The sequence below is a fragment of the Rosa chinensis genome, chromosome 1 (assembly GCF_002994745.2).
Source record: "Rosa chinensis cultivar Old Blush chromosome 1, RchiOBHm-V2, whole genome shotgun sequence".
In the NCBI taxonomy this organism is placed as follows: Eukaryota; Viridiplantae; Streptophyta; class Magnoliopsida; order Rosales; family Rosaceae; genus Rosa; species Rosa chinensis.
This window is the reverse complement of record NC_037088.1, coordinates 40,006,765-40,149,266: the sequence shown is the minus strand read 5'-3', so window position 1 is coordinate 40,149,266 and position 142,502 is coordinate 40,006,765. Positions and strand designations below refer to the sequence as shown.

General features: G+C 38.1%; 13 protein-coding genes across 16 annotated transcripts; 7 read left to right on the top strand and 6 right to left on the bottom strand.

Annotated features, from left to right (window-relative positions):
• Positions 1-35,977: 35,977 nt before the first annotated feature.
• Positions 35,978-39,745, top strand: LOC112174085 (pentatricopeptide repeat-containing protein At2g44880). The gene is made up of 5 exons (XM_040515130.1): positions 35,978-38,504; positions 38,672-38,780; positions 38,892-38,952; positions 39,057-39,133; positions 39,218-39,745. Exon 1 carries the CDS (start codon positions 36,015-36,017, stop codon positions 37,788-37,790), a length of 1,776 nt encoding a protein of 591 aa, XP_040371064.1. The 5' UTR covers positions 35,978-36,014; the 3' UTR covers positions 37,791-38,504; positions 38,672-38,780; positions 38,892-38,952; positions 39,057-39,133; positions 39,218-39,745.
• A 224-nt stretch (positions 39,746-39,969) lies between these two features.
• Positions 39,970-41,476, bottom strand: LOC112174117. Its single transcript, XM_024311825.2, has 2 exons — positions 40,866-41,476; positions 39,970-40,273 (listed from the first exon to the last, which is right to left on the bottom strand). Exons 1-2 carry the CDS (start codon positions 40,980-40,982, stop codon positions 39,998-40,000), a joined length of 393 nt encoding a protein of 130 aa, XP_024167593.1. The 5' UTR covers positions 40,983-41,476; the 3' UTR covers positions 39,970-39,997.
• A 6,586-nt stretch (positions 41,477-48,062) lies between these two features.
• Positions 48,063-51,657, top strand: LOC112174079 (pentatricopeptide repeat-containing protein At2g44880-like). Its single transcript, XM_024311783.2, is given in 5 exon segments — positions 48,063-48,274; positions 48,276-50,390; positions 50,732-50,840; positions 50,952-51,012; positions 51,156-51,657. Coding segments are annotated over 2 exon segments (1,773 nt in total). The 5' UTR covers positions 48,063-48,101; the 3' UTR covers positions 49,876-50,390; positions 50,732-50,840; positions 50,952-51,012; positions 51,156-51,657.
• LOC112166746 lies at positions 50,758-51,437 on the top strand. The gene is made up of 3 exons (XM_024303645.1): positions 50,758-50,840; positions 50,901-51,012; positions 51,156-51,437. Exons 1-3 carry the CDS (start codon positions 50,758-50,760, stop codon positions 51,435-51,437), a joined length of 477 nt encoding a protein of 158 aa, XP_024159413.1.
• Positions 51,658-51,796: 139 nt separating the features above from the next.
• Positions 51,797-57,305, bottom strand: LOC112174093. Of its 3 annotated transcripts, none has more exons than XM_024311805.2 (6): positions 57,100-57,305; positions 56,112-56,583; positions 54,626-54,936; positions 54,489-54,545; positions 52,875-53,239; positions 51,797-52,282 (listed from the first exon to the last, which is right to left on the bottom strand). In XM_024311805.2, exons 2-6 carry the CDS (start codon positions 56,519-56,521, stop codon positions 52,007-52,009), a joined length of 1,419 nt encoding a protein of 472 aa, XP_024167573.1. In that variant the 5' UTR covers positions 56,522-56,583; positions 57,100-57,305; the 3' UTR covers positions 51,797-52,006. The 3 variants fall into 3 exon arrangements, with proteins under 3 accessions (XP_024167573.1, XP_024167580.1, XP_024167566.1); XM_024311812.2 differs by having other exon boundaries at positions 52,875-53,236; positions 56,112-56,542; XM_024311798.2 differs by having other exon boundaries at positions 56,112-56,542; positions 57,100-57,303.
• Positions 57,306-76,908: 19,603 nt separating this feature from the next.
• On the top strand, positions 76,909-80,348 carry LOC112166735. The gene is made up of 3 exons (XM_024303632.1): positions 76,909-77,242; positions 77,814-78,952; positions 79,297-80,348. Exons 2-3 carry the CDS (start codon positions 77,815-77,817, stop codon positions 80,346-80,348), a joined length of 2,190 nt encoding a protein of 729 aa, XP_024159400.1. The 5' UTR covers positions 76,909-77,242; position 77,814.
• A 704-nt stretch (positions 80,349-81,052) lies between these two features.
• On the bottom strand, positions 81,053-86,214 carry LOC112166727. The gene is made up of 8 exons (XM_024303621.2): positions 86,034-86,214; positions 83,725-84,684; positions 83,508-83,639; positions 83,091-83,423; positions 82,885-83,013; positions 82,153-82,733; positions 81,258-81,951; positions 81,053-81,175 (listed from the first exon to the last, which is right to left on the bottom strand). Exons 1-7 carry the CDS (start codon positions 86,046-86,048, stop codon positions 81,342-81,344), a joined length of 2,760 nt encoding a protein of 919 aa, XP_024159389.1. The 5' UTR covers positions 86,049-86,214; the 3' UTR covers positions 81,053-81,175; positions 81,258-81,341.
• A 1,103-nt stretch (positions 86,215-87,317) lies between these two features.
• Positions 87,318-92,878, top strand: LOC112174044 (palmitoyl-protein thioesterase 1). Its single transcript, XM_024311744.2, has 12 exons — positions 87,318-87,616; positions 88,686-88,770; positions 89,244-89,295; positions 89,377-89,397; positions 89,486-89,539; positions 90,079-90,129; positions 90,726-90,788; positions 91,201-91,266; positions 91,504-91,542; positions 91,866-91,988; positions 92,077-92,169; positions 92,370-92,878. The coding sequence occupies exons 1-12, from the start codon at positions 87,523-87,525 to the stop codon at positions 92,610-92,612; spliced, it is 984 nt and encodes a 327-aa protein (XP_024167512.1). The 5' UTR covers positions 87,318-87,522; the 3' UTR covers positions 92,613-92,878.
• Positions 92,879-94,046: 1,168 nt separating this feature from the next.
• On the bottom strand, positions 94,047-105,494 carry LOC112174034 (protein ARABIDILLO 1). Its single transcript, XM_024311732.2, has 12 exons — positions 103,431-105,494; positions 103,098-103,256; positions 102,935-103,015; positions 102,680-102,811; positions 101,626-101,753; positions 101,066-101,153; positions 99,971-100,065; positions 96,492-96,555; positions 95,759-95,934; positions 94,962-95,183; positions 94,766-94,850; positions 94,047-94,639 (listed from the first exon to the last, which is right to left on the bottom strand). The coding sequence occupies exons 1-12, from the start codon at positions 104,778-104,780 to the stop codon at positions 94,463-94,465; spliced, it is 2,757 nt and encodes a 918-aa protein (XP_024167500.1). The 5' UTR covers positions 104,781-105,494; the 3' UTR covers positions 94,047-94,462.
• Positions 105,495-116,559: 11,065 nt separating this feature from the next.
• On the top strand, positions 116,560-119,405 carry LOC112166720 (zinc finger BED domain-containing protein RICESLEEPER 2). The gene is made up of 5 exons (XM_024303613.1): positions 116,560-116,628; positions 117,100-117,310; positions 117,875-118,404; positions 118,667-119,186; positions 119,314-119,405. The coding sequence occupies exons 1-5, from the start codon at positions 116,560-116,562 to the stop codon at positions 119,403-119,405; spliced, it is 1,422 nt and encodes a 473-aa protein (XP_024159381.1).
• Positions 119,406-124,897: 5,492 nt separating this feature from the next.
• Positions 124,898-129,053, top strand: LOC112174013 (cationic amino acid transporter 9, chloroplastic). Of its 2 annotated transcripts, none has more exons than XM_024311701.2 (9): positions 124,898-125,198; positions 125,527-125,939; positions 126,077-126,253; positions 126,403-126,627; positions 126,717-126,893; positions 127,124-127,351; positions 127,602-127,691; positions 127,794-127,930; positions 128,762-129,053. In XM_024311701.2, the coding sequence occupies exons 1-9, from the start codon at positions 124,946-124,948 to the stop codon at positions 128,847-128,849; spliced, it is 1,788 nt and encodes a 595-aa protein (XP_024167469.1). In that variant the 5' UTR covers positions 124,898-124,945; the 3' UTR covers positions 128,850-129,053. The 2 variants fall into 2 exon arrangements, with proteins under 2 accessions (XP_024167469.1, XP_024167479.1); XM_024311711.2 differs by lacking the exon at positions 128,762-129,053 and adding an exon at positions 128,662-128,692 and having other exon boundaries at positions 124,900-125,198.
• A 104-nt stretch (positions 129,054-129,157) lies between these two features.
• On the bottom strand, positions 129,158-133,527 carry LOC112174023 (peptidyl-prolyl cis-trans isomerase FKBP20-2, chloroplastic). The gene is made up of 7 exons (XM_024311720.2): positions 133,378-133,527; positions 131,603-131,684; positions 131,284-131,498; positions 130,960-131,069; positions 130,537-130,645; positions 130,296-130,372; positions 129,158-129,569 (listed from the first exon to the last, which is right to left on the bottom strand). The coding sequence occupies exons 1-7, from the start codon at positions 133,412-133,414 to the stop codon at positions 129,447-129,449; spliced, it is 753 nt and encodes a 250-aa protein (XP_024167488.1). The 5' UTR covers positions 133,415-133,527; the 3' UTR covers positions 129,158-129,446.
• A 542-nt stretch (positions 133,528-134,069) lies between these two features.
• LOC112174004 lies at positions 134,070-136,213 on the bottom strand. Its single transcript, XM_024311691.2, has one exon. It carries the CDS (start codon positions 136,094-136,096, stop codon positions 134,276-134,278), a length of 1,821 nt encoding a protein of 606 aa, XP_024167459.1. The 5' UTR covers positions 136,097-136,213; the 3' UTR covers positions 134,070-134,275.
• Between the last annotated feature and the right edge of the window lie 6,289 nt (positions 136,214-142,502).

Genomic DNA, 142,502 nt, shown 5'->3' with positions numbered 1-142,502 from the left:
TCCTGAATCGTCCTTACTAACATCTTCACAAATTCATACGAAAATCTGACGGTCAGATTCTCACGAATCGCTCTTCAAACCACTATTTCACAATTATACGAAGATCCAACGGTCGGATCTTCGCCCGTGACAACACAAAGTCACTGGGACAATCATACGATCAACATATCAAAACTACAAGTCCATCGAACGGTTAGATCTTCACAGATCATAAATCGAACGATTCAAAATCGATCGAAACGTAAAAATTTATAACTTAATCATACGATATCCAAAAATTGCGTATAATATATCAAAATGATCGTCTTAACATGTAGAACATAAAAATGGGCAGAAACTGCCCTTAAGGTCCCCGGAGGTGGCCGGAAAAGGCCGCCGGAGTTAGTGGCAGAGCCGCCACCGACCACCACCAATGGTGTCGGGGCTGGGCTGTTCTTCTTCCTATCATCATGCTTAACCAAAAGTTCTAAAGGCATGTTATCAGAAAACATCAAGAAGAGGTCGAAAATTACCGAAATCTGTCACAGTGGCCGGAATTTTTCCAGAATCCGGCGAGTGCTCCGATCCACTTGAAAACGTCAACAACTCGATTCGATCCCTTCTGGAGATTTGTTCAAAAACTCAAGCGGAGCTCACCAGTTCAAGAATCACAATAAATGGTGGTCTGTAGCTCGAGATATCAGGATCGATAGCTCGGTATTCGATTCGGATCGGTTCTGGCTTCCAGCCGCCACCACGCGCTGTGTCACCGTGCAAGAACACTTCTGGAAGCTTCAGTAGGTTGAGGCGAGCTCGAGGATGAAGTTTGGTGAGGATTGGTGGCCGAAAACACGAGGAGGATGAGTTGGTTCAGTGTTACCTGGATCGCGGATCGTTACGGTACAGATACGTGGTACGGGTACGCGGTACGCCAATATCTATGGTACGCGGTACGTTAGGATATATTAACTAAAATTTTAATTAAAAATAAATTATATATGATAAACATAATTCCTAATCATAATCCTAATAGCATATTTGAAAATATACTTCTTTACTTAAATAACCCTCATACATATACTATGAAAACCCTATTAGTTTGAAAGGGTAAACAAGTAAAATTAGATACTAAAGATAATTATTTTTTTTCGTTTAATATTAGAGGTAATTAGACATAAGCCCTAGTAGATATTATCTTCCTCTTCTTTTATCAGAAATTAGCTATTGGTAATTTGCTTTTAACTTTAACAAACCTCTTCACAAAAATGAAAAGAGGATAAACAAAACAATAAAAAAAAAAAAGGAATATCAGCGTCATTCGAGCCGCAGAGTTGCAGAATGGAGCTCTGATCAAGAACACCGCCGATGAAGGTCTGATCATAATTTGATGCTTTCATAATTCTATGGTTTCCTTTGAAATCTTTTGGGGATTCTTTTCAGCAAATCATAATTCGATGCTTTCATAGTTTTATATTCTGAAATCTGAATTATGCTTTCATAGATCTAGAATCTAGATCGCAAAGATGGAGGTTTGAGCAAGATTCAAGAACACCGCCGATGAACTGACGAAGATGGAGGTCTTCAAGAATCAAACTTGACTGCGCAATCCGTCGCGACGGCGCAGTACTCCGCGCCTCTGTGCGTTGGATTCTAAGCTTCGAGAGGATCGATTAAGTGACTGAAACACAGACCAGATGCGCTGAGACAATGGGATCATTGGAGTTACCGATCTGGATCGTTATCGTACCGCGTTGCGGGTCGGGCGATCGGGATCGCGGGTCACCGCCAAACCGAGCGATCCCGGCATCTCTGAGTTGGTTCGGTTTCGGGTGCAACCGGATCGAGCTGGTTTGCCGGACCTTGAGGCTGTGCCGGAGGGAACAACGACGTCCAACTGGTAGAGCGGACCGAGGCGAAGCCACGGGGAGTGGTCTGACGTCTGGAGGTGGTCGATGAAGGGAGAACAAGGCTGGAGAAGTTTGCTCTGTATCGGTGGCTTCCGAAGAGAGAGAGAGAGAGAGAGAGAGAGAGAGAGAGAGAGAGAGAGAGAGAGAGAGAGAGAGAGAGAGAGAACGATTTTTTTCTCTGTTTCTTTCAGAGCTCCCACCTTTCACTACTTACATACAACAAAAAGTACTACTCCCCACATTACATTGCTCAAAACCCGGAACCCACTACTCTTTGTTTCACTTTAAAAAAAGAGGTTATTACAAAAAAAAAATATATATATATTATGAACTGTCGAACTCTACTGCAAAATTCATGCAACCAATGAAAAACCTCTACTGCACAAGCAAAATTATAAACAAAACTTGCATCAATATTGAGGTTAACCAAACTCCTTAAAAGAAACAGCATAATCTTTTTCTCATTCTCGATTGGAGTCTAGAAAAGCAAAAACATACATCTTATTATTATTTCAAAAACCCCAATTTTTAGAGATTGCAGCAAAAAAAAGAAGTAAAAAAAGTCAAAAGAGAAAATATAGGGAAGAAATTATTAGTTGAGGCAATGACTCAAATGAGTTTGTGAGGGAAGAGGGATTGAGAGAGATATGGAGGGAAAAGTTGAGAAAAGAAAAAGTTTTTTCTTGATTTGTGGAAGAAGAGAGAGTGAGACGTTGCAAAGAAAGAGAAAAATGGTTGGAAGAGAGAGATCCTAACATTAATTCTAATTAAATACAACTATCTTGACTTTTCCGGTTGATTTTCTGTCTTTATCATTACAAAAATAGACTAATAGCAAATACATACATATTACTAATATATAATGGGCTTTTATATTTGGTGCCCCTTATGCTTTGAGGTCCAGGGCTGTTGCCAAGACTGCCCAGCAGCAAGGCCGAGCTTGGTACAGGCATGGAAGACTGGGTTAATTAGAAGCCATATATGTGGCACTAAGCAAAATGACTATAATCTCTTCTCTGTTTTTTTCTTCTTTTCTCTTCCCTCGTCTCCCGCTAGGGTTTCTTTACAAAAATTTCTTCCTCCATCCAAAGGCGCGTCCTAGTGACACTGTCGTCAGACAGGCTTGTTTTCAATAGCTTTTATGGCTTATTGACTTGGGGTGATGTCCTCAGCCCTAACTTGGATCAAGATGATGGCAAGGAAGTTGGAGGAGTTGGGGTCGCAGTGGCAGTTTGATGGGGTCGACTGGGTGGAGATCCTCGCAAAGGCTAAATCGGTGTGGCGTGTAGTGGTTGGCTGCAGATGGATCGATCGATCTCGTCCCCAGCCTCCTCTCTAGCTATGCGGTCATGTGACTCTGGAAGGGAGATGAGGTTTGTGGATGCTCGAGATTAATGGGCAACAAGTGCTAGTATCCCAAATCAGAAGAATTCGGATCTACTATTTTTTTGGTTTGAGAAGGAACGGCGCTGCATGGGTCTGGTAGTTGGCCGACGGTCCGAGCTATCATATGAGAGATGGCCTGGGTAGTCGAGTTTGACCTTGGTTAGTGGTGCGATGTTGGAGGCACGTCGGAGGAGGCCTTACCGAGGGGAAGAATAGTGCAATGGTGGTGGTTGGTGTGCTGAGGAAACTGTGGGTCTGGGTTATGGGCCGCACCCTTCTCCTTGCAGTCTTGAATTTTGTTTGGGCTTGGACCAAATTTTTGGGCTCTTGCTTGTTGGTTTTTTATTTTCATTGTTGCTTTTAATTTGTAGTAGTTGTTGGTTTTATGCTATTAATAAGTTACTATCAATTTTTGGTAGTAGAAGGTAGGCTTTGTCCCTATCTGCGCACCTTGAGTGTCGTGTCTAGTCTAGGACACCCGTGAGCGCACCCTCCTAGTGGCAAGATGAAATTAAGTGTCACCGAATTTATTTTTTGATGGCAACATAGTGCGGAAGTTAATATTATTGTATTATGGCTCCGCGTGAGTGTTATCTTTCCAGTGTGTCGCCAAAATTGTAAAGCAAATGGAGAAGCCAATGATGCACTCTTTGCTAATTGGTGCGCGTTAGAATACACAGAATTTGTAGAAAATCCTAATATTATTTCGGGACTTTCTCTTAAAGCTTATTGTCATACGGGGTTTAGGCACTATGTCTCCCCCCCCCCTGTATTCTATGATTTCATCAATGGTTATGGCTTAAGGGCAGCATATTTGGCCCTACCTCAAAAGAAAAAAAAATTTTCACAGTACAGTAAAACTGGAAAATGAATTCGGGCACCAAGCCCACAGATCAAGAAACCTAACCAAGTTGTCTCAGCAAACGCATGAGCAAGCGAGCAATATTTAGATTCAGCACTTGAGCGAGCAATGGTAGATTGCTATATTTGGAGAACCAAGAAATTAAATTAGAGCCACGATAAATGAGGTAGCCAGAAGTAGACCGTCGGGAATTAGGCAGCCAACACAATCAGCATCAGAATTGGTTGAAAGATGAACTGGTTGGTGTTGGGGACAAAAAGACAAACCATGATCAAGGGCGCCTTTAATGTAGCGCAGAATACGTTTGACAGCAACTAAATGAGGAGCACAAGGTTAACTCATGAATTAAGCAACTGAATTGACAGCGAATGAGATGTCTGAATGAGTAATTGTGAGATACTGCAGGGAGCCAACAAGTTCTAGAAATAATGTAGGATTGTCAAGAGGATCACCATCAATGGTTGTGAGGATAGTTTTGGCAGACAACAGTGTGCTCACTGGCTGACAATGAAGGAGAGTGGTTTATAGGAATGTCATGAGCATACTTGATTTGATTGATATGAAGACCATCAGAATGAGGTGTCACCTGTAAGCCAAGAAAGTAATTAAGCGGAACAAGGTCCTTAATATCAAAGCCATGACCAAGAGCATCAATGAAGCTTTGAAGAATACGGTCATCACTGCCAGTAACAACAATGTCATCAACATAGAGGAGGAAATAGATAATGTGAGGCCCTTGTTGAAAAATAAACAGTGAGGAATCAGCTTGACTATGACAGAATCCAGCAGACAAAAGAAAGGAGTTGATGCGATGAAACAAGGCCTGAGGAGCCTATTTGAGATTGTAAAGAGTTTTATGAAGCTTGCAAACATAGGTAGGGCGTGCATGGTCAACAAAACTAGGAGGTTGGACCATGTACACATCTTCCTTGAGACATCCATGGAGGAAAGCATTTTTGACATGTAGTTGATGAAGTCACAAAACCCGGGAGACAGTAAGACTAAGAACAATGTGGATTGTGATAGGTTTGATAACCGGGTTGAAGGTTTCTTCGTAGTGAAGCCCCTGTTGCTGATGATAATCCTTCGCGACGAGGCGAGCCTTATAACGATCAATGGAGCCATTGGATTTGCGCTTGATACAAAACACCCATTTGTAACCAACTATGTTCTGAGAAGGTGAAAGAGGAAAAAGAGACCAAGTATGACTCTTCAAAAGAGCCTTAATCTCGTTACTCATAGAAGAACGTCATTCTACCTGCTTGGAAGCTTAGGAGTAGCAAGTGGGTTTCATATGAGCAAGAGATGCAAGTAAAGCAAGAGGAATTGGGTATCTGATTGTGCCATCAGTATGAACTTTAGGTTGAGATATGCCAGAACGAAGATGAGTGGTCATAGCATAGGAGGGAGGCTGATTGATGGGTGCAGCTGGAGCCATCGATGATAGAGGAACGACAGGTTGAGGTGGGTTCGGCAAAGGCACAACAAGTTATGGCAGGTTTAGTTGGGGCACATCAAACTACTCAACCGACTGCGGAAGCGCATCGACTAAGGCGCACTGGACTGAGCAGCTGGCACAGGCCACAGAGGTACGATAAGCGAAGAGAGCTGGAATGTGGAGGTGGCTGCAATCAATGGCCCGGAATCTGAGCAATGCACTAGGACCAGAGATGAAACATGGTCTGAAAGCGAGGCTGGGGCTAGAGAGGAGGAGGACGGGTATGAGAGGGAGAGGTCACAATGGATTGACCATCAGCAGAGCGCATAGGTTTGGATGGTGAGACAAGCAATGGTGGAGGTAGGATTTTAGAATAGGGTGGGCAAAAAAAAGTACTTTAATAAAAGTTTACTAGTTTCTAAGTTTTACAAGTAACTTGTTAAACCACATCATAAATTAAAAACATATCAAATAATCTTATAGCTAACTAATAAAAAAAAATTAACATTATAATGTTTGATAGAAATTCGATAACAAAAATCTAAGACAAAAGAACATACATACTCAAATTGTACACTACGCTCTTGACTAGAAGTAAAATCTTTAATTATTGAATCTGTATCATAATTCTCGGCCAACTCTTTTTCAATGTGGACAATCAAGTTATCAGCCAAAAACTCATTCTCCAACTTGTTGCACAATGTTGTTTTCATATGTTTCATAACTAAAAATGCTCTTTTTGTATTTTCTATAGAAATCGATAAAGTCAAGACAAGACAGATCAACTGATCAATCATTTAATATCACTATGATTTTTTTGTTTCAAAAACTTCTCAACATAACTTAGAAAAAGTAGTCACATTATTTAGCACATCATGATGAGATGCATCAATCTCATAAATGATCAACTCCCTTCTCAAAAGAAATAACATATGTCTAAACAAAGAAAAAAAAAAGGCTTTTCGAAACTTGGGTTTAGACTGGTGGCAGCGCACATCCCTCAGGTAAGGCGGCCATCGTGGAGAGGCATGGTATGGCATCGGCGAGACGAGGGTACTCAGTGTCGATCGTGTTTGGTGGCGAGAAGCTTCTTTTCTGGAGGCCTATCTGACCGTGCTTTTCTAGTTTCGATCCAGCGGTTGTGTTGGGTGTTCGGCTATGGCAGATTGATTCCAACTTTGCTTCAATCTGATCTGTTTCGGTGACAGGGATCGCGGTTGTCGTCGATTTGGTTGTGAATCCGGGTACGTTATTCAACTTCTTTGGTCAGTGCGTCAGAGGTCTTCAGCGGTTGCTTTCCAAGGAGGGTGGCTGTTGGCCTTATTGATTGACTAGGTTGGGGTCAGGGTTTTTTTACTACGGCGATGGTGGAGGACCGCAGCTGGCCACCAGAGTGGTGATGGGCGGCTGCTCGTGATGGCTGGTGCAAGTGGATATGGGGACTGGGTTGGGGATGGTGGGTTTCGGGCTCGGGTCTGGGTCTCAGCCTGCTTGGGTTGCAGCAGTGCAACCTAGCTGGGCTAGCCCATTATCTTCACTCTTTCTCTTGGATCAGACTTGGGCTGGGCTATTGAGGAGTGGCCCAATTAAGCTAAGTTATTCCTTGCTTTCAATAAGTGTTTGCTTGTTGTAGCTGTTTGCTGGTTATATCTCTTGGATCAGACTTGTTCTGCCCTCGATTGTAGCTGTTTGCTGGTTGATGAGTGGCGATGTACACCATGAAGGTCTTAGGCGTCAACGCTTGTCAAGACAATGGCTCTGATTTAGGGTTGCATAGGTGTAGGAGTTTTTGACCTTTTGTTTTTATTTTCTTGTTTTTAGGTTGATTTAGTTTTGGAAAATGCTTTGGATCCCAAAATTCCATACAAAAAAACCATCCCAAATGACATGGCATTGACCACATCAACCCTAATGAACCTCAAAATATTCAAGCTGTCATTTTTTTTTTATATATTTAGAATATGTATTTAAATTAGTTTATTTATCTCTAAGATATTAAAAAACGGAAGAAGAAAATGTGGTGAAGTTAATCAATCCAACAAGCGCGCAAACTCATGTCTTGATCAACCCTAAAAAATGCAAAACTCATCCTCCATATATCGCAGCCATCTATCCACAACCAGTAAATTCTTTGTTCTATCGTTAAAAATAATTAAAAAAATAAAAAAAAAAAGGAAGAAGAAGAATAAGCAAATTTGTTGTTCTCTCTTTTAATTTCTTGAACCAATCCAGTGGATTCAAATTTCAAAGCAAGTTGGTTAAATTAACTTCTATATTGATTTGTATCTTTCTTAATCTTTTATTAAGAGCTAACTCACAGTTTTTCATCATAATCCCTTGTGATTATGATTTACAAAGTCAATTTATGCCTTGTGATTGCTATATTCATAATCATCTTCTTTATTTTGGATTTTCATATGCCAAGACCTTTTATTTATTCAAATCCTAGATGATTTTTCATTCCTTGAGTTCCAAATTTTGGTGCAGCATGAGATTAGGATGATGATGACAGGTGGTATATGAGAATATCCCTGGTATTTGAAGATCAATTTTTGGGATTGCAGGGAAACATTATTTTTCTCATTTAATATAATATTAAGTAATTGCATATATAATGGAAACTATATAGATGAAAATTAATTGACATAATTACATGTTGGAAATAACTATAAATGAGGTGGCAATGTCACATAATTTGGGATTGAAATTTGGTATAATATTTTGGTGTCTCTAGCACCACTCTTTTGTTTTGTTAGCTCTGCTTTTTGCAGTCTGATCTGTGCATCAAGATGTAATATGAGGCATTTTCAAATTCCTCTAATTTGACTGAGTGAGGTCGTTATATTAATGGAACCTGATTCCGTTCAAAAAAAAAAAAATATGGACTAAGTTTAGGAATTTGGGGTTAGCTAATTTTTAATATTTAATTTGTTAAACTAAAATTAAGCTACAAATTAATGTGTGATTACACAAACTAAGCCTATGTACATCAATGACAGTAATTGCTACAAAATCAAAGAACTAGAATCAAGCTAATTAGTACAAAGAAATAAAGACATTGATTTAGCCTTTAAGAGAATGATTCACCATTAACAGCTGATATGTCAATGCCTCGATTTATGATCAATATTATTGATTTCCTTTAATTTATCACATCCCCACAAGCTGACATGAAGTTTGAGAACTAGAGTTGAGAATTGAGTTGATACTACATAATAGAGCACATAATATTGTTACCACAAGTCTATCCTTATCCTAAAAATAAAAATAAATTATCATACTTATACTACGTCGTGTAACCTAGACACAAGTTTATTCTTAACCCAATAATAAAATAAATAATCACAAGTTACCGTTCCACTACATAATATTGCATTTATATGCATATCATGACACTTAGCAAACATGTCATTAACATCTTCGCATGTTTGTATTTATTTCTATTAGACCTAATTAGATTTTAATCAAATTTAGGATCTTTCACTTATGTACTTATATATGTCACAGTGTGACCATTTTTGAATTCGCGCATCACTAATTGACAAACAACGTAGACATATAAATGGGATCACATCAAAGATTGGGTCAGGCCTGAATGTTCCATACTCTTAGTACATTTTCATATAATAGACGTGTTCACGACTTCACGTAATTAAACAAACAAAAAAAATCTATATTTCGTTTGTAGAAAGACTTATACATGATTTTACGTTTGTTTTTTAATATTTTTGAATCCAAAAATATATACATAATGTTTTCCGTATTTTACACATTTTTTAATCAAACTATACAAAATAATATTTTAAAATTTGGAAATGAATTATTTAATTAAAAATATTGTGCCTAAATTTTCAAAAAACTATAAAATAAATTTTTCCAAATGATACACATACCTAACTTTTCTATATTAATACGTCCCCATAGATATTACCAACCATGGTCCCACAACTCCCACACCAACGTTATTGTAAATAAATGATAGGGAGTTTGTATTCATACCTCCAAAATTGGTATTTATACCTCTCACTTTTTCCAAGTAATAGTTGACTTTGTCAACTCATGTTAAATTACCAATAAAGACACAAATAAGAAGAAAAAAAAAATCTCTTCTTATCTCTACGAACAGTAATAGTCTTCAACTGGGGAAAAATTTTCTCCTCCAATGTAAACCCTAAAAGACCAATAAAGACACATATAAACCCTAAATTACCAATAAAGACACAAATGTAAATCCTAAATTACCAATAAAGACACAAATATATCGCCAAATGTAAAAGACCTTTTTTCTTTTTTTAGATTATATTCATACTTTCAAAAAGGGAGCTTCTATTCATACCTCCAAAATTGCAATTTGGACCTCCTCACTTAATAGAACTCCAACTTACTTTTACAAATAACCAATTTGCTATCTACCCCTCAATAATTTTCCTATAATGCCCATCGTCCAATAAAATTAATAAAAGACCTTTTTCTTTTTTTAGATTCTATTATTTGAAAAAAAAATGGAGGTCAAAATAACAATTTTGGAGGTATGAATAGAAGCTCTGTGATGCCCAGAAAATTGGTAATTATTTTCCAAGTGTTTTAGAGAAACTGAATTTGAGAGGAATTTGCTGTGTGCTCTCATTGATAATAGGGGCCTCTTTATATAGAGGATTACAATACATAGAATCTCAATCATACAAGGAAAGTAATTCTACATTGATTAGGATTCTAGATCCTTCTAATTAAATCCTATTACCACTAGGTCAAGTAACCTAGAGTTTGGGCTAAACACAAATTAGGTTTTCCTTGAACACTCCCCCTTGTGTTGCCCAAACGCGGTGCTTCTCTCGTTGCCTCGTTAAAAACCTTGCTGAGTAACAAAAATCCAATGGGACAAAAATAACCTCGGTCAAAGGGGAAAAAGAGCACAACACACCCTTCACGATTCGAGGTGAACATGTAGACATCTCCCCCTGATGTCTGCGCCTCCCCCTAATGACTACGATCATAGGAGTTCAGATAATTTCCGCAAGCCAATTCTTGCCACATGTTTCTCGAACGTGGAATTGGGCAATGACTTAGTAAACAAGTCTGCCTCACTGTCCTCAGATTGAACCTAGTTCACTTTGATCTCAAGGAGAGTCTGTTGTTGCTGATTATGCTTGGTGTTATCGCTTTTGATGTAGCCTTGCCTCATTTGTTCAAAACAAGTAGCATTATCCTAAATGCTTGTAGGCTCATCTGTGGTAGACTTCAAACCACAATTGTTCGAACATGCGTAATTATGAATCCAATCCATATTCATTCACGAACCATTTCATGAAGAGCAATGATCTCTGCATTGTTCGAAGATATAGCGACTAGGGTCTATTCTGTAGACCTCCAAGATGTCACGATCTTTTCCCATGGTGAACACTTAACCAGTTTGGGAATGACCATTGTGTGGGTCAGAGAGATACCCAACATCAGCAAAACCTTCCAAAACACATGTCGTTTTGGAATGGGGATAGAGAACGCAGGCCAGCGTTGGCGGCGTTTCTGGTGTGTGATGGGTCCGAATCCATCATCTCTTCGTAGGGATAGAACAAGCCCATATCATTCATACATCTCAAGTATCGAAAGATATCTTTTACACCAATCCAATGGCATCGCGTTGGCGCAGAGCTATATCTAGCTAACAAGTTCACAATATATGAGATGTCCGGTCTTGTGCATTGGGATAAGTACAATAATGCACCTATTGTACTAGGTAAGGCACTTCTGCCTCTAGCACATCTTCGTCATCATCCTTTCGACGAAGAGGATCCTTTTCAGGATCAAGACTACGGACGATCATGGGGGTGCTTGAAGGCTTGACCTCGTCAAAATGCCTAAGCATCTATCGACACGATGCTCAAGTTCCAAACCGAGGCATAATCGTGTTCTCCCAAAATCCTTCATCTCAAACTACGGATTTCAAGTGTTCAGCGGTTTCCCTTAACTCTTTAAGGGCTTCTAATGAAGATCATGTCCAACATGAACCGTGATAGAATCCAAAACTTGTCATAGAAACGCGTGGGCATATCCCTTCCCAATCAAGTAGTCACTTTAGTGAGTGTTTCAACCTTATTGTAAACGCGCTCCATGGTCTAGAGCCACTTGACTTGGGTAAATGAAGTTCGCCATGAACCTTCATGTATATTCCGTATCTAGATCCCTATAGAGATACGTAGTGACCACATTTGTAAGCTGCATGTTCAGTTATTCGGAAACTACCAAACTGACAGGGTAGTGGGGTGCAATGACATCCATTACGAGAGAATATGTCTCATCGTAGTCGATTCTAGGGCGTTTTGTGAGAAGCCTTGCGCCATAAGGCGAGATTGCCATCTCTTTTTCTCATCACGCTTCCTAACGAAGACCCATTAGTCAATAGGTTTTATGTTAGGATGTGTTGGCATCTCTAGCTTGAAAACCTTCCTCTTCGTTAGAGAATCCATCTTAACCTAGATCGCATCTTTCCATTTAGGCCAAATTTCTCTCTACGTTGGCATTCATTCATCAACGGAGCGTGGTTCGATATCATCTAACTCAAAAACTCATGCGCAACAAAATACGCAACTACATCATCAATTCTGATGGAGTTCTATCCCATGTCTCATGTACACTAGTGTAAGTTTCATAGAGCTCTATATTCTCAAGAATAGGTTATGATGTTGAGGCGTCCCCCAACGATAACCATAACCCGGAAGATTCTCATGAGACAGATTTTGAGTCTTGATGATCAAAGGATTGGAATGTGCCAAAGTATCCTTTGAACCCACGGGCCTCTCCACGCATCCTAGCTGGGGCCATGGCCTATAACGCTAGAGTGCCACTCTTCTTTGGCGTTGGCGCCATGCCTACCTCCGTGTAGGGTGGCGTTACGTCCTCTCGTAGGAACGTCCATCCTTGCAGGAATGTTTGCAGCATATTTGTGTGATCTCGTAGCTTTAATAGGGATCCAGATGAGACATAGTGGGGACAGGCCACGACAATTCCTGTCGTTCCTATTGAACATCTGTGTTCTTATCTCCCCCGAACGACTGGAAGACTGTCTCATCAAAGTGACATCCGCAAATCTAGCGGTAAGGAGATCGCCTAGCAAGGGCATTTAAGTGGCCGACGATTGTTGGAAGCTCAAATCCAACGTAGTTGCCCATTCGTTTGTAAGGATCCATCATAGAGCGCTGTGGCGGCGCAATTGGCACAAAAAATGGCTCACTCAAATGTGCGTAAGTACAAAAGATGTGTACCCAGTCACTAGCTGTAACGCAGAGGTACATTGAGTGGCATTAGGTCGTAGACGAATTAGCATAGCTGCATGCGATATTGCATCACCCCAAGCGGATATAAGGAGATTGGTGCGCATTACCAATGTCCGGACTACCATCGTAGTCATTTCCGCGAGACCAATTGGGTGTGTACATGGGAATGTGATGTCCAACATCAAGCCCATTGCAATATCCATCGAAAGTCTTTCGATGTAAACTCTCTAGCATAGTCAAATCCAGTTGACTAAATAGGATGATTCGGGGAGTGAGCCCGTTGTTGTATGATATGTGCTAGGAGTGTAGCATAAGCAGCATTACAAGTGGACAATGACACAACACGTGACCAGTGTGTTTGCGTGTCAACCAACATCATGAGATATTTAAACGTCTGCAAGTTGGTTGAATCAATCCACAAAATCCCTACGGATTCTTTGTAAGAACAGAATGAGTAATATCATATCCTTTGCATAGGACGGTCTCAGTCCTAATTTCCCTAAGGAACAGGCTTTAGTAAAACGAGCGAGAGGCTTTAGAAGCAACCAATGAGAATTTTGGTTAGGCCTGAGCGTCTGAAACGCTATTTTGAAGCAAGTTGGTGATTGCAGCATCACCTAGGGCGCCATCACCATGATGGACGCCATCCATGGAGTCATGGATAGGGACTATGCCAGCCCTAGGCTGGTGGTGGACGGAGGCAGTGCCCTAGGCAGCAACGTCGGTCACACTTAGTCTAGAAATCAACTTGTGATTCATGCTTCGTTTCGCTCGAAAGAAATGATGTCCATGTGAAGTCTTTTGTAGACGGATCATCATATCATGACTAGGATGATCTATCCTGTCGTGACAAAGCCAATATGTGTCTAAATCCAAGAGATCTTCTCTCATAACTATTATTGGATTAATAGCTCAAATAGTGACATAGAGTCTACTAGAGAGACACATAAACTTCTCTAAGATGAGTCTTTGTTCGCAATCATTAAAGGTATTGCAAAGGAACTCATTTCCGTTCTCTACATGCATGTTCGCATGGAATTCGTTGGCTATTCATAGGTGTGATTTTCCCTATGAGCGTAGAGAGCTTTTGCGACAATAATCAAGGTGCCTTTTGGCAAGGGGAACGTGGGCTATTCCATGTCCTTGAATTAATATTGATGGCCTAGCCATCGTAGTCACAAAATAATATGCTTAGAATCAAAATTGAGTCATAAAGAAAAGCACTCGAAATTTTATTCATAAGCCAACAGAGTACATCATTGTTTCTATGATCAAAGAAAATCTAATCCAATAAAAAGTAATATGGTAATCGCCTACATCTCTTGGAAAATAAAAAGACTTAATCAAAATTGCCAGTTTCTGGGTCTTGATCCTTGTAGTCTTCCACCCTTAGATCTAGATCGCCATCTTGATCTTCTTGTGCCATGTAATTCACTTCACTTGCTTCACGATACGTCTTGTATGCGTTTGCAACATTCTGGGATGCGGTACATGTTTTGGCCGAATGTTTAGTTGATCCACATCGAAAACAAACATCATTATGGTCAGGCTCCCTTGATCGAGGCGCCATTGGGGCGCGATTTGGACGACCTATCCTCTTGGTGGCGTTACCACCATGGTCGAAGGCTCCGCCTCTCTCTCTCTCTTCACACGTTGACCTCCACGATTCCGTGCACGCCTCTCTTGGCGATTTCCTTCCTCTTGGCGATTTCCTTCCTCTTTAGGGCGAACATATGGACCAGAATGTCCAGAATTGTCCCTATCCTTGGGGTTTCGCTCCTTGCGCCCTCCATTGAGGGCGCGACTATAGTTAGACTCCGGAATAGGCTTAGTTCCCACGGGTCTAGCATTATAGTTCTTCACAAGGATATTATCGTGCTTTTCAACTACGTTCATGGCTCCAATGAGCTCATGAAACCTTGTGATACGTCCTGCATTTACATCAATCCGATAATTCTTTGAAATCATCAGTGCAGAGACGGGGAAGGTAAAGAGAATCTTCTCGATCAGCATCGTATCAGTTATGGCTTGGCCACAAAACTCCATCAGAGACTTGATACGAAGAGCTTCCGAGTTATAATCAAGCACAGACTTGAAATCACAAAAGCGGAGGCTATGCCATCGCACTTCTAAATCAGGAAGCAGGGAGTCACAAACGTTGCCAAATCGCTGCTCAAGTTCCACCCATAGCTTTCTTGGGTCTTCCTCATTGAGGTATTCATTTTGGAGCGCGTCATTCATGTGCCTTGTCATGAGAATTATGGCTTTAGCTTGTTTTGCTTCGAAAGCAGTAGCTTGCTCAATGGAGAGTACGTTCTGACCAGGCTCTTGGATGGCTCCCAGAAGTCCATCAGCCTTAAGATGTTGGCGCACATCTCAGACCCACCTATGGTATCCTGCGCCAGTTGTTTCTAGTGGAACGAAGTTCAACTTGTTCAAGTTACTCATCCTGAAAAACAACACAAGATTAGGGTTAGTTTCGGAGCGAAAAGGCTACCACGAAAAACTATTAAATTTCTGAGCGTAGTCGCTTCCAAGAAATTAGGAATTTTCTGAGCGTAGTCGCTTCCAAGAAAATCCGATTCCAAGAGGGGTTTTGGATTAGATCGAAACAACGATGTATGTGGTCGATCGTTTTCTTCTCAACAAACTTTAAGTTTGGAGGACTCTACAAGCTCCAAGCTTGGAGTGAGCACGAACCCCCACAGTTCGGCTTTTGGTCTCCCCTATAAAGAAGAAAAGGGGGGTAGAAGAAGGGATGTTGGAAGTTCCCGAGAAAAGAAGAAGAAATTGAAATAAAACTTCAAAAACGGGAACTTTTAGAAAAGTTTACCTTAAAAGGTGGTCGGAAAAGTCGTCGCTGGAAAGTAACTGTAGCTGACCGGAAAAATCGCCGGAAAAATGGCCGGAAAAGTCGCCAGAAAGTGGATGGAAAAGTCGTTGGCGGTCGTTGACCGGAGGGTTGACCGGTGTTGACTGTGGTTGACCGACTTGCTGACGTGGCTGGCTGACTGGATGCCTACGTGGTGCTGACGTGGCAGAGCTTTTGCGGCTCGGCGGCTTGGCGGCTCAACTGGGGCCTGCTGCACGTGGGCTTGGGCTGCACAGGATCTCCTCCCCTCTTTTTTTTTTTTTTTTTGCCGGTTCAGGTTAGAAGATTCCGGTGGCCGGTTCAGCTGAATTTAGGCCGGTTCCGGTGGTGAAACTTCCGATTCCGGGTTTCTGGGGTGGGAATGCTGCAGGTGGCCGAGTATAGCGGTAGGAGGTGGTGAGGAAAGCTTTGAATCGGGCAGGGGGATTTTTTGCTACTTTCGGTGGCCGGTTCGGATATTTTCCGGCCGGTTCTGTAGGCGGGGCCGCCGGTTCTGGACTCTTGGAGTTGACATCTTCAAGGTGGGCGGCAGTGGTTTCTGGGATTTGAAGGCTACGAATTTAGGACTTCAGGGTTAGGGCTTCATGCTGATAACGTGTTTTAGAGAAACTGAATTTGAGAGGAATTTGCTGTGTGTTCTCATTGATAATAGGGGCCTCTTTATATAGATGATTACAATGCATAGAATCTCAATCATACAAGGAAAGTAATTCTACATTGATTAGGATTCTAGATCCTTCTAATTAAATCATATTACCACTAGGTCAAGTAACCTAGAGTTTGGGCTAAACACAAATTAGGTTTTCCTTGAACACCGAGGAATTTTCAGAATCTAATTTATGGTTGTTGGACGGTTTCGTGGCTCGTGGACGGAGCGGAAGTGTTTCGGATGAATTAATTATTTGGAAAGTATGACTTTAGGGGGGGTTCAAGGTTGACTTTTGATATGTTGGTTTTCTTAGAAAACTTCCTTCACAAAAGTTGTAGAGTGCGTCGATACGAGTTCGTGAATATGTGGAACGTGAGAATCGGAGTTCGTATGAGAAAGTTATGCACGATTGAAAAATGGGAAAATTCTATAAATAGGAGAAAAGTCCGAAAATTGCAGAGAAGGACAGAAATTTCAGAAAAACGAAACCGAGCCCTTTTCTCTCCCGAGCCCAGATTTCGCCCTCTCTAGTTTTTCGGCCATATCTTCCTCATTCGGCCTCCGATTGATGTGAAACAAAGTGGGCTTTTCTCGTCTCGACCCCCTTTACGAGTTTGTAGAAGAAATCGAAGTGAAATACGAGTTGTAGGAGGCCCTACAAGGCCGAGAAGAGAACTTTGTCGGGGACGAAATCGCCTCCATCGGTTCTTCTTTTTCCGACCACCTTTGCTGGTGATTCTTGAGGGCTTTTGAAGCCTATAGGACGTTCATGCTTCTCCCAAAGCGGCTTGGGACGATTTCACTTGTGGAGGACGAATCGAAGCTTTGAAATTCTAGGGTTTATCGAATTTCAGATATTGCGAGGTAAATTCCGGCCAAACGGCTATGATTTAGACTTTGTGTTAGTTATGAAAGTTTAAATTGGAGTTGAGATGAACAACTTTGGTGTTGGGAGTTTTGTCAAATTCTGACTTTGGGCCGCCGGCGGCACCGCCACTGTGGTGGTGTTTTCTGGCAATTTCCGGCCACCTCAGGATATTTTCTGTTCCTAAGTTCGATCTACTCATCGATACGAGCATTTCGATATATAATTCATAATTTTTGGTGATCGTATGAATATAATGTGATTTTTACTGTTTCGGACCGTTTGATGCTTCGATCTGTTTTGTCCAAGTTGGACCGATTTGTGTTTTGTCCAGGTTGGACCGATTTGTGTTTAGTCCAGGTTGGACCGATTTGTGTTTCATCCAGGTTGGACCGATTTGTGTTTCGTCTAGGTTGGATCGAATTGATGTTTTGTTATGAGTTGACTTTTATTATCCAGGTTGGATCGATTTATCATATTTGAATTGTTAGGTTAACGATTTATATGATTTTGTCACGGTGTGACTTTCTTTGTTTTCTTTTGAGAAAAGAGTATTGTTTTGGGAAGCATGGTATGTTTTCCTGATTTTCGAGTTGAAAGGTTTTCCTCGTTTTGGTGTGAGTTGTGTGGTGTTTGTTTTGAGTTACTCATACGGGCTTGCAAAAGCTTACCGGGTTTGTTATGTGACAATCCGGTACAATATTCAAATGGTGTAGGGGTTAATCCTGCAGGTTAAGATAATTGGGGCTGGAGCTGAGATAGCGCCTTTGCAGCTTTATGGTAGGAAGCCATTTTGTGACTTTACCGTTGATAGGGACTTCCGTTGTATAGTTAACTCTGAGTAGCAGTTACGTGTATTTTGTTGTTGACAATTTAATTCGTAAGCTTGTGTAATATATAACTCTTTAGAGTGAGTGTATATTAATTTTTGAGGGTGTAGGGCATCAGTTTGTACTTTGTTTAAAAGGAAAAAGTTTCCAGGTGCTTGGTATTGATGGTTGAACGATCACGCATATGTAATTATGGGATTATATATCGATTTTTAGTTGTGTTAAAAATCAGGGGCGTGACAAGCTCCCTTTCAAAAATCAATAGTTGGATCTCCTTCAGTTTTTGAAGATTTGGAATTGCAGCAATTTTTTTATTTTATTTTTTATGGAAATTCATCCTCCATATACGAGTAACAGATGTGCTAGCATTTTTTCAATGAATTGTCGACTCTTGGTTAGCGTAGGCAACAATACCATGTTTGCTCATCATCTCGTATAAATATGTTTTCCAAGTATTATTTTCATTGCATTTAGGTGTCATTGTCCCCAAACTGATTCTCTCCTACTTGTTTCCATAGCATCTTGAAATGAACATGCATGGTCTTTTTGTTTTAGATATGTATGGGATAGTGGAGGAAATTACAATAATCAACCATGAGTCTAGTGCATTCTCCATAGATTTATATCAAATGGTCGAATTTTTCATCATATCTATAGAATAGTTCCACATGAAATTGCTCTGCACTGATGATGTGTGGAAGATCTTGTGGACAACTACCCATTGTTGCGTTTGTCATATAAACGTGCTGGAGTACTGCTTTTTGTCACTGCTCGTTCACATGTTTGATTGCATTTAGAATGAGTAGGGCTTCATCAACTGAAGTGTCTTTGTATTTCCCATTTTCTTCTCTTTTTTTTTTAATTTTTATAGCGCAGTGATAGATCTTGTAAATTGTCAGCTATGTGAGCAAAGAAGTCTATCACTTTACGAAGACAAAGTAATTCAAAAAATTTTGACTTCAATGTTAAATAACATTTGGCGATATATATTTTAGGGTTTACATTGGAGGAGTACCAATCTGTCATGCCCCTAATTTTTAAACAAATAAAAATCGATATATAATCTCATAATTATACATGCGTGAACATTCAGTCATCAATAACAAATACCTGGAAACTTTTTCCCTTTAAACTATACACATATTGATGCCCTGAACCTACTATATCAATATTGACCCGCTCCACAGAGTCATATATTACATAAGCTTACGAATTAAATTATCAGCAACAAGATCAAACGTAAATGCTCCTCAGAGTTTAACTACAAAGGAAATCCTTATCAACGGTAAAGTCACAAAAATGACTTCTTACCGTAAAGCTGCAAAGGCGCTACCTCAGCTTCAGCCCCGATTATTCTAATCTACAGGATTAACCCCTACACCTTTTGAATAGTGTACCGGGTTGTCACACAACAAATTCGGTAAACTTTTGCAAGCCCATATGAGTAACTCAAAACAGTTAACACAACTCACACTAGAAATAAGGAAAACAACTCACGCTTTGATTCCTTAAAACACGAAATAAAGGAGAATAATTCACACTTTAATTTCCTTTCAAATCGAAATAAAAGAAAGCAACTCACACATTGTTTCCTTTTAAAAACGAAACATAGAAAACAACTCACTCCTTGATTCCTATCAATCGTACCATAGAAAACAATGCACACTTGAATTCTATCAATATAACATAGAAAGCAACTCACTCCTTGATTTCTATCAGTAAAACATAGAAAACAACTTACACCTTGAATTCTATCAAATGTACCATAATCGTACCATAGAAAGCAACGCACACTTGAATTCTATCAATATAACATAGAAAGCAACTCACTCCTTGATTTCTATCAGTAAAACATAGAAAACAACTCACACCTTGAATTCTATCAAATGTACTATAATCATACCATAGAAAGCAATTCACACCTTGATTTCTATCAAATCGTTAATAAGGAAAATAACTTGCACCTTGTCCCCTTAAAAACCATTAATAAGGAAGCAACTCACACCTTGTTCCCTAAAAACACGTAATGTCATGAGTTATCAATAACCAATTCTCGTTGCCCCATGAATTACCTATATGGCAGACATATTAGAGCTCTAACTGAAAACGTAACCACTAGTCCGGCCAAAGACGTTATCACTTGATATTATCCCAAGGTCATAGACCTTCTATCCTCGGGCCGCACAGTCCCTTGGAGCAAAACATTAAAGGAGTCGCACTGGACCCAAAATGTTACACAAATCGCAACGCTTTTGAAAATAATCAAAATCAACATTTCCATAATCATTATTTTCCGAAAAGTCATAACACAAAACAATAAAGAGCATCCATTCATGCATATTGTTTTCATACACAAATCTCAACTCTTTTCTCAAATCTCAACACTTTCAAAAAAAATCGAAATCAATCATTTCCACAATCATTTGTTTTCCAAAAGCCACAACCCAAACAATAAAAAGCATCATTTCATGCATATTGTTTTCATAAATCCACAAACCACCAAAACATATATATTTCATGTAAATATATATATATATATATATATGTAGTCATCCGCTCAGGAATGCCTACTAATACCAACTATAGTTTGCAGTTACTAAATAACTCCCAAAACAATATGGTAAGCCCGTTCGTGAATGAACTTCGTGAGATTACTCACCTCGAAACTCCCGCTGCGTCTTCAATACAGAACAGGGCAGCCAATCCACAAAATAGCCATCCAGGGAGTACAACATCACGTACCTAAGGAATTACAGCTCTGATTCAATCAACGAAGTACAAGGAATAACGTTCGAAACCCTAAATAGAACCAAAATTCCCAAGGTGACGCCAAATGAGGCGAAACCACATCCAAACCAGTTCACCATCTTTGTAACTGCAGCCGCTCGTCCGCTTATCGTAGGCACGAGCAATGCATTGCTTTTCCATCACTAAGCTGTCCAAAGCCTCTAAGCGCTTATCGCTAAGGTCTTCATGCTCCTACCACATAGCCTGGACATAATCTTCACCGATCAAGTGATGATGATCTTGGACGCGTAGGGATTGAACATTCACTTCCAAAGGGAGAACCGCATCGTGGCCAAAGATTAACGCATAGGGGGTGGTGGCAGTAGGTTCCGCTAAGAAGTGCGATAAGTCCTTAATGTCTCATACAATGTTTCGTGCCACTGGCGAGGGTTCTCCACAAGCAACTTTTTTAATAGAGTAATGATAATCTTGTTACTGTCCTCTGCTTGACCATTGGATTGAGCATAATAAGGCGTGCTATGGATAAAATGGATGCCATAATCACTGACAAGCTTCTCTACATCACCACCCATGAACGCTGCCCCTCTGTCAGATACCAAAACCTCTGGGATGCCAAACCTGCAGATAATATTGCGAAAGATGAATTGGCGAATGGTGGCACCGGAGGCCTGCTTCAAAGGCTCAGCTTCCACCCACTTAGTGAAGAAATCAGTAGCGATGATGATGAACTTGTGCTGGAGTGAAGAATGCGGGTGAATCATTCCGATCAAGTCTAAAGCCCAGCCTCGTGAAGGCCAAGGTTTAATCATAGGTTGCATGGGAATATTAGGAATGTGTTGGACTGGTCCATGAGCCTGGCAATCTTGGCATCCTTTCGAGAATGCGACACAATCCTTCAAAATGCTGGGCCAATAGTACCCATGTCTCCTGATGAGCAAGCGCATCTTCATACCCACTTGATGAACTCCACACACTCCTTCATGCACTTCTCGCATTAATCGTTTTGCTTCGTGGCCATAGACACACCTAAAATCGACTCCATCTTCGCCACGTCAACATAGCTCGTAGCCTCTGAGGAAGTAATTTAGAGCCATAAAATGGATTTTCCTATCTACAGTGGGATTTGGCTGCGTGAGGTAGGTGATTAACGGGATACGCCAATCCACATCAATAGGATCAAGAGCCACCACTGTGGGCTCGTCTGGTGGGTCAGGGCGTGCAAGCCACGAACGCAATGTGCGTCGCTCAACCTTGAGAATTCGCTCGCAAACCCCATATTTCAAGGTAACGGCTGTAGCCAACTGAGCGAGTTCATAGGCTGCAAAGTTGCGCTCGCGAGGAATATACTCCAAGTCCACGTCTTCAAATTGGGCCAGAAGTTCAAGAGCGCGACTCAAATACGGTGTAAGCAAGTAGCTGGGACATCTGTACTTCTCGCGAAGCTGATTGATCACGAGTAAAGAATCATCGCGTACCTAGATGTCTCTGACTCCTAGTTCTAGCAACACCTCTAGGCCAATAATAAGGGCCTCATATTCGGCCTGGTTGTTGGTGCATCGGAACTCTAACTAGAAGGAATATGAGAAACGATCGCCAGCTAAATTTTCCAAGACGACTCCGGCTCTAGCCAGTGTCTCCATTCTCAAGCCATCAAAATATAACACCCAGGGTTGGAGTGAAACTGTGGATTGATAAAACATGGCGTACTCAGGTAAGCATACCAGATCAGGGCGATCTACAGTTTCAGTAGCGACTTCTAAGTCTCTTACCGCGGGAACGTCCAGTATGGGGTGATGCGCTAGAAAGTCTGCGATGGCTTGTCCTTTCACTGCTTTCTGAGGGACATATTATAGCGAAAATTCAGACAAAGCAAGCACCCATTTGCCACTGCGCCCCCTTAGGATAGGTCGCGACAACATATATTTAACCAAATCGGTCTGAGCGATGATGCAAGTAGTAAAGGATAACATGTAACGTCGCAGCTTGCAGGTGGAGAAGTAAAGAGTGAGCCACAGCTTTACCATTGGAGTGTACCTTGTTTGGCAATCTGTGAGTGTCCTACTGAGGTAAAAGATAACATGTTCGACGCCAGCTTCGTCATCCTGAGCAAGCAGGCTGCCAATGGTAGGCCTCATCAAAAAGCCCGCAGATCAAGTGGGCCAATGGAGGCCCGCCGGCCCGCAGGGCTTTTGGCCCAGCCCGGCCCGTCAAAAAACCCGCAAAAGCCCGCCTTGGTGGGCCAATGGAGGCCCGCAAAAACCAGGCCCGGCCCGCCAAAAGCCCGCTAGGCCCGGCCCGTAAAAACCCGCAAAATATTATATATATATATATATATATATCTGTGTGTGTGTGTGTGTGTGTTTATATATATATATATATATTACTATATATATGTATGTATGTGTGTGTGTTATATATATAGATATATCTATATGTGTGTGTGTGTGTGTGTTTATAAATATATATATATAGACACATATAGATATATATTTGTGTGTGTGTTTATATAGATATATATATATATATATATATATATATATATATATATAGAGGGCTTCCACTAAGGGATCCCTTTTTTTGGTCTTTTATAGGGATAGGCATTAGACCAACTTTTAGATCATATTTTCACATCTTAACCGTTCAGTTTTTAGGTCCTAATGTATAGATCACTTCTGCAAATCTTCAGCCAAATTTGTGATAGTTAAGGCATCCAAAACTGCAATTTACACAAACGGACCGAATCTATCGAACCGGAACCGTTCGTGTTTATAATGGTAAATTGCAGTTTTAGATGCCTTAACGATCATCAAATTGGCTGAAAATTTGCATAAGTGATCTATACATTAGGACCTAAAAACTGAACGGTTAAGATGTGAAAATATGATCGAAAAGTTGGTATAATGTCTATCCCTATAAAAGACCAAAAAAGGGATCCCTCACTAGAAGGGCCCTGTATAGATATATATATATATATATATATATATATATCAATATATCATATATGTGTGTGTGTTTATATATATATATAGAGAGAGATATATATATATATATATATATGTGTGTGTGTGTGTGTGTGTATAGAGAGAGAGATATATAGATATATATCAATATATCATATATGTGTGTGTGTTTATATATATATATATATAGAGATATATATATATATATATTTATATATGTGTGTGTGTGTGTTTATATATATATATATATATATATATATATTAATATATATGTGTGTGTATATAGAGAGAGAGAGAGATAGATATATATATATATATGTGTGTGTGTGTGTGTGTGTGTGTGTGTGGAAGTTCTTATACTATTATACTTCTATATAAAATATGTGCATATATATATTCTACATATCGGTTGACCAATCCGATCGGATTCGAAAATATGGTGAAATTGGCTAAATTTTTTACCACACTCATAATTTATTGTAATAAACTTATCCAACGGTCGGTTTTTCCATTTTCTTTGAATTGATAGGGGTTGCTCTTTGGAGTGTATGATATATAAATATAGGTTTATAAGAGTAACTACGTTTGACCTAGTTGATCGAATTCGAAACGAGAACCAAATTGGCTGGATTTTCTACAACCACCATAAAACATTACAATCTCTCCATCGAGCGGTTGGTTTCTCTGAATTCATTTTCTACTTCATGGTTGCTTTAGAATGAACCTAAACAATTTAAATGCAATGTATAAGTCATACAACTATAGGAATAAAATTGGTATAGACCAATGTGTTTGTAATTAAAATTACTTTTTTTTATCTTATGTCCACGCACATCCATTGATGGAATATATACAAACGTGATGTGAAAAAATAAGCACGTTTCGCAGTTGTCACGGCATCGGTCAACCAATAAAACATATAAATGACTACGGTTGACCAATCCGATCAGATTCGAAAATATGGTGAAATTGGCTAAATTTTTTACCACACTCATAATTTATTGTAATAAACTCATCCAACGGTCGGTTTTTCCATTTTCTTTGAATGGATAGGGGTTGCTCTTTGGAGTGTATGATATACAAATATAGATTTATATGAGTAACTACGTTTGATCTAGTTGATCGAATTCGAAACGATAACCAAATTGGCTGGATTTTCTACAATCACCATAAAACATTACAATCTCTCCATCGAGCGGTTGGTTTCTCCGAATTCATTTTCTACTTCATGGTTGCTTTAGAATGAACCTAAACAATTTAAATGCAATATACAAGTCGTACAACTTTAGGAATAAAATTGGTACAGACCAATGTGTTTGTAATTAAAATTAATTTTTTTTATCTTATGTCCACGCACATCCATTGATGGAATATATACAAACGTGATGTGAAAAAATAAGCACGTTTCGCGGTTGTCAGGGCATCGGTCAACCAATAAAACATATAAGTGACTACGGTTGACCAATCCGATCGGATTCGAAAATATGGTGAAATTGGCTAAATTTTTTACCACACTCATAATTTATTGTAATAAACTCATCCAACAGACGGTTTTTCCATTTTCTTTGAATTGATAGGGGTTGCTCTTTGGAGTGTATGATATATAAATATAGGTTTATAAGAGTAACTACGTTTGACCTAGTTGATCGAATTCGAAACGTGAACCAAATTGGCTGGATTTTCTACAACCACCATAAAACATTACAATCTCTCCATCAAGCGGTTGGTTTCTCCGAATTCATTTTCCACTTCATGGTTGTTTTAGAATGAACCTAAACAATTTAAATGCAATGTATAAGTCATATAACTTTAGGAATAAAATTGGTATAGTTCAATGTGTTTGTAATTAATTTTTTTTTTTTTTATCTTATCTCCACGCACATCCATCGATGGAATATATACAAACGTGATGTGAAAAAATAACCACGTTTCGCGGTTGCCACGCCATCGGTCATCCAATAAAACATATAAGTGACTACGGTTGACCAATCCGATCGGATTCAAAAATATGGTGAAATTGGCTAAATTTTTTACCACACTCATAATTTATTGTAATAAACTCATCCAACGGTCGGTTTCTCATTTTCTTTGAATTGCTATATGTAGCTCTTTGGAGTGTATGATGTATAAATATAGATTTATAAAAAATTAGTGTCTTTAAAAATTTATTTATCAACAAATTAGTATCTATATATAAATATAGATTTTTTTGGGTACAATATAGTTATATAGATTGTTATCTTTGGTTGTATTTGATCATTATCCATTGAATTTCCAAAGCTTGATTAAAAAAAAAAAAATACTTGTGTCTTTAAATATTTATTTATAAATAAAGCCCGCAAGGCCCGGCCCGAAAAAGCCCGCAAGGCCCGGCCCGAAAAAGCCCGCAAGGCCCGCTTTATATGGACGGGCTTGGATCCTTTGATTTTTAATAAAGCCCGGCCCGGCCTGTAATTATTTAAAAATATAGCAAGGCCCGGCCCGGCCCATTGACTAGCCCTAGCCAATGGATACATCTGCTGCTGAAATATATAATTTTAATGGAAAACCAGCCCTGGGGGAACTAGTACTGGCGGACTTGCCAGATAGGCCTTGATCTTGTCAAAAGCCTCTTAATGTTAAAGTTCCCATACAAACTCGTTCTGTCCCTGCAACTTCAGCAGCGGGGAAAAAGGCTGGATTTTACCTGCAGAATTAGAGATGAATCATCGCAAAAAGTTGATCTTACCCAATAGTCGATGTAGCTCCTTCTTCGTTCACTGGGGAGATGCGTTGATGACCGAGTTTTCCTTATCTTCCGGGACCTCGATTCCTCTTTGATGTATTATGAACCCTAGAAAGTCACCTGCCTGAACTCCGAAAATACATTTGGCGGGATTCATCTTGAGCTTGTGTAGCCACATGCGCTCGAAAACCTTTCTAAGATCTAAGATATGGTCCCCTTGCTAATTAGACTTCACGACCACGTCATCAATGTAAACCTCTAAAATCTTCCCAAGTATGTCATGGAAGATCAGGTTCATGGCCCTCTGATACGTGGCCCTAGCATTCTTCAGACCAAAAGGCACGACCACATACTTGAAAACTCCCGCGAAGCCTGGGCAGAGAAACGCGGTCTTATGTCTATCTTCTTCTGTGTCCGGAATCTGGTGGTATCCTGCAATTCCATCCATGAAGGATAACAATTCATGTCCCGCTACTGCGTCTACCAACATATCCGCGATCGACATAGAATAAACATTTTTAGGTGTAGCCACATTAAGGTCTCTGTAATCCACACATACTCGCATCTTGCCATTCTTCTTGCGAACAAGTACTATGTTAGATAGCCACTGATTGTACTTGGCCACCCTGATGATGTCTGATTTATGCATTTTCTCGACTTCTTCTTTAACTAGAACCTGGGTCTCTGAATTCATTCTTCGTGGCTCTTACCTCACAAGCCTCTTCTAAGGGAGTGTCGGCAGCTGATGGCATACCAAGTCCGGTGATAGGCCTGGCATGTCTTCGTATTTTTCCGCGAAGCAGTCCTTGAATTCCAGCAATAAGTCGATGAGCCTCTCCTCTTCACTAGGCTCTAAGTACGCACTGATAGCCACTTCCATGGGCTTGTCATTTGTTCCAAGATTGACCTTCTCAGTAGGGTCCCTGACCTTAGGAGGTGTGTCATCCAATGCTGCTGGGGCGAGCTGAATGTCTTCCTCTTCCTCTTTATAGTCAGAGAGTTCCTCGTTAACTATTTCCAAGGTCACGACTCGATCATAGGCCTCCTTTTACACCAGATACAAAATAATCTCCCGTACAAAGAGTGGAATGCCTCTATCCCTTCCTTTGGAAGGTCGTAATCCATTAATTATTTAAAGGTTTGGGCACAGCGTGACCAGGCCTTTCCAGGCCTTCTTTCTCGAGCGTAAGCCCCCACTGCGCCAATTCAGAAGCCGTCACCCCTATGGGGTGGCCTTTGTCATCGATGCCACTGACTTGTAATGGAGTGATTGGCTCCAAGTAGTACCTGGCATCTATGTAATTCGCAGAAATAGAGAACGGGCAAGGATCAGCCTTAATCACTACAGCCTTGTTCGTAGCCCTATTCCACATAATCAATTCCTGATGAAGAGTTGACTGGACACAATAACTCCGGTGGATCCAGTCTCTACCTAGAATGGCGATATACGCCGCGTAGTAGTCTGTCACAAAGAAAGCATATACCCCATTTGCGGGGCCGACCTTGATACGCAGGAATAATAGGCCCAATGTCTTCGTTAAGGTCCCCGCGAAGTTCTTAAGCGTGAGGGATGTAGACTGAATCCTCTCTTTCTTAATTCCAAGCAAGTGCATAGTCCTTGTAGTAATGACATTAACTGCCGCTCCAGTGTCGACCATGATCTTACTTCCTGTGGTGCCGCCAATTTCCGCTGTGATATATAGAGGTCTCATGTGTTGGACCATAGAAGGTGTTGGCTTTGTAAAGCTCATGAAGAACTCTCTGGTGTTGGCATCCTCCGTTTCCAAGAACACAGCTTCTTCCATAGGTTTCGCGGCTGCTGAGGTAATCTACAAAGGCTGTTCACTGCCTCCTTTTAGCTTCCACACACTCCTGCGTGGCGACTGGTAGTGCATACCTCGCGGGAAGTACATAAACCATGTTGTAGGAGGTGTCCACCACTTCTGTCTCGTCTATCTCCTCGTCTAGGTTGAGCTTGGGTTCATCAACTGGTATGTTAGTGTTGAATTGTTTAACCAATGAAGCTACTAACAACTCCTCTATGAGGCCTTTTATCTGGTACTGCTTGTGTTCCTGAGTCGCAGCAATCTGCTTTGGTGAGTCCGACCTGTGTTCCTCTGTTGGGTTCTCCTTTGGGGGCGCGACTACCAGACTTTGAACCTTTTTAGGTCTCCACTGTAAGGCATTTATAGTGTTGTCCTTGCCCCCCAGTCTGCCAAAAACTGAGGGTTTGGTTTCTGGCTCTGCGCGAAATAACCTATGCCTGATATGGGGCAGCCTGGTGGGCGAGCTTTCCTTCCTGGCTGGCGGAGGTGTTCTTTCTTTTGTGATCCTGCAGAAAACACAAGGCTTAGAAGCCCCTGACTCCGAGCGTGCTTTTTTATGAAAATGGCGGGGGACTACCAATGGTTTAGCAGCTACCTCCATCTCCTTCTGATATTGTTCAGGTGATTTGACCAATTGCGAAGGCTTAATCAGGCCCTGATCGAGAGCTTCTAATGCTCGCTTGGCCTCTCCAAACCTTCGCTGCAGCTTCTTTTTCTTGGAAGGGCTAATCTCCACCGCTTTCCCTTTCTCTCTGGTGTACCATTTGCCTTCCTTGATGGAGGACGTTGAAGAAGGTGGAATGTACGGCTGGGTCAGGATATCTTTGTGCTCATTCCTAGTCCTGTCATCTTGTTTTTGTTCTGCTGCAGCCGCTTTCAGTTTCTTGAACAAGTTGGAGTCCCTTGGGGATGACGGTGCCTCTATCTTGTCTCTTGCTCTTGGGCTCGACGGTTGATAGTTTCGCGACGGTGAGGCCCATTTGATTGGTGGGAAATAGCCGAAATGAAATGTCTGCTCAACTTCTTTATGCGACATTTGGATGCCGCATTCTTCTTAGCTCTTTCCTTTGCAGGGGTCTCGTCCCCTTCTGTCCTCTCTTCTCGGCCCTTTGTCATCAATTCTAAGGCTGGTTTTCTTTGGTTCTTTCTGGTCCAATTCACATCAACCATATTGACCTCGGTGTCCGGGAAAGGGTTCAGGTCTACTAGTGCTGCCGCGATCGCCGGAGCTTCCACCTACAAACTACCATTATTGAGCCATACCTGAATTTGGTCTTTTAGCTTCACACAGTCAGCGGTGTTATGGTTCCACAGGTTGTGGAATTTGCAGTACTTCTTTCCTTTCAGCTGATCTGGTCGAGGGAAAGGTCCGAAGTCTGTCTTCACCATCTTCGCGGCCATCATTTCATCTAAAATCTCATGTGCCTTATTGGCATCATATGTATACGTCGCAAATTCAGGTTTGGTGAAGGCTACAAACTTGAGTTTGACAGGTTCCTTAGATATTTTCAATTGCTTGAGGGCTGAGCTCTTCCTCCCTGTCAGCTCAAACGCAGAGACATCATTCTCCTCTTCATCATCTTCTTCCTGGAAAACTTGTTCCCCTTGATAATGATAGTAAGGATCATAGGAAGTCGGCTAGAAATGCAACGTGGCCACTGTATGATGTTTTCCTGGTACATATGTCCTTTGGACGCATTTTTTCTAGCATCAGTCTCTCTGAGGAGATGCTCAAATCTTCCTACCTCTGTGATAAGCTCTCCTATTAACTAGATCATGCTGCCATGTTGCTTCTTTCGCTGGCGTGGCTCCAATCCTTTGATTGCTAATTTAACCAATTCTCTCTTAGGCAATATCATGCTTAATTTAGCCTTTTAGATCTAGAAGCGTTGAAAATAAGCAACAGTGGATTCGGTGGGCTGTTGGGCCATCTGGGTGAGAGAGGCCAAGTCAACCTCAGGCTCAATAACTCCAAAAGTCTCTCAAAAGAGCTTCTCCATTGCTGGCCAATCAACCACTGACCCTGGCCGCAGTTTAGAAAACCATATAAAAGCTGCGCCAGATAGAGAAGTGCCAAAGATCCTGCACTTGAGAATGTCATCATTCTGGTATTGGCCGCACTGCACCTTAAACCTGGCCAGATGGGTTGCCGCATCCTCAGTATCCTCTCCTGAAAAAGTAGAGAATATGATATTTTTGTAGCCCCTGGGAATAGGCGCGAGCATTATATGCGGCGGGAAAGGTCCCTCATAAACCCCATCTAGGTGGGCCCTAGGGTTCTCTAGCCTGATCATCTCCTTAACCTCTTCGCGTCTCACATAGCCCGAACAAGGAGAAGGAGGTGGTGCCACGTTCTGGTGAGCATTCTGCAGAGGTATAGCCTGGCTAGCGGCTACTGTACCTTCGCCGAGGTGAATTTTCCGGGGAGTAATGGATGGCTGCAGGGTCATAGCTGGTACGGCCACATCCTTTACCAAAGTTGTTATCTTGATCAGAGTGCCAGCCTGGTCAATGCCATAATAATTCCCTGGAAGTTCTTCATAGACATTCTTTGCCCCGTCGCTGTCGTGTTGAGTAAACACAACAGGATCAGCAGGACTACCTTTCCCGGTCTTCAGAGTCCTACTCTTTTGCGAGGGAGTTGGAGTAGCATTATTACCACCAATTACCAAGGCTTTGTCCTTGCTTTTTGTTGTTGAGGCAGAGGCGGCTACAGATGGTGTAGTCTTCTCCCGAGCATTAGGAGGTATGTACTTGCCAGTACCTGAAGGTTGTCCAAGTGAGCCAAGAATAGCATTAGGATCCCCCAAAGCTTTATTCAGAACTTCTTTAGCCTGGTCCAACTCAGCTCTCTGCATGGCGACTTGGGTCGCAAGATTGGATCCCTCGTTGTGAAACACTGCCAATTCTGACGCAGTATGCTTGGCTTGGTTCACGATGTCAGCAGAGATGCGCTTGCTCTAAGAGGCCTGACCGGTCATCATATCCACCAGCTCCTTGTGGTTTTCTTGGCTTTTCTTGTACGTATCTTGCCAATGTCCCTGCGTTTGTCGCGAACTCACCTCAAGATTTTGAAGTGAGATCGAAACCTCATCAAGCCTTTGGCGCTCTTCCGCGAGGGCTTTCTCCATCCTTTCGTTATATGTAGTATTGTTCTGTTGAAAGATAGCAAGCCGCTCCTCAATGCTCGCATTCGCCAGGGCGATAATGGGCACAAAGGACTCAATTGTCCCCTCATTCGCGACCACTTGGGCAGTGTTGGCCTCATCGCTAGCCTCGTTAGGCTGGATAGGAGGATTTTTGTTGCCCTCAGTAGCGAGCTGTGGAGTTCCACCCTGTTCCGTTGACATGTCTGGTGATGGTGGGATGAGTGAGAACTTTTGTGTTACCTGTTCGTCGGAAAGACCACGACAGTCGGCACGACAGTGCGGCCTGTAACTGGAGGTCCTGTCGTTTGGGCATTTAACGTAAACCTTTTGGTAAGGGTTTGCGCTTGATTTCCCAATGGTTGCGATCAGGAAGAAACGCTATAAGTCCCACTGGGCGTGCCAAAATGTTTGGCTCCAAAACCAGTATGGGTGAAAACTGTCTCTTTTGAGCATGTGCGCAAGAGTGCCAGCACCATAGGGTGCAGTCGTCAGAGAATCCCTTGACCTGACTTCTTGATCAAACGCCATGGACGAGGAGAGCACCAACCTCGTCACTAGGTTCTTCTCTATGCCTTTCGGAAAAGGACTTCTTGCCTTACGGATAAGGACTTTGGTTGTGATCTCTTTGCGACACCGAATCGATACTCAACATTGTAGGTTGAGCAGAGAAATCATTGGGAATTTTGGAGAAAGCACAGGTTTTGCTAAAGCGTGACTTTAGCTTTGCTAGGTTGCGAGGGCGTTACCCTTGCTTTGCTGGTTTGCAATTAGGTTGCAGGTAGGTTTGCTCGGGAGAGGCTTTGATAATCTGTATGATTAGTTGATTTGAGAGTTGTCCGTAATTCGTCCTTGAAACCTGGTATTTATATCTAGGGTTTCGACTGTTCCTTGCCATAGAAGGATTATCGATTGAAGTTTCCTATTCGATCACCGCTACTTGACTCCAATAAGGACTCGTTTTCCTTATGGATCACGGAATGAGTGAAGCTATTACCCAAACCCAAGTAGGCTTATTTTTGGGCCGCAGGTATCGGCCCGCTATGCTAAATCCCCTAAGGGATCTTGCCAAAAATACTTTTGGGCTCAAACAGGTATTTTGATAAGAAATAAATATTCTACATTTTGTTTAAGATGGACAAGTTGTTTTTTATGTGTTCCATAGGTATAAAATCATGCTTCAAGCATAACAGGCAATTGACAGAGCAAAAAGACATGCAGTACTTACAGCTGCCAAAAACTGTGCTCTGCTGTTTCTGCTTCCACATGAATTTTTGGTGGTCTTCGAATTTGTCGTTAAGTTATCTAACATGAAGATTGTACTTGCAGGAGATTACTCATGCGCAACAGAGGTCCGGCTAGCAATTCATGTTTTGAAGAAAGCATATGGTGATAGCAAGGTTTTACATGTTGGCTCTGATACTTGTACTGTGTACTTTTGTTAGTTACTCTATGTTTTCATTCATGTCAATCAAAACTAGAAGCTAATAATCTAGGTGATAGAGTTTTAGATTCATGTGTTTTCATTTATGCCTATCTATTGATCTTTGTCATATCTTTGTTCTTCCAAAATTCTTGCCTTTTTTGTTGTTTTTAGTAGCTCTCTATAACTGTTGTAGTGGCTTTGCAACACAGTGATAGTATTTTTCTATGCTTTGTTAATATCTTTTGAAGCTAATGTCAGTAGCTTTCTATTTTCATTATGATTAATTTCAAATCAGTAGCTATCTATAACTATTTTAGTGGTAATTCAACATAGTGATAGCACCTTTCTATGCTTATGCTAGTATCTTTTCAAGCTAATTTCAATAGTTGTTTTCATTTTGATTGATTCCAAGTTGTCTTCTATCAATAGCTTATTGGAAAAGCAAGATTCTGTATGAAATTCAGTTTTTTTTTTGTTGTGATTTCATTTCTCTAGCATTTCTTGTTTGAGATTTTTGTTAGACTACCAACACGGATAATCGATCAGTTGGTTTTGTTGCAATCAGTACCTATGTTTGTAGTTTTTTATTACTGGTCCAGTAGCTTTATGCATGTGTTATAGTAGCTTTATATAATTATGTCAGTAGCTTTTTATTATTGGTCCAGTAACTTTATACATGATTTATAGTAGCTTTCTGTATCCAAGTAAGTAGCCTTTTATTCTGTACCTATGTCAGTAACTTTTTATTACTGGTCTAATAGTTTTGTACATGATTTATAGTAGTTTTCTATACCTATGTCAGTAGCCTTTTGTTTTGTACCTATGTCAGTAGCTTTTTATCACTGGTCCAATAGTTTTGTACATGTGTTATAATAGTTTTATGTACCTCTGTCAGTAGTTTTTTAGATTCCTTGTTTTTTATTATCTAGTTGATAAAGAGTGCCACGTATGCGGCGCAACAATACATTGCTGTTTTTAGTTTTCATTTCAAATACTAATATTTTGTTGTATCTTCGTTTTCGCAGAAATCTTCCCCTTCGCAGAACTCTTCCCCTTCGCATTTGTAGTAGTAGATTTCAAAAATCATGTGAATTTGGATATTGAAGTGTCCATGGACCAAGAGATCATTCAGCCAACTAAGAAATGTTGAAATGAAGTCTCGTGTTGAAAGTGGCAAAATTATGCCTATGGGTTTAGAGCGTCACCATTGAAAAATGACAGTAGCATTACGACATTGACAGTAGCTTTATACAACTATTGTAATATATTTTCACAACTTGGTAGTGACTTTTTACAACTATGCATGTAGCTTTTTACATAGTTATATCATTGTTGAGCCCTGCATACTTTTTGTATCATTTAATATGTTTTCTTTTCTCAATTTCAGTAGCGTTTTTACTTTGGTTGTATTATTTACATTTTCATAGCTTTTTTTATTGTAGAGTAGCTTTTGTTCTGCGTGGTAGTAGTTTTTGTTCTGCTTGGATAGCTTTTGGTGTTTATGAGAGTTACTTTTGGTGATGGTCAAAGTAGTTTTTGTTACTTGTGAGAGTAGCTTTCTGGTGTTGGTGATAGTAGCGTCTGTTGTTAGTTAGAGTATCTTTTGGTGTTGGTGACATTAACTTTTATTGGTAAGGATAGTAACTTTTGGTTTTAGGGAGCATAGGTTTTGTTGTTAATAGTAGCTTTTAGTGTTAGTGACAGTAATTTTTGTTACCTTGTTGGAGGTTGTCGTAAATCTCATCATATTATCTTTTGTTGCTAGTAACAGTAGCTTTTGTTGCTAGTAACAGTAGCTTTTGTTGCTGGTGACAGTAACTTTTGTGACCTTGCCGGAGGTTGTCGGAAATCTCACCATAATAGCTTTTGCTGCTGGTGACAATATCTTTTGTGACCTCGCTGGAGGTTGCCGAAAATCTTACCAGAGTAGCTTTTGTTGCTAGCGATAATAGCTTTCGGTGTTAGTGACAATAGTTTTTGTGGTCGTTGGAGTTCACTGGAGGTCGACCGGAAACCTGCCGGAGTTGACCGGAGACCTTGCCGGAGAGGAGAGAGAGAATGATTGTTGACTTTTTACTCTAGCGACATTTATGTAAATATGTTGGTTTTTATATCCAAAATATAACACCCTTTTTAATCTAGTGGCCTTATGAGGAAAAAAATTAGTTGGTGGCCTTATGGATAAAAAAATATTCAAATATGCACTTATATGTAATTAACCCTTTAATTGTTTCATTCTAATATTTTTTCTAAATACACAACCCAAAGTACCTAAAAATATCCTTAATCTCAAAAATCATGAAATATCCTACTTTTTTACTGTATCAAGGTTACTATTTAATATGATTAGTATATTCTAGTATATTGATTACTTGTGTTAGTTATTGAGAAATCCATAAAGATTTATTATTGTTCCCTTTAAATAGATGCATATAAATAGTTAATCAAGTATAAATTATAAGTTGAACATTCAACCAAAATTATATCAATAGTTTCTTCACAATGGCGAAACTAAAAAGTTGTCAGTAGAGGGGACAAACAAATTAACAATTACAAATTTTTTTCACCTGTGATGTTTTATATTAGAAAATAAATTGATTAATCATAATTTTTAGAACAAAAAAAGAAAATTAACTAAAAAATGGGAGTAAAGCGATTTGTTTTAAAAACATTTAATGCTATGGATTTTGAAATTCTAAATATTATGGTTTCTAACCTCATTTAATTACAATTTATTTAAGAAAAAAATTAAATTAGAAAGTTTCTAACTTTATTCTTGTATTAAATTGAAAGGCCATGTATAAAAATTTGTTGTTTTTATCTAACTATTTATACATAAATAGAATAATATAAGGAAAATATGACTATTTTTTTCTTCTTTCAATGCATAGATGTCTGTTTTAGTCATTTAACCTACCTACAAAATCTAATTTAAAATATAAAATAATATAAATGTATATTAAGTGATTAGAGGTGTATATTTAAAATTTCACATCATTTTCTCGATATTTCCATTAAAATTTCTATTTTTTAGACCCATAATCCCTCAATATTCGATATTTTAATCATGTACAGAGATAACCGCAATTCAAATTACAAAGAAGCGCGCGCGCCAGGCATTACAATGAAAGACCAACTATGGAGATGGAGCTCGTTGGAAAGAAAATGCTTATACCTTCTCCAACAAGCCAACACTACACCACCCTCTCTTCTCCAAATCCATGCCTTCATCCTCCGAAACGCCCTCGAAACCAACCTCAATCTCCTCACCAAATTCATCACCACCAGCTCCTCCTCCCCCTCACACCTGATCAAACACGCCCGCCGCGTCTTCGATCACCAACCCAATAAGCATGACACGTTTCTCTGCAATGCCATGATCAGAGCCCACATGGCCCAATTCGCTGAGTCTTTCGCTCTTTATAGAGATCTTAGACAGGACACCGGTTTCGAGCCGGATGGGTACACATTCACGGCACTTGCCAAGTCGTGCGGGTTAGATGGGGACAGATCCGAAGGAGAAGAGATTCATTGTCATGCTGTTAAGACGGGGCTGTCTTTGGATTTGTATGTTTCGACGTCTTTGGTTGACATGTATGTGAAGTTTGGGACGATGGGTTGCGCAAGGAAGGTGTTTGATGAAATGACTGAGAGAAACATAGTGTCGTGGACGGCTCTTGTTTGCGGGTATGCGAGGACGGGAGATATGGGTAGTGCGAGGAGGCTTTTTGATGAAATTCCTGAGAGGGACTCGGCCGCGTTTAATGCGTTGATTGATGGATATGTCAAGTTGGGGGAAATGGGGGCGGCTCGAAGTTTGTTTGATGAGATGAGGGATAGGAATGTGGTGACTTGGACTAGTATGATATACGGTTACTGCCATCGAGGTGATGTAGAGGCCGCTAAATCACTCTTTGATTCTATGCCCAAGAAGAATCTTATTTCTTGGAATGTGATGATTGGTGGTTATTGCCAAAACAAACGTCCCCGTGAAGCCGTGAGATTGTTTCATGAAATGCAGTCAACTACATCGCTTGAACCAGATGCTGTAACGGTTGTGAGCATTCTTCCGGCTATAGCTGATTTGGGTGCTTTGGATTTAGGGCATTGGGTTCACAACTTTGTACAGAGGAAGAAGCTTGATAGGCTAACCAATATATGCACTGCGCTTGTGGATATGTATGCAAAATGTGGTGAAATAAAAAAGGCCCAAAGACTCTTTGATGAGATTCCTGAAAAAGAAACGGCTTCTTGGAATGCTTTGATAAATGGGTTTGCAGTCAATGGCTATGGAAAGGAGGCACTAGAGGTATTTTTAGAGATGCAACGAGAAAAGTTTGAGCCTAACAATATAACCTTTGTCGGTGTTTTGTCCGCTTGTAACCATTGTGGTCTGGTAGAGGAAGGGAAATTTTGGTTTAGGAAAATGGAAAACTTTGGGCTCATTCCACAGATTGAGCATTATGGTTGTATGGTAGATCTTTTAGGAAGGGCAGGGTGCTTGGAGGAAGCTGAGAAGCTGATCAAGAGCATGCCTTACGATGTTAATGGGATAATTTTGAGTTCCTTTCTTTTTGCATGTGGGTATTGTGAGGATGTCACGAGAGCCAACAAAACTTTAGAGCAGGCTGTCAAACTGGAGCCATGGAATTATGGAAATTATGTTATGTTGAGAAATTTGTATGCCAGAAACAGAAGGTGGAGTGATGCAGATAATATTAAGAGTTCGATGCGGAAGAATCAAGCAGATAAAGAGGTTGGTTATACTGTTATAGAGGTTGATGGTAGAATCAAGCAGTTTGTGGCTGGGGACAGGATGAACACATCTTCGGAAGCTACCTTGCTACAGAGTTGGAAGCACATGATGGGACAAGTCCCATGTTCTATGGCTAAGGTGTGAGTTGCATGAGTCTGGGGAAAGAGATTCTTTATAAAACAGCCACAGCGTACAATTTCAGTGTTCATCAATCTTGCTTTATGTTTCAAGAAACTGCTTGTACACTTCAAAGGATGGGTTATACTTGCAGTCCCTTTGGGGGATCTTTTTCCAATGGCAGCCTGCATATAGATACTTAGCAATGCCAATTGGAAGCTTAAGATTGCTACTAATTGTTCAATGCGTGGGAAAATTGAACACATGTAATTAGATTTCCTGTGAACTTCCATTCCTGTCTTACTGCACATTTTGGAGAACGGTACCATATCGATCTATATAAAGAATTTGATTGCTTCTTGACTTGTACGGTGGTATATTGTAATATAGGTACTTCACAAACAAAAAAGAAAGGAATATATTATATATGTAGGCAACAACTGCAAGGAACTATTTCCATGAAGAATATATTATATATGTAGGCAACAACTGCAAGGAACTATTTCCATGAAGACACAATTTCACATGCATGCCTGATGCCTTCCCAAGCTGAAGTTTCTTCCAAGCGAATAACCAGATTTCAAGTAAGGATCAATACCTTGCTTTGCAATGAGTAAACAGGACATTCCATATTACCTTCTAACCTTGTCTCTTAGTATAAGTACGTTTACATATTGTTGTTGGACCTGTTGTGACAAAACTGGTAAAGAATGGGATTGATAATGGGTTCCATGTACCTAGGTTATTTTTCTTTTCGTCTCCTTTTCTCATCTTATGGTGGTTGACCTTCAGAGTTATATTTTTGGGTTTTTTCCTTCCATAACAAACTGTTCTTATTTCAAAAAAATTATTTCTTTGGTTAAAGAACTTTAAATGACTTCATATTGAGTTGTTCATTTCCATTACAGGGTCCGCAAAGTTGATCAATTATGCAATTGAACCGTTGTATGACAAGTTTATAAAGGAGCCAGTTACAGAGTTTGACGAGTTTCACGCTGCCATGCTTGGTGTTTGCAGGTAAGTGTGTAACCACAATTGTTTTCTTATCATCTTATGTATGTTATACTCCATTTTTAGGATTACCACATTAAAGCATCTATTTCTTACCTCTAACACAATCGTATCCAGCGCTTTAAATGCTGCTATGCCCGGTAAACACTACAATGCGCCCGGACTGGAGGAAGTAAAGGTCAGTTAAAATTGCGCATGCAACTTCACTTGCCAAACTCACTCTAACAAACTTCTTTTTTTTTTTTATCAATTCTCTTTCTAACACACATTCAACTTTAACAGTTTTTTTACGGAGAATGGAAACAAGCTGACGTGCCTGAAAAAAGAGGCTGCTATTCACCGAGTTTATGAAAAATAATGTGAACACTTGCCAAACTCACTCTAACAAACTTCTTTTTTTTTTTTTATCAATTCTCTTTCTAACACACATTCAACTTTAACAGTTTTTTTACGGATATTCGAAACAAGCTGACCTGCCTGAAAAAAAGAGGCTGCTATTCACCGAGTTTATGAAAAATAATGTGAAAATTAACCAGGCTGATTCCGCTACCTTGTTGACAGGAGTACTAGCGCCTCCAGCAGCCATGGCTGCTAAAAAAGCTGGGGAGAGTCTTCCCCAGCTGAAAATGATCAAGAACGTCCCAGACGTCCTTTTCGTGCCGTCAGCAACAGTAGTAGCACTCATTACCGTAAGGTTCTCCAAAAGACTTTTCATGCGAAACTAGCAACAGAAAAACAACCTGCATAGATTAGAAACATGATGCCCCCTTCTCCTTTGAGTAAGACCTGAGGTTGCTCTCCCCAAATCCTTTATTTACCCCAAAACAAAAGTCCAATAAACTATGTGTAAGATTATGGCAATTGTGCAAATTCTTTATCAATGTAAATTATTTGTTGGAAATGTATCCGAAAAAAAAAATTGTTATAAATGGTATCTGCAAAGGGGGTATCCAGGATCGGTGTTCAAACAAGATGTGAGAGGACCGTAACAGAAGGTTCAATGCAATTCTCCTCTCTGCTCTATACAACTTAAAGTTCAAAAGCCAGTATAAAAACTCTAAATTGCTCCAACATAAGACAAGGATGATGGAGGTATAATGCCCAAAACCATTTGAACAAAAACATTAACAGGTTGTGAACCTTTCCATGAGGCTAGTGTGTCTGCCTAATTAAGCAGCATGTACAGTTGAAATGATATTCAGTCACTTCTAGTCCATCTAACTCTAGGATTTCCGGCTCCACCTATTCGAACCAGGTTTACGCTTCCCACGATTTCTTGTGTTCCAAGGGAATTCAGTCCTCGTAGTGGAATCGGGTTGTTGAGTTGCATTAGGTAAGCTGGATTTTTTTGGCACAGTTTTTGAAGCTGGAACTGAGAAATTAGTTTTCTGCTGTGCACTCGATAGGAGAGGCTGCTCTATGACCTGATCTTTATTGTTTTCAAAATCATGTTGCTCTTTCTTGACAGCTGCATTAGGTACAAGGTATCCATCCTCGGCCTGAATACATTAAGGCAAAATCAGTCCCTCTTCATCATTGAATCAGCATGGAAGTCGGGACCCGAATAAATATTTTCAAGACTCAATTTCACTTGAACAAGCCAAAAATAACAGACACGAATCGGTATTACACTGGAAGAAGGGCTGGATAATTGCAGTGAGTTATTTATAGTTAAAACTTTGGAGGACCAATACCAGTATGAATACAAAAGATATGTCCCCTAGGTTACAGAAATAATATGAGTCTACTGGGTGGATTGGATTTATGTCATCTCGTACACAGCAAGAGGTGACAGATCATTTTTCGATAGTACCAAGATCACATCATACCAAAAAAATTTCCTTAGATTAGTCAAGCTTAACCCAGCACCAGATATCATTTGGGGGAAACGAAGATCAATAAATGAAAAAGTTAAACCTCTAGAATAACAACATGCAACATTAACACTGAACCAAGAAAATGAAAAACTATTGGCACCAAGACTCAATCTAAATCGATAAGCATGGTCAATTATATTTATTACAATTGCTTACTTTTAAACCAAAAAAAGGAAAAGGCGCATTAAAATCATTTCATAAAAGAAACACTTACATTTTCCTGTTCAGTGCCAATCCAAGGCTGATCTGTGTTCCCAATCATACCAGGGAGAGGGGTTAACCCAGCTTCATGACTTGAAACTGCACTCCCAGGCAAAAGTAAAGGTCCCATGTTACACTCAGAACTATGCTGAAATGCATTTGGTAGAGTTTCAGCTAGTTAATCATTCCCATTTTCAAGAGCAGGACTTTGAGCAAAGCCAAACAATGCAGGATTTTCCTTGACCGGCCACCTTGTCAATTCGGGTCTTTAACCGGCAGACTTGTGAATGTACCACTTCAATCTTCCGAAGAGTATCTTCCAAGGTACTATCACCATCTCTGAACTCAATGTCAAACTCATTTATGCCATGACTACTTTTACCTGCTGCTTCATCAATAAAAAAAATTAAAAGATAAACAACAAACTTACCACTTTACACATGGTAAGTCATCAGATAATAGATAAAACCAAAACGACATAAATTACAACAATTCATCCATTACACCAAAAGACAATTTGAAGCCTCAAAATTTATACTAACTGAACAAATCATTTGAAGTTCCAGGAAACAAAAATAGCATGTTCTACAGAATTATATGGCAATGAGCTTAAATTTGCATATGTATCAACTATTTACATTGAAATATTAAATTCTTGACTATAACTTGTTCCCTTAACAAAGCCTAGCCCTTTTCAATATCAGAAACAGTTGACCGAGGGAATGTTCTTGTAAATATATATGAGAAGACAATTGCAGATAAAACCATAAAGAATCAAAACTCGTGTACTAGCCAAATAATTAGGTAGAATAAAGTTTGTCACCTAGGATAAGTGCAATGAAAAAACGGGAGTGCAAGCAATGTAAAAAAAGGAAAGACAAATAGCAATTTGAGATCTTTTACTATAAGTAATATTGATATTTAGAGAAAGGTTTCCACTGATCTTTAGATAAGAAAACATGCAGCACGCAGCTGGTCCAGATTAAAAGGACATTTTAATTACCAAAAGGGTTCATTTTCAACCAGGGACGAACCATGTAAATATAGGGAAAAAGCCCAACGAGAGAGAGAAATTAAACTAAAATTGGGTTACATATCCAATGAAATCACTATTTTATGAAGATGATATCAGAATATTTACAATTTCAATCGGGATGTTAATGTCACAATATATGCAACAAAATTGACTTCAATATCTTGGCTTTGACTGTATAATAGATGATCTGTTAGGAGTGGCTAGGCCACAGAATATTGTAACTTCCTTTGATAGGGCCTTTGACAAATAAAATCACATTGAAAAGATGTTGATCATCTGCCTTAAACCAAGCAAAAAAACAACTATATTGTGGATGGTGAGACAAGCAATGGTGGAGCTTGGATTTTAGAATGGGGTGGGCAAAAAAAAAAAAATACTTTAATAAAAGTTTACTAGTTTCTAAGTTTTACAAGTAACTTGTTAAACCACATCATAAATTAAACACATATCAAATAATCATATAGCTAACTAATAAAAAAAATTAACATTATAATGTTTGATAGAAATTCGATAACAAAAGTCTAACACAAAAGAACATACATACTCAAATTGTACACTGCGCTCTTGACTAGAAGTAAAATCTTTAATTATTGAATCTGTATCATAATTCTCGGCCAACTCTTTTTCAATGTGAACAATCAAGTTATCAGCCAAAAACTCATTCTCCATCTTGTTGCACAATGTTGTTTTGATATGTTTCATAACTGAAAATGCTCTTTTTGTATTTTCAATACATGTGTTATTATAGCTTTATGTACCTACGTCAGTATCTTTTTATTACTGGTCCAGTAACTTTATGCATGTGTTATAGTAGCTTTATATAGTCATGTCAGTAGCTTTTTATTATTGGTCCAGTAACTTTATACATGATTTATAGTAGCTTTCTGTATCCAAGTCAGTAGCCTTTTATTCTGTACCTATGTCAGTAACTATTTATTACTGGTCTAATAGTTTTGTACATGATTTATAGTAGCTTTTTGTACCTATGTCAGTAGCCTTTTATTCTGTACCTATGTCAGTAGCTTTTTATTACTGGTCCAATAGTTTTGTACATGTGTTATAGTAGCTTTATGTACCTCTGTCAGTAGTTTTTTAGATTGCTTGTTTTTATTATCTAGTTGATAAAGAGTGCCACGTATGCGGCGCAACGATACATTGCTGTTTTTTAGTTTTCATTTCAAATACTAATATTTTGTTGTATCTTCGTTTTCACAGAACTCTTCCCCTTCGCATTTGTAGTAGTAGATTTCAAAAATCATGTGAATTTGGATATTGAAGTGTCCATTGACCAAGAGATCATTCGGCCAACTAAGAAATGTTGAAATGAAGTCTCGTGCTGAAAGTGGCAAAATTATGCCTATGGGTTTGGAGCGTCACCATTGAAAAATGACAGTAGCATTACAACATTGACAATAGCTTTATACAACTATTGTAATATATTTTCACAACTTGGTAGTGACTTTTTACAACTATGAATGTAGCTTTTTACATAGTTATATCATTGTTTAGCCTTGCATACTTTTTGTATCATCTAATATTTTTTCTTTTCTCGATTTCAGTAGCATTTTTACTTTGGTTGTATTCTTTACATTTTCATAGCTTTTTTAATTGTAGAGTAGCTTTTGTTCTGCATGGTAGTAGTTTTTGTTCTGCGTGGTTATAGCTTTTGGTGTTGATGAGAGTAACTTTTGGTGATGGTCAGAGTAGCTTTTGTTACTGGTGAGAGTAGTTTTCTGGTGTTGGTGACAATAACGTTTGTTGTTGGTTAGAGTATCTTTTGGTGTTGGTGACATTAACTTTTATTGGTAAGGATAGTAGCTTTTGGTTTTCGGGAGCATAGGTTTTGTTGTTGTGATGCCCCAGAAATTTGCAATTATTTTCCAAGGATTTTCCTGAATCAAATTTGTGGTTATTGGACGGTTTCGTGGCTCGTCGATGGAGCGGAAGTATTTCGGACGAATTTTTATTCGGAAAATATGACTTTAGGGGTGGCGCAAAGGTTGACTTTTGATACGTTGAGATTCTCCCAAAACTTTCTTCACGAAAGTTGTAGAGTGTGTCGATACGAGTTCGTGGATATGTGGAACGAGGAAATCGGAGTTCGTATGAGAAAGTTATGAGCATTTGAAAATTTGGAAAGTTACTATAAGTAGGGGTTTCCATTTTCGGAAACTTACTATTTCCATTTTTCCATTTTCCTTTTCCGGAAACCAGAAATGCTCCGTTCTCTCTCCTCACCCTCGTCTGACCCGACCCGAACCTGGAAACCCGACCCGGATTTTCCTGCGATCTTCGGCGACGAAACTTTCCAGATCAGTTCGTCTCCTCCGTCCGGTCGTCTCTGTGGCATCCTCTAGTGGCCATATCCACCGTGTGCGGCGCAGCAAGGCAGCGCAGTTTGGTGTTTTCTGACCCGGTCAGAAAACGTAGCTCCGGCGACTTCGTGGCTTCATGCTTCCTTGGTTGAGTTCAGAGAAGGCTCCCTGATCGATCTGTGGTGGTTGTTTGGATCGATTTACGTGGAAATCGGTTCAACTCAGATTGAGCAAGAATCCAAAGCTTGTGAGGTAGTTTTCGACCCTTTATGCTTGTTTTTTGACTTCGAGCTAGTTATGAAAATTCACAAGCATGCTTAGATGAACAGTTTTGTGAAATATTGAGTTTTGGCCGGCGGCGGTTCGCCACCACCTGTGGCTGCATTCTAGCTGTGTTTCGGCCATATTAGGAACTGTTTCTGGTATTATATATCTTCTACTCGTCGATACAAGCGTTTCGATATATAATATGCAATTTTTGGAGTTCGTATGAAATTGTTATGATTTTTACGGTTTCATACCAGTCTATTTATTCGATCCGTGAGGATTTGAACATTCGATCGACTTGTGGTTTTGGCATATCGATCGTGGAAGTATTCCGGAGACATTGGGTGGTCTCGAATGTGGTTTCGCCTTGATTGGATTTACTTTGGGATTGTGGTTCGATTTGGAGATTCGAACTTTAATTATTTGTGATTCGTTGACTGAATCAAGGCTGTACTTCCTTAGGTGCTTGACAGAGGACGTTCTGTAAGCAGTCTAGTGGTCTAAAGACACAGCGGGAGTTTCGAGGTGAGTAATCTCACAAGGTTCATTAATGAACGGAATACCCTTATTGTTTTGAGAGTTATTTATTAACTGCAAACTATAGTTGGTATTAGTAGGCATTCCTGAGCGGATGTCTACGTGTATATATATTTACGTGAAATATATATATGTGTAGGTGGATTTGTGTGATAAAACAATAATTATGGGTGCATTCATTTTATTGTTTTGGGTGTGACTTTTCGTGAAATAATGCTTTGTGAAAGGGTGATTTCTATTGTTTTGAAAAGTGTTGTGTATTGTGGAACATTTTAGTTCGTGGGTGGTTTATTAATTGTGGGTCTTGTACCGGGAGTAATTGATAGGGATCAAGTACAGGGAATCTTTTATTTTAGATTCGTGTAACATTTTGGGTCCAGTGCGACTTCTTTAATGTTTTGTTATTTATACCGTGGATCCAAAGACTTACTAGTTGAGGATCGTGGATCACGAAATGTGATCGTGGGTGGGAAAATCGGGAATTCACGCCTTTGGCCAGGTTAGTAAATACGATCAGTTAGAGCTCTAGTCTGTCTGCCGTGCTTTGTTTCTTGATTGAAACGTGTGAGTTTATCTTATGATTCATATGAGTTTATCTCGTGCTTTGTTTTTTGATTGAAACGTGAATCGTGTGAGTTTATCTCGTGCTTTGTTTCTTGATTGAAACGTGAATCATGTGAGTTTATGTCGTGCTTTGTTTCTTGATTGAAATGTGATTTGTTTATTGATTTAAACGTGATTCGTGTGAGTTTATCTCTTGATTCGTGTGAGTTTATCTCGTGCTTTGTTTCTTGATTGAAACGTGAATCGCGTGAGTTTATCTCGTGCTTTGTTTCTTGATTGAAACGTGATTTGTTTATTGATTTAAACGTGATTCGTGTGAGATTATCTCGTGATTTGTTGATTGAAACTTGAATCGTGTGAGTTTATCTCGTGCTTTGTTTCTTGATTGAAACGTGATTTGTTTATTGATTTAAACGTGATTCGTGTGAGTTTATGTCGTGATTCGTGTGAGTTTATCCCGTGATTTGTGTGAGTTGTTTCTTGATTGAAACGTGTGAGTTTATCTCGTGATTCGTGTGGGTTTATCCCGTGATTTGTGTGAGTTGTTTCTTGATTGAAACGTGTGAGTTTATCTCGTGATTCGCGTGGGTTTATTCTGTGTTTTGCGTGAGTTATTTGAGTTACTCATACGGGCTTCCAAAAGCTTACCGGGTTTGTTATGTGGCAACCCGGTGCACCATTCAAACAGTGTAGGGGTTAATCCTGCAGGTCAGGGTAATCGTGGCTGAAAACTGAGGTAGCGAACTAGCAGCTTTACGGTAGGAAGCCAATTTTGTGACTTTACCGTTATTAAGACTTCCGCTTGTAGTGAGCTCTGAGGAGCATATACGTTTTATTTTGTTGTTGACAATTTAATTCGTAAGCTTGTGTAATATATTACTCTGTGGAGCGAGTGTATATTAACCTTGTGGGTTCAAGGCATCAGTATGTCCTTGGTTTAAAAGGGAAAAAGTTTCTAGGTATTTGTATTGATGATTGAACGATCACGCATGTATAATTATGGGATTATATATCGATTTTTATTTGTGTTAAAAATCAGGGGCGTGACAGTTGTTAATAGTAGCTTTTGGTGTTGGTGATAGTACTTTTTGTTACCTTGTTGGAGGTTGCCGTAAATCTCATCAGATTAGCTTTTGTTGCTAGTGACAGTAGCTTTTGTTGCTGGTGACAGTAACTTTTGTGACCTTGTCGGAGGTTGCCAGAAATCTCACCATAGTAGTTTTTGTCGCTAGTGACAGTAGCTTTTGTTGCTGGTGATAGTATCTTTTGTGACCTCGCCGGAGGTTGCCGGAAATCTCACTAGTGTAGCTTTTGTTGCTGGCGATAATAGCTTTTGGTGTTAGTGACAATAGCTTTTGTGGTCGTTGGAGTTCGCCAGAGGTCGGTCGGAGACCCGTCGAAAGTTCGCCAAAGGTTGACCAGAAACCTGTCGGAGTTGACCAGAGACCTCGCCGGAGAGGAGAGAGAGAATGATTATTGACTTTTTACTCTATTGGCATTTATGTAGATATGTTGGTTTTTATATCCAAAATATAACACCTTTTTAATCTAGTGGCCTTATGAGGGAAAAAAATAGTTTGTGGCCTTATGGCTAAAAAAATTCAAATATGCACTTATATGTAATTAACCCTTTAATTTTTCATTCTAATATTTTTTCTAAATACACAACCCAAAGTACCTAAAATATCCCTAATCTCAAAAATCATGAAATATCCTACTTTTTTACTATATCAAGGTTACTATTTAATATGATTAGTATATTCTAGTATATTGATTAATTACTTGTGTTAGTTATTGAGAAATCCATAAAGATTTATTATTGTTCCTTTTAAATAGATGCATATAAATAGGTTTTGTGTTATTTGAGCTCTCATCCGTCAAACATCATGTTAATCAAGTATAAATTATGAGTTGAACATTCAACCAAAACTATATAAGTAGTTTCTTCACAATGGCGAAACTAAAAAGTTGTCAATAGAGGGGACAAACAAATTAACAATTACAAAGTTTTTTCACCTGTGATGTTTTATATTAGAAAATAAATTGATTAATCATAATTCTTAGAACAAAAAAGAAAATTAACTAAAAAATGGGAGTAAAGCGATTTGTTTTAAAAATATTTAATGCCATTGATTTTGAAATTCTAAATATTATGGTTTCTAACCTCATTTAATTATAATTTATTTAAGAAAAAAAATTAAATTAGACAGTTTCTAACTTTATTCTTGTATTAAATTGGAATGCCCATATACAGAAATTTGTTGTGTTTATCTAACTATTTATACATAAATAGAATAATAAAAGGAAAATATGACTATTTTTTTCTTCTTCTAATGCATAGATAGACTGTTTTTGTCATTTAACATACCTACAAAATCTAATTTGAAATATAAAATAATAGAGATGTATATTAAGTGATTAAGGGTGTGTATTTAAAATTTCTCATCATCTTCTCGATATTTCCATTAAAATTTCTATTTTTTAACCGCAATTCAAATTACAAAGAAGCGCGCGCGCAAGGGGCACGACAATGAAAGACCAACTATGGAGATGGAGCTCCTTGGAAAGAAAATGCTTATACCTTCTCCAACAAGCCAACACTACACCACCCTCTCTTCTCCAAATCCATGCCTTCATCCTCCGAAACGCCCTCGAAACCAACCTCAATGTTCATCACCACCTGCTCCTCCTCCCCCTCGCACCTGATCAAACACGCCCGCCGCGTCTTCGATCACCGACCCAATAAGCATGACACGTTTCTCTGCAATGCCATGATCAGAGCCCACATGGCCCAATTCGCCGAGTCTTTCGCTCTTTATAGAGATCTTAGACGGGACACGGGTTTCGAGCCGGATGGGTACACATTCACTGCTCTGGCCAAGTCGTGCGGGTTAGATGGGGACAGATCCGAAGGAGAAGAGATTCATTGTCATGCTGTTAAGACTGGGCTGTCTTTGGATTTGTATGTTTCGACGTCTTTGGTTGACATGTATGTGAAGTTTGGGACGATGGGTTCCGCAAGGAAGGTGTTTGATGAAATGACTGAGAGAAACATAGTGTCGTGGACGGCTCTTGTTTGCGGGTATGCGAGGACGGGAGATATGGGTAGTGCGAGGAGGCTTTTTGATGAAATTCCTGAGAGGGACTCGGCCGCGTTTAATGCGTTGATTGATGGATATGTCAAGTTGGGGGAAATGGGCTCGGCTCAAAGTTTGTTTGATGAGATGAGGGATAGGAATGTGGTGACTTGGACTAGTATGATATACGGTTACTGCCATCGAGGTGATGTAGAGGCCGCTAAATCACTCTTTGATTCTATGCCCAAGAAGAATCTTATTTCTTGGAATGTGATGATTGGTGGTTATTGCCAAAACAAACGTCCCCGTGAAGCCGTGAGATTGTTTCATGAAATGCAGTCAACTACATCGCTTGAACCAGATGCTGTAACGGTTGTGAGCATTCTTCCGGCTATAGCTGATTTGGGTGCTTTGGATTTAGGGCATTGGGTTCACGAGTTTGTACAGAGGAAGAAGCTTGATAGGCTAACCAATATCTGCACTGCGCTTGTGGATATGTATGCAAAATGTGGTGAAATAAAAAAGGCCAAAAGACTCTTTGATGAGATGCCTGAAAAAGAAACGGCTTCTTGGAATGCTTTGATAAATGGGTTTGCAGTCAATGGCTATGGAAAGGAGGCACTGGATGTATTTTTAGAGATGCAACGAGAAAAGTTTAAGCCTAACAATATAACCTTTGTCGGTGTTCTGTCCGCTTGTAACCATTGTGGTCTGGTAGAGGAAGGGAAATTTTGGTTTAGGAAAATGGAAAACTTTGGGCTCATTCCACAGATTGAGCATTATGGTTGTATGGTAGATCTTTTAGGAAGGGCAGGGTGCTTGGAGGAAGCTGAGAAGCTGATCAAGAGCATGCCTTACGATGTGAATGGGATAATTTTAAGTTCCTTTCTTTTTGCATGTGGGTATTGTGAGGATGTCATGAGAGCCAACAAAACTTTAGAGCAGGCTGTCAAACTGGAGCCATGGAATTATGGAAATTATGTTATGTTGAGAAATTTGTATGCCAGAAACAGAAGGTGGAGTGATGCAGATAATATTAAGAGTTCGATGCGGAAGAATCAAGCAGATAAAGAGGTTGGTTATAGTGTTATAGAGGTTGATGGTAGAATCAAGCAGTTTGTGGCTGGGGACAGGATGTACACATCTTCGGAAGCTATACATTTGACCTTGCTACAGAGTTGGAAGCACATGATGGGACAAGTCCCGTGTTCTATGGCTAAGGTGTGAGTTGCATGAGTCTGGGGAAAGAGATTCTTTATAAAACAGCCACAGCGTACAATTTCAGTGTTCATCAATCTTGGTTTATGTTTCAAGAAACTGCTTGTACACTTCAAAGGATGGGTTATACTTGCAGTCCCTTTGGGGGATCTTTTTCAAATGGCAGCCTGCATATAGATACTTAGCAATGCCAATTGGAAGCTTAAGATTGCTACTAATTGTTCAATGCGTGGGAAAATTGAACACTTGTAATTAGATTTCCTGTGAACTTCCATTCCTGTCTTACTGCACATTTTGGAGAATGGTACCATATCGATCTATATAAAGAATTTGATTGATTCTTGACTTGTACGGTGGTATATTGTAATATAGGTACTTCACAAACAAAAAAGAAAGGAATATATGTGGGCAGCAACTGCAAGGAACCATTTCCATATCAGATACAGTATGAAGACACAGTTTCACAGGCATGCCTGATGCCTTCCCAAGCTGAAGTTTCTTCCAAGCGAATAACCAGATTTCAAGTAAGGATCAATACCTTGCTTTGCAATCAATAAACAGGTCATTCCATATTACTTTCCAACCTTGTCTCTTAGTATAAGTACGTTTACATATTGTTGTTGGACCTGTTGTGACGAAACTGGTTAAGAATGGGATTGTTAATGAGTTCCATGTCCCTAGGTTATTTTTCTTTTCGTCTCCTTTTCTCATCTTATGGTGGTTGACCTTCAGAGTTATATTTTTGGGTTTTTCCCTTCCATAACATACTTTTCTTATTTCAAAAAAATTATTTATTTGGTTAAAGAACTCGGAATGACTTCATATTGGACCTGTAACAATCTTGAGTTTTTCATTTCCATTATAGGGTCCGCAAAGATGATCAATTATGCAATGGAACCGGTGTATGAAAAGTTTATACAGAATTCAGATACAGAGTTTGACGAGTTTCACGCTGCCATGCTTGGTGTTTGCAGGTAAGTGTGTAACCACAATTGTTTTCTTATCATCTTATGTATGTTATACTCCATTTTTAGGATTACCACATTAAAGCATCTATTTCTTACCTCTAACACAATCGTATCCAGCGCATTAAATGCTGCTATGCCCGGTAAACACTACAATGTGCCCGGACTGGAGGAAGTAAAGGTTAGTTAAAATTACGCATGCAACTTCACTTGCTAAACTCGCTCTAACAAGACAGTTGTTTTTTCCTTTCAAAAAAATGGTTTTTGTTTTTTTTTTTCTTTTTTCGGGTCAATTCTCTCTATGACAAATTCATCTTTTAACAGGAATTTCACAGTACATGGAACAACTTACCGACTCAAAAAAAAAAGAGGGAGCAATTCATCCAGTTTGTGAAGGATAATGTGAGAGTTAACCAGGCTGATACCGCTACCTTGTTGACAGGAGTACTGGCGCCTCCAGGGGCCATGGCTGCTAAAAAAGCTGGGGAGAGTCTTCCCCAGCTGAAAATGATCAAGAACGTCCCGGACATCCTCTTCGTGCCGACGGCAACAGTAGTAGCACTCATTACTGTAAGGTTCTCCAAAAGACTTTTCATGCGAAGCTAGCAACAGAAAAACAACCTACACAGATTAGAAACATGATGGCCCCTTCTCCTTTGATTAAGACCTGAGGTTGCTCTCCCCAAATCCTTTATTCACCCCAAAACAAAAGTCCAATAAACTATGTATAAGATTATGGCAATTGTGCAAAGTCTTTATCAATGTAAATTATTTGTTGGAAATGTATCCCAAAAAAAATAAGATTGTTATAATTGGTATCTGCAAAGGGGGTATCCAGGATCGGTGTTCAAACAAGAGGTGAGGGACCCTACCAGAAGGTTCCAATCCTCCTCTCTGCTCTATACAACTTAAAGTTCAAAAGTCGATATAAAAACTCTAAATTGCTCTATAACATGAGACAAGGATGATGGAGGTATAATGCCCAAAACCATTTGAACAAAAACACCAACAGGTTGTGAACCTTTCCATGAGGCTAGTGTGTCTGCCTAATTAAGCAGCATGTACAGTTGAAATCATATTTGCATGTGAGAGAGTTGAGCATGTACAGCAGAATAAGCATCATATACAATAATATCATAACAAATGATATTCAGTCACTTCTAGTCCATCTAACTCTAGGATTTCCGGCTCCACCTGTACGAACCAGGTTTACGCTTCCCACGATTTCTTGTGTTCCAAGGGAATTCAGTCCTCGTAGTGGAATCGGGTTGTTGAGTTGCATTAGGTAAGCTGGATTTTTTTGGCACAGTTTTTGAAGCTGGAACTGAGAAATTAGTTTTCTGCTGTGCACTCGATAGGAGAGGCTGCTCTATGACCTGATCTTTATTGTTTTCAAAATCATGTTGCTCTTTCTTGACAGCTGCATTAGGTACAAGGTATCCATCCTCGGCCTGAATACATTAAGGCAAAATCAGTCCCTCTTCATCATTGAATCAGCATGGAAGTCGGGACCCGAATAAATATTTTCAAGACTCAATTTCACTTGAACAAGCCAAAAATAACAGACACAAATCGGTATTACACTGGAAGAAGGGCTGGATAATTGCAGTGAGTTATTTATAGTTAAAACTTTGGAGGACCAAGACTAGTATGAATACAAAAGATATGTCCCCTAGGTTACAGAAATAATATGAGTCTACTGGGTGGATTGGATTTATGTCAGCTCGTACACAGCAAGAGGGGACAGATCATTTTTCGATAGTACCAAGATCACATCATACCAAAAAAATTTCCTTAGATTATTCAAGCTTAACCCAGCACCAGATATCATTTGGGGGAAACGAAGATCAATAAATGAAAAAGTTAAACCTCTAGAATAACAACATGCAACATTAACACTGAACCAAGAAAATGAAAAACTATTGGCACCAAGACTCAATCTAAATCGATAAGTATGGTCAATTTTATTTATTACAATTGCTTACTTTTAAACCAAAAAAAGGAAAAGGCGCATTAAAATCATTTCATAAAAGAAACACTTACATTTTCCTGTTCAGTGCCAAGCCAAGGCTGATCTGTGTTCCCAATCATACCAGGGAGAGCGGTTAACCCTTCATGACTTGAAACTGCACTCCCAGGCAAAAGTAAAGGTCCCATGTTACACTCAGAACTATGCTGAAATGCATTTGGTAGAGTTTCAGCTAGTGAATCATTCCCATTTTCAAGAGCAGGACTTTGAGCAAAGCCAAACAATGCGGGATTTTCCTTGACCACATTGTCAATTCGGGTCTTTAACCGGCAGACTTGTGAATGTACCACTTCAATCTTCCGAAGAGTATCTTCCAAGGTACTATCACCATCTCTGAACTCAATGTCAAACTCATTTATGCCATGACTACTTTTACCTGCTGCTTCATCAATAAAAAAAATTAACAGATAAACAACAAACTTACAACTTTACAAATGGTAAGTCATCAGATAATAGATAAAATCAAAACGACATAAATTACAACAATTCATCCATTACACCAAAAGACAATTTGAAGCCTCAAAATTTATACTAACTAAACAAATCATTTGAAGTTCTTCCAGGAAACAAAAATAGCATGTTCTACAGAATTATATGGCAATGAGCTTAAATTTGCATATGTATCAACTATTTACATTGAAATATTAAATTCTTGACTATAACTTGTTCCCATGACAAAGCCTAGCCCTTTTCAATATCAGAAACAGTTGACAGAGGGAATGTTCTTGTAAATATATATGAGAAGACAATTGCAGATAAAACCATAAAGAATCAAAACTCGTGTACTAGCCAAATAATTAGGTAGAATAAAGTTTGTCACCTAGGATAAGTGCAATGAAAAAACCAGAGTGCAAGCAATGTAAAAAAAGGAAAGACAAATAGCAATTTGAGATCTTTTACTATAAGTATTGATATTTAGAGAAAGGTTTCCACTGATCTTTAGATAAGAAAACATGCAGCACGCAGCTGGTCCAGATTAGAAGGACATTTTAATTACCAAAAGGGTTCATTTTCAACCAGGGACGAACCATGTAACTATAGGGAAAGAGCCCAACGAGAGAGAGAGAGAGAGAGAGAGAGAGAGAGAGAGAGAGAGAGAGAGAGAGAGAGAGAGAGAGAGAGAGAGAGAGAGAGAGAGAGAGAAATTAAACTAAATTGGGTTACATATCCAATGAAATCACTATTTTATGAAGATAATACCAGACCGAAAAGAAGAGGACTTTATCACCTAAGACAACACTAAAATATTTGCAATTTCAATCGGGATGTTAATGTCGCAATATATGCAACAAAATTGACTTCAATATCTTGGCTTTGACTGTATAATAGATGATCTGTTAGGAGTGGCTAGGCCACAGAATATTGTAACTTCCTTTGATAGGGCCTTTCACAAATAAAATCACATTGAAAAGATGTTGATCATCTGCCTTAAACCAAGCAAAAAAACAACTATAATAACTCTTCTACACTTTCATAAAAATAAAGAATTCAAATTTAAAAAAAAAAGATACAGAAATAGACGGAGATATGTATATGTATGCTTTATGCACACCCAATAAGGGAAATTTAGCTGCACAATCAAGGTACACAACCAGAAGATTTTTAGTAAAATTGATATTCGTACTTACCTAAATTACCACAATCCTCTTCCATGGAACCACCATTAGCACCAGAATTTTTATTTTCTGAAAAGCAGAAAGCACATGAACACATAAATCAGACTTTAGTTGGCAAAAATCCAAAAGCAAATTTGTGAACTTCTTACCATAATAGGAAAACAGTTTATGGTTTGACGTAAATGACACTATATCAGTAGTATCTTCAATTCTCTTTCTTTTCTTCCTTTTCATGAATTTGTTTCTTTGAATTTGACTTGAAAATGGTATTGACTTTCCATCAAAACCTTCAGCTGTGTAACCTCCAAATTCAAACTGCTTTGCTTTATCATATTCTGCAAGTTCCGCATCATATTTCAGGGTCTGGGACTGAAGCTCCTTAATCTGCAGTTCGAGCCATTTACAGCGCCACATAAGAGGACGTATAAATTTCCTCCAATGACCAGTCAACTTTTTCTTCCTAGAAATTAGACACACAAATAAAGCCACGTGAATGTGACATATATAACACAGTTAAGCAAGACAATCATACATACACTCATGACAACAGTAAGGGGTCAAACATCAAAATAGGTGAGGAAAGTAAGTTCGTTGGATCACAATGTTTTTAACTATGCCTTTGTTGATGCACAACAGAACTAATGTTCAATTCAACACAAGCAGTTGATGAAGACTGAACACAAGTGTTTGATGCCAAAAACATCTACCCATTTAATAGTTACCCGTGTTTTCACAGCAATATCTGAAGATGAATGGTTTCTGATAACTGTGGATAAACTAAACCATTCACACCAAAGTAACTACAAACAAATATATCACCAAATACTGCAAGTTACCTTCAAGTCATTCCATGTTCCAGGTTAGAAAAAGCATCGCGTCAGATCCAAGTTCAGCTATGAGAATGCAAACTTATCAAGTCTAGAAACTAACATGCAAGCAAGTTGACAAGGAAACTTCTGAACCAAGTCAATTCATCTCTAAACCCAAGAACTTGAGGATGAAAAGATTCATTAGGAATGGCAATGGGGACTATAAAGATCCAGTTTCCATTCATTGTCCTCCTTGCGGCTAGAATAATATGCCGCCTCTCACACCACGTCACCAATTTGGAACCGAGCATGAATCCTTGTTGCCTCAAGGGAAAAAATTAATCCCCATCCCTAGCCCCCTAACCATGTATTATTTTGATTGCTTCATTTTTTATTTTTTTTCCTATACAGTATACACAAAGATATCGAGAAAATACATATAATTTCTTTTTAAAACTGTAATTGATAAACTCTAAGTTCAACTAGCAATATAAAATAACTCAAACAGAAAAAGTTATAGCAACCCAACACTGCAAATTAGCACTGAAATCAAATTAATAAAATTAGTCCACTAGAAACGTAAGTCAAACATACAGATTACTATTTCTGGAGTATGCTTAAGCATGGCAAAACACAACCACTCTCGTTAATCATCCCAAAATATAACCAACTATTCCAGAGCTACCACTACCATCCTCAACATCAACAAATGCCGCCCACACATACTTCCAACCACCCAAAAACCCTAAGCAAATTAAAAACTATAAATAAATAAATAAAATAAAGAGAGAGTGAATAATATGTAAAATAATTCAAACCAGTGTACCTGGTATGAAATGCATCAGAATATCCATCATATAATGACACCGATGGATTTTCACAATACTGTGATTCAACTTCATCACCACCATCCAACATCAAACCATTCTCTGTCCCAGATACTGTATTACCGAAAGAACTCGAGCTCTCTGTCAAGTCCTGGCATTCATTTTCAACCATCCGAACGTCATTCGGACTGCCACAATCGGTAATATTTATCTCCTGATTCTCACTTCTATTTGATGTAGTAGCTTGTTCCGCAAATGATGCTTCCATGTTAAAAATATTATCTTTGTAGTTACTCACACAAGGCATAATCTTCTCTTCTGGCTCTATATGAATTAGACCAGTCTCCTTTACAGCTGAAACTTCCATTGCAGCTTCTGACTTTGGTTTCAGCTCCAATTCAGGGCCCATCCCACTCTAGATTCCTTCCTTCTGGCAATCAGAAAACTATTCATGTCAATGCCTGATTCAATCTAACAACAATTGCAGCCTTATCAATTCCCATAACATATAAATTACACAAGAAAGCATACTACTTGCCTACCCTTTTCTATATTTAGCTAATTAATGCAGCCGACAAAAATAAAAATATCAAAAAATCAAAATCAAATCTTCAGCCAAAGAAACTTAAAAAATGTACACGCTTCCAGGAACCAAATAAATTAAACAAAATCCTCTGACTTTTGAACTGAAAAATCCAACACTACTCAAAATAACACGATTCTTCATTAAACCCTAAAAAACCAAAGAAATCCCCTCAAGATTCAAACTTTTCAAACGGTCATGCGAAACCCACAATTTTTTTTTTTTTTTTTGGTTCTTTTCTCAAGTGTCAAAACCCCCAAAATTCATCAAACCAAAACAAAACAAATCGATCGCAATAGCACAACCCTAATCTCCAATGCAACCCAGAGAGAACCCAAAGCCCACTGAAATCAAAAACGCAAATTTCAGAAGAGGAAGAGAGAGAATCAAACTTCAAAACCAACCTGTGATTGAGAAAACCTCCGTCGGTGGGCGAGAGCGAGAAGGCACATGTCCACGGCGGCGCAACCTATCGTCGGCGCCGGTGGACTGATGAACTCTCTGACCGAGTTGAAGAGAAGAAGAAAAGCTCTTCTTGGGTTCTTAGGTGGGACTCTCTTCTGTCGCTCTCTCCCAGACACAGTTGGACTCTCTCTCTCTCTCTCTCTTATTTTCTCTTCGCTATCTAGGCCGGTCCGGTCCAATCCAATCCAATCACCAATTTGGTCGGATTTGATTAAGCTATGGCCCACTCGTGGGGCCCAGTGATATAAGATTTTGATTTTTTTTCCTTTTTTTAAACTGTCCAGCGTGGTTTTGGCTGTACTAGGTTCTAGTGTTCGCATATATTATAATTTAGTTTTGTTATAAATGGAAAAGAATTTATTGATTTTCCTTCTCCACGTTTTCTTGCGAGGCACGACAGGATTTGAGTGGAGCAGTTACGACTCCTTGGCCCAAAGCTTGTGGAAATATTTTAGGTACGATGGAACCAACATAAATGCGACCTAACCTAATATTAAGTAGTATAAATAAAATGTATGCTCACTTAAAATAACAGTTTTTAAGAGACTATAAGGGACAAGCTTGTGGAAATATTTTAGGCATGGTGGAACCAACATAAATGCGACCTAACCTAATATTAAGTAGTATAAATAAAATGTATGCTCACTTAAAATGACAGTTTTTAAGAGATTGTGAGGGACAAGTGAATCTGATATATGAAAATAAATGTGCAGTTTTAAATTGTTATAATTTCTGATTTTATATTTAATACATGTGTTTGTGAATTTCTGAGATTGTGGGTTCGAGAGACTTTTCATTATGAGTTCGACCTTCAGTGCATAATCGAGAGTCGCTATGGAAAACATCACTTATTAGGATCGAACTAATAATGATAAGGAGCACCACTACAATAAGAATTTGGGGAGAAAGGGGATAGGAGAACGATGTTTAAGAAAGAAAATACAATGTTCTTGTTTTCATAGGGCAAACAAGAATCGAAAAATGTAGGAAGTCTTTTCGGTTATATATTATGTCAACTTCGGCGAGCATGCTGCTTACTAACTACAAGCTACAAGAATATGCATCCAAGGGTAGTGAAGAAAAGAAAAAGGCTACTTTTTATTACTAAGTGGAAGTGTTTCCCCCCTCCCTGGGGTAGTAGACTGAAAATTAACATTGATGGAATCTTTAGAACTAATATTGGGCAAAGGGCATTGCAATAGTAGTCTAGAATGATCATGGAGAGTGCTTTGCTGCTTTGCCGAGGCCTTGCAACCATGCCCAATCAACACTGCACATGGAAGCAAAAGCATTTGACGCGGGTCTATTGATACAATTCATCAAGATTGACAAGAAATAGAGGTGGCAATTGATCATGTAATAATTTTCAATGCCCTAATTACAAATAACTACTCAAACATTAGTCAATTTGTGGATCATTGTTGAAGGTATGCGAATTCTATGAACTATTCCTATTTTTGACACATTTACTATGAATGAAATGATGTTAGAAATAGGTTGGCACATTAGTTTTGATTTTATTGATGAGCTTTGGTTAGATGAGACTTCTGTTATTATTCAACATATACTCTATGAGAATCATTGTATTTCCACATAAGATATGGCATTATGTTCCCCCCCCCCCCCCCCCCCCCAAACACCTGGAGCCATTTTCTTCCATCAGTAAAATAATTAGTAGGCGTGGGGATGAGCATTTGAGCAAGGTTTGGTTATAATTTTTTTAAAATAAATAATAACAACAACAACAACAATAACAAAAACAATAATAATAATAATAATAATAAACATTTTGATTTTCTATAAAGATTAGTGACTAGCCAACCAGTTAAGTTTATGGTTGGCTAGAGTTAAAACGGGTCCCTGACTCATAAGGACTAATATAGTAAAAACACTTTCCATCAGTCTAACAAGAAAAACAAGCACCATCCCGGTCCATTAATCCCAAAAACTAAGCAAAATTATCATTCTATCTCATACATACTAAATAAATTGCACAATACCACTGCCAACTCTCTCTCTCTCTCTCTCTCTCTCTCTCTCTCTCCCCCCAAGCCAAGGCACCGAAGACTCCAAGACTAGAGCATCCTCGTTTTGTGCTAATCGATTTCTAGTCACATCGAAGTGCAAACTTTGACACCTAATTGAATTGAGTAAATATACAAGTCACATCGAAGTGCAAACTTTGACACCTAATTGAATTGAGTAAATATACAAGGAATGAAAGGCAAGATTTCAACGTGGGCATTTAGAGAGAGACAGCAGTGGTGGTGGTGCTCGTCGTGAACACGGAGCCACCTCTGGCAGACAAGCAAGCTCCATTTGAGGTCGCTAGAGCTAAGGAAATGGAAAATGATCCCCAAGCACTCTTTGGGGAGATCTAAGGTGTAGTCACTACCATCGACTGTAAGCAAATTTGATGAACCCGACATTGTATAGAACTTGAGTATATATTCATATATGATTTAGTTTTGAATTCAAATGTCAAATATGAGTTAAGAACTTAAGAAAATCATTTTGGTCCAACTTATCACATCTGTTAGAATTTGAAATTCAAAAATACAGTTATGAGTTTATCTGGTTTTTTGCAAAAGCAGTTAGGAGGAATTGTCAGTTTCTTGATGGAAGAAACTAACAATACAATGCTTTATATATCAGATATTTTGGTCCCTTCTGATGCACGAATCATTCTCATCAATTAGTCTCATCACTAAGAGAACGCTAAAGGTGAAATCAGGAGAAGACTAAGATGGAAAACCCAACTATGTCAAGTATGTCCGTTCTGTTTGTTTTCTGGTGTTCATGTACTCTACAGATACAAGATTGACATAGTGACTTCAATCCCAAGCCTGAATGCAGAATCTGATGATGCACGGTGATTTCATTTATATTGCTTTACATATTATACAGTTTATACAATATGCATACATAGGATATACATGATGTTTCGATCCTAAATGCTAATTATGATCACTGCCGCACTGTTACATGTATTTACATAGAAATCATTGTTTACTTGTGTTCATGCTAAAATAGATTTACAGCAATAGAACTGAGAGTAGTTCTAACATCGACCATCTCAAGACAATCAGATTAGTCATAGTTTTGATATGTCGTTGACATAATCGGGAGCTCCTTAAAGCTGAATCAATTAATGGGGGAGATTTATTGTTGTGGTGGAATCTTTGAAATTGAAGAGGACTGTCCTATTAAAGAAAAGGTGTGGTGGTGGAGGAGGAAAGTGGATGAGGTGGAGGAGGAAGAAGAGGTCAATGTCCTGGGTTGAATTGGAAGCATAATGCTTATCGGAGTCTTCTTCTTCTTCACCGGTGTCCTTGTGGCCCTCAATAAAAATTTTATTGACCTTTCAATAAAAAATTTATTGAGGAAGAAGGGGAGAAAAAATAAATTTAGAGGTGATTTTGGAGCTGTGGTTATTGGTCCTTTCCATATTTTCACATTGCTGCTGCTTCTAGGTTACTAAAGTTTTATTAACCCTCAATAAAAAAAATTATTAAATCCTCAATGAAAAGAATTTTATTGACCCTTAGTAAAATTATAATGAGGGTCAATAATCTCTCGTTGTTGCCAACCTCGCCGCAGTCGTCGTCTAAGCGGGCTCTCTTCAGGACCTTAAGCGCGCCTTCTTGGTAACCTTGAAACTTGTTCCTCTCTCTCCCTCTGTGAACAAAGATGTTGTATGAAATTTGCTTAACGGATTTGTTGTAGTTAAAGTCAAGCTTGGATCTGAGTTAGAGCCGACTTTGCTCCCAGATAGATCGGTGATGCTAATGAAGCAGAGGTTGCTGAGGGCGTGGTCGGTAGTCTTGTAGAGGGTGATAGTAAGGACAGAGCCGTTGCAGATTTTGTGGCTTCGAGAATGGCGGTGATTTTGTGGGTAGACAGTGAAGGAGGGGGTAAAACAGTCAAAACAAAAAACACTAAAAAAGGATATAAATATATATATATATATATATATATATATATTTATTGGGAATTTTCTATATAAGTACAACTTAGAAGGAACAAAATACTTAGGAGGAACAAATGTGATAGAATTGGAATTTTGAGACATTAATCCTTAAAAACAATATATTAGAGTTCCAAACACGTTTGATTGTGGGAAAATCTATAAGAAAGTTCACAAAAGATTTAGAACTATCCGCACATATCACGTAATTCAAAGTTTCATTCCTTCTTGCGTTGGTTTTATTTTATTTTTTTATTTATCTCTCCAAAACTTAAGAGGTGTCATCACCAATCCACCGGTTGATAACATTTTTCTAAGTGCCAGAACACTCACAGGGGGATTTCTAAGAGTGATTCAAAAATCAAAGTAGAATCTTGTTTCCAACTCTTTAAAAACCAGGCTCCATATATATACCTTCATCATCTTGAATTAAGTTGTAAAGTTTGGTAAGAAGAGCATGATTTATAGACATAATTTCCTTGATCTCAAGACTCTCTTTGTCATTGGGCCTACAAAGTACTTCGCATTAAGTCAACTTATTGAATTTGAGACTTAAGAGCTCCAAATTAGTCTAAAGATGGTTGCTAGCCCTAAGAAGAGCATATGCACCAATCAACTAATCAGGTGACTAAGAAGGATTCGTCAATGCACTGCGTATTAATTGTCTGACCAATAGGTGGGACTCGAGTGGGGACCACCTGCCTGGGCAGTTCAATGACGGATTCTTGCCCAACGTTTTGCCCGATTGATTTGGGTAGGCCCCACACCTGCTTCACATGGCCATATTTCGAAATCCCAAATGTGTGTAACGATTATTTAATCACATTAGTTTGATCTCAATCCAACGGCTGTAATTAAATACCAACAGTAACTTTTTCTATTTTTCACCCAAACATTAATTCGAAAGTTAAAAAAATTACCGAAATCTATTTCTAAAGTTTCTATAAATATTCATCCTCTCCCTCTCATTTCTCACACTAAATTTTTCAAAAGTTTGACCTCTTCATCTTCTTCTTCCATCAATTTATTTTTCATTTCATTCAATTCTCATCCAACAAGATAAATTTTGAAAAATACCCAAATTTGAGCCTTTAAGTTGAATTATGACCTTGTTTTCTAAAATTGTTGAAAAATGACCATATGGGAGTCTTAGTCAGCCTCATTAACTTTTTATATCTCCAAACTCCTCAGAAACCAATAACCAAAAACTTGTAGTTCATTGGCTCACAAAAGAGATGAAAGAGTTTCTCCTCTCCCTTCTGGATCATCTTCTTCACACAAAGGAAATACTTTCTCCTAAATCCAAGAAACCATTGCTTTATATCTTCTTCTATCTCTCCTCTCTTTCGAGCTTTCTCTCTCATTCTCCTCCCACCATCCAAGTAACAAATCAAATAATCAAATGTAGTTACAGAAATGCTTGGGATGATTTTTGTAACATGGTTGAAGATTCACAACAATTGCACTAAGTAGTGGTGGGTGACACAATTTTGAAATCTCTACTTTGAAATTCCTCTGTGGTAGTGACACTGATTTTAGTTACACAGATTTTGAACCATTGAGATTTGGAATTGAAATCAGAATCCAAATTATCTTTCCAGTAGGGCCTAAAATGATTATGTTGTTTGATATCCCCTAGTATAGAGAATATAGTCGTAAATCCAATGAGATGGACACATTCTAAAAGTAGTCATCTTAACACGATGAAAATTTTAGTTCTTCTAGTACAACGTCATACCTAAAATGGACTCAAGACTCTTGAAATGGAATCCATATGCTCGATCTATATACATCTATGGCCAAATAAAGCAAAACAGAGGCACTAATGAGTTTCCAATATCAATGATATTGAAAACTGGTACTACAACATAACAGATTATTTAACAATTGAAGGAAATGGCCACAAATGTATATATGAGAAGGGTGAAAAAGAAGAAGAAGATAATACTGTAATAATAATAGGAGAAGTGAGGGAACTGAAAAGTAGGAGAAAAGAAATGGATTTTTGGAACATATATTAAACATAAGGATAATCACAGCCTTTTATACCCTTATATATGGTTCTTTTTAAAATAGCTTTTAAAAAAGGTTAAAAATTAAATTGAAGGACCAAAAGAGGTTGTGAGAGAGAAATGGTGGAGAAGAGCAAGGAAAATAAATGACTTAGAGTTGTGTGTTTGTCTTAACAGGTTTAAGAGATAATCTCGTTCAATTTTGTAATAATTATTGCATATCCTGTTCACACTAAACAAACTTAACACGATTCATTCGTCAAATACAACACCTACAAAATTTTGTGAAATCCAGTTTATGCTTACCAACCTCACCAATGGTCTTTTTTTTCCCCCTCGTTTTGGTTTAATTTTGAATCAAATGTATGAAATATAATGCAATGAACACTAATCAAAATGAAAAAAATATTTATTCATGAGTTATAGATACCTAGAGTAAAAAGTAAGTAATTTCTGGATTTAACAAAAAAAAGTCAAAAGTTGAACGTACAAACGCAATTAAACCCTATTGAATTGATTGAGCCAAAATCTGCGTAACAAAATAGAGACGGAAGAAGAGTAGCAGCTCATTCATTCTCTATTGGGGGAAACATAAAAAGGGCAAACTGTACCGGGTTCACCCACCACCACAACAGCTGGTCCATCCCAAGCCCCTCCTCCAATCAAACCCTGCCATAATAGAGAGATCATACACCGGTGGGATGAGAGAGAAAGAGAGTGTGGCAGTGGCTGTAGTTTAGTAATTAAGTTGAGGGTAAAATAGTCATTTGGCTTCAAATTGGGTTAGTGGGAATAAAAATATATTGCTGAGGTGAGTGAGATAATTTTTAGAGTTAATTTGATTTAAGGCCAAAATTCACACCTCATATTGGATGTAGTCCGGATCAATTTCCTTGATTGAATTCAAAAGAGAAATCATTATATATTAAGACATTATTTTTCCTTACTATTGCCTATTACATATTGTCTCCTCCTCCTCCTTCTTCTTATTCTTATTCTTATTCTTCTTTTCTACCGAATCATCTCTTTTTTCCTCTCCATCCATACATATCTTCTTTCTAACACATACTTCTCATTTTTTTCATTTATTAGTTTTTCTCTCATATTTGTATTTTTTGTGTGGCTTCTCCCTTCTTAATTCGTTTTTAGTTCGTTTTTAGGTCTTACTAACGTGATTTCTTCAATTCACAGCTACCTTTATTATAAACTTGGTAAGAAGTTTTCGTTTATGTTTAATATAGAATTGATTATGGTGTTATATGTAACATTTGTCATAGAATTTGATCAGATATTTTTATTTTACATTTACATGCCTTATTTATAAGTAAGATTTCACAAGTTTAAAAAATTTCCAAGTTTCTCTATATCTCTATATCTAAGGTTCTCTCATTATCTCTCACTTTCTCTTTCATACCTTTATCTTTTAATTAGGTATAGGTTATATATATATATATATATATATATATATATATATTTTAACGAGGATCAAATGGTTTCACTCCTGCCCCATGGTAACTCGAACCCATGACTTCGTACATAGGTATAGGATTTATATGTAAATATTTGTATCTTTTGATTAGATTGGTCATATATTCTATGGTTCTTTTCCTGCTTCGTATGTCTAGGTAGGTCAAATCTCTACTATACAACTTTAAATACCTACTATATAGATACAATTGAAGTAATAATTTTTGAATTTTTGTTCTAATGTTTTTCATCCTATAATGTAGGCATATAAGTATTCGATACCTACATCTTAGGTATATTGATTTCATAGGAATGCATTTAATCTTATATGTCTGAAAATTATTAATAAAATTTTGGAATTTGAATTTGAAATTTAAAATTGAGCTAAAATTGTGATTTAATCAGTGAATTTGAAATTATTTACCTTTAGAACCAAATAAGGTAAATAATTTCAAATTAGTTTTTTAGAACCAGATAAGGTAAACTAATTTACTAAAAAACTATTTTGGCTAGGCACTTTTAAGATACATTAGCAAATGGACTGCAATTAACAAGAAAAGATGCGCGGACTACATCCAACTTTTATATAACAAAAAGAACTTGGATAGAAAAACCTCTAATTTTTACTCATTTTGGTACTTTGGGTCAAGGACCAAAAAACATAAGACCAGTCAATACTTTGGTGACCAGTCAAATTTGCACAAGTTAGAGCATTTTTAGCATACTCTGCTTTGGCTCTCTATTTTGGAAAACATGTCTAGCTTTTTATCAATTTTGGCAAATGGACCAAACTTCTGAGTGGCTCACCATTTTAACTTTTAACTATTTCGCTAATAAATATAGAGAGTGAGATGAGACTCTCTATCATTTTTGTTAATTTAAAACTTTTCTTTTAAGTTGATATATGTAATTTATAAATACATTTAAACAATTTTCTCTTCATTCAATGAACAATATAAATTCAAGACTAGCAAAAATAGAGAGAACTGATGCAGATGTATCTTAAAAGTGACTAGCCAAAATAGTTTTTTAGCAAGTTTGGCTAAGAAATAGCTAGCATCTTTAGCAATGTTATCCATTTTTGAGTTAAATTTTACCCAAACTAGCTAAACAGTAATTTTGGCTAGCCACTTTAGAAATATGTCTGTATCAGTGTTCTCTATTTTAGCTAGTTTTGAATTTATATTATTTTTTAAATGAAGATTAAATATTTTAAATATATTTATAAATTACATAAAATAGCTCAAAACAAATGTTTTAAATTATAGAGTGCCTCATCTCACTCTCTATATTTAGGAGTGAAATAACTAAAAGTTATAATAGAGAGCCACTTAAGAGTCTGGTGCCGCTGCTGAAATATATAAAAAGCTAAACATGCTCTTCAAAATAGCTAAGATGCTCTTATAATTTTCATAAATACACATATATAATGATTCAGTCCTCAAACAAAGTATACTCCAAAAATGACATGTGTCAACATTTCAAAAGCCATGTCAATCAGTCAATCAATGATAGAAAAGTAAATAAATTATCTTAATTTACTAAATCAAATAAAATCAATTTAATTGTTGACAAATTTACACAATTAAATGTGATTGAATTTAAATTAGTTAAATCAAACCAAATAGAACTAAATCTCCAGTTAAATTAAATTAAAGTTTGATATTACAAATTAAGTAATTGCAATTGAAATTTTCAAATTGAGACCCAATTAGATTTACATAAATAGCAGTCATTTCTTTAGGAGAAAGGACCTTCAAAAAATTTGAGACAATAAACTTCGCAACAACAAAAAGTTTTTGCAAAGGTCAAACAATCAAACACTCAAAATTTCATTGTTATTGCCAACATCATGGAGAGTCAACAAGCATAGTCTATGATAATGTAATATGGAGTTTGCATCGAAAACCAATTAGCAATGGATGGAGTGACCCAAACCCTTATAAACTCATAGACAATGTCTCATTACCATGTGGGATATATATATATATATATATATATATATATATAATTTTGTAATGATTTTTTCTTCAAAAGTTTTGATTCTTTGTTAAAGGAAAGGTTCTTGTAGTTGGGCTCATGGATGCCCATTTGATCTTCTTCCGCAACCAATAAAAGATTCAGTCACCTATTTTTCAACAGTCGGGAACTTCACAAATTATGACACAAATTTCCCAGTCACATTGCATTTTATGGCCAAATACAAAGTCCCTTGGATTTTCAAATGACATTATGAATTAAAAGAAAATGTGGTATCTAGACATTTCCTAGTCAAATGGTGGGATAAGTTCATTTATGACATAATCGTCTCCCAAGTAAATGAAGAATTTCCAGTTACTCCATCAGTCAAGTTCACCAGTTAATACAAAATTGCCTCAACAGACATCCACCTCACAGTCACAACCACAACCTCCCAAGTTACAGTCCTCTTTCAAGTCCAAGGGGAAAGCAAAATCAGATACATCTTCCAAGTCAGCAGAATTAAAAGAGTTATCCAAAAAACTCTTGGAGCAACCGGCTAATTTAAGTAATGATGAAGATGAACCTAAAGATGAAGAAGAAACTTCTTTCCAGTCCTCATCATCATCTCACAGTCATCCCGATACTCCCGGTAAACCAGTCAGGTAGGTTGATTACTAAGACAGTGAAGACCCATATGCAGAGTTTGAGTCGCTACTACCAAGACAGTTGACTATTCATAAATAGTAACTTTTTACTGTTCATCCACGAGGCAAAAACGCCTTTTCCCAATAAAAGTAGCTGCTCGTGCAATTCGGGCCCCAAGGCCTATATAAGGAGTATCCCTCCTTCAGTAATTGCAAGTTTTTCATTTCTCCATTCTCTCTAGTTTTGGCATAGGAGCCCAACTACAAGAACATTTTCTTCAACAAAGAATCAAGACTTTTGAAGAAAAAATCATTAAAGAATTATATATATATATATATATATATATTCTCAACATGCCCCCGCACGTGTGGCGAATTTTTAAGCCATAAACATGAATAACTTTGGGTGACGTGGAGCCCGTGCAACCGTGAGGCATGCACACGTGGGATAACCAGCTTTGATACCATGTTAAAGTAATCTGAGGTTCGCATCCAAAATCAATTGTCAATGGATGGAGTGGTCCAAACCCTTATAATTCATAGTCAACGTCCTATTTTTCCCATGTGGGATCTATATATTCTCAGCATCAAGTGCTAATTGATCCACCACCGAAATTAAATAACTCTTGTAATGAGGGACAAGTGAATTTGACGGCTGAAAATAAATACACAATTTTTAAGTTGTTATCATTTCAGTTTTTAAATTTAACTCGTGTTGTGATCTATTTGTTCCTTAGAGTCCCTTTAACCAGTTCCTTAGGTGAACACCATTGTAAAAAGACACCACTTTATAGACGAAATTTGGAGCTAAAAGGTTAACATAAAAAAAAAATAATAATAAAGAATCATGGCCACATTATGTCGATGACTTTTCATCAACAAAAACCTCCCATAAAAAGTAAAATGTAAACTAGCACACCAAGACTGGGGGATATTTCATCGACAAAAACGTCTTTTACAACAAATAAAATAAAAGAGGCTGCATTTTTGCAGTTAAAATTCTTCCATAAAACATAAAAAGACACGTGCTCTTGGCCTCTTGCTATCTAGGGTACAACAATCACCGCTTTGCCTAACAGCACAACACTTATATTCTTCTTCCACAACCCCGTTTTCACAGTTTAGGTTGCTCTTATTTCGCTCGCCACTAAAATGCAAAAATTTATAAACAAAGATAATGATAGAAACCCTAATTTCAACTTCAACTTCTCTAATTCTCTTCCCTTCTTTATTGGTTCATATTGAAGTTTGAGTGTTCATATGTAATAATTATTATGTCTTATGAATTTGGTTTTATATTATTGGATTTACATAATTCAATCTTGGTTCTCAATTAAAAGAAAAAAAAAAACTTTTGATTTGAATACATTCAAAAACATTGTAGTTTTTTTATTTTTTATTTTATTTTATCAAATTGGGGTGTCAATCCATTCAAGGTAGTAAGAGAAAAACATTACACAATAACCCACCCTATAAAGAGCCCGTCAGAAATGAGCTACTGCTGAGAGTCCTAGAAACTAGAAATCTACCTAAAGATGCATTTAATAATAACCGAAATCAAGTAACTAAGAAACCTGACACTAGCAAGAAAGCAACAAGCCAAATTTCTAATCCAATTTATTCTTAACACTTCTAGGACCTCCCTACGCATAGAGGGCTTCGCCAAAAGTAACGATTGTTAACCAAATAGTCATCCTCAAGTATAAGGGGTACAAAAAATAGTATAGGGATTGGATTCCTTTCACTAGCTAGGTGTTAACCTAAGGAGAGCTAGAATATGCAAATGTACAATCACAAACCTAAATTCACAAGAAATCTAAGCTCATGGTGAGTACGTGCATTGTGGTGGCAGTGAGATTGTTTGTTGGATAGAGTGGTGAACCAAATTAAAATAAAAGCTCAAATGTAACATAAACTACTCTAAACTAAACTAGTAATATAATGGATGAAAATAGGGGTTGAATTGTCTACCACTAACCTCCCTTGCATGTATTGAAGTTCAAATACAAGTGATGTTATTCTGATTTCCCAATTACTCTCTTTGCATCCGGATAAGACTATAAAGGCTTAAACTTCTTTAATGTTATCAATTCCAACCGGATAAGTCTAGAATTAACTACCTAAGAACAAATCCTATTACCGGTTAAGTCTCAATTCATTGTTCCTAGATGCATAAAGCTTTGAGTTTAGATAATCATGCAAGCAAACCAATCCTAGATCTAGAAACTCACAACCTTCATATACACATAGAGAATGCTATCATGCTATAAATGCTCAAGGTTAACTACTTCCTAAATATTTTTTTTCATGAGATGACAAACACAACACATTCAAAGTAGTTAAGTTTGAATGAAAGCATGCATTCACTTCTTGAATTAGCATATGAAGATGAAATCACAAATAACATCAACTATAAATTAAAACAACAATTCATACATGTTTGGATAGGGCTTTCAACCCTAACCCCAACAAAGTAATTACTCACTCATAATTGTACAAATTAGCACTAAATCTATAAAGTACATCAAGATAAATTAAAGAGTTAAGGAAAGAATGAACTAGTTAAAGCTTGAATAATCAATGGCTAGCTCCTCCTTTGTTTTCCTCCTTCTTGAATCCTCCTTGGTGATGGAATTGGTGGATGATGAACTTCTTATTGATGATTAATGAAATGGTGATGAAGATATGATGCTTCCTTGACTAACTTTAAGTGGTAGTGATGGAGTAGTGCTGGTGGTGATGGAGTTTTTGGTAGTGGAAGATGGTAATTGTGGTAGTGGTGATGGAGGAGATGGAGTGGTAAGAGGAGTATGGATTTTATGGATTTGGATTTTGGGAGGTGGATATGGAGGTTTTATGGAGGAGATGAAGAGAGAAAGAAGATGTAATGGGGTGGTAATGGGTGATGGTTGAAAAGTGTAATGAAGGGATGCTTATATAGGGAATAAAGAGGTGTAAAATGATGAAGAAAGGCAAAGGGAGCAGCTAGCTTCATGAATGGAGTAAAAAGAAAGAGTGTTGGAGTGGTAATAGATCCCAATAATAAGGGCAAAAGAGTATGAGAATGATGGTGTAGAGTAGAGTAGGAAATGATGAGTGAGGGATAGGGCTGACATTTTTAGCAGAGACAAACCAACCAACTGAATCCGAGCCGAACCAAAGAAGTTGGTAACCGACATTGCCGGTAACCGAACTCTTAGTACGGTACAACTGTATCGACTCCACATACACAGTACGATAATTGTTTTAATTTTCATATATACACGATATACCGTACCATACCGAAGTCATGTATAATTAGTTAATTACTCATATTTTTTTTAGTTTTTTTATTCTTCTCTCCTCTTTCTTCTTTCTTCTTTCTGGACTCTCTCTTCTCTGAGCCTCTCAAACTCTTCAAAGAAACGTGGTCTCTCCTCTCTTTCTTCTCTCTCTCTCTCTCTCTCTCTCTCTCTCTCTCTTCGGCCATGATAGGATTTCAGTAGCTCTGGTTAAACTGGACTTCCACTCTTCTAGCTTTCCAGCTCTCCCATGACTCTAGGTTTCTGGGTTCAATACCAAAAGTGGTAAGTCGAATTTCTGGTTTTTAGTATTTCAATCAAATTTCTAACTCTCATGACTCTCACAATCTCACAATTTCTGGGTTTTACACTTTTTAGTAGCAAAGCAGAAATTTTGGGTTCGATTTCTGGGTTCGAACTCGGTGATTCTTCAAGCTCGATTTCTGGGTTTTCGATTTAGTGATTCTTCAAGCTCGGTGATTCTTCAACTCTTCACTCTTGTTAAAAACTTGGTTGGAGGCCCAACCAACTGATACCAACCGAGCCTCTTGGTATACCGACTTCTATGGCCGGTAATGGGAGAAGATTTTGTGTACCAAACTTGTCACGCCCTGATTTTTAACACAAATAAAAGTCGATATATAATCTCATAATTATACATGTGTGATGGTTCAGCCATCAATACAAAATACCTGGAAACTTTTTCCCTTTAAACCAAGTACATACTGATGTCCTGAACCCACTATGTCAATATTGATCCGCTCCACAGAGTATATATTACAAATGCTTAAGATTTAAATTGTCACCACAAAATAAAACGTAAATGCTCCTCGGAACTTACTACACAACAGAAGTCTTTATCAACGGTAAATTCACAAAAATGTCTTCCTACCGTAATTAAAGCTGCAAAGACGCTACCTTAGCTTCAGCCATGATTATCTTGACCTGCAGGATTAACCTCTACACCATTGAATAGTGCACCAAGCTGCCACACAACAAACCCGGTAAGCTTATGAAAGCTCGTATGAGTAACTCAAAACCACCACTAAATAACTTGCACCAAAACTAAGGAAAACAACTCACGCCTTGATCTCCTTACTAACACGAATAAAGGAAAACAACTCACTCCTTAGTTCCTTTCAAAACGTAACAACAGAAAGCAACTCACTCCTTGATTTCTATCAACATGAAACAAAGAAAGCAACTCACACCTTGATTTCTTCTGAATCGTAAATAAGGAAAACAACTCACTCCTTGATTCCTTAAACACCAACTAAAGAAAGCAACTCACACCTTGTTTTCTTTCGAATCAAGAAATGAGGAAAGCAACTCACACCTTGATTTCCTGCAAATCGTATATAAGAAAAGCAACTCACACCTTGTTTCCTTAAAACACAAACTTATGAGTTAGATATAACCTCGCTCCGTTACCCCATGAATTACACTGGCAGACAGACTAGAGCTCTAACTGAAATTATAACCACTCGTTCGGCCAAAGACGTGATTACTCGATATACTGCCTAAGGTCATCATTCGACCTTAATTCCTCGGACTTCTCAGTGCCTCGGAATAAAACATTAAAGGAGTCGCACAGGACTCAAAATGTTACACAAATCTCAATGCTTTTCAAAACAATAGAAATCATCATTTCACAATCATTTGTTTTCCGAAAAGCCACAACATAAAATAATAAAAAGCACTATTCATGCATATTGTTTTCATCAATCACCAAAAACCACCAATACATATATATTTCACGTAAATATATATATACGTAGTCATCCACTCAGGAATGTCTACTAATATCAACTATAGTTTGCAGTTAAATAAATAACTCTCAAAATGATAAAGGTAATTCCGTTCGTAAATGAACATTGTAGATTACTCACCTCGAAATTCCCGCTGCGTCTTCAATACAGAACAAAGCAGCATAACCACAAAATATCTGTCCAAGAATACTTCGTCAAATACCTAAGCACATACAGTCTCAACTTAGTAACGAATCACAAACGATTTAAGTCTGAAACCCCCGTTTTGAACAAAAATCCCCAAAAGTGGTGCCAATCGAGGCTAAACCACATCCGAGACCACCCAATGTCTCCGGAATACTTCTACGATCGATATGTCAAAACTACAAGTCGATCGAACGCTCAAATCCTCACAGATCGAATCATCGAACGGTCCGAAACCGTGAAAAAATCACAACATATTCATACGATCTCCAAAAATGACGTATTATATATAGAAACACTCGTATTGATGAGTAGATGATATATAAAACCAGAAACTATCAATTACATAGCCTAAAGGCAGCCAAAACGCCGCCAAAGTCAGTGGCATAACCACCACTGACCAAAATTCAAAACTAGATTAATCCAACCGTCCAAAATGTCAAGAACACCAAATAAAACAACTTTAATACCTGGGGTTCAAGCCAACTCGACCTAGGTCTCCGCCACAAGCCACCGTGAGTTGATTTGATTCCAACATGAATTGATCAAAACTAACACCATGGAGCTTGAGGATGCTCCTACAAACTCAAAACAGAAAACTTGAAGCCACGACGTTGCCGGAGCTAGGAATTCCTATCGGGTCGGACTGCACCCAAAAGTTACCACCTTCCAGGGCCACACACGGTGAGAATCGTCGATAGAGGACGTCACAGGGAAGAGCGCACGGTGGAGGAGAGTCGGTCTGGGCTTGCTGCATCGGTAGAGGTCACCGGAGATCGGAGAAAAAGCCGGGTCTGGTCGCTCACTAAAGATAGAGAATGAAGAGTTTGAAAGCTTTCCTGTTTTGGAAACTTCCAAAAATAAAAATGGAGATTTCCGAAAACAGAAACCCCTATATATAGAACTTTCCAAATTTTCAAACGCTCATAACTTTCTCATACGAACTCCGGTTTTCGCATTCCACATGTCCACGAACTCGTATCGATGCACTCTACGACTTTTGTGAAGGAAATTTTTAAAGAATCTCAACATATCAAAAGTCAACCTTGAACCCCCCCCCCCTAAATCCACACTTTTCGAATAATTAATTGTCCAAAACAATTCCACTTCACATACAACATACGAATAAAGCATAATAACAATAATTCGTACAACTGATCCATTATTAATTACTAAAATTAAATGACGAAAATCTAGGTCATCACAATAGTCTTGTACGGTAGCTGGTTTTGGGCTTGCAACTTCGGTACCGAACCGAACCCAGCCCTAGTGAGGGATGGTGATTAAGCCTAAAACATTATAGATATTGAAGTAATGATGATGGTGAACTTTTGGGTAATAGGGAGTGTTTGGTTGAAGTGGAACCAAAAGGTTTGGAATTTGGTTAAGATAGAATGATGGTGAATGGATGTAATGGAATAGATGTTATGGTACTCATTCTCCTTGCACCTCCATGAATATATGGCCGGAAAATACATGGCACCACCGTGGGTGGTGGTGCACCGCCACTTGTGCCTCCAAAAGTGGCGGTGCATGGAAAATTTGCCGGAATTTTACTTTTTTCTCCTCTTGTCAAGATTTTATACAAAACATGGAATTTGATTAGTCAACATTAAATTGGACTTTAGAACAAGTAATTTCCATATTTTAGGGCACAAATATGTATATGAATTATGATCCAATAACGACCAACTCACTTGAAGCCTCAAACTGAAATTTCAACTTTCTCTAAGTCTTCTTAGGAAGCTTGCAAGCCTTATCTAGAGAAACATTACTAGCAGGCTTATTCTTACTGCCCCGCGGGCGTGACCTCCCCAATCGGCCTTTTTTAGCCAGTGAAACAATAATGCCTCCAACCTGCGAAGCAAAGTTAACAAAGGAGTGCTCAAAATCCAATTGAATATGTTTGAAAGGCACCACCTATTTGGAGAGTTTAGCATGGGTCAGTAACTCTGCCTCTGCCCTTTGTTTAACACCAATCACATGTGGCACCTTTGCTAGCGTTGTCACCATTACGCTTTCATTAGCGTCAGCATAATGTCCTGCATCAAATTGAGCACTAGCAGCCCTGTAATGTGCAACCTGCCTAGCCAGCAGCTGCGCTATCTTGAATAGGTTCACCGGATTACCACAATCTGCTCCTCCAGACCCTAGCAGATCTAGGGTTAGGGTTTGCAGAAGATAAACCGGCCACCGCAATATTAGCCTCCCCAGTTTCTGGCGGCCCTTTACAACCACTAGCAGAGTGCTCCAACATCCCGCTTTCTCGATAAATCACTCATACTTGAAATGAAGCGTGGCAAAGACTATTGGTACAAACTCAAACTTCATCATCGGGAAAGCTTGCCACACCGGTGCACTGATATCATGCCAGATTCTAACCCTAGTTTGCAGACCCTTGTGGATTCCAGTCTTATTGAGGAAAAGGACCTTGTGCCCGACTATATACACGACCTCCTCAATCATCAACGTAGGTGGAAGCCCCAGGATTTCAACCCCAAACCAAGAGAGTGGGGATAAGAACCCTAGCCAGATAAGCAAGCCCATCAAAAGCAACTAGGGTAAGAAGAGACTACCATAAAACCAAGGCCCTCTATTGGTGATTGATCTTTCTCTTTCTCTACCCTTGAATTTCATCACAAACCTCTCTCCCTGCTTGCATGCAGATAGCCTATTTTTCAGGTTTCAAATGGAGGAGATAGTACCCATGAAAGCCCTACATCGAGCCTGCATTTGGAATACAACAGCCTCCCCACTACAAAATGGTTGTTCGAGAGCGCCGCCACGCCACCTCCAGCGAAAGTCACTTCCCGTTTTCAAAGATAGCCAAAAACGCTATTAGCCTTGTTGAAACCTTGTCCACCAATGTTCAGCGACATACGACAAGATGCAAAGAAAAAAAGAAAACCCTAGAAGAAATCCTAGTAGAGCTTTTCTCTCATGTACTGGTTACAATGCCATGCAATCTTCACTTTTGGTTCATTTAATAATTATATTAGTTTGTTAAAGAAAAGTAGTAAAAATTAATCAGAAAAGTGGACTTTTTTTTTTGAATCGAAGGAGGTCAGCCATTTATTGAAAGTGAAAGATTACAACGATACGATGCCAAAAGACATCAAGAAAGGAATAAAACAGCCCGAAAAGAAAATACATATGAAATATAAAAACTTAATAACACAAGGAGCAGCAACGTCGAGACGCAGCGCTGATTTTACACTACGGATTGCAGCCATGTAGTGAATTGAGTAGTCGGTGGTTTGACTACCCATCGAACTCCAATGCACAAATTGACAAAAATCAACTTGGCGTCAGAGTGAAGGCACTCTCCCACCTAAAGATCGAAGCCGGCCAAGGGTGGCAGAACATGGCCATGTTGGCAGACGATTTTTCACGAACAAATACCATAGAATTGGGTCCTGGATCCAATACCAATAAGGCACAGGAGCCCCAATCCATTCTAGCAAATCATAAAAACCCAACAAAGATTGTGGGTCGCAAGCCAAAACCAAACTCCACCCGGATCCCAGATCCGGCTCCATCTGCCAAGCCCACCCGGATCCCAGATCCGGATGCCATGCCAACTAGCTGGATAGCAGCATCGGCGGACGCGTCCTGAGAACCTGTAATGGAGGATGCCAAACTACAATAGCCATCGCTGACGAACAGAACACCGCCATTGAAGTCCCAACAAACCAACCCCCTCGCTCGACCATCACCACCAGAACCCCATCCCCTCACCTCGCACCAAAATCCGACGTTCTTCAACCTATCGTCGTAGCCCCACGCAGATGAAGATCCAAAGCCACCAGCAGAAGAAGAAACCAGATCCCCTCTGCCCTTATCCATCAACCAACGATTCGACCAAGCCCTTATCACCATCGTATCTGCAGCGAGACCTTGTCCCAAAACCCTGAGATCGCCGAGACTGCTCCCTGGATCCCACTCCTCCCAGTAATCACCGCATCCCTCCGATGGTGTACCAACAACAACTTGGCCCACCGACACAGTCCCATCAGCGCCCAAACTCCGCTCAACAGACACACTGCCTCCGAAGACAAGGAAGACGAAGATGAAGAGGCAAAAGCCTGAGATTTTCTCCATGAATGGAGAGTAGGTATAGGACATGACAACCAAGAATGGCAGCCGCACCACAAACCCTAACAGAGCGTTATGCTAGGTCATTGAAGCAAATTATCAACTATCAGAAAAGTGGACTTAATTTCTCTTGAACCACCAAATTTTTAAAACCAGCAAAAAATTACGTTATCCGAGATTGATGACATCATACATACTTAAACCTCTAAAAAAAAAAAAAAATAGAGAAAGCAAATAAAGAGGTTCGTTTCAAGAGTGTTAAAACAAAGATTCAATTTTTTTATTGATGTAATACTATTGAAGAAACGTGTGAATCCTATCCGAGTGGTGTTTTTTGACTTTATCAGTTGGTCAAATATAAAATAACAAATTACATCTAAGTTATTGACAGAATATTGTTTGACAGATACATCCTTAAAAGATGAAATTAAACATCCAAGGACAAAATCTTACAGATAAGGACAAGTTGATCTCCACTTGCCACCTGTTATAAGGTTAATTACTTATTTGCCCTTAACTTATTTTTTTGGGAATATATTCCCTTACTGCTACAGATACCGTCTCTCTCTCTCTCTCTTTATCTTTCTCCTTCGTCAGCGACAGCTTCTTCTTCTTCTTCTTTAATTTGAAACGCAGTGAGAGAACCCGTCCATGGAAGCTTTCCAATTTCTCTTCTCCTATTGAAAGCGATCGAATTTCCATGTAAGTTTTTTGATTCTTCATGTCTTCTTGCTTCAAATTCATGCTTCTGTGTCAATTTCATGCTTTCTAAGATTTTGATCATCTACTGTTTCATCCAATTTTTTGTGAATTTCTTCTAGTTTTGGTTCAATTTGTTTCGTTTTGAATTATTGAACTCGTTTTAGGTTGAATTTGATTCTTCTTTTTTCTTTTTACTTTTCTATTTTGAATTTGTCTGTTGATTTTTTACCTATAATTGGAACGGGAATATACTTCGAGGCTATGATATTCAATCCTGAAGTTTGAGGTCTGAGTTGGTTTATAATTGGAGTATTGTGATTTTAGTGTCTGATGGTTTATAATTGTGTTATGATTGTAGTAGAGCAGTAGCAGGTGTTTGAATTTGTGTAATAGCAGTAGCAGGTGGTTGATTATTGTATATTTGAGGTTTGATATCTTGTAGAGCAGTAGCAGAGTTTGATGTGATGTTTAGTTTTACTATTATCATAGTAGCTGTTCTAATATTTTGGCTTTCAGGTTGTGCAGTAGCAGTATATAACATTAATAATAGTTTTCTACATGTGTTTTATAGTATGTCAAAGTCAACATTTGGAAGATTTACATATGGGACAGAGACTATTCTTTTACCGTTGTCATCAAGCACCACGTATGAAAATTTGTGTGCCAAAATTTCCTCAAGGTTTCGAAACCTCAAGGATGGTCAATTTGTTTTTAGATATGCACTTAACGATTGCCCCAATTGCTACTTAGAGTGTGACGATGATATTTTGATCATGTTGGATATCTTCCAACTGCTAAATTTTCCCTTTATAGATATACATGTTCTTGATGTTGGAGCTTGTTCCAAGATGTGTGTCGATAAACAGGAAATTGCTGCTACTGTGGATACTGCTATTGTGAATATCCCTGAACTTGTTGATGAAGATCATGCTAGTAGTGATGATTCAAACCTTGAGGATGACAACAACATGATAATTGGAAATTTTGTGAGCAACAAGTCTAAAAGGAAGTATATGTCTAGTGATTGGAATGACAATATATATAAGATTGGTCAAGTTTTCATTGGTGGTGCCGTCGAATTTCGGGATAAGTTGTGCAAGTTTGCAGTTGAGAAGGGGTTTGAGTTTAACTATGTTAAGAATGACAAGTGCCGTGTTAGTGCTACTTGTGCCAAGAAAGATTCCGATGGGTGTGAATGGTATGTTTATGCTTCCTTAAACAAGGCTAGTGGTTATTTCCATATAATAAAGTTGGTGAATAATCATTCTTGTGTTGGTGTTGTCCGGCATCAAAATCATAAGAGGTTAGGATCCAAAGTTATTTCCACTATTATGGCTGATAAAGTCAGATCCGATCCTTTAATTAAGCCCAAGGATATTGTCAAGCATTTCAAGCATGATTATGGGTTTGATATTCCTTATCACATGGCATATAGGGGCAAAGAGGCTGCTAATAAGATGTTACATGGTAGTGAAGCATTTGGGTATTCTCTATTGCCTTGGTATATTGACACATTAAAGAGAACTAACCCCGGTTCATATTGCATTCTTGACTCTCTTGATAATCGTTTTAGTCGATTGTTTATATCTTATGGGGCTTGCATAAACGGCTTCAAATATTGTCGACCTATGTTGTTCCTTGATGGGACTTTTATTAAAAACAAGTATAAGGGGATGCTATTGGGTGCTTGTGCTAAAACAGGGAACAAAGGTATGCAAACTTCTTCTAAAGTGAGTTTTCTTTTATGATTTTTTTTTGTTTTGTCCATGTAGTAGCAGCATATGTCAATTTTGATTAAATGTGAATTTTTAGTGTAATTTATGAGAACCTGGCAGTAGTAGCCCTTATTGTGTTTTCTTGTGATCTTCACATGATGATCGGATGTGAGTTTGTTTTGCATGCTTTCCTATTGTCAAGTTGAATTTCTTTAATGGCAATAGCAGTAGCAGTAGCAGTAACAGTATCAGTAGCATTTTAAAGCAGTAGCAGTTCTTATATTCGATCCTTTTTTGTCTTATTTATTCTTGCTTTTGTTTTTGTTTTTTGTTTTCCAGATGTTTTCCCATTTGCCTTTGCCATTGTTGATGCTGAAAGTAAAGAGAATTGGAGGTGGTTCCTTAAACATTTGGCAATAATCTTGGCGAGCGACTACCGGACTATTGTATTCATGACAGACCGTGGAGCTGGTCTTTTGGATGGTGTGAAAGAGGTGTTTCCAAATGCGCCTCACTCCTACTGTATCAAGCATCTAAAGGACAATTTGAATGGCAGGTATCCAAGTTCCTATGGTTCTACTTTTAAGGAACACATTGTGAGATTGTTTACACAAGCTGCATATGCTAGGACTTTAGATATCTTCAATGAAAAGTTGGAAGAATTTAGGAAGCAAAGTCGTGGGCAGGGTCAGTCCTTTCTTGCTAACTTGCCACCCGAAAACTATGCTATTGCTTGCTTCCCTGCTAAGAGATATGGCGAAATGAGTAATTCTTTGGCAGAGAGCTTCAACAACATGGTTAAGGATGAGAGATGCATGCCGCTGCCTCAGTTGCTTGAAGGCATTCGTGTGAGAGTTATGGAGATTTTTTGTGAAAGGAAGGTTCAATCTTCTACTTGGAGGAGTGTGCTATGTCCTAAGCTTGAGAAAAAGTTGTCGAAAAGGATAGAAACAGGGAGAAATTGGAGAGTTAGCCAGTCTACTAATGATATTTTTGAAGTTTGTACAGAGGATAGCAATGTCATGGTGAACTTGGTTGAGAGGGAGTGTTCTTGTGCTTGGTGGCAGTTTAGGTGCTTCCCATGTTCTCATGCAGTTCAAGTAATGCAGAAGGCGAACCGTATCCCTTACCGTTACATTGAAGATTACTGGAAGACCTCATTCTATAGAAGTGCTCATGATCTTCCTATTTTTCCAGTCCCGGATCTTGATAAGCCCAATCCTAGTAGTTTTGGTGATTCAGCTTTGCAGCCTCCCAAGACTCGAAAACCTCCCGGAAGACCACGGACAAGGAGGATCAAGTCGTTTGGGGAAGAGTCCAGACCAGTGAAATGCACACGGTGTGATCAACTTGGCCACCACAATCGCAGGTCATGCAATGTGGCGATCTGAGACAGTAGCACATTCAACAGTAACAGTAGCACATGACATGATTCAGCAGTAGCAAATTGATTCAACAGTAGCAGCAGATGGCATGATTCAACAATATGACATGATTCAGCAATAGCACATAACATGATTCAGCAGTAGCAGATTGATTCAACAGTAGCAGATGGCATGATTCAACAATATGACATGCAATTTTTTGATTCATATATGTTCGCACTGCAATTTTATATAGTAGCAGTGCCTCAGATTAATTTTTTGAGTTTTTGAGAAGTTTCTATGTCATGAGGAACTGAGTATTATAGGGATAAATGGTCATGGATGATCGTTTTCAAGCAATAGCTTATTCAACAGTAGCATATGACATTGTTTCGTTGTAGCAAATTACAGAAAAAAGTTTAATTTCAGTGATTGATATTTTTGGTTTCCAGCAATGAAGTAGCAGATTTGTTTATGTTCCCTCCTAAACAGGTGTAGTAGCGAAGTGTTTGTGTAGTAGCAGGGCCTGTTGGCGGTGCAGCGGCACGCTGCCTTGTTTTATGTTCAATCTTCTGCCTCCGTGTATATTCAATCTTTTTCATTTTATGTTTGGTCACCAAACCCGAAAACCACAATCAAATGCCTTCCAACATTACAATTCCCCAAGAAAATATCACACCAACCTAACATTAAATTTTGGTTTGGCTTAGAAAATCTGAATCAATTTCAACCTTTTAAGAACCTTTGCAATTCAAGATTTTGATCCCCTTCCCATCCTACTTGTTGAAAGATCAAAAAATGATAGGCAATAGCAAATCTACAAACATATCCCTATCTTCTGCACATGAAAATATATACTAACACCGAATCCCATACGATTATGCACAAAAAATGAAAATATATACAAATATATACCAACACCAAATCTACAAATATATACTAATTTGGATGACTGACTTAACACCGAATCCCATACGATTGGTGCACCAAAATAGACTACTAATATGTTTGTTAAGTCCTTTAATTGCTCTTCTTCCTCTGTTTCTTCGATGGTTTCTGCACCTCAAAACCTTCTAGTTGCTTCTCTTTCCGATCGGTTCTTTCTTTGATTCTCTTTATCGCTGATCGTGTCCTTGGTTCATTTGATGGAGCAGTAGCATGAGCAGGAACAGCAGCAGGAGCAGTAGAATGAGCAGGAACAGTAGCAGGAGCAGTAGCATGAGCGGGAACAGCAGCAGGAGCAGCAACAGCAGGAGGAGCAGCAGGAGCAGCAGTAGCAGCAACATCTTCATTGGCCTCTTCATCTTTTTCTACCCTTTGCACTATCATCATTAGTTGTTTGCATTTGTTTCTCCATTTTCTAAGCTCTTCTTGCTTCTTCTTCAACTTTGTCTTCAACTTTTTGTATTTTTTTGACACTTCTTCTTTTTCATCCCACAATCTCTCTATATAAGCTTGCTTCCTTTTGCAGCTCTCGATAGCACTTCCCGCCATATCTTGTTTCAGCATTGCTACATCTTGCCAATGCTCCACTGTATTGATCTGCTCTTCATCAGTGCTTGGATAGCCAAATTCATCGTACTCACTTTGCAACAAGGCTTCCCATTCATCGAACCAAACTGGATCATTCCTGCACACAGTAGCATACAACCTCACCCAATTATGAACTTTCTATATTCCAACATCAAAACAACCAGCATTGCAATCCACACAACATGAATCAATATAAATGCAAACCATATAAAACAAAAAAATAAGCTTAATAATAAAATAATAGAGATACATACAAATCTGTTCATTCACAATCATACCATATAAATGCAAATCATACCTGCTCTTGTACTCTTCATTCACAATCTCTTCTACAATGTTGTGCAAGATTTGATCAGCAATATTTGCACCAGCCTCAGTAGCAGCTTTTTCTTTCCTTGCAGCTTCATTGGCCTCAGTAGCAGCTTTTTCTTTCCTTGCAGATTCATTCACAATCTCTTCTATAATACTTTTCAGGGTTTGATCCATAAAATTTGCATCGGCCTCAGTAGCAGCTTTTATGTTCCTTTCAACATCATCAGCCTCAGTAGCAGCTTTTCTATTCCTTTCAACATCATCAGCCTCAGTGGCAGCTCTTTCAATCCTTTCCATTCGATCTGGTTCTCCTCCTTCAGTTCCATCCCGATCCTGATCGACCTCAGTAGCAGCTTTTTCATTCCTTTCCATTTGATCTGGTTCTCCTCCGTCAGTTCCATCCCGATCATGATCGACCTCAGTAGCAGCTTTTTCATTCCTTTGCATTTGATCTGGTTCTGCTCCTTCAGTTCCATCCCGATCCTGATCGACAAAGTTTGTTTCATTTTCCTGCCCCCCAAATCCAGTGTCAAAGCTAAAGTCATCTCTAATACCATCCGCAGCATCCTTAACCAAAAGAAAATGATAATTCAAAAAAATTAGAAAATAATGCAGTATCACATTATTACCAATCAAATTACATCAAAACAAGGTAAAGATCCAAAGTGAAGTAGACCAAAAGAAATCTGCATAAACCGAGAAACTTAAATTTATTTACCTCTTCTTCCTCAGTTGCACCCAAATCCATGTCATTGACATTTACTCCACTTGTGGTTTTTGTTTGCATTCCTTCCTCTCCTTTATTCTCGTCAATCTTTTTCGCAAAATTCATGCTGTTCATATCCACCTAAAAAACAAAGCAAAGATGATTTTAGTAAAAATGTACACGTAGCTGCTATAAATGTAATTTTTCATTGTAGTTACCCAATCTCTTAATGTCATGTCTTCATGTTCATCTTCGAAACCTTCTGATTCATTATCAGCTGTCTCTTCTTCATTTCTACGTTTTTCCTTTTCAGCTGGTGCAGTTGCACCCTCATTCGAGATCTTATTTTCTTTACTTTTTGCTCTCTTTTCGGCCACCCTCTTTTTGGCTGGTTTTTTGGCAGCTACTGTGGCCTTCTTTTCTTCTCTTTGTCTTTTCTGCCCCTTTGCCTGTGCAGTAGCAGCATGCTTTGATGGAGGGTTCTCAAAGTCATCGTCACTGTTTTCCTTGCCATGTTTGCTTCTATTGTTGTCGGCAACTGCATTATCAATCTGCAATAAAATATTTTTCAAGTTAGTAGCATATTGCACAGTATCATAACCATATATAGTAGCAGACAGTAGCGTATCCATCACCTCTATGTCATCAACTTGCATTTTCTGCAATTCTTTTGTGAATTGAGGGAGACTCCACTTGACGCACCCTGGAGTCATTGCTTCTCTGCCTTTAATTTCAACAAGCATAGTACTCCTCTCGCATATCCAATACTATAACAAAAACAAAACAGATATAAGTAACACATAATTTAACTATACAGTAGCAATAGGAGTAGCAGTAGCAGTAGTGACTTACCGGGATTAATGCTACACACCCACTGATTTGCCTTGCTTTTCCCGTTGTGGCAGCTTGCAAACACAATAACAAATAGTCTCTAACAGCTCTTGCCCAGTTATATCTCCTCATTGTCTCAATATCAGTGATGCATTTCACAAAGCTCCATCCTAAGGTAGACCCCGAGCTTGCAAACAGTAGTGTGATGAACAGATGCAGTAGCAGCAACTTTGTCATGTTCTCTATCCACCCAGGAGCTTTTTCCCTTAACTGCTCATCAATACAGCTCATGATTCTTGCTTTTTTTATCCTTCGGTCATTTGCAAAGAACCTTTGAACAAGAGGATGATCAGTCGGCTTCTTAGGATCATCTATTGGGTTTGGCACCGTGAGAGCTGATTTTTGGTTTGGCAAACCCAAAATGTAGTGCACATCCGATACACTTATTTCTGCCAACTTGTTTCCAAACTTAAATTTCTTCAAAGCCGGCTTGTAGCATTGCACTAACCTATGCATCTCTCGATCTGATTTTGCAGTTGTGTTCTTAGTCATCAATCCCTTGTCATAAGCTTCAATCAAGTTCCAAAATGGCGTCTTCTTCAACTCAGCTTTCAATCTCATCTTTTCTTCACGATTGAGCTGCTCATACACTTTATGAAGCACATCATGGAAGGCAATCATATTGCACCTGTATTGGCAATATGATTGTTTCTGGTCTTTGCCACTGTTCCTTGCTCCATCATTCTTTTCTTCTTCCTCCTCCTCTTCTTCATTATCCGGTTCTACCCCGTCTTGTTCTTCTTTGTCTTTTTCATCCTCAGCTTCCTCATTTTCTTCATCCTCCTCTTCTTCCCTATCTTGTTCCACTTCTTTATGCTTTTGTCTCTTTACTCTAGTGCTTGGAAACTTTATCCTACATGCCAGAGCTTTTCTTCTCACTGGTTTTGTGTGATTATTCCTTGTATCATCACCCTTTTGCACCTACACAGAGTAGCCAATTTGAATTATAAACAAAGTAAACTACAAAACCTTTGATTAACAAAAAACCAAAACCTTCAAATAAATTTCACAAATACAAGAAACTGCACACAGTAGCACATAAAATAAATTGCACAAAGAAACTTCAATTGAACACAGTAGCACATAGCAATAATAAACAGCAGAAATAAACTTCAAATAAACACAGTAGCACATAGCAATAATAAACAGCAGAAACAAACTTCAATTTAACACAGTAGCACATAGCAATAATAAACAGCAGAAACAAACTTCAATTTAAACACAGTAGCACATAGCAATAATGAACAGCAGAAAGAAACTTCAAATAAACACAGTAGCACATAGCAATAATGCACTGCAGAAACAAACTTCAATTTAACACAGTAGCACATAGCAATAATGCACTGCAGAAACAAACTTCAATTTAACACAGTAGCACATAGCAATAATGCACTGCAGAAACAAACTTCAAATAAACACAGTAGCACATAGCAATAATGAACAGCAGAAACAAACTTCAAATAAACACAGTAGCACATAGCAATAATGAACAGCAGAAACAAACTTCAAATAAACACAGTAGCACATGGCAATAATGCACTGCAGAAAGAAACTTCAAATAAACACAGTAGCACATGGCAATAATGCACTGCAGAAACAAACTTCAATTTAACACAGTAGCACATGACAATAATGAACAGCAGAAACAAACTTCAAATAAACACAGTAGCACATAGCAATAATGCACTGCAGAAACAAACTTCAATTTAACACAGTAGCACATAGCAATAATGCACTGCAGAAAGAAACTTCAAATAAACACAGTAGCACATAGCAATAATGCACTGCAGAAACAAACTTCAATTTAACACAGTAGCACATAGCAATAATGCACTGCAGAAACAAACTTCAATTTAACACAGTAGCACATAGCAATAATGCACTGCAGAAACAAACTTCATATAAACTGCACACAGTAGCACATAGCAATAATGCACTGCAGAAACAAACTTCAATTTAACACAGTAGCACATATCGTAGTTATATGCACTGTGTAATTTTCTATTTTATAACAAATTACATCTAAATTATTGACAGAATATTGTTTGACAGATACATCCTTAAAAGATGAAATTAAACATCCAAGGACAACAAATCAACGGCAGCCCAATGAAACAATATTACAAAAACTGAAGCAAAATCCTGTGACTAGTTTGTACTAAAGCTTTGATTCTTTATAATCCATTATTTCAAGAACTGATTTCAATCGATTCTACTGCTACTTTCGAAGACACATAAATTAAGGCAGCAAAATTTGAGTAAGAGCTTACCTTATCAACCTCCATTGGAGCCAGATTCAAGCAGAGTGCTACTGCTTCGGATCTCTTGCAGTGCGTTTTGGATCCGTCAGAGATTTTAGGGTTTCTGACTGAGTGCTACTGCTTCCCCTGAGTGCTACTGCTTCCCAACACTCCAAACTGAGTGCTACTGCTTCCCCACACTCCAAACTGAGTGCTACTGCTTCAAACGGCACAATCCTTAACGTTTTCTGAAAATTTTCAAGGTTATGTCAGTCAATTGTATAATTAGCCATAGTGATTTCCACATCCAAGAACCAACTGAAACTACCGTCAACTATGAAAACAACAATTAGACCAGAAATCTTTAAACCCTAACTGAAAGGAATCCAGAAAATTTTCTCAAGTCGGTGCCAGTAAATTGTCAAATTAACTTCGATTCATTTCCAAGAAATAACTAATCTTACAATACTCAGATAATTAAGCGAAAACCCCAAGAAACTCGAAATTAGAAAAGCGGTACTGACCGGAATTCACGGTCACGAAGCCCATCAGATCGTCGCCGTCGTCTTCGTGAATGGTGAGCGCATCGTCGTCGCCGGCGCGATTCAGATTAGAATAAGAGGCGAAGGTCGATTCCGGAATCAATTTGAGTGCTACTGGAGATTTTTTTGCAGTGCTACTGCTTCGGAGATTCAAGCTAGATCCGTCGCCGTCGTCTTCGTGAATGGTGAGCGCATCGTCGCCGCCGGCGCGATTCAGATTGGAGTCAGAGGCGCAGGTCGATTCCGGAATCAAGCTGAGTGCTACTGAAGATTTTGCAGTGCTACTGCTTCAAGCCAGATCCGTCGCTGGAGAGAAATTCACGTTTGGGCTTTTTTGCGTTTTGTGTTTTGGGATTTCAGGCTTAGGTCGTTGGATTGTGGCAGTGGCATAAGCGTAAATTTTAATAAAAACTGAACATTTTAGTCATTTTGTAACATAATTCGAAGCCAGGCCCAGTTACATTTGGTTTTGGACCTGAGCTTGTGTCCTTATTTGTATAAAATAAATTGAAGGTGGGTTTTCTGTGTTTATATATTTGGTCAGGTGCTACTGTGTAATTTTCTAAATATAAAACTAGTATTTAGAGTGTGTGGGTGTAAACCGTAAACCATATGATTATCATTTTATTTTTCGTTGTCTCTGCTCTAAAATAAAAAAAAATATTGATCTGGAAATTAAAACATGTTTAAACTAGTGATCCAAGTTCAGATGACATTTGGAGGTTGAGAGGAAGCCGACAGAGCCAAGTGCGACTCTCTTATTTAGTCCAAAGAGTCAGCTGTAACAACTAAGAAGGGTAGTTGGCGCGACCATCAAGCCAAAACAAATCCTCTTCTCTCTGTAAACATGTCATCTACCATTTTTCTCAGTAGTCCCTCACTACCCAAAATCCTAGGACTCCCAAGTTCAAACCTTTGTCCACTCTGAAATCCCAGAAAGCTATTTTTAAACTTGAACCAAAACCCATTTAAACCCAATGGCTTTTCCACTGTTACCAATCATTTTCATCTTCTTCTTCACCATCACTCTCATCCCACTTACATTCTCTGTTCCTTTCATCGTTTTTCATGGTAATTTCTCTCATCATCTTGTTCTTCCTTATAGTTTCATGGGTTCTGAAGCTTTTTTTTTTCGTTGTGTTTTCAGTGAATTTTGTTGTCTTTATCCAAAAACAGTAAACTGTTTCTAGGGATGTCCTGAAATAGAAAGTAGACTGTAATGTGGATAAGAACAAACAATGCAATGCTAAAGTTTGAATCTTTATGAGAAAAATGATAATTTGCTGCATTTTGTTATACTTCTATTCTTTGGTATTACTAGGTTTTGACTATGCAATTCTCTTTCGTCAGTACTCTGTTTACTTACTAGGTTTTGACTGTGCAATGCTCTTTTGTCAGTATTTTGTTTACTCGCATTTTCTCAGAAACTTTGGTAATGTAATGTCGTGAATTCATCATCCATTTCTGAATTTATGTGAACAGTTTAGGAAATTACATTTGTGAAAAATTGGCTTTTCTGTTTCATCGTATTTGGTTGCGAAGAAACAATGGGCAAGCAAGAGAGTATACATATTAGGCCTTGCTTTTGTCCAACATAACTGTATAGCTGTAAACTTGTTCAAGAACGGGTGTTCTTTAGAAGTGCATATATGAGCTAGGTAGCTATCATGTGCAAATTTATCTTAAAAAGGCAAAAATATTGCGGATAGATGGAAAAGTTGGTATTTGTCAAAAGTAATCTCTCTCATATGCATGCTTTAGCGTTTAAATACAATCACTGCTTGGCCTGATCAAAAATATATCTTAGATTTTAGTTTACTACAAGGCGATAGAGAATAACCATTTGTGTAATAACTCTGCCAGTGACTTGTTCTTTGCTTGTCCCTTTCACTTGGAAAACCATCCTTATCACTATAGAACTGCTATATAATTACTTTTAGAGTCTGCTTGTTATTAATTTTTTTTTTTCAAATTTGTTTGTGCTTCTAAAACATATGGTCTTTGGCTCTCACACTCTCTTATAATATACTTGTCTATCAGTTATTTAGGTTAATTTTAAAAGAACTTATATAGGATTTAGGAACAGGAAGACGTAGTTCAATTATTATAAAGCTGGTATTTTATTCATAATTTATGACAGGCATTGGAGATAAATGCAGCAATCAAGGAGTCACACACTTTACGGAGCTCTTAAGCAAATGGTCTGGTTCTCAAGGATATTGCGTGTAAGCAATATTTGTTTCAGTATATTTATGATGAATATGAACAACGTTTTCTCTACTGCTTATATTCCAACTCAAAGAGGTCAGGGCGGCTTTTGGGGATTTTTTTTTTTTAGGACAGAACTCTAGGTCATGATTTTTGTCTCTTCCTTCAAAATTTTCCAAACTCAACGCTTTTGGCATCAACAAGATCAAAACTTGGACTCTCTGTGGAGAAGTTTTCAACAATTATTTGGTGAACTATACTGTTTAGAACGGGAACACTGTCAGAAATTTTGAGATGTAGCTATGTTTTGCAAAGTTTGTGCTGTTTGAAAAGTTTGAAATTTACATTGATGTACTGTAGAACTTCCCTTTATACATTATTATTTCTTCTTTTTCAAAGGGAAACAGTGCACTTCTTATCAAGTTAGCTTCTAGTTCATGAATAACATAAGCCTTGTTTCTGAATGTACTTGTTTCCTTCTTCTCTATAGAGAAATTGGGGATGGATCATGGGATTCCTGGACAATGCCTTTACTGGAACAGGTGACTATTGAGTTAACAGTTTTTTAGAATTATGTTCCATCTATAGTTTCTCAAAATAATTAATTAGACTTGTTTTTGCAGACGGCTATTGCTTGTGAGAAGGTGGTGAAATAGTTTGGTAATACATTTTAATTCACCAGTATGGAAATTATGTTATCACTTTTACTGACAGTTTTGATGTCAATTACAGGTTAAAAATATGAATGAATTAAGTGATGGTTACAACATAGTTGGACTTTCTCAGGTGATTGACAAGGATTGTAAAACTTATTTGTTTCCCCATTCATGTCTTTCCTCTGCAGCAATGCCATATTTCTTCTCCATATATGCACCCCTGTGAAAATTCATAAGCTTTATCAGTTCCAAAGTTATTCTGCATATGCAACAATTATATGCTTTTATTTTCTTTAGAAAGAAAAAAGAAAGGAAAATAGCAAGGATAGGATATAATGACTTCTTTTCTAACTAGACTTTGCTGTATTGCTCATGGTCTCTTGGCATTCTCTTTTATTGCACATACACTGCCAGGTCACAAAAATGAAGAACACACCCGCACATATAGTTGTAACTGTCTTCTCAGTTTTAGGGTGGTTCAATGATTGTTCGATTGCCTATGTGAATGGTGGAGCCGTCTTTTAAAAGTTATAGGAGATTGGTCGCCTTGTATGAATTTTTATAGTTAATTTTGTTTGGGAATTTAATTGTCTGTACTATTCATAATTTGTATCTATTTGGATGTTTTTCATTGTTGATAACACATTCCACATTCCTCCTGTTCTGCAGGGTAACATGGTTGGTAGAGGAGTAGTTGAATTTTGTGATGGTGGACCTCCTGTAAGAATTAATTTGACAGTATATATGATATTGCCTCATCTATTCTTTTTCCCTTGAACATACTTATTCTTTATCCAGGAAAACGCTCAGCTGATGCACATGCATGAACATTAATAGGTTGTCATGTATATTAAAATAATCTGGTAGTACTGTTACCGCCCAGCCAAACCCAAAGACGGTTTCTAGACATCGAACTGTTGCTGTATTTATGTTAGATCTTCTTTCACCTTTCACTTCTCTTGTTGTACATTTTAGTATCCATGCTGCCAAGTACTTTCTAAAAACTCAACAAAACCATACATCATTTCATGAGTGCTGCTGATACACTGTTTTAACAATAATTTATGATAATACAGACCAAAAGATCAGTGTGTCGATTTTGAGAGATTTTTTTTTTCTGTACCTAACACAATATAGTTTACTTTTGATTAGTTTCATATGTCTTTTTTTGTGACTTTTCTTCTCCCCACTGCCTGATCCCCCACTGGCATGTTTATAATCATTCATTTTCACCGTTGTTATAATGTTGTGCCGACTTATTTTGTCTGGTTGTCAATTTTGAGAATCACTAATATATTGTTATATATGTGAAACAGGTCAGAAATTTTGTATCACTAGCAGGTCCCCACGCCGGTACCGCTTCTATTCCATTTTGTGGAGTATGTGCTTCTTCCACTTTCTTCTGGTTTCCACAAAATCTAGTTTTGACTTGTAAAGTAAAATTCAGATATTATTGAGGTTTTTCTTGTATCTAGAAAATATACTTGGTGAGTAGCTAAAACACAAATCATGCTAGACTGGTAAATAATAGACTTAATTGTTTCCTCATATGTTAGATACACATATTGTTAACAAAAGTACATTTTTCAGTATGGAATTCCATATGTTTACTCGAACCATCCTTAATGATGAAAAAGGTTAAGAGTTTTGGAGTGATGTTATCTCTGGGTGTTAGGACTTTAGGATTTAGTTCAGCTAGTCTGTATAATGTTTTAATTAGACTATTTTGAGATGGGACACAGTTATGAATTGGGTCTGTGCAGCATGGTTTGACTTGCTTACTTTTTGCAGTCGGAGTGGCTTTGTGTTCTCCTGGACGACTTAATCAAGTCAGAGATCTACAGCAGCTTTATCCAGGTTTTACTTTATTGAGCCTTCACATATTTATTTGTTTGTATGTAAGTTGCATGCTTGAGAATGTGAAATGCATATTTTCTGGATAAAATTAAATACAATGGTTAAACACAATGTCAGTAACAATGGGCCACAGTAAAATGGTTTTTAAGTTGACATATTTGTCCTGTTTGTCTCTTGTTATTTATCTCTGCTAGCAATTCCTAGCATTTAAATTTTCTATCTTTGATGTGTTTGCAGGAACATTTGGCTCCAAGTGGTTATGTTAAAATCCCTACTGTAAGTATAATACTTCAGTTCCGCTAGAAAGATTACGATGTTTTGGTTCTTTCATTTTATGTTTTGCTACAAGATTTTTATGATACTGCAATCCCAGAGAATGGGGTACTAGGAAGCAGGAATTAGTAAAAGTAGGATTTGAAGTCTACTTCGTTCCTACTTTTTGTAGTATAATATGAACCTGAATCATATTTGTGAATTTCAATAGCAACCATATTTTTTATTTTCCACTGCAACCATTACATTTCAGCTGATTGCTTGAATTCTTGGTTACCTTTTCCCATTGCCAAAAGCTAAAGTTAATCAAATTTTCCATTCAACAGGATATTGCTGCCTATCTAAAAGGGTGTACATTTCTTCCAAAGCTGAACAATGAAATCAATTTTAAGAGAAATTCCACATATAAGGAACGATTTGCAAGCTTAGAGAATTTGGTGCTTATTATGGTGAGCTTTAGAATTCAATTTTTCTATGGCCACTCGAAGTTCATTAGTATTCAAATATAAATTTTCTTTTCCTTCTGTTTGTGATTAGTTTGAGCAAGACACCATATTGATACCCAAGGAGACCTCCTGGTTTGGATATTTCCCAGATGGGGCCTATGATCCTATATTGCCTGCACAAGAGGTAACTTATATATTCCAAACTTCCTGCTCGAGTACTGGTACAATCAGGATAGCTAGAAAGCACAATATTTGTTCTTATAATGAATGCTTGTGCTTTGTAATCCAAAACGATGATTGATGTTGGTAGTGCTCCGTTGCTGTCAATAATCTATGAAGCTTGAGGATATCTAATCAGACATGTTTGATGTTTCCATCATGCAGACTGAGCTGTACATTGAAGACTGGATTGGTTTGAAAACCTTGGACGAAGCTGGAAAAGTCAAGTTCATAAACGTGTCAGGTAATCATCTGGCCATCACGAGAAGTGACATGAAAAAGTATGTTGTGCCGTACTTGGAAGATGGAACATCAAAGCAAACGATGATAGCAGAGCCCTCGTCACAAAAATTACTTTCATCAGCTTGGAACTTCCTCTTGGAATTTGCTGGGCTCAAAGAGGATTGACAATTGGTGCCGACCGTGGTGTAGCGTTGAGAGGCATAATATATGTGTGAATAAGAAATACAAAATTTTCACAATATAAGGGTTGTTGAGTGATTGATAACACGTATACACGCTGCTCGTTTGGAAATGTTGTAGAGTTCAATGCGACTTTGTCATGTCTGTTTATATGCATCACTGAGAATTGAGAGCAGGAACACATGGGCTTATTGGTTCGACTATTTATAAATTGTATGAAGAACAATGAAACTCAAGTCGATAAATGGTCATCACCTCTTTATACCAACATAATCTCTAGATAATATTAAACATTGGTTACTCCAGGCATACAAAATTCTACAATTAGGTTCTTTTTCTTCAAGGTGATGTATGGCATTATCTCCCGCCTTCAGTTCCTCATGACCTGTTATCGACAACAGTATAACACCATGCCAAGGCCAATGCCGAACAGGACGGATAACAATTTCTCCAGAACTGACATAATGATGGCAATTGAAGACAACTTACTGTCAATCGATCTGAAAAACTGGTATTAAAAATAGTTTGATAATAGGTAGAATCCTCATATGGTCACTTGAAATAGAATAACGCTAGGTGAGCTATCTTTTTAGGTACCATATGCATCTCACCTTATGTGATAGTTGATGTGACACAAGGCACAACCACGTCATTTAATTAAATTCTCTTATTAGTTGGGTCTTGTACTACATTTTAGCTGCCAGATTAAGTGCCAAAAAAGTGTTTCGCAACAATCCAGGTATTTAGATTTTTTACCCTGATAGTTGATATTGACAACATATGTTGAAGTACAAATAAAGCATACAAAAGGTTCATATGAATCACTCCACTCCCACACTCGTCCGGAGTTCATGTGATTGATCATAACGTTCAATAAGTTCAAAACATCTAGCAAATCGATAAGCAACTCCGTTAACCTTAAACCTTGCGCTAGCTGGAACACGAGAAAGTCGCATGTCTCTCGAGTGCAAGAGAAAGTGACTAGCCTCATCAATAATCCTCTATGGAAGATATGTGAGATTATTCCTAAAGGACAGCACAAGCAGCTAGCATGGAGTCCTCACGAAAATGTGCACCAGTACGATCACGTAGCAGAGCAAAACAAACATGAAAAACACCCTCATAAGCTGCAGACTGCTTCAACGTGCTGAACAGATTACATGCCCCCCCCGCCTCACTTGGCTATAGAGGCCAGAAAATAACCCGTTGGAAACTCCCTCCACCACAATGCGCAGCTCTCAAACAGAAGCCATCAATGACCCATAACTCCATAAGCAACCCAACTCCAACTTTCTCATATTCTTTGTTGCACTCTGAGATGAGGATGGCAAACTACAGTGACATGAGAGGCATCATTGTATTGCATCCGATCACGCGCTTAAGTGAAATATGATAATAAGATTCAATAAATGTAAATTGTTTTCACCAAAATGTTGGCTCCATGTCTCAAACAAACTTTTTATATCTATTAGATAGAAGACAACATACAATGAATACAAACAAAAGACGAAAATGGTTTAAGGTACAAGCTCTTAGCTCTTAGATTAAACCCCCATCTAGAGAACCTATTTTCTTTGACGATGGTACAAAGGGGCAAAAGTTACTTGAACCTAAATCAACCATCTTTATGCCTAACAAATTGTGGACAAAATAAAAAAAATGAAACCGAGCGGATTTGTTACGGGGCAAGGTTTAGTTCTTTTACATGAAGATTACAGAGAGCAGCATGTGTCCTCATGCTGCAATATACTGCTTTCAAGGAGCTCATAACTAAGGCATGAATTCAGCCTCCATCAATCACCACCCTAAACAGAGATATTATGCAGACAAATGATTTATAGTGATGGTTCCATGTGGTGATGCTCAAGATTGCGAAGCACGATTTTAGCAAAGATTTTGGCTTCAAGAGGAGCAGTTGCTGCAGCAGCTGCGGCCCGCAGAACCCGTGCTGCTCCTCCATTTTGCATAAGGCTTGCATGGTGCATAGCATGCCGGCCACCAGGAATGGTAAACTGCAGTTGAATAGGTTATACATGAAAGATCATTCCCCATGAAAGATATACATAATATTAACAATGGCGAGAACCATTCATGCAAAAAGTCTCTCAAAGAGGAAGAGTCTCAATATGCAAAATTACCTGGAGAAGAGCAAATGCAGCACATGACTTGAGAACAGATGATGGATTTCGTAGCATAGCAACAAATCTTCCGATTTCAGCCCCACTGCAGAGAATCAGCAAGAAATTATTTATACAGAAAGAGACAGACACAGAGACAGAGACAGGGAGACAGGGAGACAGAGAGACAGAGAGACAGAGAGACAGAGAGAGAAACCTGCATCTGAGATGTCCTGCTTCTTGAATGCGAGCTCCTTCTGTAACTTGTGCCAATGCTGCAGGGGCTGATGATGCAGCAGCAGCAGAAAATGTCTGTGGATCAGAAAATGTGAGGACAAAGGTCTCAATGTGCTTCAGAGCCATCCTTCTAGCCCCATCTAAGCTCACACCCTTTGATATGCTTTCCGAAGAAATACCTACCAAGGCGTATTCATCCATTCTGCACAAAGTATTAACTCTCCTTAGCATGTAAAGATGCAAGAAATTATTTTCATCCCATTTATAGAATAAATGATAAACTTACTGCCCATGCATGATATAACTAACTATTAACACATTGCCGTCCCCTAGGAGACAGTCACTTTCTCAAGTATGTCTCAAAAAATAAGCATGACCAGCAAATTGAATCTCACACGGGCCAAAGTGCAGCATAATCTTGTGATCATGGTAAATTAGAGATTCCCCAAGAGAATCAATAAAAAGAAGAAATGTTTGAATCTAATTAGATTTCACCAAAATGTAGTAGCATAAGAATGCAGGTAAATGTTCCAATTTCAGTGAAGTTGAACCAAACAATCTATCATAGAGAATCCCCAAAACTGACAGTAATCACCCAGAACTTGGCGGTTGAGATTGGTGCCAAAACTAGGTCACTTGAAGGAAGCATAAGCCACCATGCACACAAGGACATTTAGGCTCCCCATTACATATATGACCAAACATTCTATGAATTTCAAACTTACTTGAAACATATGAACAAGTATTATCCAATACAAACCAACTTGCAGTAAGTACCTGCCATCAAACATGTACGCCAATGCCAATGCAGCCATGAAGCGAGCCATTTTTGACACCGATGAAGAACAAAGATGAACAAGTGCAGGAACACCTCCTTCCTCTACTATACGGAGAGCATTACCCGGATTAAAAGCAAGATTCCAAAGAGCACCTGCAGCTGTTTCATGGACATCCTGAAAGTTGAAGAAAGAAAATATATCATATTAGGTTCCAAAATGAAAAAAACTATATATATATATATATATATATATATATAGAGAGAGAGAGAGAGAGAGAGAGAGAGAGAGAGATGATAGTAAACATCAGCAGATATTGGTAATTACATGGACTATCTTAAAGATTAGCCCGGAAGGACTATACCGACAAATATTGAACATATGTTGAGTAACTTCTAATTTCCAATTAGGACACAAGAAGGGATTCACGTGTTGGTCAAATAAGCACTTGAAAAGGTGTTACAGGTTCTGACAAACAAGACCATATATTCAATAGCAGTGAAATTTTATTCGTATTAATCCTCTCATAATAAAAGAATATAAAAGTCGAAAGAGTGAAAAGAAAGAACTTTCCACCAATTTGGATAATTTCGGTTATATTTGTTCCGTAAAACGGAAATTACTTTTTTCTACTAACTTGAGCATAGTTCTATTGCATTTATCAACAAACCTAGCTAAATTGAGAACATTGCATTGATGCAGAACAGCAATGAAAAAATAATAATAATACTTACGGCAGCTTCAGAGCGTGCCAAAGCAATCAAAGGCACAACACCTCCTTCTCGTCCAATGGCAATGCTAACAACCAGCACAAAGTGAACAATGTCAGTAAAAGGAACACTCAACATATATCCTCAACGAAAGAATGTGGAAGTATTATTAACATTCTTAGTACTAGAGATTTCAAGAAACAACTTATGACTGGAGCAAAGATATTTAGTACATCACTAGTTATTGGTTTCATTATAAACAGCATAAGTGATTGATATCTTCAAAAGCATAACAGGTGAGTACTTTCAAGAGTGCCTCCTAACCAATTGTATCTAACTGGACTTTGAAAAGCAGTAGTCCAGTTTGCTTGATGCAAATAAGAAATATGGATCATGATAATTACCCACCAGAAAAAAAAATTAAAAAAAAATCATGATCAAGTAATTGTAGGCATTGATTACTAGAATTTGAAACTTCAAGCTGGTAAGGTCTTTAGATGGAATCTGCTTACGTGACTTATATTGTTCAGATATTAGCTGCTCCTTGAGGTTATCATGTGTATTACTCCCCTTCTACTCCTAACAGTTATTTTTAAAATATTAAAATAAACTACGGTTGTGGTAATTGGAGAAAGATAACCATTTCAGGTGCTTATGCAATCTCTACTTTTGGGAAAGGAAGAGAAGTATGACTAGAATCAAAGAACCTTGTAATGTCACCAGTAAAGATGAACAAGAACCCTACTTTGACTTGGTGAAGTAAACAGGTTCAAGCATTGCCAAAGTTTTCGTATACTTTGAACTTTTCACACCAGGGCAACACTTCTGCCACCTATTTTAATGGCATTCCATTAAATCCCATCATAAAACAAATCACTCCGGTCTCAAACAGCCTTCAAATCTTGAATTCTGTCCCTTCCATGTGATCTTCATCAACATGACAACTTTGTCAGTTAGTTAACCAATCCACAAAATTAAACCCATCAACCTCATCCACCTTGCCATCAAATCCACCATCGGCAGCTGAATTCTGCCCTTATCTACCTTTTCCTTTACTTTCTCACCTAGGTCTCCTTTAATCCCAGAGTACAAGGTTTCCTTCCCCATCTATGCCCCTATGGCAGCAAAGTAACCCAGTGTTTGATTTGTAGTGGTCATGAATTCTCTGGGTCTGAATACCAAACTTCAAAGACCTTGTTCTACAAGGTGTTATTTCTACAACCAGCTGCATATTCTAAAACCATAACTCAACATAGGCATACACCTCTTAAAGCTTACACCCACCAGGCACTTATTACCTGAATTGCCAGGGTTCTCATGATTAAGAATCTCAATGTTATGCTCCTTCAAACCATTTTGTGGATATGTTATACTCCTTCAAACCATTTTGTGGATATGTGGCCTGGATTTGATCCATCAATGCCACATGCAGCAATTGAACAAAACACTAAAAGAACGAAGCAGTGCGTATTTTTTTCTCTGATGTCGGACCATCACAACCCTTTGGGCTTGAATTTCCGTAAGATCTCAAAAGTGAAACTCACCACATTAAGAAACTTGTTGAGTAGACTGCTCCGGAAGAACACAATCAAAGGTATTGTTGGCAACGGCAATATGGTGTGGCTTGCCCTAAATTACCAAAGGCAACAAGGCTTTCTTGAAAATACCAACCATGTTCTTGACACTGGTCTGTTTCAAAGCATACCCTCTCCTTTAAGGTTGGATCTCTACTGAGAGGGACTTGGCAGTTGGCGAGAGAACCCTGAGATATCAGATCTTGGACAAGAGCGGAATAGAAATGGATGGGCCTTGATCCAGTCCTTTCTCGATACATTGCGTTGCATGTGGACCCTATCCATTTGGTAGAGACGTCGGCTTTGGCCGAATCTCCCATGCAAGTTCTGATGAGGTTGAGACTATGGGTAAATAAAGAAGCAGAAGTTTCTGACTTCAGAAAACTCACCTACAATGGTGACACAAGGCGAACTAGAAAAGTACGATTAAGCCACCAAACACGAAACAATGCACCAGAACGTTATTGAGGAACCTGGCTTCTGTAGTCTCCATGTCTGTACATGTATTAATCAAATTTATTTAATTGTTAAGACAAAATAAATTAAAGAATCGTATCGGAGTTGATTGAGACAAGGAGGGACAATGTGGTTTAGTGGGAGCAGACTTGAGTAGAGGAATGGTTTGCTCTGATCAAGGATTGACATGGGAACTGAGAGTTGCAGATCTTAGATATAGTGAGGAGAAGATGAATGCAAACCGGGAACCCATGGTTGGATGGCCCTTCCATTTCTGTCACCAAAACTCACATTTTCTCTTTGGGAGTGGTTACTGAGGTTCTGGAACTGAAAGTCCGTGTTTGACTGTTGAGGAGGTGTTAATATGCAGTCTGTACTTCAACCTCAAAATCTTCAACACTCATTGTTATTTGTTTAATCTTGTAAACCAATAACATATAGAGAAAGGGGATTGTTAACTAAAAAGTTGAAAAGTTAAACCGGAAAATCTGTGACTGATTAGGAGTAGTGTACGACTAGCAGTCGTAGACCAAATGGACATCAATACCTAGTCGTACACCAAATGGACATCAATACCTTATGACAAAGTCTAAGGGTAGTAACAATCCAACATTGAAAAATATAGAATTGTCCAACTTTCTTAACCTAACCTAGTCCTCTTTGATTATAACTAAGAAACTCAAACACCTTGAAAATCAGATATCCACTGTTTAGCACAATGACTAAAGGTCCATTCAAGAGCTGTGACTTGACAAGACGTTAAGCAAACAAAGTATGTCGTGTCTTTAAAGATTAGTTAAATGCAATGAAGTTGGGAAACCGTAAATTTGAAGTCTTATAAAATAAAGATAATAGTAATAGTACAGTTCTCGACAGTCATAAACTACAATCAATACCAATATGACATGGTATCAAAATAATATCGATATTTCCCAAACATAACTTTTAAACACAATGTTAGTCATTATATATGTCTAAACTAGTGTAAGGATATCTTATTTTAATAGTCTATTAGGAATATACCATATCGTGAGCACATAATCAACAATACTGTGTGTGTGTGTGTATTCTGACAGTACTGCAACTTACCGAGTCTGATTTGCTACATCAAATCTATAGTTTATATCATGTTAAACTCTTACTAGAACCCACACTTAATTGGATAAAAGCACGGTAACAATTAATTAATGTCAACCTACTGACATCGGTCAATTGCATGTATTCTTTTCTTCTTTCTTGTCTTCCTTATTTCCCGTTGTATACATGTTTTCCGGAATTTCAAAAGGCCAAGCGTCATTATCTAGCAAAATCATAAGGTGCCAGTTCTATGACTCTATAACTCTGCTTCTTCTTCTTTTTTTTGTAATAAGTTATATGTCTTCTCTCCCTAATAAGAATATAGTTAGACGAGCCAAAAGGCCCGTATAGTTTGAATTAGCTAAATCCTAGTTGCATAACAGAGAAAGCACATACCTATTGGCTTCAGAGACTGACAATCCCCAAAGAGCACCAGCAGCCCTTTCTTGAAGACCCGGGGAGGCATTTGAGCAGCCTTGTGCAAGAGCAACCTAAATAACCCACATAAGGTAACGTAAACATACAGTGATACTCTATAGTACATAATCAAGATTACATTTCTTAAAAAAAAAATATATATATATATATATATAAATAATAATATATATATATATATATATAAATAATAATATATATATATATATTAAAAAATAAAACAATTGCCAAAGGATACATGAAAGTATCACTACTTAGCTATGAAGGATATCAGGGAAGGTAAACTCTCAAATTGTTTCAAAACTTTAAAAAGAGATAAATTCCATATATAACTTGATATCGACAGTTCCTCATCTAAAATGGCAGATACAAAAATAGTTACCATTTTTTTTGTATGTCTACATGTATCTCAGAGTATAGCAAGAATAAAAGGGGTCATTGTTCATGCATTACCAAAATTCACATTGATAAGTCAAACTGACCTAGGCATTATACTTCTGGACTAAATTGTAAGTCTTGTTTAAAAAAAAATCATGAAACGTATATGCTAGAAAATTTTATCTATCCTAGAATCTTTTAAAAGTTCAAAGGTCATTCCAATTATCAACAAAATGATTAATATAGTCATGGCAATGTTTCACAGCAAGAAACCTCTAAAACCATCTATTTCAATCAATTTGCATTAATATTTTTGATGATCGTGACCAGGAGAGTAGGGAGTGTTGGTCAAACCATATATGTGCTTTAGCACTTAATAAAGACTCTTTCATAAAAACATAGTAATTTTTATTGCAGCACAGTTATACAGTAAAAAATAATAGTGAATAAAGACTTTTGGTCAAACTGAAACTTCAGCTCCATGCAAAGAAATCTACCAAAACTAACAGCCATCTATGAAAATGAAAGCATTAAGAGATAATAAGCTCTTCCTGCATAGGATCATTTCCACTCTAAAGCATAGAGTAAATATATTTATCCCTAAACTTTTTCTTATTTAATGAGTTAACAGCCTATAATGACATAAAAAGGTTGAGTTCATTGAGAGCAATATCATACCAAGGCCTCGACACCACCCGCTGCAGCAATTGCTTCTCGATTTCTGTCATCAAATGACAGATTCCACAATGCGCCAGCTGCCTCTTGCCTGTTCGAGTGTTCGACAGTAAAATAAGGTATTAAGTATACCATGGTCACAGAGATGGAAGTTGAGGAAGCTAATCAAAATATTATGAGTACATAATTCCAATTAGGATGTAGCCTACTGCACAACCATTAGACCTTTAAACACAAGATTATTTTATAAAATCGAAGCAAAAGCACCACTTTCATAGATGAACATTCTAAGACATCATTGCAATGAAATTGTTCCTATAACTTTCTTCCTTAGCTGCATTTTTCTCCTTTCCTTGTGTTATTGATTGGAGGGGGGAAAAGGCTACACAGATAACTTGTTTCATTGATGTTTATACAAAACTGATTTCATTTAGATGTTATAAAAATTTATAGAATGAAATGTAAATGTAGACGACACAATTATATCAGATTAATATACATAAGTTTTCCACAAACCAGAGTTGCTCAAGTAATATTGAAATATAGAAACCAAAGGAAACTACCTGACTCCTTCATGAGGAGATTGTGTAAGCTGAACAAGTGCTTCAAGAGCACCAGCCTCTTGTCCCACTGCAGCATTATTACTATTACTATCTCCATGAGCAGCTAAATTAGCCAACGCACGGGCAGCCTGGTATACACGAAAAGCATTAAATAACTTGCAGAAAGCAACAATAATGTGAACAAAAGCATGTACCAAGTAAGTGCAAGTGCAAATGTACAGTGTATACCCAAAGAGACAGGGGGAGCACATAAGCAACAGCGAGGACCCACAGTAGATGCACTACTAGCTAGATAATCTTACATTTGAAAATAGATACTAACTAAGCAACTACTTGACCATATCCATAACTTTTATTGTTCATTAAAAAGTAAATAGCCTAAAAAAATAAAAAACATTTAGCCAAGTTGTTTTTCTTTAAGCTGTTTACTATCCATGAGGCTGAATGAGAGTGAATTGAATACGATAGGGAACAAAAAGAAAGTCCTCTACAAAGCCATAGAATGTAAGGAATAAGCGAACTTTTTTGTTGATTTAATGTTATACTGTCTGCCATATGTCCATACCCTACTTAGCACTTGGATAAGGTGGTATACCATACCAGCCTCAGACCCGGACATGCTTTTTGAGTCTTAACAAAATAAAATGAGATTCTTATAAAGGACAACTCAGTCACCACAACCTGAAGAGGTGAGGGTCAAGGTGAATACAACAAGGAACGAGCCGAATTTTGAAGGTTTCCTAAATAAAATTTTCCTGTAGTTTCAACCATCTATAGCATTGCAATAAATTATACTCAACTGGAGTTTGTTCAGTTATAATTATGGAAGATCAATAAACCAATTCAAAATGCAAAAGCAACATCAAAGCAATATTTCCAAATAAGAAACCTATAGGCTTTATTCCGAAGAAATAGACAAGCAGGAAGCAAGAAAGCAAGCAACACTAAAATCTGAAATTTTATTTACAAATCACTAGATGGACATATAATGCTCCTAAAGATCTCAATATGCAGATGAAGGAAACCATATCCAAATGATGGAAAGTTTTACTACCTGCTCTTGCACTCCCTCAAATTTGCAGTTACGAGCAAGCATCACTAAAGCATGCACACCACCTGCCACTGCAACCTCTGTGCTACACTTGTCATCAGCAGCCAAATTCGCCAGTGCACCAGCTGCACGTTCCTGAGTTGAGACATATGGAAAGCAAGTCATAACTTTAATCATCATGCAGCAGCGGGTGTATTGCACGTCATATATGGCAGTGAACATAAATGGAAAAAAACAAATCATAAAAAGGTAATGTACCAGAACTCCATCACCACCAGAGGACCACTTGAATATAAGATCAACTAAAGCTTTCACACCACCGGCTTCAGCGATGGCACTCTGATTAGAAAATCTAATTTGTTAGAACTATATGGGGTATAGGATCTATATAAAAAAAAATCAAAATTGTAAAATATCAAACCTTGTGTTCTTCTCCAACAGAAAGATTCCATAGTCCTCCAGCAGCCTCTTCAGCAACCAGCCTATTCATAGACCTTGCCAAACCAGCCAGAATATTGATTCCTCCTTCTTCAGCAACAGCTTTTGCAACATTGGCATTCACAGACAAATTTGCTATAGCCTACTCAAATAGTTAATATGAAAAAGAAAAAGTCAATCAATTTCCGCAGCTATGTGCATGGTTCTATTCTTAAATGTATATCACCAAAGAACCCGTCCCTATATTATATAGACCAAATGCAACGATAATTACTTTCAAAAAATGGATATTCATAATTCCATCAGGAAATTTTACCTTTGCAGCCTCTGACTGAAGCCCTTCCCGCCAAGATCTTGCTAGGTTTAGGAGAAGACGTATGCCACCATCTCGCATAACAGCTTCCGCCCTCCCACAATCTATGCTAGCATTTTCATCATCAATAACAACAAAAGTTGCAAGTCCAGTAGCTGCCCTTTCCTGGACATCCTCTTGTGAGCTCTGCATTAAATTGAGCAACAATGTTGCACCTTGCTTGAGCCAAAAAGCATCCAAACCTTGCTGATTGCTCTCGGCAATGCGCAAAAGAGTATGAGACAGAATCCACTCAAGCCACGTCATAATGTCATCCAAGTTCTTATCCTTGTTCACTGAGTTCCTCCAATCCAAAAACACATTCTTCCCTTTCTTTGTAATATCGACAAATAATAAAGCTAGTTCTTTCAAAATATCTGTAAAAAGGGCAAGTAACAATTTACTTTTATATTTACGGGGAGCAAAGTTGGTGTCTCCTTCAAGCTCGGGACAATTCAAGGCACATAAAACCTTCAGGCTCTGTGATGATGACAACAATCGTGAAACAGCAGCAGAACTAATATCAGTTCTTGAAACATCGAGACCAGTCAAGTTAGGCAGCTTATGCCAAAGATGTGAAACCGCACCCCATTTCATATTTGATGTCCCTGCAACAGACAGGAAACGAACTGACACAACATTTCCCAATGCCATCTCGTCAACGTTCAGACAGTCTATGAACCCAATATCAGTCAAATTTGGGCAATGCTTAGTTAGAGCATTAATAGCATCAGCGTGAACATCCCTAATTCCAGATAGTCGAAGCTTCTTCAATTTAGGACAGCAAAAAGCTACGGCTTTTATGGCATCACTGCTGATCCTTTCACAGAAATCTGGCCCAAGCTGGAGGCTTTCAAGTGCCTCGTGCCGAGCCACAATCACAGAAAGAGTTGCATCGGTTATTTTTCTGCAGTAATCACCACTTATCTCACGTAAATTCCTCGCCTGAAGATGCAGTATAGCATCAGCGGATTCTGCCCCACGAAACCTAAGCTTCTTAAGATTCACACATCTCAAAGCAAGTGAAGTTGCCATGGCATCATTGCATTTGTGCGCGCGAAGATCCAAAGAGGTCCACAAACAAGGAGAAATCCCAAGAACCCTCCATGTCTTGCAAGTTGATGCTAGACTCGCCCGGTCCCGATCATTCAGACACGAAAACAACTGAATTACTGTATCATCAGGCAAACCAGTCCAATCAACAAACCCATTGTACACTGAAACCAAAACTTCATCTTCAATCTCAGGATAACTCGGCAAAACCGCCTTCTCCTTCCCTTTCCTACCCACCTTCCTCCTTACCCTACGACTCATATCTAATCAATATACACAGACCCACAAATTCAATACTCCAAAAGCATCCAACTTCAGAACACACACACACACACACAATCCTTACAATCAGTGATGAAAAACGCCAAGACCCAGAAACATAAAGCCCTCTGAACTCAAATGCCCAAGTCCTAAAACAAGTAAACGCAACACAACAAGCCCAGCAAGCAATACTAGTCCCACCCAAAAACCCTAATGCACAGAACAAGCTACAGAATTGAACACCCACATCAAGCACAATCACACGAATCCAAGTCCAGCGATTTCAAATACCCAACCCCAAATGCATTAGGGGGGGATGAAATCAAACGGGGTTTTGCCAAACCTGATAGCCGAGAGCCTCAAAATCTTCAAGCTTTTGGGACTAAATCACAGGCCTCTTGCTCAAAATTGAAGCTTTTGAATTGAGGAGAGAGAGAGAGAGAGTGGGGGAGAGGGAGAGAGGAGACAAAGCTGAGGAAGGTAGGGAAGAGAATTCTGGTGTGTTTTGGTGGAGACAAAAGAGAGAGAGAGAGAGAGAGAGAGAGAGAGGAGAGCAAAGCCAAACCCTCAAAGCCTGTGTCTACCCCTCTCCCCTATCAAGGCTTTGCTTCTTCTTGTTGTTTTTGTGCACCGAATTAGGAGATAAAAAAAAGAGGAGAAAAGATTTACAGCATTGAGGTGTAAGGAAGCTGAGAGAAGAAGAATGGTGTGGAACTACAACACAATAGCCCCTCTTTATATGCAATACTTCGGGTTTTTTTGACAAACAACAAGTCCGTTTTGGCTTAGAGCAATGGTTGGACCATTGGCTTTTTATCTCACGTTTTTCGTAATGAAATACGAATTCCGAAAAGGTCCGACGTGCATTAGTGCATCAGTACATTAAAATTTGTAAGTCGGTTTTGTACGAGTCAATTTAACAGTTGTAAAAAGACTAAAGCAATTACATAATAGACTAGCGTCACGTTTTCTCTTTTCATTACGATTTTAGGAAAGTTTTGACATGCATCAATGTATCCGTATATTAAAATTTGTAATCGCATTTCAATCGTCAGTTTTACACGGGTAAATTTAACGGTTGTAAAAAGACCAAAGCAATTACATAATAGACTAGCTACCTGCTATGTAGGTAATATTATCATTATGAATCTAACGATTATATTCAGGAGAACCCGATTTGAATATAACCCAGCTCGTGCATGACTACGTTTTCGAATTGTGATGCTTTGAGGTCTAATTTGATTGTTATGTTTCCGGCGGTGTGTGGGTCGTTGAATTTTGTGTGTGGATTCTTTTGAATTTTGTGACTGGGTTCTTGAATGTCGGAGTGGGTGATGATTGTTTGAGAAATTTGAATGGATTTTATGAGAACTTGAGGGGTTTTCGAGAATGTAGAAGAATCATTTGTTAGTAGAGAAATTCAATTGAGTTAGGTTTATGTTAGGTATGAATTGGAATGTGGTGAGAATGAGGTTGTGAATAAGACAACTTTTATGATGATTTTGTTAAATTAAGAAGAAGAGGTGAAGGAACAGTGCTTGATTTCAAAATTTTGAAATCGCATCGTTGAAACTTGTTATACACAGTACCCCACAATCACGTACGGTGGAAGCGCATCTGCATCTACATCCGCATATGTGCGTCCGTTGAAATTATTCATGTAAAACAGACGGTCCATATGCAATTACAAATTTTAATGTAGTAATATATTAAGGCACTCAAAGGGAACTCATGATTTCCATGTGTTTTTACTTCTTCTTTTTTTTGAATTAAGGGCTTATGCTGCAGCTGCCCTCAAGCCTTAATTAATGAAACTGTTGAATGCAAGGGGAGACATTAAGCCTAAACCCTTGATTACAATAAATATCTAGAGAACGTCCTGAAATACTATCATGAGTCTCTACCAAATAACTGTATTCAACTAGGCACAACTAGCAAATTGCGCTCCATTGACGGCTCTATTTGCTTTGACATAGAGGTGACATAACGAAAACATAACTTGATATGTAACTTGATTACAACGTAGCATAATTACCATACCCACAACTTTCCTACTATGTTGCCGCCAAAGGGTAAATCTGACAATACTTAGCTTCACCATGCCACTAGGCAGCAGTGACCATTTGACGAAACAAGGAACTAGCCCCCTATATAGAGCAGACAATGCACTTATAGTGCACACACCAGCAAAAAGCCTGACTAGCCCTACACAACTAAATACTAATGCAGGGACTTATTCCTTGCAAAATGCGCAATAAAACTAAATAACATAAAGAAATAAGTATAAATAAAGAAAAAGTCAAGGAAGGGCCCAAGAGGTGAGCCTAACCTCAAGAGAAGATCACCGCCACATAGGGCCCAGCCCAATTCATATACACCAGTGAGCAACCCACTGTCCCTATCGCATAGCACATGCCAGGCATCAACTGCGTCAGGTTTCTCCTCCACCGGCGTTTTATGATCCCTGCAACACCACTTCTAACGCTCCACTGTCGATGCTCCACCACCTATGTCCACTTCCAGCGCTTCATGGCCCGTGTCCACCAGATCCAAATTGGATCTGGATTCGCAACCGAAAAACACAGGTTGACCCTCAACGACACCAAATCAGAGCAATGTTCCACCAACCCACCATGCAAAATCCGGCGACTTAGGTAGACCAGCTACGGCGCCAGTCTCCAATCCCACCAACATGAATCGGACCACCACCCGACAACGACCACACCCTCCTCCACCACCTCCCTCAAATCGCAGCAGTTCAGGACGAATCCCCTATGACTGAGGACAACACTACCTCACAAAAAGTTCAGAGAACACAGCCCATCCGATGACAACACCTCTAAGGCACGCCGTCGAATGGAGAAAGGAGAAATTTTCTAAACCCTAAAGCTGTAGAGCGAAGCCTAAGCTAATTTATGTTTTTTTTTTCAAGCAAGCTGCAATATTGTTTCTCAATGTAAGCTTTTGATAAGAATTTCATGTCATATGGTCGGACTATTAATTTAGATAACAAAAGAACCTATTTGTAACTGAAACTAAAGTTAAAAGCAAGTTGATTGAAGTGAACAAATTCTAGCTAATCTAGGTAGCTGGTCATTGCTGAATTTTACCATTTCACTAGTATATTCATATGTGGTCAAAATATAATGTGAATCTAATTACATAAAACGAAATCAATTAGATTATTTGTATTATCCACTACGAGACTTAGTTGGAATGGAGCTTACAAAGTCAAAGACAATTTCTTTTCGAGTGAAAAACGATAATATATTAAGGGGAATTGAAAGATTACAAGTCTCATCATTTTTTAATACTACAAAAATAGACATCACTTTATGTGAAGTTTTCACCAATATAGAATGGTTTAAAATGCCTAGAACAGATGGTTAAAAAACCGTGAACTCAAAGTGTGGATTTTTATGTGTCACTATCAACTAAACATAGAAGATAAGATATAAGAGCTCATCTCCCACATATCTAAATTCAAAAATAAATATCTCCAAGAGCTAGCCCTTGAATCTGATTTTCACGAGGTCATACATGCTCAAGAAGAATGCAGGTTTTGAGAGTTTGACCTGAATGCTTCGGGCTATGATTTGCAAAGTATGACCGATCAAGGAAGTCTAAAATATTGGTCCGAAGGTTACAAGGACATGAGATAACTTGTCGCAATCAACCTCGGATGTAGAGAGAACCCATATCATGAGTAATCCCCCATGAAAAAAAAGCTTTTCGTTAATCTTAATTTGCAACAACCAAAACCAATGACGCAAAAATAGCTCAACATCAACATCTATGGTCCTTGAGGAGAAAAACCATATCTCTACAAAAAGTAGCTCAACCATACCAGTATAGGCCTCCACCAGCTCATAGAGACACCATGACTAACTCGCGCTTCACATATCGTAATACACCACCAACCGAACAACTAAACCAACATGCATATGGATAAACATTCTCCCTTGGACCATGTGTTGTGCATCAAACTACGCAATTGTATGCATGTTCTTGATGGTGGAAATATTATGACATGAGAAGTCGTACCAAGATATTAAAGGCCTAATCCTTGATAACATAACCTAGTCAAGTTGCTCAGCAAACACAAAAACAAAGAATCTATTGGCAATTTGCAAACACTAAAGGAGTTTGTCAAAATTTGAAGTTTTGGTACAAAAATAAGAATGCTTTGAAATTATAACTTGAAAAGAAAAGAAGGGTTACAGTCTTATAGAAATGTAAACAGATAAATTCATTTTACCGCCTTGGACTTTATGCCTAAAATCGCCTATGCCCCCGAACTCTAATTTAATTACATATGCCCTTATACTCTCTAATATGATCAATCATAATCATTAATAAACTAATTACCCAATTTCTTCATAAATTAGTGACAATGCATGCCCACTTAGGGTCAATTTTTAGCCTTGATCATGTAAATAGTGTGTTTCTTGCATGATTAAAGGCTAAAAACTAGTTTGAGTGGACAACAATATATGAATAAATTGATAGATTAGTGAAGGCTTGGTCATAATTGATCAAATTAGAGAGTACAATGGCACATGCGATCAAATTAGAAGTTTGGGGGCACAACTTATTTTAATTGTAAATTTCAAGGTGGGTGGTAAATTGATTTTAGCTCAAATGTAAATGAACCGTTGATAAATAAATTGGGATCTAAGGTCTATACTATAGCAAATGTCAATGAGTGCACATATTCAGATTTATGCATCAACTATTATTATGAGACAAATTATGTATCTAGCCATTGTATGACCATAAACCTAAGGTTTCTTATGAGGTATCAATCTAGCCATTTTAGTAGTCAAGATGACTCTCTAATTGTCAGTCAAGCCATTATATATATGAGCCATAAATTGACAATTAGATGCGTAATGCTCTAGAAACAAGGGATTAACGAAGGCCATAAAACCATACTATGAAATACATATTACCCAGTATACTTTGTGATGCCCCGGAAATTCGTAATTATTTTCCGAGGAATTTCCGGAATCTAATTTATGGTTGTTGGACGGTTTCGTGGCTCGTGGACGGAGCGGAAGTGTTTCGGACGAAATTCTATTTGAAAAGTGTGACTTTAGGGGTGGCGCAAAGGTTGACTTTTTATTTGTAGGGATTCTCCGAAAACTTCCTTCACGAAAGTTGTAGAGCACGTCGATACGAGTTCGTGGACATGTGGAACGCTAGAATCGGAGTTCGTATGAGGAAGTTATGGCTATCGGAAGAAGTTTCCGTTTTAGTATAAATATGGAAAATCAGAAATTAAATTCATTATTTCCCTTTCCTTTTCCGGAAATAATTCTCTCTCTCTCTTCTCTCTCGTCCGCTCCTTCAGAAACGAAATTTTCCTTCTGACCCGACCCGAAACCGGACGATCCGACCCGACTTTTCCGGCGAACTGCGGCGGTCTCCGGCGACGAAACTTTCCAGATCAGTTCGTCTCCTCCGTCTGGTCGTCCCTGTGGTGTCCTCTAGCACCGATTCTCGGTGGTGGCGGCGGTAGAAGGCGGTGCAGGTTGGCGTTTTCGGACCCGGTCGGAAATCCTTGTTCCGACGTCGGCGAGACTTCAAGTCTTCTTGGTTGAGCTCAGAGCAGCCTCGTTGATCGATCCCTGGTGGTTGTTTGGATCGATTCACGTGAAACTTTGATCAACTCGGATTGGATTACTGTTCACGGCTTGTGAGGTAGTTTTCGATCCCTTAGGCTTGTTTTCTGACTTCGATCCAGTTATGAAAGTTCACAAGCATGCTTAGATGAAGCTTTTTGATGTTGGAAGTTTTGTGAAATATTGAGTTTTGGCCGGCGACGGTGCGCCACCTCCTGTGGCGGCGTTCCGGCGGTGTTCCGGCCATGTATGGGACTGTTTCTGGTATTATATGTCTTCTACTCGTCGATACGAGCGTTTCGATATATAATATGCAAATTTTGGAGTTCGTTTGGAATTGTTATGATTTTTGCAGTTTCATACCGATCAATTTATTCGATCCGTGAGGATTCGAGCGTCCGATCGACTTGTGGTTTGGTCACATCGATCGTGGACGTATTCCGAAGACTTTGGGAGGTCTCGGATGTGGTTTTGCCTTGATTGGCGCCACTTTGGGGATTTTATTTCAAAACAGGGGTTTCGGACTTAAATCGTTTGTGAATTATTACTAAGTGGAAATCGATTGTGATTAGGTACTTGACGAAGTATTTGGACGAGTTGTTGGTGATAGTTTTGGTTCGGTTCTGTATTGAAGACGCAGCAGGAGTTCGAGGTGAGTAATCTCACGAAGTTCATTCACGAACGGGTTGACCTTATTGTTTTGAGAGTTATTTAGTTAACTGCAAACTATAGTTGGTATTAGTGGCCTTCCTGAGTGAATGACCACTTATATATATATTTACGTGGAATATGTATATTCTTGTGGGTTGATGAGTGAATTGAAGCAATAGGTATTGATGGGTTTCATTCTATTGTTTGGGGGCTTGACTTTTCGGGAAACATTTTGTGGGAATTGGGAATTTCTATTATTTTGAAAAGTGTCAAGATTTGGTGTGAGTTGCTTTGATGTGATTTGAATGTTTTGATCTAACGACCGGGGGTCGGAAGATCTGAGAGTCATAGGTTGTGATTTCTCCTTTTGGTTTGATTTAATGTTTTGATCTGATGACCGGGGAGGTCTGATGATTGGAGGTCACGGGGTGACATCTCCTTTTGTGTGAGTTGAGTAACTTTTGGGTCCTGAGTGACCATTTTGAAAGGTTTTGATCTGACGACCTGGGAGGTCTGAGGATTTGGGGTTGCTGGGAGTAACCTCAGGCATATAAATCGGGACTTCACGCCTTTAGCCGGGTTTGTGGATACGATCAGTTAAAGCTCTAGTCTGTTGCCATAGTACATCATGGGGGGTAGCGGGGAGCTATATGATGCTCATGAGTACGTGTTTTTAAAAGGGAGTTTCGGGGATTCTTTCTTTTAAATGTCCTGGGAGGACTTGTGTATCATATTTAATTGTCAGAGTTTCAATTATTATGATTTTGTCACGGGGTGACTTGTGTTGATTTGAGAATGTGTTTTAAAAGGGAGTTTCGGGGATTCTTTCTTTTAAATGTCCTGGGAGGACTTGTTTATCATATTTAATTGTCAGAGTTTCAATTTATATGATTTGGTCACGGTGTGGCCTTTATTGTTTCTTTTGGGAAAAGAATGTGCTGTTTTGGGAAAACAGGGTGTGTGTGTGTCCCTTTTTACGAGTTGATGGGTTCCTCGTTTGGTGAGTTGTGCATGTGTGGTTTTGAGTTACTCATACGGGCTTGCAAAAGCTTACCGGGTTTGTTGCGTGGCAACCCGGTACACCATTCAAACGGTGTAGGGGTTAATCCTGCAGGTTAGGATAATCGAGGTTGAAGCAGCGAGCTAGCAGCCTTACGGTAGGAAGCCACCTTTGTGACTTTACTTTTGATAAGGACTTCCGTTGTATAGTTTCTCTGGGCAGCTTTTACGTTTTATTTTGTTGTTGACAATTTAATTCGTAAGCTTGTGTAATATATAACTCTTTGGATGCGAGTGTATATTTACTTTGAGGGTTCAGGACATCAATATGTGTGTAAGTTTAAAGGAAAAAGATTTCAGGTATTTTGTATTGATGACTGGACGTTCACGCATATATAACTATGGGGTTATATATATCGATTTTCATGTGTGTAAAATCAGGGGCGAGACATACTTGATGCCCATTGCCTTTGAAATTTTGGAGAACCAATAACTAGAATCATGTTAAGATTGCCTAACTGATGAGATCGTTCCCATATTACTCCTCAAAATTTAAAGTTGGCTTGTGGACCCAGGACCCACTTAAAAAAATTTCAACTGAAAATTTGATAAAAATACCCCTAAAAATGAACTAACCATGCTAGTGAAAACAAAAACACGTACAACACTTTTGAAAAATACGTAACCAATCTCAACCACAAGATACCTACATATTCATCACAAATAACAACAATCTCCACAACTACAACAATAAGGTATGAGAAATTTTGAAAAATGACCAAGTTTGGGTCTTTAAGTTCATTTTTAACCTTATCTTCCAAAATCAATAAAAAATAACCATATGGTGAGTGAAAATGTCTTAATTATTCCTTAATGAATTCATAATCACTTTAACATTTTTTTTAGGCTTATCTTTCTTCTTCTATTGTTATTCTTATCCTTCCTTATGTTGATCGTTGGGGTATCTTTCAAATTGAACATATTGAGGAATGACCCGCGTATTGGATAAGCATGGAGTATGTGGTCTATTTCATAAAATCACAATAAATTGTACCTTTGTTTTTTCACTTCATGTTTTTCCTTAAATACATAAACAAGCTTTTCCAGTTCCATACTGCATCTTGGAAAATCTGAGTTTTCATTTACTCCCTATATAATATGGATAAAACCATCTTTCTCAGCTTCCCACCCTCATCATCCAAGCAAATGAAATTTCAAGCGAATGAATGAAGGAAATTTTTTTACAAGTGAATGAAATTTTTATTATTTGAACGACCAAACGAACGAACAAATAAAAATTTGCAATTGAATGACGGATACTTATTTATAAAGCGAATTGTGAGATGTATATAATTCTTTACAAAAATCAAACGTTATATTTTCACGTTCTCTTGAGATGATGGATTTATGATTTTTTAGTTGACTTAATTTTAATTCTACAATTGAAATTGCATAGATATGTGCATCATCTCTCATGTATGTACCATCTCGTTAAAAGCCAACACCTAACAGATGGTTTAGTTGTGAGTATTGGTATAATGGTGGGCCATAGACTACACTTGTAGTTGTTTAACACTTGATTGTAATGATAAGATATGGTGATCCTCTGAAAATGTTTATTCATATGTTGCTAATGATACTAATGGTGACTGCAAAATGTGCAAAAGATAATTATATTTTTATCTTACCAACGCCAAGTATATACTAATTATAAGATAATTCTATAATCATATAGTCATCCACGTTAGCTATAAGATTACACACTCCAGAAGCTCATTTAAATAAATTGGGAGATGCTTTTCATACTATTGAATGCAACGAGTTGCAATATCTCAATTTCAAAGATTTCCAATCGATGTTGCAAGTGGACCAGAGATTAAGTTTGAAGTAAGGTCCAAGTTCTGCAAATTTGAAAGATTTCCAATCGATGTTGGAAGTGGACCGAAGATTGAGTTTACAGAAAGGTCCAAGTATTACAAATTTGAAAGATTTCCAATCGATGTTAGAAGTGGGTTAGAGAACAAATTAGCGAAAATGATCAAGGTCTTCAAATGCGAAAGACTTTCTATTGACATTAAAAGTGTACCAGAGATTTGTGTATTCCAAAGACGAAGCTCGATGATGTTACCTGTTTGGTTGTTGCAGAATATGACTTCTTAGTTACAACAGTTAGGGGTGGGCTCGCGAGACCGAAAACAGAAAAAAAACAGCACCGATACCCGAACTGAAGCCGGAAAAAACCGCACCGAAAAGCAAAAAACCGCACCGCACCTAATCTGGTTGGTTCGGTTTCGGTTTCAGCCTGGCCGAAACTGAACCGAACTGAAAAACTGAACATAAAACCGATAATCCCTAAACGATGTCGTTTTGTATATGTATTAAGTATTATGCGGAAACCCTAAAAACCTAAAAGCCTCAAGCCCTCAATCCGCCTCTCTCACTCTCTCGAATCCTCGATACTATCGACCCCTCCCTCTCTCATCTCTCTGCCCGAACGGGTTTCGAACTCAGCCCCGACCCCTTCCTTCTCCCTCCCTCTCTCATCTCTGATCTCTTTGTCGCTACTCAGTTTCAAAGACGCGAAGCCTCTCCCTCCTTCTTTCAGTCTCTGAAAGGTAAGATCGGATCCAGAGTTCTAGGTTCCAGCTCAGTCTGCAATTTGATTTACAACGATCTGAGCTGATGTTAAAAATCTTTGTGTGTGTAGCTGCTGGAGCTCCAACCGTCTGCCGCCAATCGATTTCGAAGCAAAGCTCTGAAATTTCTCTGGATCTGAGCTTGACAGCCTAGTAATCAATCAACACATCTGGACGATCTCGTCATCTCCCTCGCACTTCGCCGACATTCTTCGGCTCTTGCCAGTAAGCAGGTATTATGAGATCACAATTTTGAAACTAAAAATGCTTCTTCAGTCCCTAATTGATTTTCTCCTTTAGCAAAACCTCTCAAATCGAAGTCAAGTTCCGTAAGTGGTGCAGCTGGTCTGAAGACTAAATCAAGTTCATTCTCAGGTAATTCCCTTTTTTCGTTTCATGAAGAATGAGGGTAAGAGGGTTGGAAATTAGTGAAAATTATGCCTAAACTTAATCAGTTAATAATATGATTACATTTTAACTGTCTCAAATATTATTGTCTTCATAATTCATTCTTCATGATATTCTAATTTTATTCCTTTATCTTGTGTACCGGTGTTAGATAGATTTTATAATACCTTACTGCACTATGCATCTTACTCAGTTCAAGAAAAAGTATTTTACACGTTTTCTTGGTGAACAGAATTATGTACACATTATCTGCAATGTCTTCCTTGTTCTTGTTCTTGTTTTTTTATTTTTTATTTTTTTCCATTAAATTTCAATGGTGGATGCAACTTCTGTATTGACCTCTTATAGACCTGCTTTTTAAGGAATCTGAACTTCAAGGCGTTATCATCGTTAAAGTTGGATAACCTTATGGCTCTTGCAGTCTCCAAGGCTTAAACCAATCTATTTGTGATGAAAGCATCTTATAACTTACCACACATTATAATCCCTTTTCCAAACTACCTTGCTAGAAGCAGGACATCAACATATGTTGAATGTTTTCTATTTTTCCATTTTACTTCACCAAAAACCATTTAGTTGATATAGTTTTAATGTTTGCCTGCTGTCGAATATCAAACAGCCATTCATCCTAGATAGGGTTGGCTATTTCAAATAGCGAGCACAAATTTAAAGGTGATTCCATTTGAATCCTCACAGATTCAGGTAGTCCTTCAAAGATTTTTTGTTTTTCTGTTTTTTAATGAAATTTGTTTTGATCTTTTCACATTTGAATATAACGTTTCTTATTTTCTTTCAAATAATAATAAAAAAAGGCCATGACCTTAGCTACTGATTAAATGCACCGTTTTGGTTAAGAACACATGGGTGACTGCACATTAGATAGGTACCTCTAACACGGCCTCATGGTTTAGAGGTAGGGATGGGAAACAAAAAGTTTTATTCTTTCTTTCCCTAAAAGTTTGGTTGGAATCAAAATGTGCAGAAATTAGTGAACTGATTGATTTGTAGTTTTGATGTTTTTCTTTTTATTTGCCAAGCAACTGAAGCAAGTTAAAGCAAATCATGGACTTCTATAATTAGTTAGCAGTAGAATCAATTCAAGTTAAGTATAACAGTGGGTTACAGGTAGGTTGACCACTGATTACTGTTTTTGTCAATTCCATTATCATTTACAGAAAGAATTGCAAAGTTTAGCCAAATTTATTAACTTAAAACATTGTGTGATTTTGATACAAATCCTAGGATGATTACTATCGAGTCTGTTTTGAATGTTTACTATTGTGGAATTTGATAACTGTTATGAACGAACTTGCTGGTTGCTGCCCAGAATGATATTTTGAATATGTTTGTTGTTTTGGAATGATATTTTGAATGTTTTGGACTGGTTTGTTTTGCTTTTCTTCCTCTATAATCACCTTTCTGTTTACTTATTTGAATAGGAGTAATTTGCATAGCTAGAAAATGAAGAGGCAATCTAAATCAGCTGCTACCAGTTCTGGTACTCATCCGAAATCGACTTCATCATCTCAGGTATGTGCTTCTATCCTAAAGGGCTGTTGGTAATCTACTAATCTAGTATATATGTGCTGTTCTGATTTGTTGTCTTGTTGCCGGTATAATCTGTTTCTGCAGTATGCAAGCAGTTTCTGCATTATGTGAATTGTTTCTGCATTGTGTGAATTGTTTCTGCGTTGTGTAAATAGTTTCTGCATTATGTGAATTGTTTCTGCGTTATGTGAATTGTTTCTGCATTGTGTGAATTGTTTCTGCGTTGTGTAAATAGTTTCTGCAATATGCAAGCAGTTTCTGCATTATGCTTTTGGTTTCTGTTTCTTATTGCAGTTTCAGTTTTTTTGTTTATGTTTGCAGTTTCTGTTTTGCACTTAAAAACTGCAGTTTCTGTTTTTTGTTGATTATTCCAGTTTTGGGGTATTTTAAGGAATTTGTTATTGTAGTTTCTGTTTTTTTGTTTCTTATTGCAGTTTCTGTTCTGTTTTGCAGATCAATACTAGTGTTGGTGAATCTACAACACCAATAACTCCCCATGAAGGAACTTCTACTGCAACTCCGGAAGTTCAAGGAACTCAAGCAACCGAGCTTGAAGATGATGGAAGTGTGGAAAGCATCCTTGAGGCGTTGAAACGGAAAGAAAGGTCAGATATTTGGAATCATTTTGAGAGGGATATGGTGGATGGTAGAATTAAGGGTCAATGTAATTATTGTGGAAAAATTTACTATGCCGATCCTAGGAAGAATGGTACAACTTCCCTTAATAATCATATGGACAAGTGTCTAAAGTATCCCCCTAATATTGAGATGATGAAAGCTAAAAGGCAAAAGATTTTCTCTTTTAAAAATCCAACTACTGAGTTGTGTACTGTAGAATGCACTCAAGAAGAGCTATCTATGTTATGTGTAGAATACATTATATTAGATGAGCTACAATTTTCTCATGTTGAGGGAGAGGGGTTTAGGCGTTTTATGAGTAGAGCTCTTCCTTATTGGAGAATTTCTTCCCGTAAGACAATAGCAAAGGATGTCCTTAAGCTTTATTTAGGGAAAAAGGAAAAATTGATGGATCAATTGAGTAGATATAGGTTGTCTCTTACAACCGATACTTGGATTTCTATTCAAAACATTAATTATATGGTCCTCACTGCACATTTTATTGATGATAATTGAGTGTTGCATAAGAGAATTTTAATTTTTTGTGTGATTCATAGTCATAAGGGAGAGGCTATAGCCAAGCTATTGGAGGATTGTTTGTTGGAATGAGGTATAGAGAAGATTCTTACGGTCACCGTTGATAATGCTTCGTCAAATGATATTGCATTGAAGGAGTTGAGTAGGAGGATAGGTGATTGGGGTGTCCCTAATGCAGTTTTGCATAAAGGGAAGAATTTGCAAATGAGGTGTGTAGCCCATATTCTGAACTTGATTGTCAATGATGGGTTGAGTGTGATGAAGATATTTATTAATGTCATTCGGAATGCGGTGAGGTATGTTAGATCCTCCCCACAAAGGCTTGATTTTTTTAAGGAATGTGTTGAAAGGGTAAAACTAGAGTGCAAAGGGCTTGTGATTTTAGATATCCCTACTAGGTGGAATTCCACATTCTTGATGTTGGAAAGGGCTTTGAAATTCCAAAAAGCTTTTGATAGAATGGTGGAAGAAGGTAATTTTTGTGCATGGCTTGAAGGTGCGAAGGGTGAAAAGCCAAAAGAAGGGCCACCGGCAAGTGTTGATTGGCAATATGGGGAGCAATTTATGGATTTCTTGAGACCATTTTATGAAATCACTTTGAAGGTATGTTGTTCTAATTCTCCTACCGTTCATAGTACTTTTGGTGATATACTCTCTATTTATGGTCTCTTGCAAGAACAAAAGAACTCATGTTTGTCTGAGATTGCATCACCTATGCAAGACAAGTTTAAGTATTGGGGTAGCTTTGATATGTTGAATCACTATCTATTCATTGCTATTGTTCTTGATCCACGTCATAAACTTGAGAAAGTTGTTGACTATTTTGAGATTCTTGATGATGGGGATATGAATGAAAATGTGGAAGCTAACACAAAAAGTGTATGACCTTTACAAGGTGTATGAGGAAGAGGGAAGCGAAAGTGGTGTTGGTGAGGTTGTGGGTTCTCAAGTATCAAGTAAGGGGATATCTAGTTCAAGTAAGGGTCTAACGGAGTTAGAAAAGAGATTGAAAGAGAAGGAGCAAAAGAGAAGAGCAATGAAAGCCAGGATCGTAAACAACGATGTGGATAGATATCTTAGAGATCCTATTGAAGGAGATGGTGAAGGCTTTGACTTGTTGAATTGGTGGAGGGTGAATGGAGTTTGTAAATATCCTATATTGGCCCGCATTGCAAGGGATGTTCTAGCTATTCCAGTGTCAACCATAGCTTCGGAATCTTCCTTTAGCACGAGTGGGAGGATTATTGATCCATACCGTAGCTCCCTAAGTCCTAGAATGGTGGAGGCCTTGATATGTACACAAAATTGGCTTAGGAGTGAAAATGTGTATCTACATCATACGCCTACTATTGAGGAGATGGAGTTGTGTGAAGAAGCGGAAAGAGGTAATTATTTCTATTTTCTTAGTCAAAGTTTTTTAGGTTAATGAAGTTGTAATATTTTTGTTATATATGATTGTATGTATTTCTTTTCTAATGTTGTTCTTTTTATTATTCTCTTATATTAATGTAGAGATGCTTAAGATGCCATGTGGAGCTGCAGTGGGGAGTAGTCGGAGCGGAATGTTAACTCTAAAGTTGAAGACTTTATATTTCCGAGCTTGAGATCATGCCATTGCCCTCATTCATATGTTGATGACTTGATGTTGGTTCATTATTTTTGTGATGTTTAATCTTTTAGTGAACTTATACATTTTTAATTTGTGAGGTTAGTGTTGATGTAATGATGGACTTTTATAAACTTTGGACTCTATATTTTTTGACCATTTCATATGTTGATGCTAAATTTGATGGACTATATCAATTGAATTATATTGGACTATGGAGTATCGAATAATAGATTATTGTTTAGTGAAGTACATAGCATGCATTAGTAAACTTGTAAACTTCTTGTTATAGATTATTATTATAGGTTTGAAGAAACAAAAACTTCTCGAGTTACAATATCAAAAAAGTATATTTGGTAAAAATATGTTTTTCAAAAAAAAAAAAAAACCGAAACTGAGCCGAACCGACCCGAACCGTTCAGTTCGGTTCGGTTTTCGGTGCCAACTTCTCAAAATGAAAAAACCGCACCGATTCTAATTTCGGTTCGGTTTTCGGTTTAGGCTCGGAACCGAACCCACCCCTAACAACAGTCTTTGCCAACCTAAGAATGAAGCTCAAATGAAGGATCTTGAAGTCCTTGATTGAATTTAAGGAGGCCCTTCCTCTCTTCCTCAATGCAAGCCACATTGGGCCTCTCATCATCAATAATATTGGAGTTTTCTCCAATCAAATATATATATATATATATATATATATATATATATATTGGACTCCTCTATTTTGCATTGCGGACCTTTCTATTCAAGATATTTAAAGTATATGTCAATTATGCTCATTTATTATGTTGATATTATATTTGAGTTGTGGCAACTTGTGTAAATTTTAGAAAAGTTACGACATAGTACTTATCCTAGTTGGCACATTTTGGGTGTACATTGAAAAAAAAAAAGTTTGTTGGGTTTTATTCATTACATCTTACATAAATTAGGTGTATATTAAAATTCCTCTTTGAAGAAAGGTCCAAGTTTTGCAAATTTGAAAAATTTCGAATCGAATGTTGGAAATGGACAGAAGATTGAGCTTACAGAAAGATCCGAGTACTGCAAATTTGTAAGATTTTGAATCGATGTTGGAAGTGGACCATGTAAAATAATCATTTAGACATAGCATATCACCATAAGAACACAAACATAGATATATCAAAAAGAGATCAATGATTCCGGAATACTTATTTGATGAAGAAAATGTCATTGTGTCGATGCTGATAATTTTATCTTCTGCCTTTCTCCAATACTCTATATAGTGGGGATAGTATATTGCTTGTGTGTATTGCAAAGGCAAGGACCATGTTATTTATAGCCTAAGGATTCTTACCCATTGAGGAATCCTCATTGCATATGGTTAGTCTCTAATTTGCATACATTACCAAATATTATGCTTATGTGAATATTACTTGACATCTTAATTAGATTTCCACATATTACAATATTTATTCACTTTCCTAATTATAATATCATCTGGATAGTAGTCAATGTACAAACTTTAATTCTTGTTCTTAAGTAAACTTTAAATGCATGTGATTGATGAATTCTGTGTTATATGCAAGTCCAAATAAAAGCTTACAGAGCAGAGAACAAATTTGCAAAAAGGATCAATGTCTCCAAATGTGAAAGACTCCCTATTGACATAAAAAGTGTACTAGAGATTCGTGCATCCCAAAGATGAAGCTCATTGATGTTACTTGCTTAGTTGTTGCAGACTATGCTATCAGGGGCGGAACCAGAATTTTAAGGTTTGAGGGGGGGGGGGGGGGGGAGTCCAAACAAACAAACAATTTTTTTCCTTAAAAGAAAGAAACTAATAATTGTACCACTTATGCTATTGATATTTGTTTAATGCAATTAGTTGATTTGATTAAAAAAAATTATTGCATATGAAATTGACCACCATAAAAGAGAAGATAAATGCTTTGAACCTTATTAGGGAATACTAACAAAAAAGGAAGGAAACAATTTTGATATTATGATCAGATTGCACAAAAGAAGATAATTAAAGATCAAAATTGGGGGGGGGGGGGGGGGGGGGGGTTGGTGGGTCCGAACCCTCCCGGGCCTTCATGTAATTTCGCCCCTGTATGCCATCCAAGTTACAACAATCTTTGCCAACCCAAGAATAAAGCTCAAACAAAGGATCTTGAAAACTTTTGCTTGAATTCAAGGAGGGCATTCATCTTTCTTAATGCAAGCCACATTGGACCTCTCATCATTGACATTATTGGAGTTTTCTCCCTTCCTCTATATATATATATATATTTATTTATTTATTGGACTTTTCTTTTTTGCATTGCAGATCTTCTACCAAAATATATTTAGTTTAAGGGTACAGTACATATTTTATCTCAACACATAATGGTAGGAACTGAAATGGGGGAAATGATCGAGAAGCATCCCTAAATTTTCTAGCTAGCGAATGAAGGGATTCACCAAACAACTGCGTATTGCTCATCTCAATAAAAAATATATATATACTAAAATCTATTGTGTATAAGAATCATGATATATATAAAACTAAAAATGCTTATAAAATACTATTACTTAGATATATGCTTTATATATATATGTAATTATCTATTAATACACACACATAAGCTGAAACATAGTACTTATCAATTTTAAAAGGAATGTCCAAAGTACAAGTTCATCTTGTTAAACATTTTAAAGTAATTGAAAACACTAAATAATTTGTAACATTTAATATAGTTTATTTTAATTGTTCTATAATACAACAATTCGCTATTACTTATCGTCCTTGAATCGCTATTATGATGGTTTTTAGCATTAGGAGAGCCAGTGTCAACATCGCTTAGTTAAAATTGAGAGACTGGCTTTGGAAAGTGTAAGTGGGCTGCTTAGGTTTCAAACCATCATTTGTCTTACTACTTATATTAAGACAACATCATGCATAGTTGGCATTCTGTTGACATTTTTGACGGATAAGTTTGGAGATTTGGTAATCCTTTAAGAGCTAATTAAGGAATAGCTCTTGAAACATTCTCTATAAAAGTTAACCTCAAAATTCCATTTTTTTTTATAAAATTTTTATGATAAATCCAAAAAAGCTCTAAAGAGAGCGGCAACTATGATTTTGTGATTACACACACACACACACACACACATATGGTCAAGTTCAATGGCCACTATTTTTACATAGTTTTTTACACAATCTTTTAACCGTCGATTATTAATTCCATTCTTCAATGAATTAACAGTGTGATGTGTGGGATAATTGACAAAAAAGATGAGTTAAGTTTTTGTGATGAAGATGATGGATGATAACTAACTTAATTTCAAAATTTCTGAAAAGAAGAGAAGAAGTTAATTTTGGAAAAAGAAGAAAAATGATTAAGTTGTTAATTGTAACCGTCGATCTTCACTCACCCTTAAATTTAATATAAGAGTTGAAATGAAAAGAATGAGTTTTCAGACTATATAACAGCATATTTGTCTGTATGTCTATAATAGATGGTTCACATTTGATATATATGTTCAATATGATATGCTTAATGTTTGTTATATACTTAAGATTAAGTTCTCCCTTGAGTATATTTTATTTGATTTATGAGGAAATTATGTACGAGGTAGAAAAACACATAAAATGGTTATGGAATATAGGTTGCTTTGTTGTAATTAAAGGAAAAGATGGAAGATGGATGTCAAATTCAAGAATCATAAACACTACATCTGAAGATTGATGTTGAGAGAGAATATGTTGAAGTTTAATGACGAATGATGATGTTAAGGGTCAGGCTATGGTATGTTAATATTTCTCATACATTAACTATTTTTACCACTTTGAGAACTCATTTTACTACTTAAGGACTCATGTTACCACTTTGTAGACTAATATTACTATTTTGATGACTCATTTTACCACTTTAAAGCAATTGTATGCATGTCATACGTTGACACATTGTAGAATTTTCCGATGTTGAGAAGGAAGACTTTAGTAGAAGTGCAAGTATACTTCATATAATTTATTTTGTTTTCTCATTTCCACATGTTTTTGTCGGCTCTCAAACCCAAAAAAACCCTCAGCAAACTTGATTTTCAAACAAATTGGCAACTCTCCTCACCCAATTCTACAAGGTTATGGTGTCAATGCTCAGAATTTGAACACCTAAATTCTCCAGACCATCAGATGGACATGAGAGATTCTAGAACCATTCTTATGGGGAAGAACACACTTATTTAGTGGGCATTCTAGCAGTACTGACATCGCAATGGTTCTAAGACTTTCTAATCTTAGTTTCCACATCTCTTTGATAAGAGGGCTGATAATCATCTACTCTGATGTGGGAGTGGTCAAATATTTTTGCCCTAAAATTAAGACAAATATAAATGTGAAAATGAATGTAGCAGTAAGTGCTGCAATCATTATAACAGTAAGTGCCGTAATCATTGCAACATTGAATAGAACAATGATTGTAGTCATAAGTGGTGATAATTACAGGAATAACTATGATATTAATCGTGACTCCAAGTTATCGGCGATTTACCATGCAAGGTTACTTGCAGCCCAAGCCGTGATGCACCTAAATAAGGGGCAAGACGACCAGGTATGACATCCAAATCTAGTTGAGACTTCTCCACTCAAATAAAAGAAAAATTGACTTAGACATTAGAGGGTCTTTTGCAGGTCCCCCCCCCCCACCCCGACAATGAAGAGGAGCCTCCGCTTTGTCATCAAAGCTACGCAGCTGAAAGAGGTTACGGAACGCGGGGGGGGGGAGGGGGGGGGGGGTTACGAAGCGGAAACAAGTTACGAAGCGAAAAGAGCTCTCCACTTCGTCAACATTAGATCAACGACGAATAGAAGCTTCTCGAATTCAGCTCCCGCTCCATTCTGCATTGATTATTGGGTTAGATTCCTAATCGGAATTTTCCCTCGATCACCAACGTCTGATTTGGTTGAAGTTTATGAGAGAGTGTCCACCTACCTTTGTCTCATTGAAACTTCACACGAAGGATACATTATACCAGTTGACATGGTGATTCCAACTGGAGACACTTGTCTAACATACCCTGCATTACCTTCATAAAGAATGCATTCTGCAGATACTCGGGATTTAGTTTAAAATAATTAACAATAGCCATGTAAGAAATTGTGGAGGATTTCATTATCCCTACTCGACAACCAGTCACTTCTGTTCAAGCTAGCTATCTCGCCAAGAAATTTAGTCTCCGGTGCTCAGAAACCTCTCATGGCGCAATATTCTTACGAATATAATGGAACTGTTCTCTACCTCTGCTCTTACTAGGTTTCTCCCGGGTGCTTTTTTGGCCTCACCACAAGATATCATCTCCCACAACTAAAGGCCTTTGAAGCAATGAAAAATATGAGGTCTGTGATGTATGAATAATATCGATTACTTAAATCGAGAAAACGTGCGTCAATGTGTGAATCGGGGCCCCGTAATATTCATTAAGCTCCGACGACGTAATCAATGACCTTTCTCACCAAAAAAAACGCGGGCCCCACTCTTGACATAAATACCAGGCGAATCTCTGCAAAACAACAGTAATAAAAAGCCCAAAACAATGGGAGGAGGTCACAGACGGACTTCCGCCGACGACGACGACCAGGCGGCGCCGTCGTCTTCAATCTGGTCGCATTTCTGGTCCTCCGCCACCAGAACCAAGCCCTTATCCGACTCCGGCATCCGTACCAGCTCCGGCGATGGCCTCGTCCGCACCCTCGGCATGTTTGACCTCATACTCCTCGGCGTCGGCGCCTCCATCGGCGCCGGGATCTTCGTCGTCACTGGCACCGTCGCCCGCGACGCCGGTCCCGGTACGTCACTCAGGACTTTTCAATTTCTGCGTAATTTCACTTCTGCTCGGCCGGAATGTTTGTTGATTAATTTCCAGTAATGATTCAAATCCAAATTATGGAAGTATTAAGAGAAATCGTAATCTTTTAAGCTGCAAATGAATTAAAGTTCAGAGCTTGGCTTTGGTTTTAAGTTTTTGAAATCCTTTTGAGATATAGACTGAGTTGGCTCCTTTTTCGAAATTTATAGATGTTAATTTCATATTTAATGTGGACTATCTTAGAGTTTCAAGTAATTAAGAGGGACTTTCTGTCTGTAGATTATGTGAAGTTTGTGATAATGATGCAGGAGTCACTGTTAGTTTCATTCTTGCCGGAGCGTCTTGTGTGTTAAATGCACTGTGTTATGCAGAGCTAGCTTCTCGTTTTCCTGCCGTTGTTGGTGGAGCATACCTCTACACGTACACGGCGTTCAATGAGCTGACTGCTTTCCTTGTTTTCGGACAACTTATGCTTGACTATCATATCGGGGCTGCCAGCATAGCTCGAAGCTTAGCGAGCTATGTAGTGACAATTCTTGAACTTTTCCCAATCTTTAAGGAAAACATACCGGACTGGATTGGACATGGTGGCCAACAGTACCTTGGGGGAGCTATATCACTCAATCTCTTAGCTCCAATTCTCCTTGCACTTCTAACTATAGTTCTTTGTCGGGGTGTTGGAGAATCCTCTGCTGTAAACTCATTCATGACTGCTACAAAGGTGACCTTTCCATCCTTTTTTTTTTTTGGCGGTTTTCTATCCTTGCTACTCTTCTTTTCTTTTAGGTCAAGCATTGTGGTACTTAATATGTATGCGATTGAATTAGATGTATTTACTTTGTGCCAGTTTTCTTGTAGATAATCATCGTTCTTATCGTCATCTTCGCTGGTGCTTTTGAGGTTGATGTCTCAAATTGGACTCCCTTTGCCCCAAATGGTTTTAAAACAGTATTGACCGGAGCAACAGTTGTATTCTTTGCATATGTTGGATTTGATGCAGTTGCTAATTCAGCTGAAGAATCAAAGAGACCACAGGTATGCCACATTGGGAGTGATATAGTTTCTTTTGGAACCAGCTATTTTTGTTAACCTGATCACTGTTTAGATTCATAGAAAAAGAATTTTCCACATCATCATTTTTCTCTAAGGTTTTCTCATTATTCTCTTTCTATTGGCTATTTCAGCGGGACTTGCCAATAGGCATCATAGGCAGCCTTCTGATATGTGTTATATTGTATATCGGTGTCTGTTTGGTGATCACTGGAATGGTACCATATAAATTCCTTGGGGAAGATGCTCCTTTGGCTGATGCTTTTACATCCAAGGGGTTGAAATTTGTTGCCATCTTAATCAGTGTGGGTGCTGTTGCTGGACTTACGACCACCCTTCTAGTCGGTCTGTATGTTCAGGTGAACCATTTTATCCCTGTGACTTGGTTGACATACCCTCGTCATGTAGCTTGTGCCAATTTAATTGATGATATATTCCTCATGACCAGTCTCGATTATATCTTGGGCTTGGAAGAGATGGTTTGCTACCTTCAGTGTTTGCTAGAGTACATGCAAGACGTCGAACACCCATTCATTCTCAGGTGTGGGTTGGTATTGTTGCTGGCATTCTGGCAGGGTTGTTTAATGTGCATATTCTCTCGCACATCCTTTCAGTTGGTGCATTGGTAAGTCACACTTCAAGGTTGGTTATGTCAAATAGCTTGTTAGAATTTATATGCTTTATGATGTGGGTTGAAGCTGGCTGATTAAATCACCAGTGTCGAAGTTCGACTCCATCAAACATGGAACTGTTAGTCGCACAATGCACGCCGTGATGCTTTGGGAATCCCATTGTATCTTTGTTGTTGATAAGTTTGGGTATCTCCACCTCACTTTATACTATGGCTTCTTGCAGACAGGCTACTCTGTTGTTGCTGCATCTGTGGTTGCTCTTCGTTTGAAGGATAAGGCTTCAAGTCAGGTGTCATCTACGTCCTGGCGGGAAGGTGTCATCTGCTTATTCATAGTTGCATGCAGTGGTTTTGGTGCTGGAGTCTTCTACAGATTCAACACTTCATTTATTTTTATGGTCATAGCTGTGATTGTGGCAATACTTGCTTCCTGTTCTCTTTGTTTCCGCCAAGTGAGTAATCAAAATATATATTCTAAATCTTATTGGTTGGAGGCTTTATAGTACTTGACTACTTGTTAAGAGAGAAAAAAAAATGAAAAAGAGGAGGGATAATTCTGAATCTGGTAGGCACATATTTTTATACTGAGGGTGAAAATTTATATGTTCAGCATTGCGCCATATATTTCTAAAATCAAGCATTGGTTGTATACACATTTCTTTTTCTCTCCCTTTAACTATTTTTTATCATTTTTTGCTACAGACTTATGCAGATATGCCAGGGTTTTCATGTCCTGGGGTTCCAATTGTGCCAACTATATGCATCTTCTTCAACATGTTTCTATTCGCTCAGGTATTCTTGTAATTCAGTTTAGGCAGACTGCTAATGAAACGAATGAAATCAAAGAATTCAGATAACAAAGCAGATTTGTAATCTATTATTTTCTTTTTGCAGTTACACCATGAAGCATGGGTGAGATTTGTCATCCTTAGCATCATTACAGTTGGTATTTATGCATTTTATGGACAATACCATGCTGATCCAACTGCAGAGGAGACTATAATCTATCATAGGGCACCAGAAGACTTGCGGTAAATTATTTCTTTTGTAACTCCCCCCGCATTTAGGTGGACTTGTTACCTGTTGCAGTGTTAGTTGTATGTACCTGCTCCACATTAGGTTGTAGTAAATGTATCATATATTCATAACCCATTCATTTTCCAAACTTCTTTGTTGGAAAAGAAAAAGTTACAGTATTCATTTAGAGCTCCCAAAAAAACAGATACATGTTATTGATTGTATCCTTGAGCAACCACGATGATTATCTTGCTTGAGGCTGTAACACATATTTAATGCAAATAGTTGAGCTTTATGCAACTTGCTGTGCATTTGTGAATTGATTCTTACTTCCAGTGGTGCTGTAAATTGTATCAGCTGACTTTTGTGTGCATTGATTTTTTTGGAAAACAATTTTGATTGCTGTGGCTGGGTTATTCCTTGGATAAAGTGCAAGTGATAGCATCCACCTTGCATTCTTGGTGTTTTCTTCCCAAAATCTGCTCCAAAATAAATAGTAAAATTCTCATCCCTGCTGGGATTGAAGGACTTCTGTGTTTATGAGTTACAAAGCCATTATTGGTAGATGATAAGTTAGATGTAACCTAGGTGTTGTGATTGAGTAGTCCTGAAGCTTCACCCTGAATGCTGCAAGGTAACCGGTAAGCCAAGCTTGCTCTCAAATACAAATAGGAGCCACTTAGACATGCTAACTAAGATACCAAACTTCCTGAATTCTAACCATTTTGTTTGTGGTGGTGTATAGGGAAAAAGATAATTGATCTCTACCTTCTCGTGTAGACCCGATTCCCGATCCACTTTTCTATGTTAACAGTGGTTGGTCTGTGATATGCTTTCTCTTCCAGGTCGGACGCTGCAGCAGCAACAGTGGAAATGCTCTCAACAACTGAAATTCCCTCGACTGAAAGTCCCAAATCTACTTCTGTTGTGTAGTATTCTCAGATGTCATATAGTTGGTGCCATTTTATGTAGTTTGATTTAGAACTTAGAAGTTTGTTTTTAACCTTAGATAGAAGCTTCATGCTACTTCAGTATAGTTCCATCTCGGGGAAAGTTTCAGGATTCTCCAGTATATACTTGTATAGGGTCACAGAGAATATACTATCAAGGAAAATTTTCATCGGTAAAGGTTCCCAATTTACTTTCTTTCTGAAGGTGCCAGCAATGTCTCATGCAATTGCAATTCCTTTACAAAGTCTGTAACTCTACATGGTGATTATAGACAGGGAAAATGGGCAAAATGAAATAGTGGAACTCATTCGATAAATTTACATCCTTGGTAAATCATTTAGGTAGTACAGTCTTTGCAGAGAATTGATAAATACAATTACTATGCTTAATAGATTTGGGATGCAAAATGTACCTTTTCCGACTACATGGTGATCAGATTCTCCGGCTAATATCCAATCACTATAAGAACCGAACTGTCAGCCTTGGGATTAAATTAGAGAACTTTTCCAACTTTTAACACATTTCGAGAAGAGGAAATGTTTCAAAATACCCAAATGGGCAAAGTCTAGCCTCATCCCTTTATTCGCAGACAAAGTCAGAGTAAAAAGCAGCTATAGTCCTCCTCACACAGTTTTGAATGCTCAGCAGTTCCACATCAAAAACTTCAAACTGTTTTGAGCTGAAAAAGGTGGAAGGTCCTACCTGCAGAACAGATCGTCTTTTATCAATCAAGACTAATACAATACCATACATACATGCAAGATTGCAAGTCCAATCCAAATTCACATAATGCTCTCTTAGTAGTTCATGTATACTTTAACGGTGATATAGTTACAAGTAATTCTTCATGCAGCATACTAATAAAGGCCAAGGCTCGAAGCACTAAACGCTAGATTTGTTTATCCAGGAAGGCATGTAATCAGTCATGTAATTAATTTCTAGTCACATGTCTTGATTGATCGTCTCATCCATGCATGTTCCAGACCCATGTATGAGTTTCTTTAGCATCGATGCAGTATGTTCGATAATGTAGATTCCTGTGGTTCTTTTCTACAGTTATTTATGGGTGGCTTGTATCCCTACTTCCTTATTCCCAACTTTCATGGCAGATTTATCTACAGTTCTCTCAATGATTCAACTACAGAAATACACAAAGTACTGGTATGAGGCTACTTCTTGCCAAATTCTATAGGAAGTACGAAATTGGTTGAAGAAAAGTTACTGATTAGGATGTTAAGCTATTAGGGTCTTTACTTTCACCATATATAGTTTTGTTTGAATGGTCCAACATGTTTAGTATCTTTCTTATTCAGCAATGAGACGGATCAACTATAACCGATATAGAAAGATAACAGAACAAAAATATACACTACAGAATAGTGCCAACTTATAGTAATGGTAAGGTAATTAGAGATTTGAGAATCTGACCGGTGGTCCAAGTTCTGGTGGAATGATTATTCTTCTTTTTCCCCCAGGTTTCATGTCACGAATTCCTTCTTCAAATCCTGTAGCACGTTCTAGTTTAGCAACTTCAACTACGAGTTATCATTCCTCCTCCCCCTTCCCTCATTCCTTTCCGGAAGGGCCAGGCAAAGGAGATGTATGGTATCATATATACAGGGAATGCAGACAAGATTTTAAGAAGTCTAGAATTGGTTTCACTTGTAACCTGGGACCAATGCATTTGTTCCCATGCGTATTCTGGCAGGAGAACCTTGATTGTAGCTGCTGTCTATGCGACGGCCTGACTCATTGTAGCCAACATAGTGGAACATCACCTACAAAGATGTCGAATCACAGTAGGTCATGGTTGCAAAAAGAGTTTAGTAAGACCTTATATCATTATGATTATTCACTAAATCCAGCATTTGGCATTACATGAAGTACTTCTAATCTTAATGTCATTTGAAAACCCCAAGTTAACTGCTGAGGAACTATATCTCTTGTCTGATAACTCAAAAGGTGTGTCACAGATGACATGGGATAAAATAATTCTTCTCCCTAAAGCTGGGATGTTACTTCAAAGTATCTCAAGTTACTACATAGTTCCCGAAAAGAAAACAATATGTTTAAAGAAAAATGAAAGAAAAACCTGCTGACCAGCCTGTGGGCAATCACCCTCACCAACTGCAAAATCTCGATATATAAGTCCTGACTCACGTGTTGTGTAGTTTCCTGGCGTTACTACCTTTACCTGAAAACCTGATTGCACATATTTATACATGTAAAACGATCCTTCAAGAGTGTTTAGGAAAACGACTACGAAGAGTTTCACATTGTTGGCAGGTCATAATTCAGGGCTTGAAATTTTATAATAAATCAAGATGACCAGGATGAGGGAAACATAAGTGAGCAGAACATTTAGAGCATACAAAATATCAAGACTTTGTTTTCCCATGCAACAAATGATACAAACCTTCTCTAATGAAACTGGGAAACTCTTCAGGTGCATTATTTTCTTTCTGTATACGCTTGTTTTGCTCCAGCAAGCGTCTTTCATCAAATGGACTTTTACTCTTTGTTTTTGCTGAAGAAGATAAATCTGGAAACAAGCTTGTTGTGACTGAAAGGAACACAATAAGCCTCCGATTCAAATTCTCTTCACAATGTAAAATGACACCACTGTCTGCCCTGGACATGCAAATCAAACATTGGCAAAACTGACAGAAATTTTCTTATTTTTCTACTCAGTCAGGTAAAAGATAATTAATCTAACCAATCAATCAAATTCTAACCTGTGATGTCTTGAGTTCTGATTTGAACAGCATTGGATTATTTGTTTGCTGTGACTGAAATGAATGCTCGGTGTGGGGGGTGCTGGAAGAGTTCGATTTGTCAGTCAGTGTTGAAAAGATATTGACAAGATGGGTACGTATATAATTATGATTATGGCTTAGCTACTGATGAGCAAAGAACACTTTGTAATGTGAAAGAATTATGTTAAACACAGATGTAGTAAGAAGTTAAGATCCCAGTAAGTTTCATATTATCATTCATTTATCTGACAAACAACTCGAATAACAGCAGGTACTTCAGTAATCACTTATTGAGAACAGCAGAGGAAGTATTTGCAGAACTAAGATGAAAGACATTTACTCAAAGAAAAATAGAGAATACGCACACACACACACGAAAGCATGCATCTTCTGCAAGTTGTTGTGGATATGCAATGACCTAGAACACCACTAGTACGTTGATATCGTGATGCAGCAATCAAACACATCTGAAGGTGTCACTTGTGTTGTATTTGTATGCGTGTGAGGAAAATTTTATTCGGTGGTATCAAAATAGCATATTCAAACATGAGTTTGTCTAATCAACTGATGGATAATCTGGTAATACAACACACTATATATGCTAGGGTCATCAGACCAAGTAAAAGAAATCACCAAGTCTCGTAGGTAAGAAATATAGGCATGTAATAATTTCTTACTGAAGCCCTCCTTTAAACATGCTTTGAACAACCAAACCTGAAGGATCAACCTATACACAGAGAAGCATGAAAATTTTAAGCTAAGTCTCTCATTACTGTATAGAGAAGCTGGAGTATGAACTAGGCCATAGCCTGGCCATAAGCGGTCCTAGGAAGGTGGATTTCTGTCAGGCTCTAGTTATAATTGTTTCTCATTCACTAACCATTTATACTGTTGAGCAATGGCATTTTATTATTGTAGCTAATGGGTTCAATATGACTCATCATCTTTTCCTAGTTCTGTCTTAGTTTTTTAGCCTGCAGTGAAGGAATGCTAGTTTGATATACACTGTTGGCTCATTCCAATAGGTAAAGGAGGACAACGGTGTCTGGAATGTTTAAAACACCTCCATCCCCATCTACCAACATTGTGTAGGATACCGTTAGTCCTGAGGGAACCGTTAGCTAGATATGCATTGTTCAATTGCCGCCTTACAACTTAAGCTTGTCAAATATGACTTCTTATAGCACACAAAATTTCCATGATCTCGAGAGTGAATTGTACCGTGACCATGTCAAGAAAACTAATATGCTGGTCTTTCTCAGACATCCAGAAAGACTGCCTTTTGATAACCAAAAGGGGGTACTAATTGGAGAGTTCAATTCAGCTTAGTTCTGCATGTTTATCCTGGACACTCAAAAACTACTATATGGTAGTGTTTGGCATGAAGAATTCTTCGGATATAATTTACTCAAACTCATTTTGCACAAAGAAATCCTTTTGATATCACTCTCATTCCACTTCAGAAAACTAGTAACTAACCAAGACATAAACTTTACCTATGCTGCAAACAAGTAGAGGAAACTTATCATAACCAATTTCAGGTTCTTATCTTCTACACAAGCTACAATACCGGCCAAAACTAATGTTTAACAAGTAATTAAGAAATTTCAACTCGTGGGTTATACCCAGAACCGCAAAGAAACTTCCAAGTCAAATTTCAAGCCACAAACAATATCCTATTCTAACTACTACATCCATACACACTCATATAACAAATGGAGAAAGAGAGAGAGAGAGACAAAGAGAAACATTACTGGGTTTATAAGAGAGAGACGAGGGAACCATCAGCATGGTGTCTCTCAGCTTTTAAGCTTGTTCCGGCATATATGAGTGAGAGAGTGAGAGTGAGAGCCTCAGCCAAAGCTTCACACAGAAAGAAACCGTTTGCTGTTATTAGCTCACGTTATCTTATAAGTTCGGTCTGTTGTAAGAGGCAAATATCATCCAACTCCCTACTGTGTGGGCCAATGGGTTTTACTTTTTTTTTTTCTTCCTAGGATTAGTAAAAGAAGATTTTTCTTAGTTATTCTTAAAAATAACCCATTTTGAATAAAAATGTTCTTGAACTCTTGATTTGTTGAACTTCTTCACGATTAGTTCTATAACAAATGTATCTAGACTTGATTTACAAGTTCAATCCATTAACTTGTTGCTTTATTTGGAAGAAAAAGATTTCACACAACAGAGGAAAATAATTCGTACGCTGATGGCTACTTAATAAGTAATTGTTGTAGTTTGGAATTCAGAGCTTGTGACATTGAGCCATAACATGAGGTCGCAAGTTCAAATCCTCCTTTCAAAGATTGCTAAATATCAAAAAATGGGTGACCATCTTAGTAGAGACTAGGAACTTCGGCGATGCTCGGTCATTGTCCACATTTTCATTCTAAAGGAAAACATTGTCTCTAATTGTAAAGAGCAATTAAGAAAAATGGATGCTAGTGCAGCCACTGAATGCAACAGAACATTATGATTGATGAAACTGGAAAAAATAGTTCCATGACACAATTCTTCCCAAATATCAGCCTGGTATAGAGGCATTATATCTAATCGTATACAAGTGTAAATAAAAAAATAGATTAGATTATTTAAGGGAGAACATGAAAGAAAGGGTAATTGTCCAGCATCGATCATGAGGCGTGCATGATTACTTCACCTAGAGCGATTCCCACTGACGCCGAGCCCTCTTGATTTGTCGATTGATGCAACTTTCTGACGCCTTATCTGCTCTCTAAATTTGGCTATAAACTCACCAGCCTTCTTATCAACCTCAGAGTCTGGTCCTGCTGCAACATTGACAGAGTTGCAAAATGCAGCAGCAGCAGCTTCCACTCTATCTTCTGAGCTCACTTCAAAGTTTTCAGCCTCACTTTCCGATTCTTCTTCAGACTGCACATTGAGATGGTTAAAAAAGTCTTGTATCTGTTCCTTCTGGTACTTGGGAAAAGGTGGCTTTGGCATATCACACAGATTATCAAGTCCTCCATTTTGCATTTTCTCTTTTCTCATAAATACAGCTTCACCATTATCAAACATCTTTTGATTGTTTTCAACCTTGTCATGAGTGGTCAGTCTACTACCCCTGATTGTTCTGACTGATTTTCCTCTTGATGTAGATTTGCTGAGGCTTGCAGGCTTCTTCTCTGATCCGAAAGACCCTGTCCCCAACTCTTTCTTACCTGAATCATATTGATCCCCAGTAATTTGACTCCCATTCAATTCTTTCTTCAAGTGATTCTCTGAGCTTTTCCTCAAATCCTCCTCAAAGAAAGAACCTACACTATAGCCCCTCGAATGCAATCCACCCATTGGAACTTTTTCAATCATTGGATTTGGTTCTGATGGTAAACCTGAAGGAGAAGACGCTCGGGAGCTCTTCTTTCTTTTCCCCAAATGAACCGTTTCCGAGTTTGGCACCTCAGAAGTTGTAGAGTTAACAGAAGAGTACTCCTTTTCAGGTGAAGAAGATTTGGAGCTAGTTTCGGATGAGAAAGACAATGTGGACCGGAAGGACCGAGTTTTTAGCAACTCAAATTGAGCTTCATCAACTGATAGTGGCCTAAAATGTGAAGGACGAGGGGCACTACCTACTCTTTTTCCCCTTTCCATCTTTCGAGAACTCGAACGCTGAAGAACTGGGGAAGGTGATGCCATAGCTTGATTGAATTTCTCTAGTAAATTTATAGGAGCCAAATCACCAAAGCTCCTATTCCTACTCCAGTCAAAACTATTAGATGCAGCCTTTGAACCAAAACCAGGCTCACTCCCAGTAACAAACTCAGGCTTCTCCTGGTTTTTAACCCTCGATTTCAAACTCCGAACAGGCAATCCTAATGGCTCATCATCAACTACTGATTTGGGTTTCGCAAACTCATCAACAGCATAATCTGGTTGAGCTACAAAAACCATAGATTCACCCTGAAAGTACTGAGAATTCCAAGCCTGAGCAACATTCTTATTTTTAAAACCACAAGAATTTTCAAGACCATCCCCACAATTTGGCAATCTGGGTTTGCATTGGGCATCAAAATAAACAGTACTTTTATGGTTACCCACAAAATTCTGAGAACTCCAACTCTCAAGAACTTTCTTCTCACCAGACCCACATGGATTTTCATACCCATCAAACATCCTAGGCATATAAGACTCTACATTTTCAACATTTGACTGGTTTTCAATCCCCATCTCAACATTTCTTCTGCTAAACAAGCCATAAGACACAGCAATTCCAATGAAAAGAAGATGAATGAGCTCCCAGAACTTGTTGAGTATCGTATCGTTGATAAATTCAGGAGCTTGTGAAGGAAACAAGGGCAGAGCCACGACCAAAACCACAAAGAAGACACCTTTAAACAGAAATTGCAGGTAAGGCTTACCTTGTGTAATGGGGTTCTGTTGAAACTGAACCGCTGATGAGTTGTTCATCCCTGGATTTGGGAAGTGGGGTTTTCTGAAAGGGGCTGAATCCTCCATTGGTGAACAGGAGAGAGGGGTCTATCTGAGGAGATGTGGATTCTGTGTGAAATGGGGATGGAGAAGAAAGGAAGACTTTGAGGACAAGGAAGAAGGGGACAGATAGAGAGAGTGGAAAAGGAGTGAGAGAGAGGACAAGATTTCAAAAAGTGAAACACAATCATTATGACCGTTTGGACCCAATGACGTGAATGCCCCTGTGCTTTGTTTGATTTTACAACGCTTTTTTCGTCGTGGAGGGCAAAAGCAATTTTACCAATTGACGCCAAACGACAGCGTCCTTTAATTATGCAACTTAAAAATATTCTGAAATAGGAAAAACAGGATAAATCCCTAAATAAAAAAATTTTAATTTTGATTTTAATTTTTTTTTTTACACAATTTCGTATAAAAAGGAGATTTTTTATAGGAGGTTGTGTAAAAAAAAAAAAATTGAAACCTCCATAGAGTGTAAAAGTATCAAATTAGGTAATTTCTCTTTAGAAATGTTTATATACTCTTCACTGTGCACTTCATTTCTTTCTTCTTCTTCAACTCCTCCTTAGTCATTCCCCAATTCTTCTGCTAAATCTTGCTTCTAAAATTCCCTGAAAAACTTTGGATTCTTCAGCTTTTCAAACTACTAGCACACATCTAAATCAAATCATTTTATAATTCAATCATTTTAGACAACTTCATCTTAATCTGGTACTACTCCTAGTTATTTCTTAATTGATAGTGATTCGACTCAGATTGTTGCTGAAATACGGCGATGGTTGGAGAACCTGCTTTTGTTTTCTCTAAGCCGGTGGCAATCATGGCTGTCGTGGGTAGGGACACAGCGATTGGGCCTTTTGGGTGAACGATGGAGGCACCGTAGTTGGGCTCTCTGGGTGTAAGGGGGACCCCCGGTCCGGTCTCAGTCACTGGATGGCGACAGCAGTGCAGTGCGGCTCAAGAGGGGTGCCTTGCATATTGGGTTTGGGCCTGTATTTGTGTCAGGTGTGCTTGGTCAGACCTCATTTCCTCAGGTTGGATTTGGATCCTGATTTGGGGCCCAGGAAACACTCAAATCTGGATCTTAGATCTAAGACAGATGCTCTTTTAGATCTGGTATTGGCTCTGGTTCTTAGGAGTTAGTTTGCTAGTTTTCGAGTTTTTGACACCCTCGGTTACTTTCGAACCCCTGGTGAGCGAATCACCTCTCCTAGGTGATAAAATCACCGGTTACGGTTACAGTTACTATTGCATTTACACTGCTTTCGTGACATATGCAGTGCAGGGATGTCGTTAGGCATCAAATCACATCTTGGTCACCTCCAATTTCAGATGCGTTTATGCATCTTGTTATCCTTTTTTGTTCTTTTTTCATTATAGATGCGTTTGTGCATCTTGTTATGTTTTTTTGTTTTATTTGAATGCTTTTGCATCGCTCCATGTACTCCTTAGTTTTATTTAATATAGTTTGTCGTCTTCCCTTCAAAAAAAAAAAACTGCCTTTTATCACCATTTACATGTGCATTTTATCGTATATTTTATTCATAATAAATCCTAAATTTTCAATCCTATATCTCATCTCTTACATATTAGTTTCTTATGATATCTCAGTTTTTCAAAATCAAAAAATTTGAAGCATTTGGAACTCTTGTAAATTTTTTGGAATACTTTAGCGTTTCATTCACACTATTAAAATGTGTTAATCATCCTTTTCTTTTCAACTACGTGCGACTCACTTTGAAAGGGCTTTTAAGGCTAAAAATACTAGTTGCCTGGCCTAAGGATTTGGTAATGTATTACAACAAGGCAGTACATCTATATAAACAGAAATTTAAGTAAAATGTTTGAATATCCAAGCAGTTGCAAAAGCTTCTAAAATTTAAAGAACCAGCACTTCGCGAAAAGAATGAAAAATCAAACAATATATTAAATCTGTAAACACATTAATATCCTTGTAAAAGTTCAACATTTTACGCAAACCCCCAATTGCTCTTAATTTTTGTTTCATTAGAATAATCTGATTGTCACTGTGTTAATAGTTATCATGTTTATTTTTCATTAATAAACATGACAAACAATTTTTAGATTAATTGGCACCACAAAAAGCAGGCATCATGACAATTAATTTTTAGATTAAGCTTACATCTAGAATCCACCATGACAAATCCGTGATAAGTACAAAGAAACCAATCCAAATACAGTGTGATAGTTTAATTTCCTTCCTCATATGATTACTTGGTTTAAATGTGAAGCTTAAACTTCACTTGTTTAGCTTTGACGAAAAAAAACTTGTTTAGCAAGCGAGCATAAAGCAGACCATCCTTAAAATACAAAATGATTAAGGTGGTTAGATCTAATAATATATGCATGGTAAGGTGGTTGGATTCCTCAGTTTTGTTCTCTTCCTCGCACGTAATCTCTAAATTCTCTAGCTATGAGTTCATCTGATTCACCACTACTTGGAATGTGTTTACCTGTTTACACATGATCATGACTCATGAGTTATATGAGTTCCAAATCATCTAACTTATAAGTATCCAAACTTGTAAGTCAAACAACCTTGATTGTCATGTCTGGTGGCGAGCTAGTAGGTCCGTACTATGACCTCCAACGAATCTACATAAGCTGAAGAAAAAGAAACGGCTTGCGCAAGTCATAAGATCCTTTGGAGAATCTTGCTAGCATAACTATCTTCGGATCTCCCTTAAATCTTTTCGGGTATTAGCATAGATGGTCTTTAAGGCATCACATTTACTCGGCTCAACAACGTGATCCAAATCAAAAACATGAAGAACTCGAGATCAAGGGCGAACAAACGATACCATGGCACCTCCTAAAGCTTGGCAATGCAGTAAAATTGCACCAAAACTTAATGTCATACAATGAAAATTTATGGGTCCTTGACCCAAAACACGAAAATGATCCAACATTAACCCACTTACTCACCCCAGCAACATATTTTTATTCTCACTAACTCATTTAATTGTGAAATGTCACTTTTAACCTTCAAATAATTATAAAATTACATTAAAACCAGAAACGTTTTCTCTCCTCTTCTCTCTCTCAAACTCTCTCCCGTCTCCCGCGCTCATATCTCGACGTCTGAGCCTCAAAAATAGGACCAATGGCGAGAGAAGCAGGCTGAGGTTCCGCGAGCGCCGGTGAAAACGATAAATCGAAGCCGAGTTCTCCAACGGCCAATCAGCAGCTGAGGCTCTGTGACCGATTCTCAAATCTTCGACGAGGCTTCGGTCCCAAATCTAGATCTGAGGCAGGTGAAGAAGGATTTGTGATGAGCTATATTATGTCAACTTCACTTGGGTTGTTGCTTGTTGTGTGTGTATTGAGGAATTCTCCTTCTATTTACTATTGGTTTTAATTGAGTTTATTCTCGACAAATAGATTGGTAAGGTTCTGGGATAATGCATCGAGTTTCTCAGTTAACTATGCAAGATTTTTTATTTGAACAAGTCAAGCTTTAATTAAATTCGATTACTTGTAGATAACTATCTCAGAGGCAATCTTGCCAAATTTTGGGATTATTTTGGTTTTTGAAGATAACTGCTTTAGTCGGTCATTTTTAATGCAATTATTTTTCGATTGTGTCGATTATGTCATTCCATTTAATATGCAATTTTTCTATATTTAGTTCTTTATGGCCACATTGTTTGTTAGAATATTTTTGCTCAAGGTCACATTTGAATTATGCTATCAACATGTTTAAACTTCAAGATTGGGGAGAACAGGGACATAAATCTAACACTGAAATATTTTCTCTTTCTCTAAGAGCAGCTTTTACTCAAGAAGTTACTTTGTGGCATAAACTTGATCAACCTAATGTAACCAAGTTTTTACTTTTTTTTGGTAAATTGTGGCCAAAAGACCCAGAAGGAAAAAAAAAAAGAAAAAAAGAAAATTATAGGTGGGGCGATAGAGATATGTTAAAGGTATATTAGGGGACAATAAATGTTTTGAATTGATGTAATCTTCTCGTTTTTTTTTCTAATCAAAGTTTTATTTGTCTTATTTTCGGGAGATTAATTATCATTCCGGCGACTGAAAGTTCTATTGGGGGCAATAGACGTCTATTACCCCTCCATTGGGGCAATAGAGGTTTATTGGGGGGCAATAAACCTTTTCGGCGATCTATGAGATCTCTGGTGAGGTTTTCAGATAAGTCAGGTGAGTGGTGGCCGATGACCGGAATCCGGCGATTGTTGACCTGAATCAGGCAGCCGGTGGCAGGTGATTGGATTCCTGCGACGAGACTTCGACGAAGTCTTCTATAGTTTCTCTCTCTTCCATTCTCTCTCTCACTCTCTATGTACCGAAGAGGTAAGGGTAAAATAGTCTAAAATAAAATAAAATAAAAAAATAAAAAAATTAATGGGGTATTAGGGAAGACCTTAGGCCATCTCCAACCCAGCTGATCAAAGTGCTAAAGAGCCATTTTTTAGCCCAATCCAACTCCAACCCAACAAGCTAAGGGCCAAAGTGTTAAAAATTAAGGTCAAATGTGAGTATAGAGGGCTAAATATAGCCCTAAACAAATGGGGTCAGAAAGCTATGGCCTACGGATTGGGAGTGGAATGTGACGTCATGCACTGCTAGTTGCTGACGTCAGCTAGCCGTTGGGTTTTTTATTTTTATTTTTAAATAGCTGTTGGTTTTGAATATTTTTTTTTTAAAACTTTTACACTATAAATACATATCACTTCAACCTTCTTTTTCATATCTTCCTTCTACTTCCTCATATATATCTCTCTATTCTAAAATTTTCATGTTCTCCTTATTCTTAATCTCTCATTTATTTTACTTTTATCGAAAATGGCTAGTTCGTCGAAAAGAAGTGTGAATTAGTCACCGTTGGAAGATGAAGCACTCACCGTTGCTTTCGTGAAAGTATCCCAAAATTCCGTCAATGGTACAATTCAATCGGAAGATGGTATTTGGGTCCAAGTCCAACAAAAATTCATGGAGATCCAAGACACTATTTCGGTACAAAGGACATGGAAGAATTGCAAATCACGGTGGGAAAGACACATTTTTCCTCAAATGAACAAATGGCACTCTTGCATCAAACGTGTCGAGAGGAGGAACCAAAGTGGAGGCAATCTTCAAGATCAACAGAGTATTTTTTTCAAAGAAAAATTTATTTTAAAATACAATGTGATTTTTTAAATTTTGTATCATGTTGTTATGTAGATTAAATGTAATTGTCCTCATAATTTACAACATGCATTTTATAGCAATGTGAAATTGAAGATTATTTTCGGGTCGACAACAAAGGAAAAAAATTTAATTTTCTCAATTGTTATAAACTGGGCAAAGAATGTAATTGGGTGACTTTTGAAGATACACCACAAGTTATTTACAACACACCAACATCACAACAAAATTCTTCATTCTCATTAAATGATGATGTTGAACCTATCATCACAACTTCCACCCATTCTCCACCAACAACTACTCCAACTGAAAATCCTAGGCCAATTGGGCGAAATGCAGCAAGAAGAAGACTAGCCAAGAGAAAAGAAGCCGAAAGTAACATTGGAGAAGAAGTGGTGGCACACCTAAATCAACTAAGAGAAGATCTCAAAAAATCAAAGGAGGAAAAGGCAAGAAGAGATTAACTCAAGGAAGAAAGAAGAGAGCGTGATAGGGAAGAAACTATTTTAGCAATGCAAACCATCAATTTTTCTCCTTTGAGTAAAGAGTATTATGACGGAAAGAAAAGGGAAATAATGGAGAAAATTCGGCTCCGTGAGTTGTTTTCGTCATCTGTTTCGTCATCGAATGAGTACCGCCTGGAAATGCCATTCAATGACTCGGATGAATAATTAATGTTGCCCAAATAAATTGTTATAATCTATTCAAATTTCCTTGTGATCAAGTAAAACCCTAATTTGTGTTTGGCCCAAACTCTAGGTTATTTGACCTAGTGGTAATAGAGTTTAATTAGAAGAATCTAGAGATTATCTTTCCTTGTATGATTCAGACTCTATGCATTGTAATCCTCTATATAAAGAGGCCCCTATTATCAATGAGAATGCACAGTGATTGCCTCTCAATTTCAGTTTCTCTAAAATACGTTATCAGCATGAAGCCCTAACCCTGAAACCCTAAATTCGTAACCCTCAAACCTCCGCAGCCCACCTTGAAGCCACAAACTCCAAGAACTCGGAACCAGCCCCACCCCCAGAACCGGCCGGAATCAACCTGAACCAGTTGTTGGAAGTGACTGAACCTGCCCCAAGAAGAATCCGTAGATCCCCTGCTTGGTTCACATTCTTACCTTCCACTTTTCAACGCCATCCTCTGTCAGAAGCTGCATCGCCACCCCAGATTCTGGGAACCAGAAAAATCCTTCCCAGAACCAGCCATTAAAATTCCGAACCGGCCAGCAGTATCACTGCATCCTTGAACCGCC

Bases quoted from the DNA above. Each gene is read 5' to 3' on its own strand.
- LOC112174013 (XM_024311701.2), top strand. From the start codon at position 124,946: ATGGGAGGAGGTCACAGACGGACTTCCGCCGACGACGACGACCAGGCG. The intron at 126,254-126,402 runs GTATGCCACATT...TGGCTATTTCAG, and splicing joins AAGAATCAAAGAGACCACAG to CGGGACTTGCCAATAGGCAT. The intron at 126,894-127,123 runs GTAAGTCACACT...GGCTTCTTGCAG, and splicing joins TCCTTTCAGTTGGTGCATTG to ACAGGCTACTCTGTTGTTGC.
- LOC112174093 (XM_024311805.2), bottom strand. From the start codon at position 56,521: ATGGGCCCTGAATTGGAGCTGAAACCAAAGTCAGAAGCTGCAATGGAA. The intron at 54,937-56,111 runs GTACACTGGTTT...TCTAATTTCTAG, and splicing joins TCTGATGCATTTCATACCAG to GAAGAAAAAGTTGACTGGTC. The intron at 54,546-54,625 runs GTAAGAAGTTCA...TCTGCTTTTCAG, and splicing joins TAAACTGTTTTCCTATTATG to AAAATAAAAATTCTGGTGCT.
- LOC112174004 (XM_024311691.2), bottom strand. From the start codon at position 136,096: ATGGAGGATTCAGCCCCTTTCAGAAAACCCCACTTCCCAAATCCAGGG.
- LOC112174044 (XM_024311744.2), top strand. From the start codon at position 87,523: ATGGCTTTTCCACTGTTACCAATCATTTTCATCTTCTTCTTCACCATC. The intron at 90,789-91,200 runs GTATGTGCTTCT...TACTTTTTGCAG, and splicing joins CTTCTATTCCATTTTGTGGA to TCGGAGTGGCTTTGTGTTCT. The intron at 91,989-92,076 runs GTGAGCTTTAGA...GTTTGTGATTAG, and splicing joins AGAATTTGGTGCTTATTATG to TTTGAGCAAGACACCATATT.
- LOC112166727 (XM_024303621.2), bottom strand. The intron at 83,424-83,507 runs GTGATGGATACG...ATTTTATTGCAG, and splicing joins TGCAAGTTGATGACATAGAG to ATTGATAATGCAGTTGCCGA. The intron at 82,734-82,884 runs GTAAATAAATTT...CTTTTGGTTAAG, and splicing joins GTGCAACTGAGGAAGAAGAG to GATGCTGCGGATGGTATTAG.
- LOC112174085 (XM_040515130.1), top strand. From the start codon at position 36,015: ATGAAAGACCAACTATGGAGATGGAGCTCGTTGGAAAGAAAATGCTTA.
- LOC112174023 (XM_024311720.2), bottom strand. From the start codon at position 133,414: ATGCTGATGGTTCCCTCGTCTCTCTCTTATAAACCCA. The intron at 131,685-133,377 runs GTAATGTTTCTC...GAACTCTTCCAG, and splicing joins GTCTCTCTCTTATAAACCCA to CACCCCCCACACCGAGCATT. The intron at 130,646-130,959 runs GTTTTTCTTTCA...ACATCTTTGTAG, and splicing joins GCCCACAGGCTGGTCAGCAG to GTGATGTTCCACTATGTTGG.
- LOC112174117 (XM_024311825.2), bottom strand. From the start codon at position 40,982: ATGGGACCTTTACTTTTGCCTGGGAGTGCAGTTTCAAGTCATGAAGCT. The intron at 40,274-40,865 runs GTAAGTGTTTCT...TAATGTATTCAG, and splicing joins TTGGCACTGAACAGGAAAAT to GCCGAGGATGGATACCTTGT.
- LOC112166720 (XM_024303613.1), top strand. From the start codon at position 116,560: ATGAAGAGGCAATCTAAATCAGCTGCTACCAGTTCTGGTACTCATCCG. The intron at 116,629-117,099 runs GTATGTGCTTCT...TCTGTTTTGCAG, and splicing joins AATCGACTTCATCATCTCAG to ATCAATACTAGTGTTGGTGA. The intron at 117,311-117,874 runs GTAATTATTGTG...TGTTGGAATGAG, and splicing joins TGGTAGAATTAAGGGTCAAT to GTATAGAGAAGATTCTTACG.
- LOC112166746 (XM_024303645.1), top strand. From the start codon at position 50,758: ATGGAACCGGTGTATGAAAAGTTTATACAGAATTCAGATACAGAGTTT. The intron at 50,841-50,900 runs GTAAGTGTGTAA...CTCCATTTTTAG, and splicing joins GCCATGCTTGGTGTTTGCAG to GATTACCACATTAAAGCATC. The intron at 51,013-51,155 runs GTTAGTTAAAAT...ATCTTTTAACAG, and splicing joins CCGGACTGGAGGAAGTAAAG to GAATTTCACAGTACATGGAA.
- LOC112166735 (XM_024303632.1), top strand. From the start codon at position 77,815: ATGTCAAAGTCAACATTTGGAAGATTTACATATGGGACAGAGACTATT. The intron at 78,953-79,296 runs GTATGCAAACTT...TTTGTTTTCCAG, and splicing joins TGCTAAAACAGGGAACAAAG to ATGTTTTCCCATTTGCCTTT.
- LOC112174034 (XM_024311732.2), bottom strand. From the start codon at position 104,780: ATGAGTCGTAGGGTAAGGAGGAAGGTGGGTAGGAAAGGGAAGGAGAAG. The intron at 100,066-101,065 runs GTATGATATTGC...TGGGTTATTTAG, and splicing joins CGGGTGGTGTCGAGGCCTTG to GTTGCTCTTGCACAAGGCTG. The intron at 94,640-94,765 runs GTAATTTTGCAT...ATTCAACTGCAG, and splicing joins CTGCATTTGCTCTTCTCCAG to TTTACCATTCCTGGTGGCCG.